The sequence below is a fragment of the Ranitomeya variabilis genome, chromosome 5, assembly GCF_051348905.1.
Source record: "Ranitomeya variabilis isolate aRanVar5 chromosome 5, aRanVar5.hap1, whole genome shotgun sequence".
In the NCBI taxonomy this organism is placed as follows: Eukaryota; Metazoa; Chordata; class Amphibia; order Anura; family Dendrobatidae; genus Ranitomeya; species Ranitomeya variabilis.
Genome location: NC_135236.1, coordinates 422,406,113 through 422,550,291, shown reverse-complemented (window position 1 = coordinate 422,550,291; position 144,179 = coordinate 422,406,113). Strand labels below are relative to the sequence as shown.

Sequence of the window (144,179 nt, the reverse complement as noted above, 5' to 3'; positions counted from 1 at the left end):
ATTATTTTTGTAAGATTATAAACAAGAAAGGGGCGCACCAATATCATGTATGAATAGCCATAAAGGGGTGCAATACCTAGTCTATACGTTACAACATGTCAAACAAGAAAAGATAGACTCATATGGTATGCACTACCACAAATAGTAAGAGAATATAAATGTATCAAAACACCTTTATTAGCACCTCAAAAAAACACATTTAAAAACATTTAAAACATGAAATCCAAATCAAAAGGGCTGAACAACAAGACCCGTGTATAACTCCACTGTCCAGACTCAGACTTAGGATAGGTGTCCACACTGCATATATATACACACATATAGTCCCCAAGCCCACCATACCCCCTCTATTTTCTTGGGCTATTTTGCTGGTCTCCTTCTCTGCCTTATGGGGTTTCAACCCCTGCTGGAAGCCCTGTGCCATTAATCCTTGCTGCACTTTGCTACTCTGACTTGACCAATTGACAGGTTGTATGCACTGTGATTACCCAGAAAATTATATTTTATCTGGGGACTATATGTGTGTATATATATGCAGTGTGGACACCTATCCTTGAGGTCTGAGTCTGGACAGTGGGGTTATACACGGGTCATGTTGTTCAGCCCTTTTGGGCACCCCATGTAGGAGGATTTACCTGGAATATACAGGGCCATACGTAGGGCCGGACTGGCCATCGGGCATTTCTGGCAAATGCCAGAAGGGCCGGTCCTTGTAATGGGCCGCTAGAGATATCGCCCCTTCAGCATTGTCAGCGGGCGTTCCAGAGTTCACTTCAGCAGTCAGCACGTCAGGCTGCATTTGCTTGCCTTGCGCACTTGATCGCGCTGCACTAGAAAGGAGAAAGTGGGCGGCTGATGTCTTGAGACCTGATCACTAGCGCTGCAGTGAGGTAACATAGAACAGGATGGGGGCCGCGCTGCGCTGTGCTGCTCCGGCCATGCCTCTCACTACAGCTTGTGATCAGGACATGAGACTGCCCACTTCTTCCTGTCTAGTGCGGCGACAGGGCATGAAAGTATTTACACTGAAGATGTCCCTGATAGCAGTGACAGAACATAGGGAGACTGCAGTAGTAAGTTTCTGTGTATTTTGGGACAGAGGACGGGTAGCTGCCTGATCACGGTGCCACTGGTTGGCTGGGGATGCAAATATTTTTCTAGACACTGATTTATTTTTTTTCTTTGCTGCGCCGTGTTCAGCCATTCAAAAAAGGGCCGTGCCATGCTGAGAAGAACACTGGCCAACGAGCATCAGATTGATAGAAGAGCTGATTGGCCAGTGCTCCTGTCCTCCTGAACGAAAGAGTCTGCAATCAAGCTGCAAGGTCAGGAATATCTACCGGTGTGTGCTGAGCTCCCAGGGACAGATAGAGAAGCCGCTCAATTCCTCATGGTCACAGCTTCTCCTGCTCTCTTCCACAGCCCCGACAGAGAAGGAGAGAGCGGGGGAGGTGCTGGGAAAGTGCTTGCTGTGAGCAGAAGGAGCTGCACATGTATATCAGCCTCTGCTGCAGCACAGAGGAGTGTGTGGTATCTGTAGTTGTGTGTGTGTGTGTGTGTGTGTGCGTGCGTGCGTGCGTGCGTGTGTGTGTGTGTGGTATCTGTAGTGTGTGTGGGGGGGTATTTGTAGTGTGTGTGTGTGTGGTATCTGTAGTGTGTGTGTGTGTGTGTGGTATCTGTAGTGTGTGTGTGTGTGTGGTATCTGTAGTGTGTGTGTGTGTGGTATCTGTAGTGTGTGTGTGTGGTATCTGTAGTGTGTGTGTGGTATCTGTAGTGTGTGTGTGTGTGTGTGGTATCTAGTGTGTGTGTGTGTGGTATCTGTAGTGTGTGTGTGTGTGTGTGTGTGGTATCTGTAGTGTGTGTGTGTGTGTGGTATCTGTAGTGTGTGGATGTGTGTGGTATCTGTAGCGTGTGGTATCTAGTGTGTGTGTGGTATCTGTACTGTGTGGTGTGGTATCTGTAGTGTGTGTGTGTGTGTGTGGTATCTGTAGTGTGTGTGTGTGGGTGGTATCTGTAGTGTGTGTGTGGGTGGTATCTGTAGTGTGTGTGTGTGGGTGGTATCTCTAGTGTGTGTGTGGGTGGTATCTGTAGCGTGTGGTATCTAGTGTGTGTGTGGTATCTGTAGTGTGTGTGTGTTATCTGTAGTGTGTGTGTATGGTATCTGTAGTGTGTGTGTATGGTATCTGTAGCGTGTGGTATCTGTAGTGTGTGTGTGTGGTATCTGTAGTGTGTGTGTGGGTGGTATCTGTAGCGTGTGGTATCTGTAGTGTGTGTGTGTGTTGTGTGTGGTATCTGTAGTGTGTGTGTGTGTGGTATCTGTAGTGTGTGTGTGGTATCTGTAGTGTGTGTGGGTGGTATCTGTAGTGTGTGTGTGTGTGTGTGTGTGGTATCTGTAGTGTGTGTGGGTGGTATCTGTAGTGTGTGTGTGTGTGTGTGTGTGTGTGTGGTATCTGTAGTGTGTGTGGGTGGTATCTGTAGTGTGTGTGTGTGGGTGGTATCTGTAGAGTGTGTGTTGGTGGCATCTGTAGTGTGTGTGTGGTATCTGTAGTGTGTGTGTGTGTGTGGTATCTGTAGTGTGTGTGGGTGGTATCTGTAGTGTGTGTGTGTGGGTGGTATCTGTAGTGTGTGTGGGTGGTATCTGTAGTGTGTGTGTGGTATCTGTAGTGTGTGTGTGTGTGGTATCTGTAGTGTGTGTGTGTTATGTGTGTGATCAGTGCTGTATGTTATAGCATATTCTGCAATGTGATAATAGTCTGCAGGCCGTCTGTGTTGAATTCATGTCTATTCCCCCTATGGCCACTGCAGGTTACATATACAGGGTGGAGCGCGGTAATTTGCTGATTTGGGAATGAAATAAAAAAATTATGATCATTAGAAAAATTTATTTTATATTTTAATTATACTGAACAGTAATGGAATTTTTAAATTACATGGTTTTAAATAGTGTATCTGGCAAATGTCGACCTTCGCTATCCACACACTGCTGCATACGTTTTCTGAAGTTTTCATGAACTCTAACAAGCATGTCCACTGGTATTCTGCCAATTTCAGCTTCAGTATTGTTCCTTAGGTCTTCCAAGGTGTTGGGACGGTTGATATACACCTTAGACTTCAGGTAACCCCAAAGGAAAAAATCGCATGGGGCTAAATCTGGTGAGCGTGCTGGCCAGTTCACATCTCCCCTCAAAGAGATAAGCCGTCCAGGAAACATTTGCCTCAAACAATTCATGGTAACCCTCGCTGTGTGTGCAGTGGCACCATCCTGTTGGAACCATGTATCCTCTAGTTCCATTGCCTCAAGAGCCGGCTGAAAATAATCCTGTATCACAGACAAGTACCGTTCGGAGTTCACAGTTATGGCACGACCGTTATCCTGAAAAAAGTAAAGACCAATGATGCCTACTCGTGATATGGCGCACCACACAGTGACGCGGTCCGAATGCAGAGGTCTCTCGTGAACTTCTCTGGGGTTTGTTTCACTCCAGTAACGCATATTTTGTTTGTTTACACACCCACTGAGGTGAAAATGTGCCTCATCAGAAAAAAACACAATTGCGTCACGGGGTATCGTTGCTAACATGTCTTCACAAGAGGTCCGCCGTGTCAAATAGTCCCGTGCTGACAATTGTTGGACCACGCACATTTTATACGGGTGAAAATTCAGTTCATCATGAAGAATCCGGTGGAGAGAACGTCTTGAAATGCCAAGAGCAAATGATTGCTTCCGAGCAGAGCGTTTCGGAGATTGCAGTACTGCTGCTCTAACTCTCTCGATGTTTTGTGGTGTTGTAATCCTTCTCTCAGGTCCCCTTCGTACACATGACACATTCCCTGCTGTTCTGAATGCATTCACCCAATTTACAATTGATTGCCGTCCAGGAACACGTCCGCGTGGAGGAACAGCGAATTGTAAACGAAAAGCACGCTGCACTGCAATGATCGAGTGGGCATTTGAAAAATACGCTTCAACACAAAATGACCTCTCCTCACGTGTCCACTGCATGATGGCAACTGAAAGGCGGAGGAATACAAATCTCCCATCAGCCACTGTAAGCCACACCCACTCTCCCCTCTCTTCGACCGACAGTGCCGCCACAGCATGCAGTGCAAAAAAGCAAATTACCGCGCTCCACCCTGTATAAAGTGGTTTAACACATTTGATTCGTATAACAAATAAAGCAAAAAAGTCAGCACAACCTGTCAGTGCTTTACGATTTGATTCTACAACACTCGTATGTGGGCTGGTGAATTTTTATTTGTGCCAGGGCTGCTTTTTGGTCCCAGTCCGGCCCTGTCCATATGATATTGTTGGCATATTGATGGGACTTATATTTTCCTTGGGGTATGGTGTGTGCATTGATTTGGATTTCATGTTTTAAATGTTTTTAAATGTGTTTTTTTAAGGTGCTAATAAAGGTGTTTTGATACATTTATATTCTCTTACTATTTGTGGTAGTGCATAAAATATGAGTCTATCTTTTCTTGTTTGACATATTTTTGTAAGATCTCTACAGTGGATGTGATATTTAATAGTGGGCCAAAACATTTACAGTTACAGGAATCCCACTGTGCTGCCACCAATATGTCACGGATCCCACCAATCTGTCATGGTTCACGGGAAAGATACCTTTATCATCCCCACCACTCACACCAATTTGTCACGAACCGGGGTTATTTGGTTGCCCCTGGTTCCTTCTGAAGTGGATTAATCTATATCCCACTTCCTAGTTCTGGTTTGGAACTTGCAGCTCTCTGGCGGCCCCCTTACCCTCAGGTCAGTCAAGGTACTGCACCTAGGGTAATTAGTCGCCCAAAGGGCTGCCTGTTATGTACTGGCTATTGGGCACACTGCAGCGAGGGCGATGTAACTACTCCCACTCAGGCGGGAACAATAATTATCAACGCCGCCGGTCGCAGCAAAGACGCCCGATTGCACAGGACAAAGTATGCTGCCACCAGCTCCGATTTTCCAAGTATTAAAGGGTCCGGAGCCAACCCAAATCAGCGTAATTCACTTCAAAGGACGTGACAGTTCCTTATAGAACAAGGAGAGACAAGCTAATTGTATATTTTACTCCAAAAAAAGGTAGGTAGTGTTTACAAAGTAGAAAAAGAAATTATAAAAGAGACAATATCATATGTTCAATACAGATTACAAATAAAATGGGATTAAAATTGAAAAGAACACTTACAGGTCATTATATAATTGTATCATCTTGACTGGCTGTGTGCTGGAGGGGAAGGGTGAGCATATATCCAGATGCATAGCACCCCTCTGTACAGCAGCAGGACCCTGGACAAAAGACACTGCTGTCTCACTAAGTTATTCCTAGCCCAAAACCCAGGCACTCCCCCCTGTGGTGACATCACTTAGAGGCTGACACCTCCACTTTACTTAGAATATGAAAACTATTTTTATGCATATCTCGCTGTATGAACCTCGTATAGGAAAGACACGATGACCAGAATGTGCCCCACATCATGGAGATTCTTTTAAGTGTACACACGGAGTAATTACATGAACCGCTTATGAAGAAATCCACGCTTTGCACTCATTGCGTTCAGCTGTTAGCGCTTTCATTGATAGATCTATCGATGGACATCTGGAATATATAATTCTTATATCTCTAGCCCAGATCGTGCCCATATATATCACGTTAATAGAACAAAGGATCTCAAGGTTGCTACACCAGTTTCAACTAGTACCATTTCTTTTTATACTTTGTAAACACTACCTACCTTATTTTTGGAGTAAAATATACAATTTATTAGCTTGTCTCTCCTTGTTCTATAATGAACTATCGCATCCTCTGAAGTGAATTATGCTACTGATTTGGGTTGGCTCCGGACCCGTTAATCCTTGGAAAATCGGAGCTAGTGGCAGCATACTTCTGTGCATTTGGGAGGCTTTGTAGCGACAGCGGTGTTGATAATTATTGTTCCCGCCTGAGTGGGAGTAGTTAAATCACCCTCGCTGCTGCGTGCCCAATAGCCAGTACATAGCAGGCAGCCTGTCTACTGGGAAGTGGGATATACAGGTCCTTCTCAAAAAATTAGCATATAGTGTTAAATTTCATTATTTACCATAATGTAATGATTACAATTAAACTTTCATATACTATAGATTCATTATCCACCAACTGAAATTTGTCAGGTCTTTTATTGTTTTAATACTGATGATTTTGGCATACAACTCCTGATAACCCAAAAAACCTGTCTCAATAAATTAGCATATTTCACCCGACCAATCAAATAAAAGTGTTTTTTAATACCAAACAAAAAAACCATCAAATAATAATGTTCAGTTATGCACTCAATACTTGGTCGGGAATCCTTTGGCAGAAATGACTGCTTCAATGCGGCGTGGCATGGAGGCAATCAGCCTGTGACACTGCTGAGATGTTATGGAGGCCCAGGATGCTTCAATAGCGGCCTTAAGCTCATCCAGAGTGTTGGGTCTTGCGTCTCTCAACTTTCTCTTCACAATATCCCACAGATTCTCTATGGGGTTCAGGTCAGGAGAGTTGGCAGGCCAATTGAGCACAGTAATACCATGGTCAGTAAACCATTTACCAGTGGTTTTGGCACTGTGAGCAGGTGCCAGGTCGTGCTGAAAAATGAAATCTTCATCTCCATAAAGCATTTCAGCCGATGGAAGCATGAAGTGCTCCAAAATCTCCTGATAGCTAGCTGCATTGACCCTGCCCTTGATGAAACACAGTGGACCAACACCAGAAGCTGACATGGCACCCCACACCATCACTGACTGTGGGTACTTGACACTGGACTTCAGGCATTTTGGCATTTCCTTCTCCCCAGTCTTCCTCCAGACTCTGGCACCTTGATTTCCGAATGACATGCAAAATTTGCTTTCATCAGCAAAAAGTACTTGGGACCACTTAGCAACAGTCCAGTGCTGCTTCTCTGTAGCCCAGGTCAGGCGCTTCTGCCGCTGTTTATGGTTCAAAAGTGGCTTTACCTGGGGAATGCGGCACCTGTAGCCCATTTCCTGCACACGCCTGTGCACGGTGGCTCTGGATGTTTCCACACCAGACTCAGTCCACTGCTTCCTCAGGGTCCGGTCACCTCTTCTCGTTGTACAGCGTTTTCTGCCACATTGTTTCCTTCCAACAGACTTACCATTGAGGTGCCTTGATACAGCACTCTGGGAACAGCCTATTTGTTGAGAAATTTCTTTCTGGGTCTTACCCTCTTGCTTGAGGGTGTCAATGATGGCCTTCTTGACATCTGTCAGGTCGCTAGTCTTACCCATGATGGGGGTTTTGAGTAATGAACCAGGCAGGGAGTTTTTAAAAGCCTCAGGTATCTTTTGCATGTGTTTAGAGTTAATTAGTTGATTCAGAAGATTAGGGTAATAGGTCGTTTAGAGAACCTTTTCTTGATATGCTAATTTATATATATTTTAATTTATTGAGACAGGTTTTTTGGGTTATCAGGAGTTGTATGCCAAAATCATCAGTATTAAAACAATAAAAGACCTGACAAATTTCAGTTGGTGGATAATGAATCTATAGTATATGAAAGTTTAATTGTAATCATTACATTATGGCAAATAATGAAATTTAACACTATATGCTAATTTTTTGAGAAGGACCTGTAGATAAATCCCCTTCAGAAGGAACCAGGGGCAACCAAACAACCCCGGTTTGTGACAAATTGATGTGATTGGTGGGGATAAAGGTATCTTCTCCGTGAACCATGACATAGTGGTGGGATCCCTGACATATCCGGTGGGATTTGTGACATTCTCTCATGCCCATCTGGCACTTTCCTGGCTTGATGGTCAGACCAGCTTGGTGAATTCGCCTGAGCACCTCCTGGAGGTGCTGCAGGTGTTCATCCCTGGAGGAACTGAAGATGGCCATGTCATCCGGGTGCACCAGCGCCTACTTCTCCAGTCCCTGAAGCAGGTAGTTGACCATCCGCTGGAAAGTGGCAGGGGCATTCTTCATGTCAAAGGGCATGACCGTGGACTCGTACAGTCCGAAGGGGGTGATAAGGGCGGACTTCTCCTGCACCGTGAGGCTCCGGGGAATCTGCCAGTATCCTCGACTAACTGCTCAAGCAGCTCGATGCGCGGCAGAGGCAGTGATGGCGTTGCGCCTCCTGTAGTCCACGCAGAACTGGGTGGTCCTATCCTTCTTTGGCATGAGAACTACAGGTGAGGCCCTCGCGCTCTTTGACCGTTGAATCACCCCCAGCTGTAACATCTCATCAATCTCCTGGTGCATAACCTGCTGCACCTTGTCGGAGATCCGATAGGGTGTTCGCCGTAGTGGGGCATGATTCCCGGTGTCCACCTCGTGGACCGCTAACAGTCCTTCCAGGTCGGTTGGAGAACATGACCCGGAAGGGTTCCAGTGTGGTCCGCAACTGCGACTGCTGGGGTTCGGTTAACAAGGCTCTTCCACGTCCTCACTGGATCCACCGGCCTTGGCTTGGGCCAGCATGTCCAGGAGAGGGTCTTCCTCCCAGTCTTTGGGCAGGCTGCAGACTGGTAGGACGCAGGCTTCACGTTCGTGATGAGCCTTCATCATGTTGACGTGGTGGTGGAGGTAATGTGATGGTCTGGGGTTGCTTTGGTGCTGGTAAAGTGGGAGATTTGGACAAAGTAAAAGGGATTTTGAATAAGGAAGGCTATCACTCCATTTTGCAATGCCATGCCATACCCTGCGGACAGCTCTTGATTGGAGCCAATTTCATCCTACAACAGGACAATGACCCAAAGCACACCTCCAAATTATGCAAGAACTATTTAGGAAAGATGCAGGCAGCTGGTATTCTATCTGTAATGGAGTGGCCAGCGCAGTCACCAGATCTCAACCCCAATGAGCTGTTGTGGGAGCAGCTTGACCATATGGTAAGCAAAAAGTGCCCATCAAGCCAAACCAACTTGTAGGAGGGGCTTCTGGAAGAATGGGGTGGAAGTTCTCCAGATTACCTCAGCAAATGAACTGCTAGAATGCCAAAGGTCTGCAATGCTGTAATTGCTGTAAAGGGAGCATTCTTTGGCGAAAGCAAAGTTTGAAGGAGAAAATTATTATTTCAAATAAAAATCTTTTTTTCGAACCTTGTCAATGTCTGGAGTAGATTTTCAATTCATTTGGCAACTCATTTGATTAATAAAAGTATGAGTTTTCATAGAAAACACAAAATTGTCTGGGTGACCCTAAACTTTTGAACGGTAGTGTATACACATGCGCATATCCAGGCGCTTGCATTTCACTGAAGCCTCTGGGTCACATGTAATGGACGTCCGGAGGGCACATGTGTTCCACAGAGCGTATATCCGGCTGAAGTATGCGGTCCGGGGACCGGAACTTCCATATTACAGAAGCCGGAAGTACCTGTGCATTTGAAAGCAGGGTGTGAATATTAGGACAGAAGATGCTGGTTTGTCCATGTATAATGGCACCGTATTTGATGACATGGTCATACTGGCCCCACGGCACTCCCCTGATAAGCACAATGAAACACGTCGGGAAAGAAGGAAAGTGTCCACAGTTGAAACTGGATAGAAGGTCGTAATGTTTGGCCCCTTCCATATTTGGTGAAACCTTTCCGATTTGTGAAGTATGCCAATTTTTCATATCGTATTGATCCCCTCCTGAGAGAGGGATAGGAGCAAGGTTCACCTTAAAGAGTATGCACCGATAAAATATGATGTTGCATCAGTAGGTGACACTGTCCTGTGATTGTTGTTGCTGTCTTAGGTGACCCCTGTGTTTTGCTGCATGTCAGGTTAATTAGACATATGGCTTTAAGAGAGGGTCTTTCTTGTGGCAAGTAGACAGTCCCGAGATTCTATATAAGGATCCGCTATATGTATTAGTCATACCCACCTATATCGGGGCAGGAGTTCCAGGTGAACGATACTGCTTGAATTATGGTCTATATAGCATGCCAATCGAGATTTTTAGACTAATATAATAATGTGGAGTCTGCACTAATTGGGCAAATTTATATATGTGAGATTGTTCCCTAAAGTCTGGTTCCTCTAGGTCGGAATCGAGCATCGTATGTATATAGTTCTATAGGGACTGTAGGTTCTTTGACTGTCTATAAGGAACCTATCATTGTATAAAACTAGGGGTCTCTGATACACAAGCTTACCTTACTCTTTTATGTGCACTCCACTATGTTTTAGTGTTGTTTGTCTGATACACCTTGCACTTTTCTTTTGTGTGTAATTTTGCCCTAAGAGTAATACCTTTTAAGGATCTATATTAAAAGTTGTATTTTAATTTTAATGCTGATATTTACTACTGATTGGATTCTACCACTGGCTAAATTCTATTAATATCAACCAGCAGCTGTCTGCCTAGCCTTTGCTGGTTCGATTTTATAGGGAGACCCCATGTCAATTTTATTCTTTGGTTCCCCTCCAAACTAGGAAGTAAAAAGCAAAGCAAACAGCTATGAGCTGATATTAATAGCCTGTGAACCTTTATGGTTATTGGCTCCCTCCCAGAATATTAACATCAGCACTCAGCCGTTAGCTTTCCCTCAGCTGGTTATGAAAATTATGCGGAAGCCCATGCAATTTTTTAAAACTTTTTTTTTTTTAATTAACAGATATTGCGTTTCACACAGATTTCTGACAGTTGCTGTTTTGTTACAGCATATGTAGGTTTATTATGTTAGTGCTCTTACATAGGCTGGTGACTATGTGCTTGTGTGTGTGGGTATGTGTGTGTCCCTATTTAACTCTTTATGTAACGTTTTAATAATGAAGGTATCGGCTTGGTAATATAAAATATATATATATATATATATATATATATATATATATATATATATACTAGACTGTGGCCCGATTCTAACGCATCGGGTATTCTAGAATATGCATCATGTCCCCGTAGTATATGGACAATGATGATTCCAGAATTTGCGGCAGACTGTGCCCGTCGCTGATTGGTCGAGGCAACCTTTATGACATCATCGTCGCCATGGCAACCATTATGACATCTATGTCGATACTGTGCCCGTCGCTGATTGGTCGAGGCCTGGCGGCCTCGACCAATCAGAGACGTGGGATTTCCATTATGACATCATCGTCGCCATGCTGTGCCTGTCTCTGATTGGTCGAGGCCGCAAGGCCTCGTCCAATCAGAGACGCGGGATTTCCAGGACAGACAGACAGACAGACAGACAGACAGACAGACGGAAAAATCCTTAGACAATTATATATATAGATATATATATATATATATATATACACACACACAGTCATGGCCAAAAGTAGTGACACCCCTGCAATTCTGTCAGATAATACTCAGTTTCTTCCTGAAAATGATTGCAAACACAAATTATTTGTTATTATTATCTTCATTTAATTTGTCTTAAATGAAAAAACACAAAAAGAATTGTCCTAAAGCCAAATTGGATATAATTCCACACCAAACATTAAAAAGGGGGTGGACAAAAGTATTGGCACTGTTCGAAAAATCATGTAATGCTTCTCTAATTTGTGTAATTAACAGCACTTGTAACTTACCTGTGGCACCTAACAGGTGTTGGCAATAACTAACTCACACTTGCAGCCAGTTGACATGGATTAAAGTTGACTCAACTTCTGTCCCGTGTCCTTGTGTGTACCACATTGAGCATGTAGAAAAGAAAGAAGACCAAAGAACTGTCTGAGGACTTGAGAAACCAAATTGTGAGGAAGCATCAGCAATCTCAAGACAAGTCCATCTCCAAAGACCTGAATGTTCCTGTGTCTACCGTGCGCAGTGTCATCAAGAAGTTTAAAGTCCATGGCACTGTGGCTAACCTCCCTAGATGTGGACGGAAATGAAAAATTGAGAAGAGATTTCAATGCAAGATTGTGCGGATGTTGGATAAAGAACCTCGACTAACATCCAAACAAGTTCAAGCTGCCCTGCAGTCCGAGTGTACAACAGTGTCAACCCGTACAATCCATCGGCGTCTGATTGAAAAGGGACTGTATGGTAGGAGACCCAGGAAGACCCCACTTCTTACCCCGAGACATAAAAAAGCCAGGCTGGAGTTTGCCAAAACCTACCTGAAAAAGCCTAAAACGTTTTGGAAGAATGTGTTCTGGTCAGATGAGACAAAAGTAGAGGTTTTTGGGCAAAGGCATCAACATAGTTTACAGGAGAAAAAAAGAGGCATTCAAAGAACACGGTCCCTACAATCAAACATGGCGGAGGTTCCCTGATGTTTTGGGGTTGCTTTGCTGCCTCTGGCACTGGACTGCTTGACTGTGTGCATGGCATTATGAAGTCTGAAGACTAACAACAAATTTTGCAGCATAATGTAGGGCCCAGTGTGAGAAAGCAGGGTCTCCCTCAGAGGTCATGGGTCTTCCAGCAGGACAATGACCCAAAACACACTTCAAAAAGCACTAGAAAATGGTTCGAGAGAAAGCACTGGAGACTTCTAAGGTGGCCAGCAACGAGTCCAGACCTGAATCCCATAGAATACCTGTGGAGAGATCTAAAAATGGCAGTTTGGAGAAGGTACCTTTCAAATATCAGGGACCTGGAGCAATTTGCCAAAGAAGAATGGTCTAAAATTCCAGCAGAGCATTGTAAGAAACTCATTGATGGTTACCGGAAGCGGTTGGTTTCAGTTATTTTGCCTAAAGGTTGTGCAACCAAGTATTAGGCTGAGGGTGCCAATACTTTTGCCTGGCCCATTTTTGGAGTTTTGTGTGAAATGATCAATGTTTTGCTTTTTGCTTCATTCTCTTTTGTGTTTTATCATTTAAGACAAATTAAATGAAGATAATACCAAAGAATTTGTGTTTGCAATCATTTTCAGGAAGAAACTGAGTATTATCTGACAGAATTGCAGGGGTGTGAATACTTTTGGCCATGACTGTATATACACATACACACACACTGTATATATATATATATATATATATATATATATATATATATATATATATATATATATATTATATATACACTCACCGGCCACTTTATTAGGTACACCATGCTAGTAACGGGTTGGACCCCCTTTTGCCTTCAGAACTGCCTCAATTCTTCGTGGCATAGATTCAACAAGGTGCTGGAAGCATTCCTCAGAGATTTTGGTCCATATTGACATGATGGCATCACACAGTTGCCGCAGATTTGTCGGCTGCACATCCCAAAGATGCTCCATACAAGGCAGGATGGATCCATGCTTTCATGTTGTTTACGCCAAATTCTGACCCTACCATCCGAATGTCGCAGCAGAAATCGAGACTCATCAGACCAAGCAACGTTTTTCCAATCTTCTACTGTCCAATTTCGATGAGCTTGTACAAATTGTAGCCTCAGTTTCCTGTTCTTAGCTGAAAGGAGTGGTACCCGGTGTGGTCTTCTGCTGCTGTAGCCCATCTGCCTCAAAGTTCGACACACTGTGCGTTCAGAGATGCTCTTAGGCCTACCTTGGTTGTAACGGGTGGCGATTTGAGTCACTGTTGCCTTTCTATCAGCTCGAACCAGTCTGCCCATTCTCCTCTGACCTCTGGCATCAACAAGGCATTTCCGCCCACAGAACTGCCGCTCACTGGATTTTTTTTCTTTTTCGGACCATTCTCTGTAAACCCTAGAGATGGTTGTGCGTGAAAATCCCAGTAGATCAGCAGTTTATGAAATACTCAGACCAGCCCTTCTGGCACCAACAACCATGCCACGTTCAAAGGCACTCAAATCACCTTTCTTCCCCATACTGATGCTCGGCTTGAACTGCAGGAGATTGTCTTGACCATGTCTACATGCCTAAATGCACTGAGTTGCCGCCATGTGATTGGCTGATTAGAAATTAAGTGTTAACAAGAAGTTGGACAGGTGTACCTAATAAAGTGGCCGGTGAGTGTATATATATATATATATATATATATATATATATATATATATATATATATATATATATATATATATATATATATATACATACACAGTATATACAGCACAGACCAAAAGTTTGGACACCTTCTCATTTAAAGATTTTTCTGTATTTTCATGACTATGAAAATTGTACATTCACACTGAAGGCATCAAAACTATGAATTAACACATGTGGAATTATATACTTAACAAAAAAGTGTGAAACAACTGAAAATATGTCTTATATTCTAGATTCTTCAAAGTAGCCACCTTTTGCTTTGATGACTGCTTTGCACACTCTTGGCATTCTCTTGATGAGCTTCAAGAGTTAGTCACCGGGAATGGTTTACACTTCACAGGTGTGCCCTGTCAGGTTTAATAAGTGGGATTTCTTGCCTTATAAATGGGGTTGGGACCATCAGTTGTGTTGAGCAGAAGTCTGGTGGATACACAGCTGATAGCCCTACTGAATAGACTGTTAGAATTTGTATTATGGCAAAAAAAAAGCAGCTAAGTAAAGAAAAACGAGTGGCCATCATTACTTTAAGAAATGAAGGTCAGTCAGTCCGAAAAATTGGGAAAACTTTGAAAGTGTCCCCAAGTGCAGTTGCAAATACCATCAAGCGCTACAAAGAAACTGGCTCACATGAGGACCGCCCCAGGAAAGGAAGACCAAGAGTCACCTCTGCTTCTGAGGATAAGTTTATCCGAGTCACCAGCCTCAGAAATCGCACGTTAACTGCAGCTCAGATTAGAGACCAGGTCAATGCCACACAGAGTTCTAGCAGCAGACACATCTCTACAACAACTGTTAAGAGGAGACTTTGTGCAGCAGGCCTTCATGGTAAAATAGCTGCTAGAAAACCACTGCTAAGGACAGGCAACAAGCAGAAGAGACTTGTTTGGGTTAAAGAACACAAGGAATGGACATTAGACCAGTGGAAATCTGTGCTTTGGTCTGATGAGTCCAAATTTGAGATCTTTGGTTCCAACCACCGTGTCTTTGTGCGATGCAGAAAAAGTGAACGGATGGACTCTACATGCCTGGTTCCCACCGTAAAGCTTGGAGGGAGGAGGTGTGACGGTGTGGGGTTGATTTGCTGGTGACACTGTTGGGGATTTATTCAAAATTGAAGGCATACTGAACCAGCATGACTACCACAGCATCTTGCAGCAGCATGCTATTCCATCCGGTTTGCGTTTAGTTGGACCAGCATTTATTTTTCAACAGGACAATGACCCCAAACACACCTCCAGGCTGTGTAAGGGCTATTTGACCAAGAAGGAGAGTGATGGGGTGCTACGCCAGATGACCTGGCCTCCACAGTCACCAGACCTGAACCCAATCGAGATGGTTTTCGGGTGAGCTGGACCGCAGAGTGAAGGCAAAAGGGCCAACAAGTGCTAAGCATCTCTGGGAACTCCTTCAAGATTGTTGGAAGACCATTTCCCGTGACTACCTCTAGAAGCTCACCAAGAGAATGCCAAGAGTGTGCAAAGCAGTCATCAAAGCAAAAGGTGGCTACTTTGAAGAACCTAGAATATAAGACATATTTTCAGTTGTTTCCCACTTTCTTGTTAAGTATATAATTCCACATGTGTTAATTCATAGTTTTGATGCCTTCAGTGTGAATGTAAAGTTTTCATAGTCATGAAAATACAGAAAAATCTTTAAATGAGAATTTGTGTCCAAACTTTTGGTCTGTACTGCTTCTCTATGTGTCTCACAAGCATTTCATTCCAGTATCAGTTGAATTTCAACCAGAGTTCATCTAATTCTACTAAATGTGCTTCTGATTAGGTGATCACCTGAACCAAATCTTATTTAACGAAGGAGATTATAAAAAAACACTGCTGTGATGTTCACAACCCTCTTGTAATAGGACAAGCTTGATGGCAAAACAAGTGCTAGTAATATCCCAAAAGTAATAGGAATGAAAAAATAACTTTTAACCATGCCAAAGGAGTTGAAAAGAAAAGTCTTGAGTGAGGAAAAGAAGGGCTCAATTCTGGCTTTACTAGCAGAGGGACACAGTGAGCATCATGTTGCCTCCATCCTTAAAATTTCTAAGACGGCAGTCCATTACCACAAGGTCAAGCAGCAGACATTGGAGACAACAAAGCTACAGACGGGCAGAGGGCGAAAACGACTCTCCACTGACCGGGATGACCGTAATCTTATTCAAATGTCACTCAGCAACCACAGGATGACATCAAGTGACCTACAAAAGGAATGACAAATGGCAGCTGGGGTGAAGTGCACGGCAAGAACAGTTCGTAACAGACTCCTAGAGGCAAGACTCAAGTCATGTAAAGCTAGAAAAAAGCCTTTCATCAATGAGAAGCAAAGGCGAGCCAGGCTGAAGTTTGCCAAAAAACATAAGGATTGGACCATAGAGGACTGGAGTAAGGTAATCTTCTCTGATGAGTCTAAATTTCAGCTTTGCCCAACACCTGGTAGTCTAATGGTTAGACAGAGACCTGGAGAGGCATACAAGCCACAATGTCTTGCACCCACTGTGAAATTTGGTGGAGGATTGGTGTTGAACTTGGGAAGCTTCAGCAAGGCTCGAATTGGGCAGGTTAATCTTTGCGAAGGACGTATGAATCAAGGGTTATCCTGGGTTACAGGGTTATCCTGGAAAAACAGTTGATTCCCTCTGCTCAGGCTATATTCCCCAACTCTGAGGACTGTTTTTTCCAGCAGGACAATGCGCCATACCACACAGCTAGGTCAATCAAGGTGTGGATGAAGGACCACCACATCAAATCCCTGTCATGGCCAGCCCAATCTCCAGACCTGAACCCCATTGAAAGCCTCTGGAATGTAATCAAGAGGAAGATGGATAGTCACAAGCCATCAAATAAAGAACTGCTTAAATTTTTGCACCAGGAGTGGCATAAGGTCACCCAAAAGCAGTGTGAAAGACTGGTGGAAAGCATGCCAAGATGCATGAAAGCTGTGATTAAAAATCATGGTTATTCCACAAAATATTTATTTCTGAACTCTTCCTGAGTTAAAACATTAGTATTGTTACTTCTAAATGATTATGAACTTGTGTTTTCTTGTTTGTTTTTTTTTGCATTATTTGAGGTCTACAAGCAATGCATTTTTTTGTTATTTTGACAATTTCTCATTTTCAGAAAATAAATACAAAATTTATTGCTTGGAACTTCGGAGACATGTCAGTAGTTTATAGAATAAAAGAACAATTTACATTTTACTGAAAAATATACCTACAATGCTCAAAAAAATAAAGGGAACACTCAAATAACACATCCTAGATCTGAATGAATGAAATATTCTCATTGAATACTTTGTTCTGTACAAAGTTGAATGTGCTGACAACAAAATCAGACAAAAATCATCAATGTAAATCAAATTTATTAACCAATGGAGGCCTGGATTTGGAGTCACATACAAAATTAAAGTGGAAGGTAATGTCCTTTAAAACAAGTCAAAATGATGCTCAGTAGTGTGTGTGGCCTCCACGTGCCTGTATGACCTCCCTACAATGCTTAGGCATGCTCCTGATGAGGCGGCGAATGGTCTCCTGAGGGATCTCCTCCCAGACCTGGACTAAAGCTAACTCCAGGACAGTCTGTGGTGCAACGTGACATTGGTGGATGTTGCGCCACAGACTGTCCAGGAGTTGGTGGATGCTTTAGTCCAGGTCTGGGAGGCGATCCCTCAGGAGACCATCTGCCACCTCATCAGGAGCATGCACAGGCCTTGTAGGGAGGTCATACAGGCACATGGAGGCCATACACAATACTGAGCATCTTTTCCTTGTCATGAGGCATTTCCACTGAAGTTGGATCAATCTGTAAATTGATTTTCCACTTTGTTTTTAGCATCATTCCAAATCCAGACCTCCATGGGATATTAATTTTGATTTACATTGATAATTGTTATGTTTTATTCCAATATGCAATGAATAAAAATTTGCAACTGGAATATTTCATTCAGAGATATCTAGGATGTGGTATTTTAGTGTTCCCTTTATTTTTTTGAGCAGTGTATATAGTACAGACCAAAAGTTTGGACACACCTTCTCATTTAAAGATTTTTCTGTATTTTCATGACTATGAAAATTGTACATTCACACTGAAGGCATCAAAACTATGAATTAACACATGTGGAATTATATACTTAGCAAAAAAGTGTGAAACAACTGAAATTATGTCTTATATTCTAGGTTCTTCAAAGTAGCCACCTTTTGCTTTGATGACTGCTTTGCACACTCTTGATGAACTTCAAGAGGTAGTCTTCGGGAATGGTCTTCCAACAATCTTGAAGGAGTTCCCAGAGATGCTTAGCACTTGTTGGCCCTTTTGCCTTCACTCTGCGGTCCAGCTCACCACAAACCATCTCGATTGGGTTCAGGTCTGGTGACTGTGGAGGCCAGGAACCCAAGGTCAGTCCTCCGGACCATTCCCCTTCCAATGCACAAGATACTGAAGGGAACGACGGACCGTCCGAGAATCCACAATGTGCTCCACCTTATACTCCTCCTGACCATCAACCAAAACAGGTGGCGAAGGACTCAATGATCCTTCCTCAACAGCCCCTAACGGTTATAACAGGGACCTATGGAACACATTGGGGATCTTAAAAGATGAGGGGAGACGCAATCGAAACACCACTGAGTTAACCACTTCCATGATCTCATAAGGGCCAGTAAACTTTGGCCTCAATTTTGCCACAGGAACCTAAAGCTTAATGTTCCTAGTTGAAAGCCAAACTTTATCCCCAACCCGGAGCATAGGTCCCACAGCTCGTCTCCTGTCTGTAAAAACCTTGAACTTCCTCTGAGCTCCCCAATATTCCTCTGGACCTCCCGCCATAAGTCCCCCAACCGCTGTGCTGCAACATCAGCCCCAGTGCAACCGGAGTCCAAAAGAGAGAACTCCCCAAAATGTGGATTGAACCCGTAATTACAGAAGAACAGAGAAATATTTGTGGAGTGATTAACACTGTTATTGAAGCCAAACTCCGCTAAAGGCAATGCATCACACCAATCATCCTGTCTGGAAGTGGAAAGACAGCGCATAATTTGCTCCAATGACTGGTTTGCCCGCTCAGTCTGACCATTGGTCTCTGGATGGTATGCAGACAAAAAGGACAACTCAACACCCAGCGTTTTGCAAAACGTCCTCCAAAACCTGGACACAAACTGCACTCCATGATCAGATACCACATTCAAGGGCACACCATGCAAACAACCCACAGGCTGTAGAAACAACCTGGACAAAGTTTCTGCAGAAGGCAAAGCCACCAAGGGTATGAAGTGCGCTTGTTTAGAAAATCTGTTCACTACCCATATGACAGTGTAACCCTTGGAAGAGCGAAGATTGGTGATAGACCACGGACACATTTTTCCATGGATTTTATCAGGAACTGGCTAAGGCACCAATTACCCGGCCGGTTATGAGAGCTCTTAGCGTGGGAACAAACTTCACAAACCATCACAAACTTCTTATCAGATGAAAGCGAGGAGCAACAAAAAACCCTTGCAACGGCCCCCCACATAGCCGAGATCCTAGGATGACCACTCAGTGTCGAATCATGGAACTCCCGAAGCACCCTTAGGTGAAACTGAATAGGAACAAACAGTCTGTCAGCCGGTTTGGATGAAGGAGCAAGAGACTGAGCTTCTCGAATCTCCCGTTCCAACCCCAAGGAGACATCAGCCACCACCACCCCAGGTTGAAGAATGGAGGTTAGAGGTTCAGGAGGAGAAACCAGATCCAGACTTTGGGACAAGGCATCGGCCTTTACATTTTTGGATCCTGAACGAAAAGTGATCGAGAACTGGAACAGTGAAAAAAAAGTGACCATCGGGCCTGCCTTGGGGTCAAACTTTTTAGAAAAGAAGGCACATGGTCTCATATTGGTCAATATGGCGGGCCCCTGGGACAACACTGCCCCCACCCCCGAGGCATCAACCTCCACCACAAAGGGTTCATCAGATGGATCTGGTTGAACCAGAACAGTCATAAAGCATTTTTTTAAAACAGAAATGCCGCTACCGCTGAGACTCACCAATTCTTAACATCAGCTCCCTTCTGTGTCAGATCGGTGAGGGGCTTGACCACTTGAGAGAACCCCCTTAATTAACCTTCGGTAATAACTGGCGAATCCCAAGAATCACTAAAGACCCTTCAGATCATGGGGCTGCACCCAATCAACAATAGCTTGAACCTTCTTGGGGTCCATACGGAAACCCTCACCAGAGACAATGAACCCCAAGAAAGACAGTTCTTGAACAAAAAATGAGCATTTCTCTAATTTAGCAAAGAGCTGGTTCTCCCTGAGTCTCTGGAGAACAGCCCGAATATGACCAATATGGGCTTGTTTATCGGATGAATATAATCTAAGTATATGACCACAAACCACCCAATAAAATCAGAGAACACATAGTTGAAGTTTTGGAAGACCGCAGGAGCATTGGTCAAACCAAACGGCATAACAAGATTTTCAAATAACCTTTCAGAGGTAAAAAATGCACTGGACAATTGGCCCTAGACAATTGGTTACACAAATCAGGAATGAGTAGAAGGGGATGTGTTTCTTATGGTGATTTTATTAAGTTCCCAAAAGTCAAGGCATGGGCAGAGACCACCGTCTTTTTTTTTTTTTTATACAAAAAACTCTGCAGCAACAGGAGATACAGAAGGGCGGATATGTCCCTTGCGGAGATTCAGATATATACAGGTCCTTCTCAAAAAATTAGCATATAGTGTTAAATTTCATTATTTACCATAATGTAATGATTACAATTAAACTTTCATATATTATAGATTCATTATCCACCAACTGAAATTTGTCAGGTCTTTTATTGTTTTAATACTGATGATTTTGGCATACAACTCCTGATAACCCAAAAAACCTGTCTCAATAAATTAGCATATCAAGAAAAGGTCCTCTAAACGACCTATTACCCTAATCTTCTGAATCAACTAATTAACTCTAAACACATGCAAAAGATACCTGAGGCTTTTAAAAACTCCCTGCCTGGTTCATTACTCAAAACCCCCATCATGGGTAAGACTAGCGACCTGACAGATGTCAAGAAGGCCATCATTGACACCCTCAAGCAAGAGGGTAAGACCCAAAAAGAAATTTCTCAACAAATAGGCTGTTCCCAGAGTGCTGTATCAAGGCACCTCAATGGTAAGTCTGTTGGAAGGAAACAATGTGGCAGAAAACGCTGTACAACGCGAAGAGGTGACCGGACCCTGAGGAAGATTGTGGAGAAGGACCGATTCCAGACCTTGGGGAACCTGAGGAAGCAGTGGACTGAGTCTGGTGTGGAAACATCCAGAGCCACCGTGCACAGGCGTGTGCAGGAAATGGGCTACAGAGAAGCAGCACTGGACTGTTGCTAAGTGGTCCCAAGTACTTTTTTCTGATGAAAGCAAATTTTGCATGTCATTCGGAAATCAAGGTGCCAGAGTCTGGAGGAAGACTGGGGAGAAGGAAATGCCAAAATGCCTGAAGTCCAGTGTCAAGTACCCACAGTCAGTGATGGTGTGGGGTGCCATGTCAGCTGCTGGTGTTGGTCCACTGTGTTTCATCAAGGGCAGGGTCAATGCAGCTAGCTATCAGGAGATTTTGGAGCACTTCATGCTTCCATCGGCTGAAATGCTTTATGGAGATGAAGATTTCATTTTTCAGCACGACCTGGCACCTGCTCACAGTGCCAAAACCACTGGTAAATGGTTTACTGACCATGGTATTACTGTGCTCAATTGGCCTGCCAACTCTCCTGACCTGAACCCCATAGAGAATCTGTGGGATATTGTGAAGAGAAAGTTGAGAGACGCAAGACCCAACACTCTGGATGAGCTTAAGGCCGCTATTGAAGCATCCTGGGCCTCCATTACATCTCAGCAGTGTCACAGGCTGATTGCCTCCATGCCACGCCGCATTGAAGCAGTCATTTCTGCCAAAGGATTCCCGACCAAGTATTGAGTGCATAACTGAACATTATTATTTGATTGTTTTTTTGTTTGTTATTAAAAAACACTTTTATTTGATTGGATGGGTGAAATATGCTAATTTATTGAGACAGGTTTTTTGGGTTATCAGGAGTTGTATGCCAAAATCATCAGTATTAAAACAATAAAAGACCTGACAAATTTCAGTTGGTGGATAATGAATCTATAATATATGAAAGTTTAATTGTAATCATTACATTATGGTAAATAATGAAATTTAACACTATATGCTAATTTTTTGAGAAGGACCTGTATTCCTTCACGGTGACCCGCTCAGGACCAGAAAGTTTGAACAATTGAGCCTTAGGCAATTTAGCCCCTGGAACCAGGTCAATGGCACAATCAAAAGGGCAGTGCGGTGGCAACCCCTAGACCTGACTTTCGGAGAACACGTCCTCAGAGTCCTTCAGGTACTCCGGAATACCCTTCAGACCGACGGATGACAGATGCAGAAATCAGACATCTATTTTCATAATTCAGTCCCCATTTAACAATTTCTCGAGCCTCCTAGTCAATGACTGGGTTATGACATTGCAACCAAGGGAACCCCAAAATTAACAGGGAGGTTGTCCAAAACGAAACAGGTCATATGCTCAAGATGAACAGGGCCCAATTTAAGGATGAAATCTTTAGTAACAAAATGGATCCCATCCTTGGTGAAAGGAGTCGAGTCAATGGCCACCACTTTCATGGGTTTTCCCAACCTAACTGTCCCTATCTTACAGTGAGTCACAAATTTTAATTCAATCAAGTTTACTGAAGACCCACAATCCACAAAAGCAGAAGAGGGAAAAAAAATAACAACTGTTCACACCAACTTCCACTTTTAGCAATAATTTGAAAACTGAGGAAAAAAGTACCTGAGGGTCTGGCTAACCTCCTCAGACCTAGGCATTTCCCAAGATCTTGGAATCCGGCGGGTAGGAGGAACAGTCATTTCTCCAATGGCACGGAGCTCCACAATAGAAATGGAGTTTGTTGTCCCTTCGATGTCTCCTTTCCCTTTCTTTTGAGTAGACAGTCCCCACTTCCATGGGCTCAACCGCTGAAGGTTCAGGTTTAACCGGCAATAACAGAGCCTCACGTTGCACCACTCCTCTTTCACGCAGTCTACAGTCCATACGGATGGCCCGTGTCATGGTGTCCTCCGGAGAGTCTGGAGGAGGATGCAGAATCAACGTATCCTTTAAATGCTTGGACAGACCCCTTTGGAAAAGCCTGCTTTGCGCAGAATCATTCCAAGACAATTCTGATGCCCACCGCCTAAACTCCAAACAATATCACTCAGCAGAGCGCTTTCCCTGGGTGAGACACAAAATCGTGACCACTGCCAAACTCACTCGATCGGGTTCATCGTAAATCAGACCCAAGACCTCGAACAACCAATCCAGTCTCTCAGGGGAGGTGGGAGATAGGGAGAAAGCCAAGCCTGCAGCCCCTCTCATAACAGAGATATCACTATTCCCACCCTTTGACTCTCATCACCCGAGGACCAAGTCCGGGCGCAGGGAAAACAATTTACAACTTTCTCTAAAAACCAAGAATTTTTTTTATCCCCAGGGAAAGTATCCGGACATTTGTCAGAAGGTTCAGGAGAAGACAGAGAGACATCTGACACCGCAGCACCCACATTGCCCGATGGGAAAGGGGCACCCTGAATAGAGTTAACAGTATCAGCTAACTCCCTTTGCACCTGCTGGTGGGAAGTAATCAAAGCTCTTTGCTTCACAGACAGGTTCGGCATCATTTTAGTCAGGTTATCCACCCAATCTGACAGAGCAGAGAGCAGGTCCATGACAGTGAATCCCAAAGCCCCCGAAAAAATGACTGGTTGGTGATAATGTAATGACACGGGGACAATGTCACCGGGGTAAAGCCTGAGGGCGCTAACAGGGGATGTGCACCAGTAAAGAGGGTGTGTGGAGACTGAGGAGTGTAGGGGGACCTGAGCTTAGCCGGTCACGTGATCACAGGGGGCGGAGCTACCACACACAAGGATGAGGAGCCAGCCAAGAACACAGAATACAAAGGAAAAAAACAACATAGTCAGAGAGCAAAGCAAAGGGGTCAGAATACCAGGAGGGACAAATCAGTACCAAGCAGAAAGACAGAGGCAATAGTCAAGGGACAAACCGGGTCATACATAGCAAAACTCACATACGCAGAGGAATGATTACAGAGTAACCTGGGTCAGCGACCTAAAATCGAGTAGACGGAAGTATCACCGACACTGGACCCAGGAAAGCCCAGCATTAAATAGCCGCCCCAGAACCAAAGAGGTGGACAGACTTAATTCTGACCTGACCAGGACAGAGCCAGAACCACCCCATCCTGAGTCATGACACCTGTGTTGTTTTAAATTAAGGTGGATCTAATAGAAAAATATGATACTTTCCATAAATTAGCAAAATGCTTAAATTACACCAATCAAAAAAACAGCCTCCTCCATATCTCCTCTAGCTGTCCTATCCATAACCAAGATACGTGCGTTTTCTACCATTTAGGTAGAAGTAAACTTCAAACAATTTGCATCTAATTCAGATAAAGTAGCTGGAAGTTATATCATGCAAACTCTACATATCAGGTCTGCCTATTAAACAATAGTTGTAATATATATTTACGAAACTTCCATTTTCTCTATGCCTGACCTACACTTCATTTTTTGTAGGTGTTAGTACATAATGGCGTGGCCTTCATCTATAGGAGCCATCCATTTCCTGAACTGGCACCATTAATGGTATTTAACCCCTTCACCCCCAAGGGTGGTTTGCACGTTAATGACCGGGCCAATTTTTGTAATTCTGACTACTGTCTCTTTAGGAGGTTATAACTCTGGAACGCTTCAACGGATCTTGGCGATTCTGACATAGTTTTCTCGTGACATATTGTACTTCATGATAGTGGTAAAATTTCTTCGATATAACTTGCGTTTATTTGTGAAAAAAACGAATATTTGGCGAAAATTTTGAAAATTTTGCAATTTTCCAACTTTGAATTTTTATGCCCTTTAATCACAGACATATGTCACGCAAAATACTTAATAAGTAACATTTCCCACATCTACTTTACATCAGCACAATTTTGGAACCAAAATTTTTTTTTGTGACGGAGTTGTAAGGGTTAAAAGTTGACCAGCAATTTCTCATTTTTACAACACCATTTTTTTTAGGGACCACATCTCATTTGAAGTCATTTTGAGGGGTCTATATGATAGAAAATACCCAAGTGTGACACCATTCTAAAAACTGCACCCCTCAAGGTACTCAAAACCACTTTCAAGAAGTTTATTAACCCTTCAGGTGTTTCCCAGGAATTTTTGGAATGTTTAAATAAAAATGAACACTTAACTTTTTTTCACACAAAATTTATTTCAGCTTCAATTTGTTTTATTTTACCAAGGGTAACAGGAGAAAATAGACCCCAAAATTTGTTGTACAATTTGTCCTAAGTACGCTGATACCCCATATGTGGGGGTAAACCATTGTTTGGGCGCAGGGCAGAGCTCGGAAGGGAAGGAGCGCCATTTGACTTTTCAATGCAAAATTGACTGGAATTGAGATGGGACGCCATGTTGCATTTGGAGAGCCCCTGATGTGCCTAAACATTGAAACCCCCCACAAGTGACACCATTTTGGAAAGTAGACCCCTTAAGGAACTTATCTAGATGTGTGTTGAGCACTTTGACCCAACAAGTGCTTCACAGAAGTTTATAATGCAGAGCCGTAAAAATAAAAAATCATATTTTTTCACAAAAATGATCTTTTCGCCCCCATTTTTTTATTTCCCCAAGGGTAAGAGAAGAAATAAGACCAAAAAAGTTGTTGTGCAATTTGTCCTGAGTACGACGATACCCCATATGTGGGGGTAAACCACTGTTTGGGCGCATAGCAGAGCTCGGAAGGGAAGGAGCGCTATTTTACTTTTCAATGCAAAATTGACTGGAATTAAGATGGGATGCCATGTTGCGTTTGGAGAGCCCCTGATGTGCCTAAACATTAAAAACCCCCACAAGTGACACCATTTTGGAAAGTAGACCCCCTAAGGAACTTATCTAGATGTGTTGTGAGAACTTTGAACCCCCAAGTGTTTCACTACAGTTTATAACGCAGAGCCGTGAAAATAAAAATTATTTTTTTTTTTCACAAAAATTATTTTTTAGCCCCCAGTTTTGTATTTTCACAAGGGTATCAGGATAAATTGGACCCCAAAAGTTGTTGTCCAATTTGTCCTGAGTACGCTGATACCCCATATGTGGGGGGAACCACTGTTTGGGCGCATGACAGAGCTCGGAAGGGAAGGAGCGCCATTTGGAATGCAGACTTAAATGGATTGGTCTGCAGGCGTCACGTTGCATTTGCAGAGCCCCTGATGTACCCAAACAGTACAAACCCCCCACAAGTGACCCCATATCGGAAACTAGACCCCCCAAGGAACTTATCTAGATGTGTTGTGAGAACTTTGAACCCCCAAGTGTCTCACTACAGTTTACAACGCAGAGCCGTGAAAATAAAAAAATCCTTTTTTTTCCACAAAACTTATTTTTTGGCCCCCAGTTTTGTATTTTCCCAAGGGTAGCAGGAGAAATTGGACCCCAACAGATGATGTCCAATTTGTCCTAAGTACGCTGATACCCCATTTGTTGGGGTAAACCCCTGTTTGGGCACACGGGAGAGCTCTGAAGGGAAGGAGCACTGTTTTCCTTTTTCAACGCAGAATTGGCTGGAATTCAGATCGGATGCCATGTCCCGTTTGGAGAGCCCCTGATGTGCCTAAACAGTGGAAACCCCCCAATTATAACTGAAACCCTAATCCAAACACACCCCTTACCCTAATCCCAACAGTAACCCTAACCACTCCTCTAACCCAGACACACCCAACCCTATTCCCAACCGTAAATGTAATCCAAACCCTAACCCTATCTTTAGCCCCAACCCTAACTGTAGCCCCAACCCTAGCCATAACCCTAGCCCTATCACTAGCCCCAACCCTAGCCCCAACCCTAGCCCTAACCCTAGCCCTAACCCTAATGGGAAAATGGAAATAAATACATTTTTTAATTTTTTTATTTTTCCCTAACTAAGGGGGTGATGGAGGGGGGTTTGATTTACTTTTATAGCGGGTTATTTAGCGGATTTTTATGATTGGCAGCCGTCACACACAAAGACGCTTTTCATTGCAAAAAATATTTTTTGCGTTACCACATTTTGAGAACTGTAATTTTTCCATATTTGAGTCCACAGAGTCATGTGAGATCTTGTTTTTTGCGGGACGAGTTGACGTTTTTATTGGTAACATTTTCGGACACGTGACATTTTTTGATCGCTTTTTAGTCCGATTTTTGTGAGGCAGAGTGATCAAAAACCAGCTATTCATGAATTTCTTTAGGGGGAGGCGTTTATACCGTTCCGCGTTTGGTAAAATTGATAAAGCAGTTTTATTCGTCGGGTCAGTACGATTACAGCGATATCTCATTTATATCATTTTTTTTATGTTTTGGCGCTTTTATACGATAAAAACTATTTTATAGAAAAAATAATTATTTTGGTATCGCTTTATTCTCAGGACTATAACTTTTTTATTTTTTTGCTGATGATGCTGTATGGCGGCTCGTTTTTTGCGGGACAAGATGACGTTTTCAGTGGTACCATGGTTATTTATATCAGTCTTTTTGATCGCGTGTTATTCCACTTTTTGTTCGGCGGTATGATAATAAAGCGTTGTTTTTTGCCTCGTTTTTTTTTTTTTTTTCTTACGGTGTTTACTGAAGGGGTTAACTAGTGGGGCAGTTTTATAGGTTGGGTCGTTTCGGTCGCGGCGATACTAAATATGTGTACTTTTATTGTTTTTTTATTTTATTTAGCTAAAGAAATGTATTTATGGGAATAATATATATATATTTTTTTCTTTATTTAGGATATTTTTTTTATTTTTTTTTTACACACATGTGGGGAATTTTTTTTTTACTTTTTTACTTTGTGCCAGGGGGGGACATTACAGATCATTGATCTGACAGTGTGCACAGCACTCTGTCAGATCGACGATCTGCTGTGCAGGGCTGCAGGCTTACCAGCGCCTGCTCTGAGCAGGCACTCGGTAAGCCACCTCCCTCCCCCTGCAGGACCCGAATGCCGCGGCCATCTTGGATCCGGGACCTGCGGCGAGGAGGGAGGTAGGAGACCCTCGGAGCAACGCGATCACATCGCGTTGCTCCGGGGGTCTCAGGGAAGCCCGCAGGGAGCCCCCTCCCTGCGCGATGCTTCCCTATACCGCCGGTACACCGCGATCATGTTTGATCGCGGTGTGCCGGGGGTTAATGTGCCGGGGGCGGTCCGTGACCGCTCCTGGCACATAGTGCCGGATGTCAGCTGCGATATGCAGCTGACACCCGGCCGCGATCGGCTGCGCTCCCCCCGTGAGCGCCGCTGATCGGTGATGACGTACTATCCCGTCGGTGGTCATACGGGCCCACCCCACCTCGACGGGATCGTACGTCAGATGTCAGAAAGGGGTTAACAGATCCTAAGTACTTAAAGGAACTGTCACCTCAAAAATCGTATCTGAGCTAAGCCCACCGGCATCGGGCTTATCTACAGCATTCTGTAATGCTGTAGGATAAGCCCCCGATGTAACCTGAAAGATGAGAAATAAAGGTTAGATTATACTCACCCAGGGGCGCTCTCTGACCTTTCCCAGCACCTGCGCACTGTAGTACTTTGCTCTGCCCTCAACAGGGCAGACAAAGTACGCCTGCGCCGGAGCTGCTGCAAGAAGACGAGGATGTCATCGAATGAAGATAGGAGGCGCTGGACCCGGATTGCGACGCCCATCGGACCGGACCGCACTGGGACCGCCCCTGGGTGAGTATAATATAACCTTTAATTCTCATCTTTCAGGTTACATCGGGGGCTTATCTACAGCATTACAGAATGCTGTAGATAAGCCCCTGATGCCGCGGTGGGCTTAGCTTAGATACGACTTTTGGGGTGACAGAGTCCCTTTATGTACATCTCAATATGCCTTTTAAATAAGCTGTCAGGCTTATAAAGTTTACTGAAAGAATACTAAAATTATAGGCAAACTTATCAGCGCTAAAGGCACCATAAAAGAACCCAGCATGGTAAAACGGATTATTATAACCCGTGGCAACATACATGGCAAAAATACACTGTAAACAAATGTACTTTTTAGCTCCAGTATCTATTAGACAATAAGATGCATTTTTAGCAAAGACAAATCTTGCTAAAAAGTGTATGCGTCTTACAGTCCAGAGGCAGCTTATTCTGAATGAGAATGCTGAAACTATCCTTCCTGAACACTGAGAGAACTGTTCTCTCTGTGCCTGACCCACACTGATCTATCTGATTGGTGTGTTACAGGAAAGATATTGGGAAATGCAAGGATACTACATGTCCTGTGTAGCTGAAGGACCATTCACATCATGTGATCAACCACATTCCTGAAAGGAATTTCAAAATGTCATAATGTATACAGTGCTTGTGTGTATATTTGTGTGTATATATATATATATATATATATATATATATATATATACTGTATTTGTGTGCGAGTGCATATAGTGGACCCTTATGCGTATATATTATTTATTATTATAGCGCCATTTATTCTATGGCGCTTTACATGTGAGGAGGGGTATACATAATAAAAAACAAGTACAATAATCTTAATTAATACAAGTCACGACTGGTACAGGAGGAGAAGACCCTGTCTGCGAGGGTTCACAATCTACAAGGGATGGGTGAGGATACAGTAGGTGAGAGTAGAGCTGGTCGTGCAGCAGTTTGGTCGATCAGTGGTTACTGCAGGTTGTAGGCTCTGTGCTGTGTTGTGCATAAATGTGATTCTTTAGATTTTGTATTAGTCTTGCCTGATGAAGAGACCTGAGTAGTCTCGAAAGCTTGCAATTTGTTACCATCTTTTCAGTTAGCCATTAAAAGGTATCAACCACTGAGGACTCTCAATTCTAAATATTTTTCTATCAACTGGCTAACACGGTACAAAGATATAAATCTTTCCTGTACCTAACCCTAACAGTAACCCTAACTTTAGCCTAACAGTAACCCTAACTGTAACGGGGTCTACCGTGCTAGAGTACCTCTTTCAATACCACCCCGTGTTTCAGGAGGTCCACTCTGCTTTGGCTGGAGTCTGAATGAAAGGACGCTGGCTGGAATTGCTTGGTTACATGGACGCATATAAAAGATCACTGCTTCTCCATGTATTTCCAGTGTGAACAACCTTTACTCACAGGACACAGAATATATATCACACAGATACAGAGGGCAGGCCAATTGAAAAGCGGCAGGCCAGACATACATTACAATAGCCGCAGGTGGCCGGAGCCTGCCGATATTTACTGTGGGAATTACAAAGGTGGGGGAGGTCAGAAGGGAGATATCTTGTCCCCTCTGCCCAGGGGCGCAGCCTGGGGGCTGATGCATTAGGGACATGCATCTCACATGGAACCTATTATACATACATATAACTGCACAACATTCTGAGGGCTGGGGGGTTCCGTAACACTAACCATAGCCTAACAGTAACCCTAACTTTAACCCAACAGTAACCCTAGCCTAAGAGTAACCCTAATTTTAGCCTATCAGTAACCCTAGCCTAACAGTAACCCTAACCCTAGCCTAACACTAACCCCCAACTATAGCACTAAACCCTAACCTGCCTTGTCTTTTTAACTTTATAGCAAGAGCGCTGACTGATACAGATGTTGCCAGCAGCACTTGAAACACTGTTTCTCCTCAAATCTCTCACGGACAAGAGATCTGAGGAGAAACAGCGTTTTTATTAGGCAGATCGCCCGGGAAAGCTCGTTGCTACAACAAACTTTCCTAGCGATTTGTCTCATTGGCTGCTGTGACGCTGACATCACCAGGATCGGAACCAATCAGGTCTCGATGAGGTCGGGGGTCACGGGAAGCATTGTTCCGCCGGTATCCCCTCGTTATAACGTACATGGGGGCCAGATCAGCACAAAACCGACCGTAGACAGACGGGGCTACACAAAGCCCTGCTAGCACCAACGTTTATCTACTGTTGGAGGTCAGGAAGCAGTTAATGTCCTGGCGGAGGGAAGGAGGTTGTCACTCATAATTTTACGGTACATGGCTCCATCCATTCTCCCATTGATGCGGTGAAGTAGTCCTGTGCCCTTAGCAGAGAAACACCCTCAAAACATAATGTTTCCACCTCCATGCTTGACAGTGGGGACAGTAGTCTTTAGGTCATAGGTAGCATTTCTCTTCCTGCAAACACTGCGAGTTGAGATAATGCCAAAGACCTCAATTGTTGTTTCATCTGACCACAGAACCTTCTCCCAATTACTCACAGAATAAAACAGTTGTTCATTGGCAAACTTCAGACGGGCCAGCACATGTGCCTTCTTGAGCAGGGGGACCTTGTGGGCACTGCTTGATTTTAAACCTTTACGGCGTAATGTGTTACCAACGGTTTTCTTGGTGACTGTGGTCCCAGCTGCCTTGAGATGATTAACACGTTCCCCCAGTGTAGGTTTAGGCTGATCTCTCACCTTCCTCATGATCAAGGACACCCCATGAGGTGAGATTTTGCATGGTGCCCCAGATCGATGTCAATTGACGGTGCAATAGTAAGAAAATGGAAGAAATACAAAATGACTAACAGTTGTCTCTTTCTCACCTAGCATCTTACTTATGGTTTGTAGCTCACTCCAGCTTTGTGCAGGTCTATGCTCATGATGTAGAGGTTAGAGTCAGACTGATTGAGTGTGGACAGGAGTCTTTTATAAAGGTGACTATGTAAGACAGCTGTCTTTAATGCAGGTAACGAGTCAATTAGGAGCATTTAACTGGTCTGTAGGAGCCAGAACTCTTAATGGTTGGTAGGGAATCAAATTCTTATTTTTCACTGCAAATAAATAAATTTATATAATTTATGCAATGTGATTTTCTGGAATTTATTTTTGATATTCTATCTCTCAATATTAAAATTAACCTACCCTTAAAGTTATAGACTGTTCATGTCTGTCAGTGGACAAACTTACAAAATCAGCAAGGGATCAAATACTTATTTCCCCCACTGTATATTACATACACATTTACACAGTTTGGTGGAAGTGATGCTTAGGTGTAGATAAGTATGGTTATATATATATATATATATATATATATATATATATATATATATATATATATATATATATATATATATATATATATATATATATATACACATATATATATATATATATACATACATACATATACATACACATATATATATATACACATATATATATATATATATATATATATATATATATATATATATATATATATATATATATATACACATACATACATACACACACACGAGGAAACTGACAATTCATTGACTGTACATCTTTCTAGGTGTTTGAGAACTTGCAAACCCCCATCACCATGAAAAGCCCCAAACTACTTAAGAGATAATTCTTTGGGCACCACTGAACATAAACACATCAATGGACAGTTTTTGATAAGCATGGACATTTTAATATATCACCTAGTATAAAAAAGCAATGCCAGCACATCTAAACTATGCTGGTATACTAAAGTTGTATGTACGTGTGTATACATTATTATAAACCATTCCTTTAAAACGTGAACATTTTCCATTTTCCGATGAACTAAAAAGTGACAGGCAAGCTGTGTGTAATCAGTATTTTATTGCCATGCTACAAAATTATGTTGGAACCAACGAAGTGACAATGTTGTCAATATCAAAAAATATATATTTTAATGAACGTCTGATAAGCAATATCAGTACTTGACACAATACCTGGTGCACACTAAAATGTAAATTAAAAACTAGAATTGAGACTGGAGCACAGGTTTACTTAGAAATTATGTTTTCTGCATAGTATCACTTTGCTTGAACCCTTCAGTGCAATAAAAATAAAAGAAGAGAACAGCAGCACGTGGCTTTGCACTGTGTTATGCCTGAGGGAGGCCAACCGTCCAGCGAGGAGATGGCTTAGTGTCATGGCAGAGGTGCACGTCAGTAAGAGAAGCTAGAACACAGGCTGGCCATTACCATGCTACACACTTCCAAGCGTTAGAAGGGGTCACAGTTCAAGACCGTTTCATGGAATGTTTAGTGCAGATATATATCTAAGGTATCATTTAAAAAAAAAAACATGGCATGAAAAGTTTGGCAATGCACATCTACTCAACTCTTAAAAAAAAAAAAAAAAAAAGTGGAAAACAGTTCCAAATGGTCTATCCTACCTTTATACAAAGTTACTATTTATATACTTTTTAGTATGAAAAATTAAATTTATAATGCAAATTAGGAACATACAATAATCTTACAATATCATACAATGTGATAAAAAGGGAAATAGTTTTTGGCCTTTATACAAATGTATATATATATTTATATATATATATATATGTCTGCATTAAATAAATGCAACCCTGACATATTGTAACTTAAAAACACCAAACCCCACGCACAGGACTATCTTCCATTTACAACCGATCACCTGCAGTGAAAAGTAAAATGCAGGGGGGCTGTTATGGGAAAAATATAGCCTGAATAGTGCTTAATGTGCAAAATGCAACATGCCAGTGTGGGTGTAGCATGTTGTAAGGCTGTAATCCAGCACACTTAACACAGTCACAACTGTCGTACCAAAGTCCTTATTTCAAAATGCTGGTGCGACAAAAAATTTGGCAAATAATGGAATCATAGAAAGTTAGTATAAAAATACATAATTGTATATAACTTCACACATTCGTACTGTAAATATCATCCCAAAAATAAAAATTCTCTGTAGCTTCAAATGGCAACAGTCTAGATGCAAAAATGTCAGCAAATATTTAGTATGTCCATCAAAGTAAAACTGGCATGTCACTGCAAACCAATTAAATAAGAGGTAATACAGCTCCGCTACTACACAGTACCTACAACTACTGTAGAGTGATCATTATTTGTGGAGTACCTGCTCTACATCATTTCCCTTTACACAAAAGCACATGGAAAAAATATCAAAAGTGTTAGTGTTTAAGATGTGATAACTCGTTTTCTGCATTTTTCTTGTGTTTTTTTTGTTTTTAACAGAAATATGCAAAAAAAAAAAGGTGCAAATGACTTGAGGCTCACATGGGTAGATCAGTACTGTTGTGCCTAGTCTTTCTAGACGTACCATCGTCGCGTGGCAGTGCTTTCTGCAGGTTAGACATAGCAGCAGTCCTTTCAATGTCTATTACAGCATACAGCTCTGTGCGTCTGGTAGGGGTTTGAGGGAGTGGAGTGGTTGGGGTCTTAGGTGTCTGAGGGTTGTCAGAATCACTACCACCCTCTAAATCAACCTGTATATAATTAAGCTGCCTGTGTTCTAAACTTGGGCGTCTTATATCAAAATTAAAAACAGTTGGTGTGCAGTCCCGACGCCTCGAAAACTCAACTTTGTGAGCACTTAGTGGAACAGTCACATTCTCTGTGTTCACATAGTTATGCATTGGGTCTAGATTATTGTGAAAACCATTTAGAGATGGGGTCTTTGGTCCTAAGAGGTCATCCTCCTCCTTACTGGGCTTTCGGGCTTCCCAAACAGGAGGGAGAGATGGTAAATTTTCATAGTTTATTAATGCTGTCCTCCTTTGGGCAGAGTTGTTGATGTTTTGTACGTCTGTGGAGATAGGCGGTGGAACACGTCCTCTTCTTGCCCCGGATGGAGGAATTGACAAACCATTAACATTTTCATATACCATTTTATTGCTGGAAGGTGTATCTCGGCGTTCATCACTGTCATAACCAGTGTCCCACTCTGTGCTATTAGGACAGCTACTGCTGACACCCTTTTCACCACTTTGTTGCTCCTCAAGTTTCTCCAGTTTCTTTTTTTCCATCAACTGTCTTTGAACAGGAGTTGGTCCTAAAACAAACTTCACACCTTCTGGCTCAATGACAACATGTGAGTCTCCGTCAGGAATGGAAACGGCATCGGCTCTGACTGCGCTTCCTTCTGCATTGGATAGCCGTTGCTCAAGTGCTGGAGCGCTGGACCTTGGATCCTCCTGTACACCGGTTGTGTTGACATATGTGTGCACCTGAAAAATTGAAAAGAGAGGTCTTTAAAAAAAAAAAAAGTGCTCACTTACATCTTTTATATCACAATACTGATTTGACACAGCCGCCATCTGTCACAGATTTCTTGCACAAAGATGGTGGATTTTTTTCTCATGTATTCTACTTTCTCAATACAAGTAGATTATTTTTGTGACCATAACCTGACATGAGAAATATTTTAACTGTGATCTCAAAATCAGAAGAGAACTTGTCTGAGCTGGAGGTGACCAGACTGGACTTTGGGAACAGGAGTACACGCCATCTGGTTCATAATTCAGAATGGTAACTTCCAGCTGAGACAGAGACGGATCCTGGAATATGTGATTGTACTTGAAGGATTCAAGCAATGATTCCCAAATATACAAATATAGGCATAGTGTGGATTCTCTTACGTGGTCTTCAGGAACAAGCAGAGGATGGGTGGACTCCTCTCCTACAGAAGGAAGGCGTGTGCTACCCACTGATGGGTGGCGACTAGAAGGATGGGAAGATGCATCACCAAAGGATGGGTATCGTGGATATCCATTGGGTACACTTGAAGCACTAAAGCCAGGGGCTAAAAGAAGGAGAAATGCTATTAGGGGAAGAATTGCGACACATGCATGCCTTACAATCATGGCTATATCTGGGAAAATGGAAAACTGTATAAAAGGTTCAACAGATATGCATTGAATCTCAACAAAAAAAAAACAAATTATACTCTTAGAGAGAACATGTCGTGTCTGTTAATGCCATTAGCCTATAGATATAGGGTTAATCTGTAAGTTAGTAGCATTATGAAGATGCCCAGCTACTATACTGAAAGTGCGGCACCAGGGAGCCATCTGCTTTCAGTCACGGCTCAGTTTGCGGCCGCTATAAGCACGCCACGACATGGACAGCTCTGCATTTACTGATTGCATTAGCTGAGCCTGCTGTCAGTCAAAGTGCTGGGGCATGCCTACAGCCTTATATCTTCAGGTTAGTAGCATTACCCAACACTTCAAAAAATTCTGGCACGCTTTATAACTTGAATGATCTCTTATTAATATGAAAAATCCCAATAGATTTGTTGTAAAGTTTCGGTCTTATACATAGACCTTCTTCAGACGGATAGTGATATATAGAGCGCTCTCCATAGGTAACAAGCTTACCACAGCTCACAGAGCGCTGCTTCCTTTCTTGAGTCCCTGAGTATACCACGATCCGTCTGAAGAAGGTCTATGTATAAGACCGAAACGTTACAACAAATCTATTGGGATTTTTCATATTAATAAGAGATCATTCAAGTTATAAAGAGTGCCAGACTTTTTTGAAGGGTTATATTAAGGAGTGGTATCCTTTCTGGGCACCTTTTGTCTCCAACAACATGGAGTGACATGTAATTTATTTTAGCAGGTTCTCTTTCAATCTATACACTGAGATATTGGAGAAAAAATGCCTATTTTATACAAAAGTTATTAGCAAAGTGTTATTTGGCATCTATTGAAATCACTAGGAAAGTAATATAGAATGGTATCAAATATTATTGTAGAGCTCATCTTTATAGTTACCCCCCTTATGCCATAACGGGGCAAAAGAATCGTGATAGCACTACCATAATTTGAAAACGGTTTTAATCTTTTTTTTAACAAATGAAAAAGAGACCTACCGCCCTACTGTTTATGTTAACAACAAGCCCTCATCAGAGAATGACCTTTTTAAGGCTATGTGCACACGTTGCAGATTTGGGTGCAGAATTTTCTGCACAAATTCTGCATCTCCTGGCAGAATCCGCAGCTGCGTTTTTTGCGCGGTTTTGATGCGGTTTTTGCGCGGATTTTGTGCAGATTTTACCACTGCGGATTTCTATTAATGGAAGGGTGCAGAAACGCTGCAGAAACGCACAAAAGAAGTGACATGCACTTTGAAATCTGCAGCGTTTCTGCGTGGATTTTTCTGCACCATGTGCACAGCTTTTTTTCTTTTCACATTGATTTACATTGTACTGTACATCACAGTGCAGATCTGCAGCAGAAAAAAATGCTGCAGATCTGCACCAAATCTGCATCGTGTGCACATAGCCTAAATCAGGCTTTTTGTTACATTTTCTTTTTTTTCTTTTAATCAAATAGATTTTTATTGATTAATAAAAAGCAATAAACATTTAACAATAACACATGTTTTTCAATTCCCCCCAGCATTAACCCCCTTTTACCCATCCCACACCCCTTCATCCCCCTTTCCCACTTAGACAGCTCACGTCCTTCTTTTAACATGTCTTGTAGCATTATATACTTTAGTATAATATAATGTCCTTCACTATGAGTTTATATACCATTATTTTAAAGGCCAAACCTCCTCAGGCCTATTTTCCCTTAATCTCCTTCTAACCCAATTCCAACCAAGGCGTCCCCAATTTGTCATACAGAACCATTTTCCCTCTTTTCTGATCTACTCCCTTTTCTAAGGCTATGACCTTCCCCGCATACTTGATATATTCTCCCCTCGAGGGAGGCTCCTCTTTCATCCAATTTCTTGCTATGACCTTCCGAGCGATTGCTATTTTCAATGTGTTATCTACAATTATCTCATCCACATATCCCAGCACGCACACCACTGGTTCCCTTGGAATTACACATCTATACGCCCCTTCTATCCGGCTGAGAACCACTAACCAAAAAACAGTCAACCTCGGACACTACCAGAGCATGTGGAACATTCCAGCACTATCATTCCTACACCTAGGGCATTCCGATTGTTACATTTTCTTAAGCAGATCACAAACTATTAAATTGAAAAATAGAAATCTTGCAATCTTCACACTGGCCAATTGGCTTTTTTCAGACTCATACTTGTGTTTCGGTAAATGTACATGTACATTAGCCACAATTGTCAGACCTTGACCTCTATCTACTGAGCGTGCACAAAGGTCATTGTGGAGGGAGGTGGAGCAGGATCTGGTGTGACATCTCCTATCGTGTTTGTTGGGTCCTGTGTTATCAGCTGAATACAGAAGTGTCATCAGTCATTGTAATCTTGCCTGTGAAAATGTTAAGTCTTTGTGTCCAGAAAGGTCAAAAAGTCTATTAAAAAAAACCTTGTGGCCAATGTAAAAATTGCAAGAAAGATCATGATTCGAAACAGAAAAAATGGCAAAATATTTCTAAAAAATAAATATATGCAACACAAAAACCTGATTTAAAAAGGTATTTTGTTTGTAAATACGGTATTTATTTTTCACATTACAATCTGTTAACAAAAAAGTTGAAATCTTGCAATTTTCACATTGGCAATAGAGGCTATTCTAGACTTAATCTTCTTGTTATTCCAGAAAATGCACATGTACATCTGCAGATATAGATTCACTTTTCCATTGAAGCGTCTAATGAGCATGTGCAATGGTCATTTTGAAGGGAGAGGGTGCAAGAGAGTTGTGACATACTTTACTGTCAATGATGGATTCTGTGGCATGAGCGGTGTATAGAGGGATTAATGGTCAATGCAACATTCTACAGTACATGCAGAGTAGACTAAAGTTGTCCAAACCTGCCAATAACAGTAGGATTGGCCACTGGACTAATACGTATGGGGGCCTCCCGAATCGTTCCCCAACATATGATGTTGATGGAGAGAAGGAATTCCAATAACCAATCCTCCCGTTTTCCCCAGGTAGATAAGCAACTTCTCTCTCACAGAGTACACAGGAGTGCTCAGCCGAGCATGGCGTCCCCTCTGTATGGTGGAAGTCGGGAGAATCGTTCGGCTGACGGTTATCTAATATATATGTAGGCCTTAACCCCTTCATGACCCAGCCTATTTTGACCTTAATGACCTGGCCGTTTTTTGCAATTCTGACCAGTGTCCCTTTATGAGGTAATAACTCAGGAATGCTTCAACGGATCCTAGCAGTTCTGAGATTTTTTTTTCGTGACATATTGAACTTCATGTTAGTGGTAAAATTAGGGCGATAATTTTTGCGTTTATTTGTAAAAAAAAATAAAAATGGAAATTTGGCGAAAATTTTGAAAATTTCGCAATTTTCAAATTTAGAATTTTTATTCTGTTAAACGAGATAGTTATGTGACACAAAATAGTTAATAAATAACATTACCCGCATGTCTACTTTACATCAGCACAACTTTGGAAACAAAATTTTTTTTGCTAGGAAGTTATAAGTTATAAGGGTTAAAATTTGACCAGCGATTTCTCATTTTTACAACGAAATTTACAAAACCATTTTTTTTAGGGACCACCTCACATTTGAAGTCCGTTTGAGGGGTCTATATGGCTGAAAATACCCAAAAGTGACACCATTCTAAAACCTGCACCCCTCAAGGTGCTCAAAACCACAGTCAAAAAGTTTATTAACCCTTCAGGTGCTTCACAGCAGCAGAAGCAACATGGAAGGAAAAAATGAACATTTAACTTTTTAGTTACAAAAAGTACTTTTCACAAAAAATTTATTTTTGCCTCAATTTTTTCATTTTCGCATGGGCAACAGGATAAAATGGATCCTAAAATGTGTTGGGCAATTTCTCCTCTCCTGAGTACACCGATACCTCATATGTGGTCACAAACCACTGTTTGTGCACACGGCAAGGCTCGGAAGGGAAGGAGCGCCATTTGACTTTTGAATGAAAGATTAGCTCCAATCGTTAGTGGACACCATGTCGTGTTTGGAGAGCCCCTGTGTACCTAAAGATTGGAGCTGCCCCACAAGTGACCCCATTTGGGAAACTAGACCCCTCAAGGAACTTATCTAGACGCATAGTGAGCACTATGAACCCCCAGGTGCTTCACAAATTGATCCGTAAAAATGAAAAAGTACTTTTTTTTCACAAAAAAATTCTTTTAGCCTCAATTTGTTCATTTCCACATGGACAACATGATAAAATGGATCCTAAAATTTATTGGGCAATTTCTCCTGAGTACACCGATACCTCACATGTGGGGGTAAACCACTGTTTGGGCACACGACAGGGCTCGGAAGGGAAGGAGCACCATTTGACTTTTTGAATGAAAAATTAGCTCCAAACGTTAGCGGACACCATGTCGTGTTTGGAGAGCCCCTGTGTGCCTAAACATTGGAGCTCCCCCACTTGTGACCCCATTTTGGAAACTAGACCTCCCATGGAACTAATCTAGATGTGCGGTGACCACTTTAAACCCCCAAGTGCTTCACAGAAGTTTATAACGCAGAGCCGTGAAAATAAAAAATCATTTTTCTTTCCTCAAAAATTATTTTTTAGCCCTCAATTTATTTTCACAACAGTAACAGGAGAAATTGGACCCCAAAAGATGTTGTCCAGTTTGTCCTGAGTACACTGATACCCCATATGTGGGGGGGACCACTGTTTGGGCACACGTCGGGGCTCAGAAGGGAAGTAGTGACGTTTTGGAATGCAAACTTTGATGGAATAGTCTGCGGGCATCATGTTACGTTTGCAGAGCCCCTGATGTGCCTAAACAGTAGAAACCCCCCCACAAGTGACTGCATTTTGGAAACTAGACCCCCCCAAGGAACTTATCTAGATATGTGGTGAGCACTTTAAACCAAAAAGTGCTTCTCAGAAGTTTAGAACGCAGAGCCATGAAGATAAAAAAATCATTTTTCTTTCCTCAAAAATTATGTTTTAGTAAGTAATTTTTTTTTTCACAAGGGTAACAGGAGAAGTGGACCCCAATATTTGTTGCCCTTTTTGTCCTGAGTACGCTGATACCCCCCACATGTGGGGGTAAACCACTGCTTGGGCACACGTCGGGGCTCGGAAGGGAAGTAGTGACGTTTAGAAATGTAGACTTTGATGGAATGGTCTGCGGGCGTCACGTTGCGTTTGCAGAGCCCCTGACCTGCCTAAACAGTAGAAACCCCCAAGTGACCCCATTTTGGAAACTAGACCCCCCCAAAGAACTTATCCAGATGTATGGTGAGCACTTTGAACCCCCAAGTGCTTCACAGAAGTTTATAACGCAGAGCCGTGAAACTAAAACATTATTTTTCTTTCCTCAAAAATTATGTTTAAGCAAGCAATTTTTTATTTTCGCAAGGTTAACAGGAGAAATTGGACCTCAAGAGTTGTTGTCCAGTTTGTCCTGAGTATGCTGGTACCCCATATGTGGGGATAAACCACTGTTTGGGCGCACGTCAGGGCTCGGAAGGGAGGGACCACCATTTGACTTTTTAAACGCAAGATTGGCTGGAATCAATGGTGGCGCCATGTTGCGTTTGGAGACCCCTGATGTGCCCTAACCCTAATTCCCAACTCTAGCCATAACCCTAACCACAACCCTAACCCCGACACACCCCTAACCCTAATCCCAACCCTAATCCTAATCCCAACCCTAACCACAACCCTAACCCCCAACACACCCCTAACCATAACCACAAGCCTAATCTTAACCCTATTTCCAACCCTAGCCCTAATTCCAACCCTAAACCTAAGGCTATGTGCCCACGTTGCGGATTCGTGTGAGATTTTTCCGCACCATTTTTTAAAAATCCGCACTGCGTTTTACCTGCGGATTTACCGCGGATTTCCATTGTTTTTTTGTGTGGATTTCACCTGCGGATTCCTATTGAGGAACAGGTGTAAAACGCTGCGGAATCCGCACAAAGAATTGACATGCTGCGGAAAATACAATGCAGCGTTGCTGCGCGGTATTTTCCGCACCATGGGCACAGCGGATTTGGTTTTCCATAGGTTTACATGGTACTGTAAACCTGATGGAAAACTGCTACGAATCCGCAGCGGCCAATCCGCCGTCAAATCCGCACAGTGTGCACATAGCCTAATTCTAACCCTAATTCTATCCCTAACCCTAGCCCTAACCCTAGTTCTAACCCTAGCCCTAACCCTAGTTCTAACCCTAACCCTAGTGGAAAAATAAAAGTAAATATATTTTCTTTATTTTTATTATTGTCCCTACCTATGGGGGTGATAAAGGTGAGGGGGGAAGGGGTTAATTTACTATTTATTTTTTTTTGATCACTGTGATAGGTTTTATCACAGTGATCAAAATGTACCTGGAACGAATCTGCCGGCCGATTCGGCGGGCGCACTGCGCATGCGCCCGCCATTTTGGAAGTAGACGGACGGACACTGGGAGGCTCGGTAAGTATGAGGGGGATCAGAGCACGGGGGGTGGGATCGGAGCACGGGGGGGGGGGGGGGGGGGGAGGGGATCGGAGCACGGGGAGGGGGGAGCGGACAGGCGGACGGAGGGGAGTGGAGCACAGGACGGAGGACTGGGGAGGCGATCGGTGACTGTGGGGGGGGGGCAGATCAGGGTTTCCAGCCATGGCCGATGATATTGCAGCAGCGGCCATGGCTGGATTGTAATATTTCACCATTTTCATAGGTGAAATATTACAAATAGCTCTTATTGGCTGTTTCACTTTCAACAGCCAATCAGAGCGATCGTAGCCCCGGGGGGGTGAACCACTCCCCCTGTCCCTGCAGATCGGGTGAAATTGGAGTTAACCCTTTCACCCGATCTGCAGGGACGCGATCCCTCCATGACGCCACATAGGCGTCACAGGTCGGATTGGCACCGACTTTCATGACGCCTATGTGGCGTCACAGGTCGGGAAGGGGTTAATCCTGCCTGTGAAGATATTGAGACTCCTGAGGAGTCTTGTGAAAACAATAGCCCCAGAGGCCATTGTCAAAATTAAAAGGTTTCTAATTTTCTCCTAAACCTTCATTTAGTTAGACGTGTAGTCAATACCGCATCTTGCTGAGAAAGGGGCACCAGAACTAGGAAGCTACCGAAACGGAGGGCTATCTACCATACTTGTGAAAATCTGACTAAAAACTTGCTTGGCATCTAAGTCCCCACAGCACTAATTAAAGGTTAATATAGATGTCATGATTTTATTTTTTTTGCCAAAACATAGAAAAAAAACCCCCCACAAAAACCTGGTTTAAACAAGTGGTCACATTTTCTGAAGACACATTCCCTTTAACAAAAACTGCCATTGCCCAGGATAGAGTTCAATCAAAACACTGAACTAAAAAAAACCTACTTGTTGGAGTGCGTGGGGTTCTTGGCACGTCCAGATCGGTTTGAGGATTTCGTTCGACCACTGGTTCTTCCACCACACTTATACTATTATTCTGCATGATTTCTTGCAACATATTGAACAGTTCTTCAGCCCGTGCACATTTAAAAGCAAAAATTCCTTTAAAATAAAACAACTCATTCATTAAAAAGCAAAATTCATAAAGTTTTGTGGATTATTCAGAACTACTGTTGGTCTAATGTGACAAGAGGAAAAATGAAAACAAAACACTATACTAATCCGCATTAAGAAGGCACTAACACAAGGTACAGATTGTCCAATCCAGGAGGGTACAAAAACTACTGGAAGAATTGGGGTCTTCTACCGACTGAAGAGCAGTAGCATTTGAGCTATGGCAGTCAAATCAGCATAAGAATACATACATATTGTATATACGCTACTGTGCAATAGTTTTAGGCAGAAAAAAGTTGCAAAGTAAGAATGGTTTAAAGAATAAAAAGTTAATAGGTGTTTTTTTTAATCTATTAACAAAATACAAAGTGAACAAACAAAAGAGAACCCTAAATCCCATCAGTATTTGGTGCGACCACCCTTTGCCTTCAAAGCAGCGTCAATCTAGGTACACTTGCACAAAGTTGGGGATTTTGTAGGATTATAATCAAGTGTATGAGTAATCCGTTATACCAAATAGGTGATGATTATCATTTTCATATTTAGTTTGAAACCATCATTAACAGAGACCGTTGTGTAGGAGGCTTAAACAGTGTGAGAAACTGCCACACACTGCTACAACGGTGAGGTTGTGGAAGACAGTTTCATGGCACCATGGCAAGACAGAGCATAGCAAGACACAAGGTAGTTATACTGCAGTGTCTCTCTCCGGTAAAGATAAAGCAGGATGGGGTTTCTAGATGTGCTGTTCAAGTTCTTTTAAATAAGAACCAAGAAATGGGCAACATTGAGGACCCATACATGCCGTCGTCGGCCAAGGAAACGGTGCAATAATTAAAGACACATCATGCTTACTTCCCTTTAAAATCCGAAAATATCCAGCAGAGACATGGGTTCAGAAGTGGCAGTAACCACGGGGCCCAGCTACCTCGATCTATGTCTCAGAGAAGTCTGGCAAGAAGTGATCATTATGGAAGACTTGCGGCCAAAGAGTCATACCTTCAACCTGGAAATGAAGCCAAGCGACTCAACTATGCATTAAAAAATAGAAACTGGGGTGCAAAAACAAAATGTCAACAGGTGATCTGGAACGATGAATCAAAATGTGAATTATTTGGCTGTAAAGGCAGTTTGTTGGCCAAAGGGCTGAACAGATGTACAATAATGAATATCTGCAGGCAACAGTGAAGCATGGTGGAGGTTCCTTGCAAGTTTGAGGCTGCAGTTCAGCATGTGGAGTTGGGGATTTGGTCATGATTAATGGTGTCCTTAGTGCTGAGAAATACAGGTAGATGGTTATCCATTATACAATACACCATCAGGGATATTGGCTGTATGTTTGGGGTCATTGTCCAGCTGCATAATAAATTTGGAGCCAATGTCACTAAGAACTATCTTGAAGAAGAACAAGTACTCCTGGAACTATTCCTATAGCATCCACAGCACATTTATCTAAACATCACATATGTCTGCGATTACATAGAGACAAAAGGATGTGCATAACCCTACATCCACTGAAGATCAGCGGTTCACCTAGAAGTTTGGAACAACCTTCCAGTTGTACCTAGAAGACTTGACATTTTAATGCTGTTTTGAAGGCAAAGGGTGGTCACACCAAATATTGATGTGATTTAGATTCAACATTCTGTTCACTCACTTTGCATTTTGTTAACTGATAAAAAATACACTATCCTCATTTATACTGTTGAAAGCATTCTTACTTTGTAGCATTTTTTCTACGCATGCTTAAAACTTTTGCACAGCACGGTATATATACGCATTTTCTTTTTTGAACCTTCCATCATAGAGGGCAAAAAAAGCAACTGCCCCCTTTGTACAGGCCTCTAGGAAGGATGGCAGAGGAAAAGACAGAAGGTACAAAGGAGGCATTGATATTGATGTACATTCCCTCTTTGGACAGCAGAGGGAGCCCAACTTACCAGTACCAGCAGAGAAAACCATATGAGGTCCCAGCAAAGGATTGCTCTTCCTTTCGCAAGCATTAAGTCAAAATTAACATTCATATTACCAATCGAGTTTTGTGGGACAGTAGTGGTCTTGACTTTGATGCGGAGCATTAATTAAACATCAGCATCTCCCCAACTGCTGCATTGGAGTGACAAGTCTCTGCCTACATGCACGTGTTACCTGAGACCTGTCAGTGACAGCGGGCGAGGAGAAGCCGTCGGGGACCCACCTATCTGACTAGTTCATGGTCTCCAACAGCTTTTAATCAGCTTTTAATGTATGTTTGTCACACATACCTGGCTGAGATTATACAGCCGGTGCATGATACCTACTGTCTGCAAACTGCATGTATGTGCAGTCAGGTTCCCTTTAAACAGTGCACATCCACATGAATGTACGGGATGAAGCAGATTTATTAGTTTACAACATAACCCAGACAGTCTTAAAATGCACCGAAATGTAACAGAACTGTCATAATTAAGGATTTAAAGCAGCAAGTTCATAAATAATTGAAAAATAATTGAGCCTATTACAAACCTTGTCCAGTCTGACATCGTCGGCCACTTTCAAAAGAGAAAAGATTAGAATCGTATCCATATCGGCGCAGGCAGAGGTATGGCCATTTAACAGAATCTCGCTTCCGAGTATACAAGATGAGCTCATTTTCTGTTAGCTCCATTACTCCAGTGCCCAGCTCATTACCATCATCATCCACATTAATAACCTGTGGGAACCAAGAAGGAAGCATTAGCCCAGCCTTCATTCACTACATGTCAAACACTGCCTAGGGCAAGCGGGCATGGCCAAGCATGCATTGTACCACTCCTGCATTCACCAGAGCAGTGTCCTAACGTGCCTGGTCAATGTTCGCCTGCTGAATGACTGCTCACAGAGACCAATACAGCCTCCAGGCTTCTTTCACAAGCGCCATGTTATTCATGCTATTTAGTGGCTGCAGTTTTCCTCCAAACGCCACATTACATAAACACACTACATACAGTGCACTATTGTTAGTGACTGTCGTATTGTCAGTAGTTTGATTCCTATGTTAAATGTAATGGTGAAAACATCATATTGTGTGTGTCTGAAATGTCAGAAATGTACCACCTCCAAGTGATGTACAAGCATTGTGTTGTAGAAAACACTATTACCTTAAACCTGTTTTGGTGGTTATCTGGGAAAGTTTCTTTATCTGGACAGCTACAACAGCTACCCATTGCTTCTTTAGAAGACCATGAGATCGCTAGAAAGACAAAGTAACAAATTATTACAGATCATTTATTTTGCACTCATGTTATAACAGAAAAATTGTACAGTGGCAGACATTAAACCAGGTATGTTCTAGCCTTACACGGATATTCAACAGCTCAAAAACACTGACAGACATAATCCCGATGGGGCCACTGAATGTAAGAAAAAACAAATGTCAACCCAGCCTAATTCAGTTGCTGCCATTAGCAAGTTATTCCTGGGGCGGGGGGTTCGGGAGCCATTGAACTTCGGAAAAAACAACCCAGCATAACAAATTAGGTGGTCAACACTGCTGCCCTGCAGCGTTGGGGTTGTGCTTTTACTGTTTGTTATCCTGGTGTTCGTTTTTCTGGGCACTACATATTGTAATCACATTTATAGGTCATTTAAAGTGTTTCTGTGTGTGAGGCTTCATTCAGATGGACATATTAAACGCCCATGTGGTATCAAAATGCAAAACGGACAATAAATAAACCAATGCAAGACAATGTGATAATTCACATGAACTTTTTGTAACACTGTCTCATGGTCTGTGATTAAAAAAAAGATTGTAGAATGTACTACATTGATCAGACTTGCCCATTATAAGTTAATGGGTGCACAAACAAAGGTCTATTTTTCGGTTACCATCCATATGTCATGAGAATTTCACAGATCCATTCCAATTATTAAACCTGGGAAATTGTATTTGAAGTCTATTATTTAATAGATTGTTCATGCAAAAACTGTACGCCGTATTGCCGGACAAAACAGACATAAGGATGGGACATGGAAGTAAAAACACTAAAATATTGATACAATACAGATTAGAAAAACAGACATATGAAAAAAATACAGATCTAAAAATGTCAGGTTTTTTTTTTGTGGAGAAAAAGAACCAGACAATTTTACAAGTGTAAACCCGGCCTTAAGGGTAATAGATGGATTCACGCGAGTACGGCCGATGTACGCTGCTGCAGTGAGTGGTGTGTCACGTTAGAGAGGAGTCACCGCCCTGGCTAGATTTCTTGGCAACTCTTTATATGAGCCCTTGATGTGCCCCAGCAAGTGCGTTACAAGAATATATCTGCTAAGCACTGTACAACTCCAATTACAATCTAATAACTATATGCAAATTAAGATCGTTTATAATAAAAATGTTCGAAATTGCTTCCAGAAAAAACAAGATTAGCAAGCAATTATTTACTAATCACAAGCAACTTACATAGATCTGGCCATTAATCTCCCTAGCCTCAGATGCAGCATTAGGACGTCATTCTCGTACCATGATAGCATACCGTAGGACTTCTTAAGCAGCTTTCAACCTTAAAAAAAAAAAAAAGAGAAAACACAAGAAATTCAGCGCTTTGCAGACCTCGCACTGGCAACACGCTTCACATTAAAGCTGATCCAAGGAAGCATTCGAGCATTTGGCATGTTCCAAATATCTTCTGCATGTCACTTCCCCGCCATCTCCCTGCCAACCCACACACAAATTCCCAGGCTCTTCAAGTTCTCACAAACCCTATGTGCAGCACAGGCCTCCAGAAGAATCGTTTAACACATTGGTTTCCTCTAGTAGCAGCATCTCTTACAGGTGTGAGATATTTGGTTTAAGAAAGAAAGAAATGTCGTCATCATCGCAAAAATGAGCTTTTATGACGAAGAGGAAAAATGTAACAGAAATAAATAAATTACGGATTAACAAATAAATGAAATCAAAATGAAACCTGGTAGTCCTATGCATGAAATCACTCAGCAAGAAAATATTCATCCACCTACACATGAGTAAACATTCCCTGGGACACAGCCTAGAGACACACACTGGTTTGTCTGTTCACTCGGCTTAAAGAGACATTGCACAACACTTTCAGAATCAGACGGCGAACGTGGGCAAGTATGGCGACACATATATACAAGCTGATACTAAATTATCAGTCCCTTTCCTACCAAGGGAAAGAATACATTTACAAATTCAGTGACTTAAAATATTTTTGTAAACACACGGCTACCACTCACGCAGTACCAGCATGTACGAAGAAATATGTTGGCAACTAAATAAAAAGAGCAAGTAAAATAATAACCTTTATAATAATTTAAAAAAAAAAACGCAAACAAAATAACCCTCTTTCACACTTGGATAAAATAATGATGTGCAATGCACAATTTGTTTTTACGATTTGTTCTCTATTATGAAGAGTTGTCCATTCTTTCATTGACATTTGTTTCATTTTTAATTTTTCTTTTTTACAATGTTGCAGAAATACAGAAGATAAAAAAAAAATTGAAAATAGAACCCATGCTAAAATGATGCCTACGGTGAACATTGACCTCTATGGGCTATAAACCATACCCATATGGAACCGCTGGGATATGCTTTGTACTGAAACTACCATGTGCATTAAAAACAGGTCTGTTTATAAAATTATTTAAATACATTGGCAGCGGTTTCGCAATTTTTTTTAAAAAAAAGAAAACAACCAGAATAGGCCTTTCTAATATATAGTTTTTGTGCGAATGATGTCAATAAATAACTTTTTAGCCATACAGATAGGTGCATTTAGAAGCTTGGGGGAGGGTGGTGGCACAACCACCATAAATTAGCACTTTTATGATCATCCTAAGGCTGTACGTACACATCCATGTGACACGTCCAGAACTGACCCGTAGACATCCCTTGATCCACATACACATTTGTGGTAAAATCAGATTCGTGTCTCCGGTCCGCGAGCCTCAGCACACGTCCTATTATCATCCATTTAGTAGATCAGACTCGCCATTAAAGTCTACGGGATTGGGAAGGAAACTGATGAAACCCAGAAGACATTATGTTGTACTTCAGAATTCTATCCAAGTTTCATCCCTTGATCAATTGTTAAGAGTCAGACAGTCTAGCTCTTCAGCTTGTAAAAGTAGAGAAGAAAAAAAAAAAAAACACAAGCCAGATGCGTTACGGAAGCAATAGAGAGGACACTGGAGAGAAAAACGTTCCGCATTGCATAGATGGAAGAATAGACACAGATATGACAGCAAGGTGGCTCAGTGGTTAGCATTGTAACCTTGAAATGCCAGGGTCCTGGGTTAAAATACCACCAACAATAGAAACTTCTTGCAGATGCTATGTTCTCTCCATGTTTGCATGGGTTTCCTTTCACACTTTAAAGACATACTGAATACTGTGAGCCCCAATAGGGACAGCAATGATGATGTCTGTAATATCTGTGGAAATCAATGGTGCTATATGAGTAAAATAAATGTAGCTTTAATAGGGAGTCTGCCAGCACAAAGCAAGTGCTCAAACCAAGCACAGGAGCGCGGTGCACCCTTGGTGTGACCAAACAGTTCAGAGCTTCTTCCCCCACATCTATCTCGGATTTCATTTCGCTCATGAAAAAAAACAGAGGTGTCAATCAAGAAAGAGGGACAGAGTCAGAGATGTCAATCAAGTAGGTGGGAAGAAGCACTGGACAACCTCACCACAAGGCTGCACCTAGCCCCCATGCCGACAACCTCCCTAAGAACATTTATGGTGGACTCCCATGGTGTTTAAAGCATGATGCACAATAAATAGGTCAGTAAATGTATCCAGACACAAGCCAAAAATCTCAGAGTATACAGTTTTTTGGAAGACTGCATATGTACAAAAGGTAACGGCACATGGTTTGACTTACGGACATTTTCTTCCATACACACATGCTCGAAAGACTCATCTAATGTGTGTGGGCTCCTTTAAAGGGAACCTGTCACCCCCCCCCCCCCCCCAGGCGTTTTTAACTAAAAGAGCCACCTTGTGCAGCAGCAATGCTGCATTCTGACAAGGTGGCTCTTTTAGTTCTGGGTGCTGTAACTGTCGAAATAATCAGTTTTGTTATTTGTCCCAAATACCTTTTCTTCAGTCCTGGAGGCAGGCCTTTCCCCCCTGCTGCAGACGCCACACAGCCGTCACTCAAGTCTTCTTGGTGCCGGGCGCCGCCTCCTCACCGCTGTTTTGAAATGAGCCGGCGCCTGCGCTCTTTTGTTATACCTTGGGCAGGCGCAGTGAGCGCTGGCCGTCTTTCCTCATATGCAGTCCAGCTGACTGCGCCTGTGCGGCCGCCCTGCCTGTGAATCCCAGCCCCGCAGTGTCTTCTTATTTATTCATACAACGGGGCTGGGATTCACAGGCAGGGCGGCCGCACAGGCGCAGTCCGCTAGACTGCATGAGCACAGAGGACGGGCAGCGCTCACTGCGCCTGCCCAAGGCAGGAGAAAAGAGCGCAGGCGCCGGCTCATTTAACAGCGGCGAGGAGGCGGCACCCGGCGCCAAGAAGATTTGAGTGATGGCTGTGTGGCGTCTTCAGCAGGGGGGAAAGGCCGGCCTCCAGGACTGAAGACAAGGTATTTAGGACAAATTACAATACTGATTATTTCTGCAGTTACAGCACCAATAACTAAAAGAGCCACCTTGTCAGAATGCAGCATTACTGCTGCACAAGGTGGCTCTTTCAGTTAAAAACGCCTGGGGGGGGGGGGGGGTGACAGGTTCCCTTTAAGTTTAGTGTAAATACTCGTTAAAGGGAATCTGTCACCAGGTTATTGCCACCTAATCTGAGAGCAGAATAATGTAGAAACACAGACCCCAATTCCAGCGATGGCACTTGGCTGCAGACTGATAAAATCACTACATTATCAGCATTCCATCATTAGCAGACTAGTAAATCTGCTGCCAGTTACGCTACTTTCACACATCAGGTGTTTTTCGTCAGGCACAATTTTGACAAAACCAGATCTGTTGGAGGAAATAGTGAAAAACAGATCCGTCAGAGGAAATCGTGAAAAACGGATCCGCCGGAGGAAATTGTGAAAAATGGAGGAGGAAATTGTGAAAAAAGGAGGAGGAAATTGTGAAAAAAGGAGGAGGAAATTGTGAAAAAAGGAGGAAGAGGAGACTCTCCAGAATGGAAAATGCATGATTTGTCCATGATTTCTTTAAAAAAAAGGGATCTGTTGCCGGATATCATCATTTCAGCGCAAGTTTTCACCCATTTTTCGCCAGATCTGTTTTTTTGACGGACAGAAATAACGTTCCTATGTCCGTTTTCTCTGTCCGCCGGAAAACAGATTTTTGACGGATTCGGCAAAAAACAGATGAAACGTGAGGCCATCCATCGCTAATACAAGTCTATGAGAAAAAAAAAAATCGGATCCGGTGGCAACTTTCGCCAGATCAGTATTTTTCAAAATTCGTCGGATTGTGATGAACGGCAAAAAACTTTTGTGTGAAAGCAGCCTTATTGGCAGGATACTGTGTACACTGTACATAGGCAGAAAGCTGCCAATCAGTGATCTGGGAGGGGTTATACCCGAGCTCAGCATTCAGAAAACAGATCTGCAGCATATGAAACCGTAATTTTATCAAAATGACAGCAAGCAAGTCCGTAAGTCATACATCCCTGGAATCGGCATCTCTGCCCCTACATTATGCAGCTCTCACGTGGGATAGCTAAAATCTGGTGACAGATTCTCTTTAAGACCATCACTAATGGCTATATAGATTTTAGACTATCAAACAAGTAGCTGGAAAGAACAAGTCCCACTACACATGCCAAAAATGCATTCTTCTGAGCTGGGCAATGCAGATAATACTTTCCAGAAGAATTAAACACCTATATGATGCCCGGGATGTGTGTCAAGATATTAAATGTTGTAATACACAGCCCATCAACGAATGGATTACAAATCTTCTGTACCTTATATTCCAAAAGCCCACTCGACATTTCCCCCCAAACAGCCCAAGTAACCCTGGCAACGCGTAGCTTTTTATATGGGCAGTCGGTTCCCTGGCAACAGAAATTTCTCCCTCTCTTTTTAAAGTGGGAAAGGTCTTTCTCTTTAACTCCCACACTACTTATGTCAAACTTCAAGCAACATTTGTGCAGGGTGGAGTGAGAGGGACAGAAGGTTCACATCAAAGACAGATCGCACTTACACAAAGAATGAAGGAGCCAGCCTTGTCCTACAAGAGAAAGGAGCGGGGACAGCGACATTTGTAGAAAGCCCACTAGCCTGAGACAAGAGACTGAAGCAAAGGCTACACTGATAACTGAACAAGAGAACAAATGCGGAGGTTTTACTTACTTTTCCGTGCTAAACCCCTAACATGAGGATGGGACAAAAACAATGTGATTTTAGCTCAGATGCTGAACATTTTCATGACAATCTTTCCTTACAAATAAATAAAAACAATTTGTACAAAATAGGTTAGTTCACAAGAAATTCGGATTTAGGATCAATGTGAGCAAACAATCTGATACTGCAGCCACGGTCACGTAACTTGGGCACCCGACTGTTACAAAGAATCCACTACAAGATGTGACCCTGTATTCTTCACTAAAGCTGTACATGTACCTAGCAATGCACAATTACAGGGTTGTCCGGAGAAAACAAGCTATTGCCTATCCAAGATGACCGGTGGGCGTTCTAATGCCGGGACCTACGCTGAGCAGTAAATGGAGAACCTGACAGGGAACTTTTCTACCAGTTACAAAATGGCAAGGAAGGCTGGACGCTGGTCATTCACTATAGGCCACAAAAGCAAAGTGCAGCCCCATAGGGAAGGAATGGAGCAAGGGTCAAGAATGTGTATTGCCGCAACATTGTAATGGGAACAAAAGCTCCTCCATTCTGCGAATCGTTGCGGGTCCCAGCAGTCAGACCCCCATGGATCAGCAAGTTATTATCCATCTTGTAGATCGGTAATAACTTGCTTTCACTGGCAACCCCTTTGAATCAAAGTACAATCACTATTCAGACAATATCCTATCTGAGCATGCACAATATATACATTTATTGCAGTTTTTGCAGCTCCTACCGTGGCCTGATGTACACTGTATGGAGCCATGTTTGAGCCTGCTGTAGTGGTTGTTTGTAGGTACTGCAGGTCTACACTGATCAGATTTTGATGGCCTATCCTCAGGAAAAGATAGAGGACTTCTATATGGATTACCTATTTTGGTCTGCTTTATAGAGCATGGAAAACTGGGATATCATACTTTTAAGAACAACTACCAAGAAACACCTATAACCAAAGCCAGCCTAAGTTTCAGCTTTTTTTTCTTTTTTTTTTTTACAAATGAAAATTTGCCAGACATTATACGCAAGTGGTGGTTAGATAGAAAGCATTACGTTGTGCAATCCTTGGCTAGTTATAAACCATAATTCTGGCCATTTTCATCATATAATAGTGATGATAACAAGGATCAATTCTGACAACTGGAACACAGTTTTGTGCCAAATAAAACTACAACCATTTCCTAGAGCTCGGTACCGTAACTGCCATCCAAGTATGTGAGTGTGTGTGTGTGTGTGTGTGTGTGTGTGTGTGTGTGTGTGTGTGTATATATATATATATATATACACACACACACACATATATATATATATACACATACACACACATACAGTATATATATATATATACATACATGTACACACACACACATATATATATATATACACATATATACAGTACAGACCAAAAGTTTGGACACAACTCATTTAAAGTTTTTTCTGTATTTTCATGACTAAGAAAATTGTACATTCACACTGAAGGCATCAAAACTATGAATTAACACATGTGGAATTATATACTTAACAAAAAAGTGTGAAACAACTGAAATTATGTCTTATATTCTAGGTTCTTCAAAGTAGCCACCTTTTGCTTTGATGACTGCTTTGCACACTCTTGGCATTCTCTTGATGAGCTTCAAGAGGTAGTCACTGGGAATGGTTTTCACTTCACAGGTGTGCTTTGTCAGGTTTAATAAGTGGGATTTATTGCCTTACAAATGGGGTTGGGACCATCAGTTGTGTTGTGCAGAAGTCTGGTGGATACACAGCTGACAGTCCTACTGAATAGACGAGTGGCCATCATTACTTTAAGAAATGAAGGTCAGTCAGTCCGAAAAATTAGGAAAACTTTGAAAGTGTCCCCAAAGTGCCATGGCAAAAACCATCAAGAGCTACAAAGAAACTGGCTCCTATGAGGACCGCCCCAGGAAAGGAAGACCAAGAGTCACCTCTGCTTCTGAGGATAAGTTAATCCGAGTCACCAGCCTCAGAAATTGCAGGTTAACAGCAGCTCAGATTAGACACCAGGTCAATGCCACACAGAATTCTAGCAGCAGACACATCTCTACAACAACTGTTAAGAGGAGACTTTGTGCAGCAGGCCTTCATGGTAAAATAGCTGCTAGAAAACCACTGCTATGGACAGGCAACAAGCCGAAGAGACTTGTTTAGGCTAAAGAACACATGGAATGGACATTAGACCAGTGGAAATCTGTGCTTTGGTCTGACGAGTCCAAATTTGAGATCTTTGGTTCCAACCACCATGTCTTTGTGCGACGCAGAAAAGGTGAATGGATGGACTCTACATGCCTGGTTCCCACCGTGAAGCATGGAGGAGGAGGTGTGATGGTGTGGGGGTGCTTTCCTGAAGACACTGTTGGGGATTTATTCAAAATTGAAGGCATACTGAACCAGCATGGCTACCACAGCATCTTGCAGCGGCATGCTATTCCATCCGATTTGCGTTTAGTTGGGCCATCATTTATTTTTCAACAGAACAATGACCCCAAACATACCTCCAGGCTGTGTAAGGGCTATTTGACCAAGAAGGAGAGTGATGGGGTGCTACGCCAGATGACCTGGTCTCCACAGTCACCTGACCTGAACCCAATCGATATGGTTTGGGGTGAGCTGGACCGCAGAGTGAAGGCAAAAGGGTCAACAAGTGCTAAGCATCTCTGGGAACTACTTCAAGATTGTTGGAAGACCATTCCCGGTGACTACCTCTTGAAGCTCATCAAGAAAATGCCAAGAGTGTGCAAAGCAATCATCAAAGCAAAAGGTGGCTACTTTGAAGAACCTAGAATATAAGACAATTTCAGTTGTTTCACACTTTTTTGTTAAGTATATAATTCCACTTGTGTTATTTCATAGTTTTGATGCCTACAGTGTGAATGTACAATTTTCATAGTCATGAAAACACAGAAAAATCTTTAAATGAGGTGTGTGCGTGTGTATGTATGTATGTATGTATGTATGTATGTATGTATGTATGTATATATACATACATACATACACACGCACACAGTCATGGCCAAAAGTATTCACACCTCTGCAATTCTGTCAGTGGCGCAGTTATTTTGGCTAAAGGTTGTGCAACCAAGTATTAGGCTGAGGGTGCCAATACTTTTGTCTGGCCCATTTTTGGAGTTTTGTGTGAAATGATCAATGTTTTGCTTTTTGCTTCATTCTCTTTTGTGTTTTTTCATTGAAGACAAATTAAATGAAGATAATAATACCAAAGAATTTGTGTTTGCAATCATTTTCAGGAAGAAACTGAGTATTATCTGACAGAATTGCAGGGGTGTGAATACTTTTGGCCATGATAATGATGTATATAATGATGTATAATAAATATATATATAATTGTCTAAGGGGTACTTCCGTCTGTCTGTCGGCAACTTCCGTCACGGAAATCCCGCGTCGCTGATTGGTCTCGCCAGCTGCCTGTCATGGCTGCCGTGACCAATCAGCGACGGGCACAGTCCGGTAGTCCCTGAATACTCCAATGCAGTCAGTGCCCGGCGCCCGCTCCACACTCCCCTCCAGTCATCGCTCACACAGGGTTAATGCCGGCGGTAACGGACCGCGTTATGTATAAGTAGGGTACATATGTTACATAAAGTTAGTACCTCCTTTTGTTATTATTGTTTGGTGTTTGACCGTATTTTCATTTTATCACTATCTAATTAATTACTCTCCGCACACACCTTTGTTGTTTTCCCTAACTGTCCCAGTCCTGCCTCACATGTCTCCTCCCCCTCTTTCCCCATAGACCCCACCATCCCCTTGCCTATATCGGCATTTGGTCCAGTTTGAGTGGATAGGGATTTCGAGGGAGAGTCGACGAGACCGGGGGCGCCATTTGCGTGATTATTCAGGGGTGTCAACCTCCGCATGCTAGGCAGGGACAGTGCTTATAGGGACTGTGAGGGTTAGAATATCAACACCTCTACAGTTGTATACCCCTATTCCAAATACTGAGGGTGTCCTATTATATGGTATAGTCAGGCTATTTATAAACCCGTATCACAGGCAAAATAAGAAGCCTGAGGTATTTTTTGATATTTTGACACTTGGCTATAATTGCACACCTTACTCACATTAAGCATTAACCCTAATTTTTCGGCCGACTAGTGTATTTAGTCAAAGCCGTGGGTAGGGGTAAGTGGGCACCGTTGTGGTGTATCCCCTCACGGTTGGAAAGGGTGCATTAAGAAAGCTAAGTGAGATAATAGCCTTATTCCACTTATTGTATTGTTGTTTACATGTTGTAGGTTTGTGGTTTTGTCTACTATAGGTTTTAACTTACTCTTTAATAAAGGAATTTTAGGTATTAGTTGTTTTTTGAATAATATGGTTTGATCACTATACCAATTTAATCGGCCTTCTGTATTAATCACAGTCCGATTAGTCCCTCCCTACTCCCCTGCAGTCAGTGCCCGCTCGCTCCATAATCCCCTCCGGTCACCGCTCACACAGGGTTAATGCCAGCGGTGACAGACCGCGTTATGCCGCGGGTTACGCACTCCGTTACCGCTGCTATTAACCCTGTGTGTCCCCAACTTTTTACTATTGATGCTGCCTATACAGCATCAATAGTAAAAAAATCTAATGTTAAAAATAATAATAAAAAAAAACCCTGCTATACTCACCCTCCGTAGTCCGAGGATGCGCTCGCACCTTCCGGTCCCAGAGATGCATTGCAAAATTACCCAGAAGACTTAGCGGTCTCGTGAGACCGCTAAGTCTTCTGGGTAATTTTGCAATGCATCCTGGGAATGTTAGATGGCGGCAGCCGCGCGCACATCGCCAGTGAGCCGTTGGATCCCAGGAGGTGAGTATGTAACTATTTTTTATTTTAATTCTTTTTTTTTTTTTTTTTAACAGGGATATGGTGCCCACACGGCTATATACTACGTGGGCAGTACTATATACTACATGGCTGCTATATACTACGTGGGCAGTACTATATACTACATGGCTGCTATATACTACGTGGGCAGTACTATATACTACATGGCTGCTATATACTACGTGGGCAGTACTATATACTACATGGCTGCTATATACTACGTGGGCAGTACTATATACTACGTGGGCAGTGTTATATAGTACGTGGGCTGTGTTATATACTGTTTGGGCTGTGTTATATACTGCGTGGCCACTGTTATATATTGCTTGGCCTGTATTAACGCATCGGGTATTCTACAATATGTATGTATACAGCAGCCACATACTATACAGCACAGGCCACGTACTATTTGTCTGCTATATACTACATGGCTCCTATATACTACGTGGCCTGTGCTATATACATACATATTCTAGAATACCCGATGCGTTAGAATCGGGCCACCATCTAGTGTGTATGTGTGTGCGTGCGCATATATGTATATAAATGTGTGTGTGTGTATATTACAGTATATACACGCACACATACACACATATACATACATACACACATACATACATATGCACGCATCATATATTTTCTATTCAGTTGCAGAAAAGTGTATGCCCTTCTCACATTATCACACCAAAATGTCCGAGGCTGCACATTACATTCACTCAGCGCACACTCCCACAATGATTGGACCAATTCATGCGTTTACAAACCGTGTTCTCTGACCACCCACCGCACAAAGAAGACCACACAGCTCTTGTGCATGAGGGAAAAGAACTGCTACTGCAAGCACAAGAAAAGAACTGTCAGGCCTCATTCAGCGCAGCAAGGCTGTACCAACCTCTCTCTGTTCAATGTCTTCAGAGCCGCCAAGACACTGCACAGAGGTCTGAAGTCACAGCGAGGAGCAAGCGCACTTCACTATTTATTTACAGTTCCTAAACAGCACAAGGCTCTACATACCAGCAATTGGTTACAGTATTACCGGAGTACACCAGTCCTTGAGATTTCTTCCTTAATCAAGTAGTTAAAAAATCTGTAATTTCTTTGTCATATCTGCTGTGCCTGGGATAACAATGCTATATCTACAGCACGCGATGTCAAGGGGGTCCTTAATTCTAGAGGAACATGGGCTGGCGCTTGCATCCCTCAGATGTCATGAACATGAATATTAGCTTTTCTATTGGATCGTAAAAAAAAATAAAAATACTCTTATGTAGTAGGTAGTGTGTTTTTCTGCAGAGTCCCTGTGGCCTGGTAGTATGGTCGGGCACCTGTCACACAGCCCTGGATACAGCTCAGGTATATTCTCCTTACTAACATCTACAGCACCTTCTGACACTAATAAAAGATTCACACACCCACACTAGATATAATTGTTTTCCCTGTGCCAATGTCAGTTTCCTGCCAAGAAGCCTTAACCACACAGCATAGGTACTTAAAGGAGAAGTGAGGGAAATGTGGTGTAGACGAACAAACCCTCATGGTGCCGTCCAGCTTACAATATACAGGTCCTTCTCAAAAAATTAGCATATAGTGTTAAATTTCATTATTTACCATAATGTAATGATTACAATTAAACTTTCATATATTATAGATTCATTATCCACCAACTGAAATTTGTCAGGTCTTTTATTGTTTTAATACTGATGATTTTGGCATACAACTCCTGATAACCCAAAAAACCTGTCTCAATAAATTAGCATATTTCACCTGTCCAATCAAATAAAAGTGTTTTTTAATAACAAACAAAAAAACCATCAAATAATAATGTTCAGTTATGCACTCAATACTTGGTCGGGAATCCTTTGGCAGAAATGACTGCTTCAATGCGGCGTGGCATGGAGGCAATCAGCCTGTGACACTGCTGAGATGTTATGGAGGCCCAGGATGCTTCAATAGCGGCCTTAAGCTCATCCAGAGTGTTGGGTCTTGCGTCTCTCAACTTTCTCTTCACAATATCCCACAGATTCTCTATGGGGTTCAGGTCAGGAGAGTTGGCAGGCCAATTGAGCACAGTAATACCATGGTCAGTAAACCATTTACCAGTGGTTTTGGCACTGTGAGCAGGTGCCAGGTCGTGCTGAAAAATGAAATCTTCATCTCCATAAAGCATTTCAGCCGATGGAAGCATGAAGTGCTCCAAAATCTCCTGATAGCTAGCTGCATTGACCCTGCCCTTGATGAAACACAGTGAACCAACACCAGCAGCTGACATGGCACCCCACACCATCACTGACTGTGGGTACTTGACACTGGACTTCAGGCATTTTGGCATTTCCTTCTCCCCAGTCTTCCTCCAGACTCTGGCACCTTGATTTCCAAATGACATGCAAAATTTGCTTTCATCAGAAAAAAGTACTTGGGACCACTTAGCAACAGTCCAGTGCTGCTTCTCTGTAGCCCAGGTCAGGCGCTTCTGCCGCTGTTTATGGTTCAAAAGTGGCTTTACCTGGGGAATGCGGCACCTGTAGCCCATTTCCTGCACACGCCTGTGCACGGTGGCTCTGGATGTTTCCACACCAGACTCAGTCCACTGCTTCCTCAGGTTCCCCAAGGTCTGGAATCAGTCCTTCTCCACAATCTTACTCAGGGTCCGGTCACCTCTTCTCGTTGTACAGCGTTTTCTGCCACATTGTTTCCTTCCAACAGACTTACCATTGAGGTGCCTTGATACAGCACTCTGGGAACAGCCTAGTTGTTGAGAAATTTCTTTCTGGGTCTTACCCTCTTGCTTGAGGGTGTCAATGATGGCCTTCTTGACATGTGTCAGGTCACTAGTCTTACCCATGATGGCGGTTTTGAGTAATGAACCAGGCAGGGAGTTTTTAAAAGCCTCAGGTATCTTTTGCATGTGTTTAGAGTTAATTAGTTGATTCAGAAGATTAGGGTAATAGGTCGTTTAGAGAACCTTTTCTTGATATGCTAATTTATTGAGACAGGTTTTTTGGGTTATCAGGAGTTGTAGGCCAAAATCATCAGTATTAAAACAATAAAAGACCTGACAAATTTCAGTTGGTGGATAATGAATCTATAATATATGAAAGTTTAATTGTAATCATTACATTATGGTAAATAATGAAATTTAACACTATATGCTAATTTTTTGAGAAGGACCTGTAGACATCGATAGAAAGCTGGAGCACTGGACAGAAGCCAGACAGGCTCCTCGGGAAGAGTTCTCAGTAAGGCTGGAGTCACACTACTGTAGAATACGGCCGAGTGCTATGCGAGAAAACATCGCATAGCACTCAGCCCAGTGTTACTCTATGAGGCAGCTCACATCACTGTTCATTTTCTCAGCCGTATTCAGCGTGGGTGTAAAATTGCAGAATGCTGCAAATGGCACCGAGACTCGCCAATGCAAGCCTATGGGTGCAAGCAAAAAAAATAAATAAATTTTGCACAGCACTCAGACCATGTGACTGCTGTCCAATTTTTACGCACCGGTGTCCTTTGAAAAGTCCGCAATTCATGTGCCGCGTACAGTAAAATCACACTGACAGGTTAGAATAGGATAAAATAGATATTTACACATAGAATATATAGATGTCAGTGACACAGATATAGATATATATATATATATATAGATAGAGATATATATATATATATATAGATAGAGATATATATATATATAGATAGAGATATATATATATATATATATATATATATATATATATATATATATATATATATATATATATATATATATATATATATATATATATATATATATATACACTAGCTGAAGTGCCCGGCATTGCCTGGGCATAGTAAATATCTGTGGTTAGTTATAGCACCTCACTTCTCTTATTTTCCCATCACGCCTCTCATTTTCCCCCTCACATCTTTCATTTTCTCCCTCACACCTCATTTCCCCCCCCCCACTCCTCTCATTCCCCCCTAACACTTGTCATTTCGACCTCACATCTGCCATTTTCCGATCAATCCACTATTTTCCCTCACTCCTCATTTTGCACTCACCTTTTCATTTTCACCTCACACCTCATTTTCCCCTCAGTATATACATGTTTGTCATCTCCCTTATATATAGTATACACCTGTATGTCATCTCCTGTATATAGTATATACCTGTATGTCATCTCTTCTGTAAATATTATATACATGTATGTCATCTCCTCCTATATATAGTATATACCTGTATGTCATCTCCTGTATATAGTATATACCTGCTGTATGTCATCTCCTCCTCTATATACCTATGTGTCATCTCCTCTTTTATATAGTATATACCTGTATGTCATCTCCTCCTGTATATAGTATATACGTGTGTCTTCTCCTCCTGTATATAGTATATATCTGTGTGTCATCTCCTCCTGTATTAGACAGGGTTCACACGTCATTTGGTCAGTATTTTTACCTCAGTATTTGTAAGCTAAATTGGCAGCCTGATAAATCCCCAGCCAACAGCAAGCCCTCCCCCCCCTGGCAGTATATATTAGCGCTCACATACACATAATAGACAGGTCATGTGACTGACAGCTGCCGTATTTCCTATATGGTACAGTTGTTGCTCTTGTAGTTTGTCCGCTTATTAATCAGATTTTTATTTTTGAAGGATAATACCAGACTTGTGTGTGTTTTAGGGCGAGTTTCATGTGTCAAGTTGTGTGTGTTGAGTGTGGCGACATGCATGTAGCGACTTTTGTGAGATGAGTTTTGTGTGGCGACATGCGTGTAGCAACTTTTTGTGTGTCGAGTTGCATGTGACAGGTTAGTGTAGCAAGTTGTGTGCAGCAAGTTTTGCGCATGGCGAGTTTTGTGCGTGGTGAGTTTTATGTTTGGTGCGTTTTGAGTATGTGCAAGTTTTGTGTGAGGCAACTTTTGCATGTGTTGCAACTTTTGTGCATGTGGCAATTTTTCCGCGTGTGCAAGTTTTGCGTGTGGCGAGTTTTCCATGAGGTGAGTTTTGCACGTGTGGCGAGTTTTGCGTGAGCCTAGTTTTCCATGAGGTGAGTTTTGCGCATGGCGAGTTTTGAGCGGCGACTTTTGGGTTTCGACTTTTATGTGGCGAGGTTGGTGTATGTGTGGTGAAATGTGTGCTGAGGGTGATATATGTGTTCAAGCACATGGTATTGTGGCGCATTTTGTGTGTGTGTTCATATCCCCGTGTGTGGTGAGTATCCCATGTCGGGGCCCCACCTTAGCAACTGTACGGTATATACTCTTTGGCGCCATCGCTCTCATTCTTTAAGTCCCCCTTGTTCACATCTGGCAGCTGTCAATTTGCCTCCAACACTTTTCTTTCACTTTTTCCCCATTATGTAGATAGGGGCAAAATTGTTTGGTGAATTGGAACGCGCGGAGCTAAAATTTCGCCTCACAACATAGCCTATGACGCTCTCGGGGTCCAGACGTGTGACTGTGCAAAATTTTGTGGCTGTAGCTGCGACGGTGCAGATGCCAATCCCGGACATACACACACACACACACACACATTCAGCTTTATATATTAGATATATACACACACACACACACACACATCTACATACACACCTTAGATAGATAGAAGAAAAGCCGTGTACTGTATAAATCACAGTGGGAGCCGACAGGAAGGATTAGATGGATTACATACTGTACATACACATAGAATAGGTAGATATACAGATGTCAGTGACAAATACAAATAAGATTAATTTTCTGAAAAAAAAAATAGCGTGGGCTCCCGCGGAATTTCCTTAACCAGCCAATTTTTGTCCCCCAGCCAACGGCTATTAATATCAAATCAAACTGCATACTTAGCCTTTACTGGCTATTAAAATGGGGGACCCTAAAAATAATTAAAAAAAAGACATAGGGTCCCCCTATAATTAATAACCAGCAAAGGGTATGCAGACAGCTGTGGGCTGATATTTATAGCCTAGGAAGGGGCCATGGATACTGGCCTCCCCCCAGGCTAAAACATCAGCTCTCAGCCACCCCAGAAAAGGCGCATGTCTAAGATATATCAATTCTGGCACTTAGCCTCGCTTTTCCCACTTGCCCTGTTGCGGTGGCAAGTGGGGCGATAGTTGGGGGGTTAATGTCACCTTTGTATGTATTGTCAGGTGAAATCAAGCTCCGAAGTTAGTAATGAAGAGGTGTCAATAAGACGCCCCCATTACAAACCCCATAGTCATATTGTAGAAAAACACAGACACCCAAAATAATGTCCTTTAATTAAAAGAATGACATGGACTCCCTTAATAAATCTTAATTAAACCATACTTATGACCTTGCCCATTCCACCGACACCATTGTCGCCTGCAAAAGTTTAAAAAAACAATATTCCTCACCTTTCTGCAGAGATTATTTGTCCCACGACGGGTCTAGCCCTCCTACATCTAAATGGCAGGTTGCATGATACAACCATACAGCCTGCCATTCAGCTGCTCAGTGTCTCCCTGTGAACTCCTATTCCCTGTCTGACGGCACCGCAAGCGTGAGAAAGTTCTGCTTGCGGTGCCGTCAGACAGGTCCTGGGAGTTCACAGCCAATGAACTCACTTCACTATGTGACGTCACTACGAGTCTATTCTAACCTGTCACTCTGTGATTTTACTGTACTCGGCACATGAATTGCCGGCTTTTATTATAGTAGTGAAAAGGAGCTATTTAATCAGCCCAGAAGGCGACGTTTCGGTCCTAACAGGAACCTTTCTCAAGCAGTGAACATGTGAAAGTGCCAGGTATATAAAGAGTATACATAATAATAATCATTTGCATTAATCATCATTGTAAGAGCATGCATTTCCATTATAATTGACATGCATAAAGTGCAGACAGTGATACAGTGCAGACAGTGATACAGGAATTATTAATCACAAAGTGCAGTTCATAAATATAGATAGAAAAGGCATTGAAAAATATGCATTTAGACATCAATTAGTTATGATAAAACAGGTGTACAACCTTGTTAATCACATCCATGACTTGTCCCACTCTCTTAGGTAAAAAAGATCCAAGTAAACAGCATGTTACAAAGGAATGAAACCTGTGATGAATAATTCCTGTATCACTGTCTGCACTTGCAGTGCAAGCGGCGGCCTCCGTTCCTAAGGATGCAATGAGCGAAGGACCTTCGATGACGTCCCGGTCACGCGACGTCATCGAAGGTCCTTCGCTCATTGCATCCTTAGGAACGGAGGCCGCTGCTTGCACCGCTGAGAGCTGCGGGCTGTCGGAGGGTGAGTATATCCCATATTTTTTATTTTTATTCTTTTTTTTTACATGAATATGGATCCCAGGGCCTGAAGGAGTCTCCTCTCCTCCAGATCCTGGGAACCATACAGGACCGCTCCCTGCACACGCCGTACCCGGCGTATAAGACGACCCCCGACTTTCAGATGATTTTCAAGGGTTAAAAAGTCATCTTATACTACGGAAAATACGGTGTGTGTGTGTATATATATATGTATATATATATATATATATATATATATATATATATATATATATATATATATATATATATATATATACACATGCATACACACTGTACATACATATATGCACATATACAGTACAATTCATATACACACACACACTGCTCAAAAAATTCAAGGGAACACTTAAACAACAGAATATAACTCCAAGTAAATCAAACTTCTGTGAAATCAAACTGTCCACTTAGGAAGCAACACTGTTTGACAATCAATTTCACATGCTGTTGTGCAAATGGAATAGACAACAGATGGAAATTATTGGCAATTATCAAGACACACTCAATAAAGGAGTGGTTCTGCAGGTGGGGAACGCAGACCACATCTCAGTACCAATGCTTTCTGTCTGATGTTTTGGTCACATTTGAATGTTGGTTGTGCTTTCACACTCGTGGTAGCATGATGCGGACTCTACAACCCACACAAGTGGCTCAGGTAGTGCAGCTCATCCAGGATGGCACATCAATGTGAGCTGTGGCAAGAAGGTTTGCGGTGTCGTCAGGGTAGTGTCCAGAGGCTGGAGGTGATACCAGGAGACAGGCCAGTACACCAGGAGATGTGAAGGGGGACGTAGGAGGGCAACAACCCAGCAGCAGGACCGCTACCTCAGCCTTTGTGCAAGGAGGAACAGGAGGAGCACTGTCACAGCCCTGCAAAATGACCTCTAGCAGGCCACAAATGTGCATGTGTCTGCACAAACGGTTAGAAACAGACTCCATCAGTATGGTCTGAGTGCCCGACGTCCACAGATGGGGGTTGTGCTCACAGCCCAACACCGTGCAGGATGCTTGGTATTTGCCACAGAACACCAGGATTAGAAAATTCGCCACTGGCGCCCTGTGCTCTTCACAAATGAAAGCAGGTTCACACTGAGCACATGTGACAGAAACTGGAGTTACCATGGAGCGCGATCTGCTGCCTGCAACATCCTTCAGCATGACCGGTTTTGGCAGTGGGTCAGTAAGGCTACTTTCACACTAGCGTCGTGCACTGCACGTCGCAATGCGTCGTTGTGGATAAAAAACGCATCCTGCAAAGTTGCCCGCAGGATGCGTTTTTTCTCCATAGACTTTTCTTAGCAACGCAGAGCCACACGACGCAACCGTCGTGCGAAGGTTGCGCCGTGTTTTGGCGCACCGCCGCCACAAAAAAAGTTACATGTAACGCTTTTTTGTGCGTCGAGACCGCCATTTTCGACCGTGCATGCGAGGCCAAAACTCCGCCCCCTCCTACCCGGACCTTGCAATGGGGCAGCGGAAGCGTCTTAAGACTGCTTCCGCTGCCCACGTCGGGCATTTTTTGCACAGTATGCCGGTTGGTACGTCGGGCCGACGCAGCGCGACGGCCCGGTACCGACGCTAGTGTGAAAGCAGCCTAATGGTGTGGGGTGGCATTTCTTTGGAGGGCCGCACAGCCCTCCATGTGCACGCCAGAGGTAGCCTGACTGCCATTAGGTACAGAGATGAGATCCTAAGACCCCTTGTGCGATCATATGCTGGTGCGGTTGGCCCTGGGGTCCTCCTAATGCAGGACAATGCCAGACCTCATGTGGCTGGAGTGTGTCAGCAGTTCCTGCAAGATGAAGGCATTGAAGCTATGGACTGGCCCGCCCTTTCCCCAGACCTGAATCCGATTGAACACATCTGGGACATCATGTCTCGCACGATCCACCAATGTTACGTTGCACCACAGACTGTCCAGGAGTTGGCGGATGCTTTAGTCCAGGTCTGGGAAGAGACCCCACAGGAGACCATCCGCCGCCTCATAATAAGCATGCCCAGGCGTTGTAGGGAGCTCATACAGGCACGTCGAGGCCACACACACACACTACTGAGCATCATTTCCTTGTCTTGAGGCATTTCCACTGAAGTTGGATCAGCCTGTAACTTCATTTTCCACTTTGGTTTTGAACATCATTCCAACTCCAGACCTCCGTGGGATACTAGATGTGATTTACGTTGATAATTTTTAGGTTTTATTGTTCCCGGGTAACCAGGGTAAACATCGGGTAACTAAGCGCAGGGCCGCGCTTAGTAACCCGATGTTTACCCTGGTTACCAGCGTAAACGTAAAAAAAACAAACAGTACATACTCACATTCCGGTGTCTGTCCTCCGGCGTCTCAGCTTCTCTGCACTGTGAGCGCTTGCCAGCCAGAAAGCGAGCACAGCGGTGACGCGACCGCTGTGCTTTCCGGCTATGGGGCTTACACAGTGGAGAGAAGCAGAACGCCGGGGGACAGACACCAGAATGTAAGTATGTACTGTTTGTTTTTTTTACGTTTACGCTGGTAACCAGGGTAAACATCGGGTTACTAAGCGCGGCCCTGCGCTTAGTAACCCGATGTTTACCCTGGTTACCCGGGGACTTCGGCATCGCTCCAGCGCCGTGATTGCACAGTGTGACCGCAGTCTACGACGCTGGAGCGATAATCATACGACGCTGCGACGTCACGAATCGTGCCGTCGTAGCGATCAAAATTGCACTGTGTGACAGTACCCTAAGTCATATTGCATGACTCGTTAAAGGGTTGATTGTGACTTGTAGGATCGCTACTTCCAACAGGTGGCGCCATAGAGTTTAAGTCCTCTTTTTCTATGAAGAGGCAATTTGCATATCTAGGGGTTTATCATTTTCACCAGTTGAGAGGTTTAATTATTTTACTGCGGTCAAGGATCTTGAATTATTTGCTCGTAAATTGATTTTTAGGAACCACTGACGCTGAATTGTAGGTTCTCAGTGATTTAAAGGAACTGGCTGGAAAACATGAAGAGCTCAATATTTCTACAACCCCTACCCCTCTTCAGTCTGTACATCTGTATCGGCATTCACAAGCTTTTCCTCCCTTGTCCGCCTGTCCTCAAGTTGAATTATTTGTTAAGTTGGAGTTGGATAAGGATGAGCTCGCCCATCTTACAAGCAGGATCGCTCATGATAACCTAACACGCCTGCAATGATGGGCCATTCAAGAATTAAATATTCTGAAAGACATGGTCATCAAACAGGCGGACAAGGAGGGCAACCTTGTACTTAGGCCAGCACAGATGTACGAAACTGAGGCATTTAGACAATTGGGTGTCCCTCAATGCTATAAACGACTACCTAATAATCCACTACAGACCTTTAAGATGGAATTCCTTGATATATTGGATGAAGGGGTTGAAAAATCAGTTATTTCCAATAAAATGAGGGAAGCTCTTGTTCCTAAACACCCACTTTCTATCTTTTACCTAAAGTTCACAAGGACCCCCTTACCCCACCTGGTAGGTCCATCGTCTAAGATATTGGGGGTCTTTGTGAACCCATCTGTAGGTTTATTGACTTTTACCTACAAAAATATATAGAAACTTATTTATCAGAGACACCACTGATGGTCTGAGATTAGATGGTATAAAATTGGAGGACAATATGTGGATGGTCACCTGTGATGTAGATTCAGAATTGACTGACTTCATCTTGTCCCCTTGACAAAAAAGTTATGTGTAAGCGCGAAATGTGTTTGCGGACCGCTATTTCCTACAGCTCCGGGGCAGAGATATGGGGAGGGGGTGACTGTGTTGCCCCTCGTATGCTAATCTGTTCCTGGGGCTATGGGAGAGAGACGGTTTCCTTAACTCATGTTGTCACAACGCCATAATATCGTGTTCTCGTTATTTTGATGAAGTACTGTACATACTCGAGTATAAGCCGAGATTTTCAGCCCATTTTTGGGGGCTTAAAGTCCCCCTCTCGACTCATACTCGAGTCACACCCAGGGGTCGGCAGGGGAGGGGAGTCTAATAATACTCACCTACTCCCGGCGCGGTCCCTGCAGGTCCCTGGTTCTCCCGGCGCCGCAGCTTCTTCCTGTAGTGAGCTGTCACATGGTACCGCTCATTACAGTAATGAATATGGACCCGACTCAACTCCCATAGGGGTGGAGCCGCATATTAATTACTGTAATGAGCGGTAATGGTGACCGCTCAGTACAGGAAGAAGCTGCGGTGCCGGAGAACCAGGGACCGCGCCAGGAGCAGGTTAGTATGATGGGGAGGGGGAGTGCTGCACGATATTCACCTCTCCTCGTTCTGGGCGCCGCTCCATCTTCAGCGTCTTCTGCTGTGACGCTCAGGTGTCAGAGGGCGCGTTGACGTGGTTAGTGCGCGCCCTCTGCCTGAACGTCAGTGCAGAAGATGCTGAAGACGGAGCGGCGCCCGGAACGAGGAGAGGTGAATATTGAAAGTGCCGGGGGCCTGAGCGACGAGAGGTATGTGATTTTTTTTTTTTAATCGCAGCAACAGCATATGGGGCAAATATCTCTATGGGGCATCTTATGGGGCCATAATCAACGTTCGTGCAGCACTGCATGGGGCAAGAATCTTTATGGAGCATCTTATGGGGCCATAATTAATGTTTGTACAGCACTATATGGGGCAAATGTGTCTGTATGGAGCATCTTATGGGGCCGTAATCAATGTTTGTGCAGCACTATATGGGGCAAGTGTCTGTATGGAGCATCTTATGGAGCCATAATCAACGTTTGTACAGCATTATATTGGGCAAATGTGTCTATGGAGCATCTTATGGGGCCATTATTAACCTTTATGCAGGACTATATGAGGCATATTTTAATATGGAGCATCCTATGGGGCCCATCATAAACTTTATGGAGCATTATGTGGGGCGTATTTTGTATGGGGCATCTTATAGGGCCCGTCATGAACTCTATGGAGCATTATATGGGGCTCCTGATTCAATATGGATATTCAAAAACACAACCTATTGATGTCTCAATTAATTTTACTTTTATTGGTATCTATTTTTACTTTTGAAATTTACCAGTAGCTGCTGCATTTCCCACCCTAGGCTTATACTCGAGTCATTAAGTTTTCCCAGTTTTTTGTGGCAAAATTAGGGGTCTCGGCCTATACTCGGGTCGGCTTATACTCTAGTATATACGGTACTTTTCATCTGGCAGGGCTCCACATAGCAGCTGGATGATTTTCTTAGGCCGGTTTCACACTAGCACCTATTTATTCATTCATGTTACCAGGTCACTATCTGATTAACCTATCATCCCTGCTTTTGGGTAAAGCGTTTTTATGATACAGGTGCTATACCGCAAATGAACACACTATTAGGTGCATTATCATTTTCTGTAATGTGCTAAGTAGTCATTGGTTGTCATTATTGACTGCTCCCATTTAATAGCTTTTGGATCTTATATACTACAGTCTTAGGGTATGTGCACACGTTGATGATTTGGCTGCGGATCCGCAGCGGACTTGGCCCTGCGGAACCGAAGCAGTTTTCCATGCGGTGTACAGTACCATGTAAACCTATGGAAAACCAAATCCGCTGTGCACATGCTGCAGAAAATTTCATGTGGAAACGTAGCGGTTTATTTTCCGCAGCATGTCAATTCTTTGTGCGGATTCCGCAGCATTTTACACCTATTCCTTTATATGAATCCGCAAGTGTAAAAACGCAGGCGAAATCCGCACAAAATCTGCAGAAAACCCGCAGGTAGAACGCAGGTCATTTTACCTGCGGATTCTGCAGAATCCATGCGGAAAAATCCGCAATGGAATCCGCAACGTGTGCACATATCCTTAGTAAGTGTGCACCTCAGGAGGGGTGCACATGCAACTTTACAATTTGCTTATTATTCGTAGCGCGGTACCTTACATTTCTTATTCATTTTCAGTAGTGTTATCTGTTTGGGGTTAGGAGACCGTCATGAGGTTAATTTCCCTGCAGTGGATGTTCTTCCTGCAGACATATTTCATGGACCATGGAATTTTGCAACTTGCTAGGCACATGTGGTCTAGAGGCGGTTATATATTATACCACCTGCCCTTCTGGCCTAATTTATACAAGCATGACTATTAGAACCCTTAGGGGACGTGTCCAAGACCATGAGAGAAACATTAGAAAAGTAGCCATCCTTATACATTACTTCTAAACACTCTTTTTCGGTGATTACTTTGTATCTCCGTTCATACTGCACCCACACACACACAAATAATACACGATTTGAAAGGTAAACTTGCCCCTTCAGCAAGAGAATAGCCAAACAAACCACACATCCACGATGTGATCACAAAATACAGTTTAAACAATGATTTTCATAAACCTGCAGTAAGGAAAAATGACCTGCAAGTGGCACCACACTACCCCAAAGCTGCTTACAGACATCACAAACAAATGCTAACATTTGCCTTGGGGGCTTTCCAGCTTGCCCAACTCCTTGCCCAGCCGATTTCAGGCACATTGGAGGACTGCACACTTAACTGCAGGTGAGTCACATATGTAAACACATTTGTAAACATGCACTGCTTTTGTCTGTGATTACTTCGCCCCACACACACAAATAATACACCATTTGAAAGGTAAACTTGCCCCCTTCAGCAAGAAAAGACAAACCACACATTCATGATTTGATCAACAAATACAGTTTAAAACATTCATTTTCAGAAACCTGCAGAAAAAAACAATAACCTGCAGGTGGCACCACAACCTCAAGTTGTTCTGTTTATACTCCACTGACACACACAAATGATACACCATTTCAAAGGTCAAATTACCTGCAGGTGGCATTTGCCTTGGGGTCTTTCCAGCTTGCCCAGCTTATTTCAGGCAAATTCGAGGATTGCACACTTCACTGCATGTGAGTCACATATGCAAACACATTTGTAAACATGCACTGCTCTTTCAGTGATTACTTTGCCCCCCACACACACACAAATAGTGAGTCATATATGCAAACACATTTGTAAACATGCACTGCTTTTTCGGTCATTACTTCGCCACACACACACAAATAATACACCATTTGAAAGGTAAATTTGCCCCCTTCAGCAAGAAAAGACACAAACAAACCAGACATTCACGATTTGATCAATAAACACAGTTTAAACATTCATTTTCAGAAAACTGCAGAAAAAAAACAACCTGCAGGTGGCACCACAACCTCAAGACATTTTCTTAGCCTCTACTTATCAAACCAATTTATTGTATTACCAATCTACATATATAAATACCTCTCTGTGTTCATCATCTCATTAAATACATTAACATTTGACCAGCTTGATTTTCCTGAAATTGCCTGCGCCCCAACAACCAAGGTGGGAAAATTTTGCACGGGACAACTAGTTTGTCATAATTTTGAAAAGTTAAAAACAATTGCAAGAGATTTTTACGATCATCATAACTGTAATCCAAAAAGTTTTCTTGTATGTGGTACTGATCATATCTATCTGGGTATCAGACGGGATATTAAGTGTAAATTTCTCCAAAAAGAGTAACTATCCAACGTGTCTCCTAATACAGTCGCACCACAAAGCCTTAATGAAGCGGTCATGTTCAAGTCTCTTCTTTAATTTTGCAAGATTTTAATAACGATTGGGTCGTTAGTTTTACATCACCATACTTATTTTGGTCTGTTTGTATTATTATTTTAGGCTTATTTGATTGTACTGTTCCTCAGTATAAATATAAGAGTGTTACAATCTTGAAATGGACATGGAGTGCTTTCACGGCAATGAACTAATCTAGCATCTTTCCATCACTCCTTGATGGTTTCATTATGTCTTAATTTTTCACTAAATCTTGTTTTTTTATTTTTATTCACTATTTTTTAATTTTTATTCTGTATTTATTCTTTGAACAACTCTTGCTTTGTTGTATTTCACTTTAATTTTTTTTAAATTATTAATATGCCTTTTTAATGGTTATATTCAATATTAACTCTGATCTTTACACGGTTACATTCACTGAAGCCTATTGGCTTAGTATATCTTATTTTTGTCTCACTAAGTTCAGCCATTCATTTTTGCTTCTATCCACTCATTCACATTTAATCAACACAAATGCGCTCCATGCCAGTACTGCCCAGCCCTCTGTGGTGGTGGCTTGTTGCCATGGTGATGTGCCATTGTGGTGGGCGGAGCATCATGTGAGGCTGCGTGCTAATTTCCTGCACTCCCATCAAAAGCTGACATGTCTTAGCATGCAATGCCTGACCCTCCTTGGGGGTGTGGCTTGCCCATTAATGCGGTGATGTTTGTGGACCATACCCCTCTTTCCATCATGCTCTTTGTGCAGTCACGGGGTGGGGTCGGGCTTTACATGTCTTATAAGCCTTGCCGGATTGCATTTACTACCTATACAAAGGGCCCAAGACTTATCAAGCCACGCCTCCTGACAAAGCATAATGTGGTGAAATGCGCGTCGAGGTGCTTATGCGCCTCCTATTCATACCTCTCCCTCACATTCATTATACCGACTCATCATATCTAAAGGTAATGGCAATTATAATCCCTTAATTTATGCATTTTATCTAGTCTATGCATGCAGCCTGTAACATGATGTGACATGGTGTTACTTGATATTCATTCAATTGTTTTCTTGATATAGTGGATTTATCTGTAGGTGTTGATTATAATCACATGCTTTTTGTTCAGCAATGGAGTGTTGCGTGGTCAGCGTGCATAGAGGGCACGGAGGTTGAGTGCATTACTTATTGTTTTCTTTGAAACAATTGTACCTGCTGATTGCAGGTCTTTCTGTAGCTCTCCATAGGTAGCCCTTGGCTCTTGGACAACTCTTCTGATAATTCTTTCCACTGTTCTATCTGAAATCTTATGGGGAGCACCTGGTCATAAACAGGTTATGGCGACATTATGTTCACTGTATTCAAGGAAAGCTTCAGTAGTTTAGAAATTCTTCTGTAACGATTACATTATTACAACCATTCAGTTACATCAGTATGATTTCCAACAATAAGGTTGCGAAGGCCTTGAGACAGCTCACTTGTTTTACCCATCATGAGAGGTTTCTTATGTGGTACTTTGGTAATGCGTCACATTTTTATAGGCCATCAGTTACACCAGCTGATATTATTTCTCACTAAGTGGCAGGATTGCTTTCTAATTACTGACAGATTTCAGCTGATGTAATGACTTTCCAAGGCTTTTTGCACTGCTCTTTCTTCATATGCTTAATACTTTTTCCCTGTGTCATTTCTCATTATTACATATAACAATTTATGGACATCTATGGTTTGATTTCTTTGCCTGTGTGGATTGGATGGGTTGTTACTGACATCTGGTGAGAATTTAATGGCAATACCATCTTTAGAAATATATTTACTTAGAAAACTGGTGACATGTTCAATACTTAATTCACCTGCTGCATGTAATGTTTTGATTATTATTCAATAAACTTATTACTGTGTTACAATATTGGTTGCTCCTGTATGTATTTCATTTCTACTTAGTTTTTAACATTTTTCTACTAGATACATTTTCCTTGGTTTTGTACTTTGATATTTGACACAGTAGCTGATGATTTCATCACAAGTAAATGTAAATACATGGGATTACTGCTACTGTGGAATGACAGACAACTTAGCAACACAACCACTTTGCTATATGCCTCACTATTAAACTGGTCATTCACAGGATAATGATGGCTGACCACACTGGCCATCTGATGTACACACAGCAAATTATTTTGGTAAGGCACCCCGCCCACACACAGATACGTATCTGGAAGTAGTTTACTCCTCACTCCCCATTCAGAACACCAGCATTCATGTTTAGCAGTACAATTTTAAAGGAAACCTCATCATTCACAATGGTATCTGATCTGCTGCAGGAGGTGCTGATCAGACCAATATATGTTTTTGTGGAAAATTAAACCTAGCATTTTATTAAAGGGGGTCCATCACCAGGATTCTTGTTATCTAATCTGATTGCAGCATGATGTCGGGGCAGAGACCATGATACAAGCAATGTGTCACTTACTGGTTATTGTAGTTTTAGTAAAGTCCTATGAACAATGTGCACACAAAGCTGCCTATACAGAGCTCATTAAGAGAACAGTTAGATAAAACTGTGATTCTCTCAAAACTACAGTAAGAAGCCTAGTAAATGATACATCACCGAAGTCAGGGTCTCTGTCCCTACATCATGCTACTCATTTGACAAAGCAAAAACCTGAGACAAAGCCCCTTTATAACTGTGCATGCAGCGATAGCTGTCAATCACTAGCAGGTACGACAACGCACTGGACTCAAGTGCAAACACGAGGGATTTTAATGAATAAAATCCAAGTTACACTGAATATTTTCCAGCAAACCTTTGTCATTCAGCTCCGCTTCTTCTCTATAGATTTGACTGCATGTACCACGTGACAAGTTCCTTTAAAAGCTATAAACACTTAAGATTAGCCATCCCACTCCTGCGCCAAGGTACAGGGTCATAGGACTTAGTGAAGTCCTGGGTAGTGCCAACTGAAACAGACTGTAACTAGAGCCATAATAGGCAAACCTAAATAGGGGATCCTACTGCACCTCCGTACGCCTCCAGGATAAAAAACCAAGCACTGCATTAGATTCTGACCGAGCCAGAAATCCAGGTTGTTTTCTTACTTTACCATGCACTCAGAGTCATTGTAGACGAAGCAAACTACAAGTTAGTTTTAAGCATTATAGAAGAAAAATGAATGCTGTAAACAAGCTTTAGAGAGGACTACCCGGGCTAGCAGCCCGTCAGTACAGTTAATTACTACTTCACCCCCAAGGCTTCTTTAACTCGCGTTCATGTTTATTCCTAGAACTCACACCAAAAAGGTCAAGAGAGCCAGCGGCTTCTGGCACTTACAATCTGTGAATTGTTCCAGCTCTGCGGCACTTGAGAAACACATTTGGCACCGAGCGAGTCTAAGGGCCGAGTGTTTAAATAAGCCCAGAAAATACAGAGTCTCACTTATCCCCCGGCCGTTGGAAGGTTTCACATCACATGCCATATGAAAAGCTTGCATTCTTTGCTGCTCCTGGGATATATCCAAACCCTGACATTTTGAAGGAGTTCTGCGTGTTACAGATGGAAGGGGCAGGTATGAGGCCCATTTTCACCTATCAGCCCCCCCAGATAAACGCTGACCCGCGTGGCTGTGCTCAAGATAAATATACAGCTGACAGAACTGAAAGCCTATGAGGTAATGTGAATACATAGAGGCTTGACAAAACATCGCTTTCCTCGGCTTTCGCTTAGTACTTTCTGCCGACATCTAAGATATCGTGCAAATAAAGGAGTTTGTGAAATGGCTCCTTTTAATGTTAACATTGGTTGGTATAATGTGAACCGTAAGAACGCATCAGGGCACACAGCGTTGGTTTCAATTACAAAAAAATATTTTACTTGGAAAAAGATGGAAAGAAACGGGATTTGACAGGAAAATCTAAAAGCAATTCAAACTAAAGTTATGATTAGCATCCCTCACGAAGAGCTCTGCTCCTGGCTCAAAGGCTGCTAGAATTACAAGAAAAGCTTAGACTGATAAAACTGTGGAAGACCGCTCCGACTCGTCAAAGAATAATATGTTCACACTGGAATTTTACCTCAGGAAGAATTCACACATGGCAGATTTTTGCCAGATTTTTTGGAAACGGTCCTATTCTTCTGAATGAGGCATGCAGAAATCCATGTACCTGAAGTAGAAATGTCCTCACGCAGATACACAAAATGCATTTGGAGTCAAAGAAATTCTAACGCACAAATTCTACCTTAGGCCAATTCGCAGCAGTGTTTTTCTCGTACACAAAAAAGGACTTATTTTCTTCAGTGTCCTGGATCTATGTGTCCGCTTCTATCAGTAAGACTTCCATTTTTTCTAATTCACAAAAAAAGACTCAGGCTGGATCCATATGCTGACTAGTTTTTCTTACTGACCCATACATTTGAATAGGCAAGTTTAGTCCACAAATGTAGAACATGTTTTTGGACCCATACACATTAACTGAAAGCTGTCTGAACCCACCTATCATCTAATATGTGTGGGGTAGAGCGGAATCGGGCAGTTGGTTATTTTAATGCCAAATGGTTTTGTTTTCAGGGCAGATAAGCATGTGCCAGAGAAGTCTGGCAGCAGCTTTCTCTTTTCTACCTGTTGAAAACATATGGGTTGTCTGCCAAACTAAGCGCTTATGTATTAGGAGAGAGAGACCCTTTTGGTACACCTAAAATAGTTTGAAATGCTATTTTACACCTCAAAATAGTTAGAGGCAGTAGGTATCTGCAGGTTTTTGCTATGTAATCTGAGGACAGCATAATGTAGAAGCTGAAACACTTATTTTAGCGGTGTGTCATTTATTAGGCTGCGTGCTGTTTACTTACAATGAAGGTTGTATCATCAGGACATTATCACTGCCTGAAGCACAGTGCAGGTGACCCCTGGTCTGACCATGCCTCCTCCTCTGATAAGCAGCTCACTGTCAATAGACACAAAGTTGTGGTGTGCGTGGGGTTATCTTTCTCTGATACATGTTACACCTAAAACCTCTAAGTGTGTCACGACTGCTGAACCCAGTAAACTAAGGGCTTATTAAGATGCCAGTATTTTTTTTAAACAACAAAAAAAGGAGTGGAAATTACAGACGAAAAATATAATTGCAAGATTGACATCTGTTCTGTGCTTTGGAGACACTCCGGGTTTTGGCATACAATACTGATCAAAAATACCGATGTGTGAAAAAAGCCGAAGTGCTACATCATTGTCAACAAGGTCGCTGCCCTTATACTGCTCTCAGATAAGGTAGCAAAAACCTGGCGACGTGGCATAAGAAATCAGTACGTTGCCCACCTGCTCTATCAGAAACTGCAAAATAGTCTTATTCAAGAGTACAAAGGAAGTCTTTAACCCCTTCACTACGTACATGTACAGTGGCATGTAAAAGTTTGGGCACCTCTTATTGCGACTAGTTGAGCAGTTGAAGATGAAATGATCTCTAAGAGGATTAAAGTTAAAGATGACAATTCCTTTGAATTTTAGGCAAAAATTATACATATTGTAATTTTTTATATTTTAAAAACAACAAAAAGGAAAAAGGCAGATGAAAAAGTTATAAGATGCAGCCACTGCCTTTCAGGGCTTATCTACAGCATTCTGTAATACTGTAGATAAGCCCCTGGTCTGACCTAAAAGATAAGAAAAATAAATTTTATTATGCTCACCGGGGGGTGGCATACTTCTCTGTCCTGTTGAGGGCATAGTAAAGTATTGCAGTGCGCAGCGCAGACGCTGGGCTTCTCTGACCTTTCCCGGCACCTGTGCACTGCAGTACTTTGCTCTCAACAGGACAGAGAAGTACACCTGCGCCGGAGCGCGATGCCGGGGAGCAATGAAGCAACAGGAGTGCAGCGATCATAAGAAGATGGGAGGCGCTGGACCTGGACCTGCGACACCCATCTGATAGGAAACACCCCCCCCCCGGTGAGTATAATCAAACTTACTTTTCTTATCTTTTAGGTCGGACCGGGGGCTTAAAGGTACTGTTACACTAAACGACTTACCAACGATCACGACCAGCGATATACGACCTGGCCGTGATCGTTGGTAAGTCGTTGTGTGGTCGCTGGGCAGCTGTCACACAGACAGCTCTCTCCAGCGACCAACGATCAGGGGAACGACTTCGGCATCGTTGAAACTGTTTTCAACGATGCCGAAGTCCCCCTGCAGCACCCGGGTAACGAGGGGTAAGCATCGGGTTACTAAGTGCAGGGCCGCGTTTAGTAACCCGATATTTACCCTGGTTACCATTGTAAAAGTTAAAAAAAACCAAAAACCACTACATACATACATTCTGATGTCTGTCACGTCCCCCGCCGGTGTCCACAGGGTTAAAACTGCTTTCGGCAAGAGCGCTGCTATTGCACGCGCTGCTGCCGAGAGCTTCCCTGCACTGAATGAGTCAGCGCCGGCAGTAACAGCGGTGACGTCACCGCTGTGCTCTGCTTTACGGCCGGCGCTGACACAGTCAGTGCAGGGAAGCTCTCGGCAGCAGCGCGTGCAATAGCAGCGCTCCTGCCGAAAGCAGTTTTAACCCTGTGGACGCCGGGGGACGTGACAGACATCAGAATGTGAGTATGTACTGTTTTTGTTTTTTTTTACTTTTACAATGGTAACCAGGGTAAATATCGGGTTACTAAGCGCGGCCCTGCGCTTAGTAACCCGATATTTACCCTGGTTACAAGTGAACACATCGCTGGATCGGCGTCACACACGCCCATCCAGCGATGACAGCGGGTGATCAGCGACCAAAAAAATGGTCCTAATCATTCCCCAACGACCAACGATCTCCCAGCAGGGGCCTGATCGTTGGTCGCTGTCACACATAACGAGATCGTTAGCGGGATCGTTGCTACGTCACCAAAAGTGTGACGTTGCAACGATATCGTTAACGATATCGTTATGTGTGACTCAGCCTTAAGTCTCAATTACAGAAATCGTTTGCATTGTATTGATTGCCTAAAGAGGTTATGCAACAAAGTTAAGTCTACCATCATTTTTGTCCAGGCCAGTTTCATTAGTTTTTTTTTTTTTTTTTTTTAAATTGAACCAAAAATTCTAGAAAAATGTTCGATTTTCATTAGTTGATATTCAGTAAATTTAAATGGGAAAAATGATAATTACTTACGGGTAATTTGATTTTCCAGATCCATGACAGCACCGGTACATGAGAGATGGTCCCGCCCCCAAGAACAGGAAACCTGCATAGGAGATAAAAGATGGGGGCGGCACCTCTCTCCTCAGTTTGTTTACAGAGAATGTAAGGTAACCGCTATGTTAGTTTTAGGCATATATAAATTATACTTAACTCTAAGACTATTTATCTATTGTTATGTTAAGTGATTATTACCCCATCTTTCGCTTGTGGTTTTTTTTTTTTTATAAGATTTTTTTTTTTTTTTTGTGTGAATCACACACCATCACCAAGATAGGGCGGGAACTAGAGCGGTGCTGTCATGGATCTGGAAAATCAAATTACCCGTAAGTAATTATCATTTTTTCCCTTCCCCATGACAGCACCGGTACATGAGAGGAAGAAATAGAAAGAACCTCTAGGGTGGGACAACGGCAGATAGTACTTTTCTACCAAAGGCAAGATCTGACAGCCCTAGATTTAATCTATAATGGCGGAAGAAAGTAGAGGGTGAAGACCATACTGCTGCATTACAGATTTGCTCTATAGACGCATTTGCCCTCTCTGCCCAAGATGTGGAAATAGCCCTAGTAGAGTGGGCCGTAACACCAGGTGGAGGGACCTGCCCCGAAGAGGAATAGGAAAGTGATATAGCCATACGGAGCCATCGTGCAATGGTTGATTTTGTGGCCTTTTTTCCCCTGTTTGCCCCCTGAAAGGAGACAAAAAGGGCTGAAGACTGTCGCCATGGTTTCGTCACTTCTATATATTGAAGTAGGCAACGTCTGACGTCCAAGCAATGGAAGGTTTCTTCTCCCTGGGATTTTGGATTGGCACAAAATGAAGGCAAGACTATCTCCTGGTCCCTGTGAAATTTCTAGTTTACCTTTGGTAAGAAGGCCGGATCAGATTTTATAATTACCCTATCCTCCAGAAATGTAGTGTAAGGAGGGTCTATAGATATAGCCTGAAGCTCACTAATGCGTCTGGCTGAGGTAAGGGCAATCAGGAGAACTGTTTTTAAAGTTAGCGCTTTTTCCGATATGGAGGAAAGAGGCTCGAAGGGAGAGGAGGTCAAGGCGTTTAAAACTAAATTTAAATCCCAGGGAGCGACCTTTGGACGAGGTTTGAATGGTCTGGCTGTAAAAGAGGCCCGAATAAACCTACACACCCAAGGGTGATCAGCCAATTTTTGGTCAAACAAGGCGCTAAGCGCCGAGACTTGCACTTTTAGAGTGCTGGTAGATAATCCCCTCTCCAGACCCTTTTGGAGAAACTCTAGGATTTCAGATATAGGGACTTTCTGAACGGTATCAGTTATACCTCGGCCCGAGAATTCTAAAAATTTTCCCCATACCTTTTGGTATTTATCAGTTGTGACTTTTTTTCTACTGGACAGTAGAGTAGTAATTAACGGATCCGAGAACCCCTTTGCTAGCAGCAGTCCCCTCTCAAGTTCCAAGCAGTGAGGTGTAGGCTGTGAACCTGAGGATGTGTCACCGGACCCTGGTGCAGAAGGTTTGGAACCTCTGGAAGTATCCACGGGTCCGAGATGGACATACGTCTGAGCCAAGTGAACCAAGCTCTCTTTGGCCAGAAGGGTGCGATTAAGATTATGCGTGATTTCTCTTCTCGGATCTTCTTCAGGACTGTAGGGATTAATGGGATCGGGGGAAACGCATAGGCTAGATGGAATCTCCATTGGTGTAGTAACGCATCTACTCCTTCCGGGTTCTCTTTCGGGTTTAGAGAGTAGAACCTTTCTACTTTTCGATTCTGCCTTGTGGAGAAAAGATCCACTTGAGGAAGTCCCCAGATTGCACAGATTTCTCCAAATATTCTTTGATTTAGTGACCGCTCGCCCTGGTGCAGGACGTGACGACTCAGAAAATCTGCGACAAAGTTGTCCGACCCCTTTAAGTGTGTACTCGTGAGGGATAAAAGGTGGTTTTCGGCCCAAAGAAATAGTCTTCCTGCTTCTTCCATTAGGGAACTTGATCTGGTTCCTCCCTGTCGATTTATATACGACACCTTTGTGCTGTTGTTGGACAACACTACTAAATGTTTTCCTTTGAGATCTTCTTCTGTTTGAAGAATTGCTTGCCTTACTGCTGTCAATTCTTTCAGGTTTGAGGAGGCTAATTGCATCTGTGGATCCCATAGACCCTGTAGGATCCGATCTGATAGGTGTGCTCCCCAACCTAACGGGCTCGCATCTGTGGTCAGTATCACCGGATTGTGGATTGACCATGGGACCCCTTTTTTTAGATTTCCGGAATCTAGCCACCAGCTTAGAGAGTCCCGAACATTTTGTGACAATACGATTTTCCGGTTTAGATTGTAGGGTATTCTTGTTTGTTCTGACAGGATCTCCCACTGTAGGTCTCTTGAATGAAGTTGTGCCCATTGGACTGCCGGAATTGTTGCAGTAAGCATGCCTAGGAGGGACATGGCTTCCCTTACCGAGACGTATTGGGCCACCTGTATTTGTGTTATACGTTGTTTTATGGCCTCGACTTTCCTGTCTGGAAGGATACAGACCTGTTTGATTGAATTTAATTGGATCCCCAGGAACTCCTGTATCTGGGCTGGAATCAATCTTGATTTTTTTAAGTTTATTATCCACCCTAGTTTGGTTAGTAGCTCTCGTACTGTTGTAACTGCTTTTATGCAATCTTCTTGATTGTCTGCTATCAGGAGGAAATCGTCTAAATAGGGCACTAACAGAATGTTCTCTCTCCTTATGAAGGATGCTACTTCCGAAATTATTTTGGTAAAAATACGAGGAGCTACCGATACCCCAAAGGGGAGACATTGGTATTGTAGATGGGTGTAGACCTGCCCCAGCTGCACAACCAATCTCAGGAATTGTTGATGTTCTCTGCTGATCGGCACATGATAATAGGCATCGGTAAGGTCTATCACTGCCATATAACATCCTGGATACAACAGTTTTACCGCCGTTCTCAGAGTCTCCATTTTGAATTTTTCTACCCGGATGAATTTGTTTAATTCTTTTAGGTTGAAAATAGTTCTTAAAGATCCATCCGGTTTTGGAGTGAGGAAAAGGGTGCTGTAAAATCCCCTTCCTATTTCCTGTGGAGGTACCCTTACCAGGACTTTTTTGTCTAAAAGAAGACGAACTTCTTTTTCGAGAACTAACTGGTTCTTTTTGGCCACACGAGTAACTTTTATTCGGTGGGGAGGCAGGGAGATGAAATTTAGTCGTAGGCCGTCTGATAACAAGTTGATTATCCATTGGGACGGCTGTAAGGTTACCCACTGATGGACAAAAACCCGTAACCTTCCTCCCACCTGAAATATGGCGTCATTGTTTGGGATCCGGTTTTGGGGGTTTATTGAAAAGAAACCCTCTTTCTCTTTTCTCCCCCCAGGGTTTTCCCCGTGTGGTTCTATCCGTTGGGCGGCCTCGGCCCCTACCTGATCCTCGAAAGGACCGACGATTGTCATACCAACGTCGTTTAAAGAAGGGAGGTGGAGGGAAGTGCTTTTTCTTGTCCGCCGCTTTTTCTAAGATCTCATCTAAAGCGCTGCCGAATAAATATTGGCCCTCACAGGGGACCGCACAGAGCTTCACTTTAGATTGGAAATCAGCGTTCCAATTTTTTAACCACAACGCCCTTCTACCTGAATTAGAAAGGGCACCCGCCCGGGCAGAAAACCGAACAGAATCAATGGCAGCGTCCGCCAGGAATCCTGCTGCATTTTGAAGTGGAGGGATGACTTCTAGAAGTCTGTCTCTTGGACATTTGTTTTTTATTTGGTCGCTTAGTTCCTCCAGCCATTTAACCATGGCACGGGCAGTACAAGTAGCCGCTACTCCAGGTTTAAACGCCCAAGTTGAGGCTTCCCAGGCTGATTTTAGAAAGGCATCCGCCTTTTTATCTAGGGGGTCTTTTAGGGCCCCCATGTCCTCAAAGGGAAGTGCTATGCCCCTGGAGGTACTTGCGATAGCCGCGTCCAACTTAGGCGCCTTTTTCCATTTCTCGCAAATTTCCTCACTAAAGGGATATTTACGTTTCAAGGCCTGGGGAACTGAAATCCTTTTATTCGTTTTTTTTCATTCTTTTTTAATGAGATTTAGTATGTTATCATGAAATGGGAAAACTTTCCGTTTCCTATCCTCCAAATTACTGAACATAGAGTCCTGAACTGTTTGCTTCTCCTTTGGCGTCTCAACCCCCAGGGTGGACCTGACCAGTTTTAGCAACTTCCCCACATCTTCTGATAAGACATAAGGCCGGCCACACTCTTCATCTGAAGAGTCCAGGTCCGAAACCTCCTCGGGCGGAAGCTCACCCAGTTCACCCTCGGATTCTACATCAGATGTCCGCATAGAGGGCGGGTTTACGGAGCTCTGCAACCCATGTTGTTTTAACTGCTCCTTTACCGTACATTGCACTTCGCTTCTAACAATATCTTTTATATTCTGAAGCAATGATGATGATTCTTCAGACACAGTTTTCTCTATGCATGAGCGGCACATACGCTTTTCATACGTTTTGGGAAGGCTTCTATCACAGAGTGCACATACTTTATGCTTTTGTTTAGAGGCAACTTTCTTTCCCTGCATATATACAAAAAACACAATGTCACTGACATGTCTTTGCCTTACAAAGGCACTCACCCACCGGACCCTCAGTACCACGACAGGCTGTGGGATGTCTGCTGGGATCGCTGATTCCTTCAGATCTGCCATCTTGCAGGAGACTGTTCCCAGCGCCAGCTTGCCGCCTTGTAGATTTAAATATAGGCGGGCAGGAAGCGGTGTGTGCGCCCCTGAACTTCCTCCCCCCTGGGGAGTGTCAGCACACCGCTTCTTCAGCGTGTAGCGTCACTTCCGGTTACACCCGGAAGTTCCCCATTCAGTCGGCGCCAGCGTCGTGATGGGCACGCTCATTTTTCTCCCCCGGCCCAGCCTCCGGCCAGGAGCGGACGCCGGGGAGTCCGCAGTGGGAAGGACGCACCTGCAGCTCCAGGTATGGAGGCGACGCGCGTACGCCGCCGCCGCTGCTCCCACCGCGGGACCTCGGTTCAGAGACCGGCTTAGCGAGGGAGACCTCTCCCCATGCAGCACCGCAGGTTCCCCGCAAGAACAGGAAACCAAACTGAGGAGAGAGGTGCCGCCCCCATCTTTTATCTCCTATGCAGGTTTCCTGTTCTTGGGGGCGGGACCATCTCTCATGTACCGGTGCTGTCATGGGGAAGGGAAAAATACTTGTGCCAGTTTCAAGTTATTTCAGTGACTATTGTGAGTTTTTCTTACTTTAACAGAAGGGTATCAACAATATTGTTCACGTCTGTATATGTATAGATCTGATATGCAATACTAGACACTAGTCTTGGGTGAGAGTCAGACCAACATCAATCACAACCGATGGCATAAGCATGGGAGTTTGTTTTAAAGTATCTTAGCTGTTACATTAGTTGCCACCCACTGGCCGGCTTCATCACTATCACTAGACGGGGCGAGGCCATAGCTCAAAACAAGTGTATGGAGTGAGGACAGGCCCACTGGCCGGGGATATGCATAACTCATACATACCCGCCGGTCCCGGGTCTGAAACAGACGAATCCCTGCAGCGCACAGTGCGTGCACTTCGGGGGGGGGGAGATTTATAAGTCTGCAGTCACAAAGTGACTGTAGACTTATCGATTTTAACCGGACAACCCCTTTAATGTTTAAGGTTGATTGGCGAGATTTTTGTTAAGAACTGTGAAAGGTACCACCCCGTTTTGGGATCAGTTGGGTCCCGATGGTCAGATAATCACTAATCATACTATTATATGGTATACAGATCATACATCACACTCCTTGCTGTTGCTATGGATTACAGAAGATGTCTAATATGCACTAGGTGATTAAATAATGCGATAAATAAATCATTGTGAATGCAGAGACAGGTTCAGGCAATACATGTTTGTATAAAACCCAAAATTATATTTACTTTGCTAATGTGATATAATAGCAGAGGCATGTTAAATATGTGCTAGCCATTACTCTAAAACACATTAAACATTCCAGGAGATAGAGCGGTATTACACCATGCAGATTCTAACCACAATGTTTAATATGAGCAAACTGAATAGTAATATGGGACTATACAAGTCAAAATATCAAAGGACAATGACAAGTATCGTCTTTACCAACGCTCAGCTTTCTGAAATTCCCTTAAAGGTCGTATCAGGGACTTAACAAAACAAAAAATGTATCTAAGAACAGGCAGGCAACTGCAACTTACCTGCCTGTCGTGCCCGACACCGTTCTTCCCTGGCACAGAGCAGTCACAGACAGTTCTGCTGGGGGTTCAAAGGCCTCTGCTGACGTCACGTCTACAGAGCGGAGACTTCTTTTCCAGTTCATCCTGTTGACAAGGTGGGGCTTCCATGGTCTATACTGGCTGACAGCCGGATCCCCACTGCCTAACTGGGGGAGCCGGCTGTCAATCACAATCACCTTGAAAGTCACACCTGTTGCGTCAGCAGAGACAGCTGAATCCCTGGCAGGAGCGGTCTGTGACCAATCTGTGCTGGGGAAGAACGGCATCATGCACAGCAGGCAGCCAAGTTGCAATTACCTGTCTGTTAGACGCATTTTTTGCTTTATGTAACGTACCAGATACCTTTAAGGTTTGAGCGTAAAGCAAGCAGACAAACTAGTTCATACTGTGGTTGTGCAGAGAACTGGGGTTCGTCCATTCTCAAGAGCACAATTAATCCAACATATACCACCCTATAGTGGATAGATCTAAATGTCCGACCCATACAGATAATACCAAAATGGCACAGATTTCTGATGACGAAATTCAGCTTGAAAGGGATTGTTTGGTGCTGTTAACTACCACTTCAAGAGGCAAGTGGTGCCGTTGTCACATCTTCACATACCTGTTGGAATGTGTATACCATTGGCAGGTATTTAGGGGACACAACATCAATATAATTGGCATTGCTAATCCACCAATGCAGAATTGAGCGGCACAAAACATCCCCTTTACATGGTGGTGCGAGCCACACAGTTCTACATTATATCTACAAAATGGCCTTTTTAAATAAGCCCTAAAGGAGAGCATAATTAACAGAACAGAGGAGTCTATAACAGCTTGTTGGCCATTTCCAGATAGCAACATTACATTTAATTCCTAAAGTGGATTGCCAGAGATTGCAGCGGAAAAAAACATTTAGGCCTCATTAAGCTGTCAGTAATTGTACGCAAAAAACAAAAATGGTACGTATGATATCAGTGGGTCATCGGCATTTTTCACATATGGATAAATATATTGCAAAGCTTCTTCTATCCTCTGCAACGCAGGGACACGTCATCCACACGAAGCAAGCAGGAGGGCGGCGATCAGAAGATGGGAGGCCCGGACCAAGACCTGTGACACCCCTCGGACCGGACCATCCCACAAGTGAGTATAATAAAAGTTATTTTTCTTCTCTTACAGGTTGGGTAATCCGATTATAGAATGCTGTGCATCAGCCCTGAAAGATGATGGCCGTAACTTAGATCGGCCAAAACTGGTGACAGGATCCCTTTAAGATCACTGAGGACAGCCTATTTGCTCTATCAACCTTAATATGCCAATTTATTTTTGTATAGAACTGGAGAAACAAATGGGTTATTCTGCACTGCCATGGAGACAAAATGAAGGATGCCAATCCAATTTCAGGTGGTTTTATTAGTCAACACGTTTCGAAGTATATAGCTTCATCAGGACAAGCCACGAACCATTGATTGTGGTTTATCCTGATGAAGTGATATAGTTTGAAACGCACTGACAAATAAAACCACCCGAAATTGGATTGGCATCCTTCATTTTGTCTCCACGGCAGTGCAGAATTACCCATTTGTTTCTCCAGTTCTATATATTTATCTCCTCATGGGTCTGCATTAGCCTTGTAAGTGGTTGTGTGAACACCATCGTGCATATCCTAGATTGTTCCCCAGGTAAGATCCTAGTTGCACTTTGTCTCTTCTCCAGTTTCTCTTTGGAATTTATTTTTGTAAAAATAGCCTCTAAAAAAAAGTTTATTTTTTAATATAGAAATAACGCTTTCCAGTTTTCTAACTTCTTCACCTTAACTAATGTGGGAGAATGACGACTGCAAATATTTGTAATTTTTATTTAAAATAAAAAGATATGTATTAACTTTCAGGAAGAAAATACTTAAGAATGACATGCTGCCAGGTTGTGTGCGGTTACAGTACAATTTCAGGAACATGGGACAAAGCTGCTGTGGGTTCGGCAGAATTGCAATTTCAAAAGACATAATTTTGCATCGAGTTGTATTGCCAGTTAATGAGCTCCAGACGAATACATTATGGATGGCTGATTATTGGAGCTATTGATTAAATACTGAGAAGACCTCTCAACTAGCTATGAAACACTAGGGCTGGACTCACTTTGATAAACTCCTCTTGAAGCTCATGCTCATTGATGCATTTCACATCTTTACAGAAAAGCACTGTGGCACTCCGCAGGGGAGCCTATTGTCAGGGGGCCGCCTGGTCAGCTTCTATTCATCACATTATGAAAATTCAAAGTCAGTGCAGCCAACTACAAGCCTGGCTCTGCCTATTAGTAGGCTACTAATAGAGAGATCTGCGCAACATACTGCTGCTCAGTACAGGAATCTCTCATACTGTGCAGAAAAAGAAAAATTAATCGGGCACTACCAAAGAGTAGAAGACTTCCATGCAACCAAGATGTCACCAACCTGTCTTGAGTTCTACATTTCCCATCTTAACTAGTAGATGATATTACATATAATGAAAACATGAAATGTATTTTTAGTTGTAAAAAAGGAGTCAAGTCGTGTTTGAAGTTCTTAGTTGACACATGAGCAACTGTTCCACAAAAAGTTTTAGGTGAAAGATTTTTTTATACTTCTAAATGAACTTTGTCTGGCCTCACGGAACTTTTTTTCAGGCAATATGCCACGTAGTATTATCTTTGGTCTACAGATTGTGATGACTGCGGCAGTACATAATACAATTGGACGGCGCAATCCATTCGTTATTTTTTAGAAACACAAAGAAAAAAGGGAACAGAATTAACAAAATTTCTTTAAGTATTGTAATACTAAATTAACATGTCTGTTTCATGGTCTGTGTACGAACGGCAAAGAAATACTTGAGGCTGTTAGCAGGGCTGTGGAGATGTTAAGCCAAACCACCAACTTTGACTGACTCCGACCCCCCAGCACTGCCTCACTACTGAGCATGTACATACCCCGACCCCACAGCACGGCCTCACTACTGAGCATGTACATACCCCGACCCCACAGCACGGCCTCACTACTGAGCATGTACATACCCCGACCCCACAGCACTGCCTCACTACTGAGCATGTACATACCCCGACCCCACAGCACGGCCTCACTACTGAGCATGTACATACCCCGACCCCACAGCACGGCCTCACTACTGAGCATGTACATACCCCGACCCCACAGCACTGCCTCACTACTGAGCATGTACATACCCCGACCCCACAGCACTGCCTCACTACTGAGCATGTACATACCCCGACCCCACAGCACTGCCTCACTACTGAGCATGTACATACCCCGACCCCACAGCACTGCCTCACTACTGAGCATGTACATACCCCGACCCCACAGCACGGCCTCACTACTGAGCATGTACATACCCCGACCCCACAGCACTGCCTCACTACTGAGCATGTACATACACCGACCCCACAGCACTGCCTCACTACTGAGCATGTACATACCCCGACCCCACAGCACGGCCTCACTACTGAGCATGTACATACCCCGACCCCACAGCACTGCCTCACTACTGAGCATGTACATACCCCGACCCCAAAGCACTGCCTTACTACTGAGCATGTACATACCCCGACCCTACAGCTCTGCCTCTCTACTGAGCATGTACATACCCCGACCCCACAGCTCTGCCTCACTACTGATTATGTACATACCCCGACCCCACAGAACTGCCTCACTACTGAGCATGTACATACCCCGACCACACAGCACTGCCTCACTACTGATCATGTACATACCCCAACCCCACATCATTGCCTCACTACTGATCATGTACATACCCCAACCCCACAGCACTGCCTCACTACTGAGCATGTACATACCCTGACCCTACATCACTGCCTCACTACTGATCATGTACATACCCCAACCTCACAGCATGCCTCACTACTGAGCATGTACATACCCTGCCCCACAGCACTGCCTCACTACTGATCATGTACATACCCCAACCTCACATCATTGCCTCACTACTGAGCATGTACATATCCCGACTCCACAGCGCTGCCTCACTACTGAGCATGTACATATCCCAACTCCACAGCGCTGCCTCACTACTGAGCATGTACATACCCCGACCCTACAGCACTGCCTCACTACTGAGCATGTAAATACCCCGACCCCACAGCACTGCCTCGCTACTGAACATGTACATATCCCAACTCCACAGCACTGCCTCACTACTGAGCATGTACATACCCCGACCCTACAGCACTGCCTCACTACTGAGCATGTAAATACCCCGACCCCACAGCACTGCCTCACTACTGAGCATGTACATACCCCGACCCCACAGCACTGCCTCACTACTGAGCATGTACATAAAGTGCAGCACAGATTCATTTCAACTAACAGTCGAGACATGAAGATCAGGAACAGAACAGACATTTACAGAACATTTCATACCTTTTCCAAATTCTTATGAAAACATTCACAGGACATCCTGCACTGAACTACTGAACCCACTTTATTATATAATTTAGGAGTCGTAATTGGACCATTATATACTGACTTCACCTCCATGAGTTTGACTCCAGAGACCTAGCTGTTAGATTGGGTTAGTGAACCAGTGTCATGCCCAGAGATGGCAGTCAGTGAAACACAGATGTCTGAATCCAGCCACAGGTACACATTGGGAAAACTTTAATCAAATCTAAAAAATTCCATAAATATAAAATTGTCATAAAAACAAGGAACTGTACAAGTCCCAATCTACTGATTTTATTTATGCTGTATACTGTATCTTTGGAGCTATAATGTAGTTAGTCTAACAGAAATTCAGCAATTGCAATGGACAGAATAATATGTTACAAAGCTACTGTATTGTTAATCAAGTTATTAATGCAAGCCCCCATTAAACCAAGATTAGGGGCCCCATGTAACAATGACATTCCGATCTACAAGCACAAAAAGCTACGTATCCTACCATATTAAAGAAGTTATCCACTACTTTATCATTGATGACCTATCCTATTCAAATCAATAGGAAGTTACTTTGCAGTACCCTGCCGCAGCTACTATCAGAAGACCGAGCATTTCCGGCTAGCGGCCGCAGACACCAATAACAGCTTATCAACGGGGGTACCGAGTGTTAGGCAGGTTTCACATTAGCGTTTTGAGGAGCTGTGGACTTCCTCCGTGAAGCCCCGCCCTCCACCACACCTCCACCGCCAGCTCCGCCTACTTCTGCATGCGGCCTGCGTACCTATCTTTAACATTAGGTACGCAGGTCGTGCAGCTGTATGCGGATGCTTCCGCATGCGTCGTTTTGACGATGCGGCGACCAGCGTAGGACACAGCTGGTTGCAATTTCTCCAACCGATCAGACCTTGATGACCTATCCTAAGAATCGTTCATCAATGACAAAGTAGTGGACAACCTCTTTAAGGAACAACCAACAGCCTGAAAATACACTTCTGCTTGACATACAACAGAAAAAATCCTCAAGCAGTACAAGTCACAGAAATGCATGTTAGGGTGTGTGCACACTGCACACGTTGCAGATCTGCATCTTTTTTCCGCGCAGAAACGCTGCAGATCTGCAAGTGATTTACAATACAATGTAAATCAATGGCAAAAAAAAAGAAGCTGTGCTAATGGTGCGGAAGAATCTGCACAGAAAACGCAGCAGATTCAAAAAAGGACCATGTCAATTCTTTGTGCAGAACTGCTGCGTTTCTGCATCCACTCCATATAGAAATCTGCAGGGATAAAAAAAGGAAGAAATCTGCACAAAAATCTGCAACGTGTGCACATACCAAAAAGGATTTCTAACCTGCATTTTCTGCCAAGAAATGCAGAATCTGCACAGAAAATTACACAGTCAAATCTGCAACGTGTGCCATAGCCTAAAAGTTTTGTACTATATCATTGTAAAGCAGGCTGTGCCACAAAACAATCCAGAAGGATTGATGCTCCAGTCACAAAATATAAGTGCAAAAGTAGCAAAGAAATAGCCCAGAAGAAAGAAGTAATATCAATGCTACATGGGATGCACCAGGCATAACAGTGTTTACATGGAGTGCCTCTTTAATAGTGGTAAAATCTGGGGGCACAGACAATAGAGATTGTTTATTTTAAATGTCTATATAAAGCGTAATGTTGACACTCACGTGACTTATATTAAGCTCTGTACGGACAGCTATATTAACAACTCACAAGCACTAAAATGATAGTCACCAAGAAAATGAAGATGGATAAAAAGGACCCTTAGTTACCAGTATATTGTTACTTTTCTTTGTACATTCTGCATGTTCCCATGTACGGTATATTAGGCAAATTATTAAATTATTTAGTCCCTGACAACAACACTATATTCTAACCAGACGATCTATCCTATACCCACTATGGGAAAGCAGTGACAAACACTTGGATAATGAGTCTGCAAAGCAGAGCTGTGGAGTCAGTAAGCCAAACCTCCAACTCCACAGCACTGGTCACTACTGAGCATGTGCATGAAGTGCAGCACAGATTCATCTCCACTAAAAGCTGAGATCCTTAGATCAGGAACAGAACAGACATTTACAGGACATTACACAACTTTCCCAAATTCTTATGAAAACATTTACGTCACATCCTGGACTGAACTACTGATCCCAATTTATTATACATTTTTGGAGTCACAGTCGGTTCATTTTATACTCCACCAAAATGGACACCGACTCCACAGCCCTGCTGCTAGGACTATTGAACATTATATAATTGTCATTTAAACAAATATTCTTTAGGGTATGTGTCCACGTGCAGGAAACACTGCGTGTTTGACGCTGCGCAGAGCCGCAGCGTCAAACACGCAGCGTCCAGATGTTACAGCATAGTGGAGGGGATTTTATCAAATCCCGTCTCCACTATACGTGGTAACACGCACCCGGCGGCCCTGCGATAACGGACATGCTGCGCGTCTTTTAAGATCGCAGCATGTCCGTGTACCTTGCGGCGCCGCTGCAAGGTATATCACAGGGCCCTATGTGTGGGGTGCGATGATGCCGGATGTGTGCAATGAACACATCCGGCATCATCGCGTCACAGAAGGGGGCGGGGCTTAGGGCGGAGCGGGTTTGCAGCTCCGTCCATACCGCCGGCCATCCTTAAGGTGGACACATACCCTTATACTCATATTACTATTAAAGGAATTGTCCACTACTTGGACAATATATTACACATAACTGAAAATAACAATACTGGCGTTCCGGTGATGATGACGCTGGGTCTTTCAGGGCTCATGTGGAATACCAATCAGCACTCGCTAATGGATTGCAGTTCTCACACTATTTTATCATCCAAGGATTGCACAATGGAAGTGTGGACAAAGCAGCGCATTAGTAGCCACTGATTGGCTGCAATGCTCACATGGCATCATGTCACACAAATCCTGGGAGGCCACGTGTAGATAGTGCTGGAACGCTGCAAGTGTGGGAGATGAGTGTGTGTTAATTTTATTTTACACTAAGGAAATAGTATTTAACCCCTTTCTGAAGTCGGATGGGTTAGTACGTCCGACGTCAGAAGCCCCGCTTTGAGGTGGGCTCTGGTGGTGAGCCCACCTCAAAGCCGCGACATGTCAGCTGTTTTCAACAGCTGACATGTGCCTGCAATAGGCGCTGGTGCAATCGTGATCCACCGGCGCCTATTAACCAGTTAAATGCTGCTGTCAAACTGACAGCGGCATTTAATGCGCGCTTTCGGCCATTGGGCCGGAAATACGTGGACCGCTGACCCCCGTCACGTGATCAGGGGTCAGCGGTGTGTCGGCATGACAACCAGAGGTCTCTTTGAGACCTCTATGGTTGATGATGCCGGATTGCTATGAGCACCACCCTGTGGTCGGCGCTCATAGCAATGCAGTAATTCTGCTACATAGAGGCGATCTGAGCATTACCTCTATGTAGGAGAGCAGATGAAGTTATGGCAGCTTCTAGCTTCCCACGGAGGTTATTGAAACATGCCAAAAGTGAATAAAAAAATGAGATTAAAAATATGAAAAAAATAAGAAAAAATAAAAGTTCAAATCACCCCCCTTTGCCCCATTCAAAATAAAACAAAAATAAAATCAAACAGACATATTTGGTATCGCCGCGTTCAGAATCGCCCGATCTAGCAATTAAAAAAGGATTAACCTGATCGCTAGTCGGCGTAACAAGAAAAAAAAAAAAAATCAAAACCCCAGAATTATGTTTTTTGGTTGCTGAGACATTGCATTAAAATGCAATAACGGGCGATCAAAAGAACGTATCTGCACAAAAATGGTATCATTAAAAATGTCAGCTCAGCGTACAAAAAATATGCCCTCACCCGACCCCAGATCATGAAAAATGGAGATGTTACGAGTCTCGGAAAATTGCGCAATTTTTTTTAAGCAAACTTTGGAATTTTTTTTCACCACTTAGATAAAAAAAAGAACACAGACATGTTTGGTGTCTATGAACTCATAATGACCTGGAGAATCATAATGGCAGGTCAGTTTTAGCATTTAGTGAACCTAGCAAAAAAGCCAAACAAAAAACAAGTGTGGGGCTGCACTTTTTTTTTTGCAATTTCACAGCACTTGAAATTTTTTCCCATTTTCGAGTACATGACATGCTAAAACCAATAGTGTCGTTCAAAAGTACAACTCGTCCCACAAAAAATAAGCCCTCACATGGCCATATTGACAGAAAAATAAAGTTATGGCTCTGGGAAGGAGGGGAACTGAAAACGAAAACACAAAACCCAACAAAGCTCCGGGGGTTAAGAGGTTAAGAATGGGTCGTCCGAGTGGTGGCCAACATCTATAAGGCTACACACCTGCGATTTCAAGTAAGAATTTTGCATTTGGATATCTATAACCAGAACTGGAACAAATACCAGGAACATCTACATTGTGCTTGAAAGTTTGTGAACCTTTCAGAATTTTACGCATTTCTTTTCAATGTTCTTTTTATTGAGAAGTAATGCAAATAGCCAAAATTAATAACAGTTGTTCTGTGACATGGAGCAAAGTATAGCATTAAACAAATTTTAACATTTAACAAGAGAACGGAACTCCTTCTTTGCCGGAGTCATCAGCTTGGGTGATGGTGAAAACAAAAAAGACGCAAGCTCCGTCAATGAACATAAAATATACAATAACTCCTTAAAGTCTAATATAATAGAAAAGAGTAAAGTAAAGAGAAAGAGGAAAGGAAGTGTGGGGAAAGAAAAGGAGGGAAGAAAGTAGAAACAAAGGCGGGAGGTTGGGGAGGGGAACACAAGGGGGGAGGGGGGGAGGCATCATGGATTATGTTATCCAGATTTAGTTAACCCTCGACTGCGTTGAGTCTGGCGGACGACCTGAATGTGCTCCAAGGGCGCCAAATCTCTTTAAACTTAGGCTGTGAGTGGTTCACCAGGGCCACCAATTCAGCCATGCGGTACAATTGGTCTATTTTCTTCAGCATTTGCTGATATGTCAGGATGTTCGTGGTTTTCCAGCATGTGGGAATTAACAATTTGGCTGCAGCCAGTATGTTTTGGGCTAAAATGGTGGGCCATGCGCACCTGGGCCCCACAGGGAAGTTCAAGAGCGCTATTTCCGGGGATAATCGTATCTTTTTCCCAGTAACGCCTTTTATCAGTTGTTCTGTCATTGTCCAGAAGCCACGAATTCCCGGGCATAACCACCAAAGGTGGAAGTAGTCGCCTTCCTCTGACTCGCATCTCCAGCACTTAGCAAGGGAGCTCAATCGCCAGGTATGAAGTTGTGTTTGCGAGATATACCATCTGGACACTATCTTATAAGAGTTTTCTTGGATTTTAACACAACTTGTGGGACAGTGTGAGGATTTATAGATGTGGGATACTTGCGCTTGCGTAAACATGTATCCTAGATCTTTTTCCCACCTTAAAATGTAGGCTCTCTTGAGGCTTAATTCTTCTGTCAAAAGTGCTTGGTAGATTGTGGAAAGTACCTTTGTGGGTCTGGCTGATTTGGCGCACAGGGTTTCGAATGAGGTTGGCTTCCGTGCAATATCTGAATAATATTGTATTCTTTTCAATGTATCTTTAAGTGTTGAGTATTGTAAAAAGTTAAGGTTTGTCAAACTAGGCTTTTCACACAGCTCTGCTAGTGTGAGAAGTGTTCCCTCAGCTATCATTGGGTCTATTGGAACGTTTTTAGCTCGATTCCTAATTGAGTGGGTTAGGATATCGGAAAGGGTTAGCAGCGGTGACGAAGGGGGTACAAGATTGTTATGTGTTTTTGACCATATTTTTATGAGCGTTCGGGTGAGTGGATTAGGATGGGAGGGGAGCGGGCGCCCCTTCACGTAGGTCATTAAGAATGGCCTAAGAGGGAAAGGAGAGGTCTCTCTCTCTGTTGCCAGACTTCCCTGGGATTGTCTGATTAGGTTTACTGATCGAGACAGCACTGCGGCATAGTAGTATTTCTTTATGTCGGGGGCTCCCATTCCACCTCTACCCCTAGGTAATGTCAATGTGCGGAAGGCTATGCGGGGCTTTGTACTTTTCCAGATATATTTAGAAAATAGGGAATTTACTTTAATTAGGTAAGAGGTTGGGATATGTATGGGCAACGTTTGAAAAATATAAATGAATTTGGGTAGTATCACGCTTTTTATTAGGTTTTTCCTTCCCGTCCATGAGAGATATGGGTCTCTCCAGGATCGAATGGTTGCGGCAGCTTGTTCGAATTTTACACATTTCTACAGAAACTTGATAAATCAACAGAACCAAATATATGAAATGACAAAAGATATTAGACTGTCGGCTTTTAAAAACCTGTCAGCGGGATTTTGCCAAGTAAACTACAGCATTGTCAGGTTGGTGTTGTTACACTAATAAAAATGATACCTGGGTTAAAGTCTTCCATCTTGTAGTTCTTGCGTAATCAGTGTTAAAAATTTTCAGTTAATGATATGCCCGTGCTCTGCGGCGGGACTATAGGCAGAGCCTTATCTGTAAAGGCTGAGTCACACATAACGATATCGTTAACGATATCGTTGCAACGTCACGCTTTTGGTGACGTAAGCAACGATCCTGCTAACGATCTCGTTATGTGTGACAGCGACCAATGATCAGGCCCCTGCTGGGAGATCGTTGGTCGATGGGAATGATCAGGACCTTTTTTTGGTCGCTGATCACCTGCTGTCATCGCTGGATCGGCGTGTGTGACGCCGATCCAGCGATGTGTTCACTTGTAACCAGGGTAAATATCGGGTTACTAAGTGCAGGGCCGCGCTTAGTAACCCGATATTTACCCTGGTTACCATTGTAAAAGTTTAAAAAAAAAAAAACACTACATGCTCACATTCTGATGTCTGTCACGTCCCCCGGCGTCCATAGGGTTGACTGTGTCAACGCCGGCCGTAAAGCAGAGCACAGCGGTGACGTCACCGCTGTTACTGACGGCGCTGACACATTCAGTGCAGGGAAGCTCTCGGCAGCAGCGCGTGCATATTAGTTTTTTTTTTTTTTTTACTTTTACAATTGAAACCAGGGTAAATATCGGGTTACTAAGCGCGGCCCTGCACTTAGTAACCCGATGTTTACCCTGGTTACCCGGGTGCTGCAGGGGGACTTCGGCATCATTGAAGACATTTCAACGATGCCGAAGTCGTTCCCCTGATCGTTGGTCGCTGGAGAAAGCTGTCTGTGTGACAGCTCCCCAGCGACCACACAACGACTTACCAACGATCACGGCCAGGTCGTATTGCTGGTCGTGATCGTTGGTAAGTCGTTTAGTGTAACGGTACCTTTACTCTAGGCCAGAAAAACCAAGAAGAGACCTGCCTACAGTCCCGTCCCAGAGCACAAAAAAGTTCCTCATCGTATGGACAGACTGTTTGTGCTTCGGGGCAGCCTGTGAGCAGATCTTTCCTTGGTTTCTCTGGCTTAGAGCAGGAAGATGAGACCTACAGTCTCAGCTCGGAGCAAGAGCAACTCATTAACTGGAAACTTCTAACACTGATTACACAAGAACCACAAGATGGATTTCTTCACCCCAGGTACCAATTTAACCAGTGTAACAAAACCAACCTGAATGTCTGTAGTATACTTAGCAAAATCCGGTTGACAGGTTTGCTTTATAGAGTAAAATGATGGAATACCTCATGCCTGAATGGTAAAAGTATGCGAACCCTTGATTTCAATATCTAGTGTGACCCCCTTGTGCAGCAATAACTGCCTCTAAACATTTCCAATAAGTGTAATTTAGTCATGCACATCAGCTTGGGGGAACCTTATCCCATTCCTCTCTACGAAACAGCAGCAACTCTGTTATGCTGGGTTTTCTCCCATTATCTTTTCTCTTCAGGTCCTTCCACAACAGTTCTATAAAGATTAAGGTCAGGACTTTGACTTGGCCATTCCAAAACTTTAAAATGTACTCAACCACCATTATTTTGTAGAATGGCTTCTGTGCTTTCCGTCGTCATCTTGCTGCATGACCTACATTCTCTGGAGATGTAGCTCACGGACAGATGTCCTGACATTTTCCTTAAGAATTTGCTCATATAAATGAGAATTCATTGTTCTATCATACTTTGATAGATCCCTGTTCTTTAAATAAACCAGGTCACCACTCACACCCAATTGTTATCCTATTGATTGAAAACGCCAAACCCTTCAAATTATCTTCAAATCTTAAAGCTAGAGCTAAACAGTGATTTTGGCCATAACAGCCATTGTGCGACCAAAGTTTGCTTGGTGTAACTGCTACATTACAACACTATAGAAGTGAATGGGATTGCACTGCGACACCTACATTACTTCCGCAAGCAAGTTGCAAAAAATAATTGACTCGAGTTACAACTTGCTTGCTGTGATAGTGTGGCACAGTGCGAGCCCATTCACTTCTATAGCACCGCAATGTAGCAGCTTTTCCGAACTTTGGTTGTGTGACACTGTTGCAGCCAAAATCCTCATGTAGCTCTAGCCTAAAGGTTCACGTACTTTGCCACTGAGATTTGTGATAATTGATTATTTTCATAATAAAGTTAATTGGATTTATTTGGTTCTCTATCTACTTTTAGGATTTTTGTGAAATTCTGATTTACAGTAGTTTTAGCTCAAATTTATGCAGAAATATGAAAATTCTGAAAGGTTCACAAATATTCATGCACCACTTAATAAAAGGAAAGATATGTAACATTTTGGACCTGTTCCTGGTTTTATCCTCTTCAGGCCCCCTACACACGTTCAGGAATTCATGCAGAAAATTCCTGTGAAAATCCGGACATTTCTGCTGGATTTCCGCATGAAAACTGCATGCGTTTTTTAGCGCATTTTTTGTGCGGTTTTGACGCGTTTTTGATGCGGTTTTTCCCGGACATTTCCCAATGCATTAGACAGTGGGAAAACCGCGAAAAAAACGCACAATTAATGAGCATGTCCATTATTTTTCCGCAATGCGTTTTTCATGCGGAAAAACGCACACCATGTGCACAGAAATTGCGGATTTCATTAAAAATGATAGGATGCTTAATGTATGCAGATTATTTGCGGTTTTATAGCGTTTTTATAGAGCAAAAAAGCTAAAAAAACGCAAATAATCTGCAACGTGTGCACATAGCCTAACAATTAAATATGATACTGACTATGTAAACCTGACCTCCAGAAAAATAAGTAGGAACTCTCAACCTTTTTTTTTTTTTTAGGAAAACTAATGCTTTTGCCATTTCTACACAAGCTCTTCCAACTGTTTGCATAGTGGATGGAGCTCAGCAAGGAAAGCCTCGTGTGGCAAAGCAAGGACGGCAAAATCATCATCATTTAGGCCACAAAACGGCTTGTTTACAACGTTGCATTTTGGCAGCATTTTTTTTCCAGAGGAAAAACTCATCATTTTACAGTACCAACTATGTGAATTAGATCCCTGAAATCTCACAAATGGCTGCCTATCTTTTTCTTGCAGATTTGAACCTTCAATTCTTTCAGCGTGTTCACCCAAAGAAATAAAAGACTTCAGTAAAGATGCATAAATAATGTGTTTAAATTGTCAAAAAATCTGCTGCAAAGACTAAACGTGTGCACATACCCTTAGGGTATGTGCACCCGCTGCGGATTTTGCTGCGGATCCGCAGCGGTTTCCCATGCATTTACAGTACTATGTAAAGCTATGGGAAATGAAATCCGCAGAGCACATGCTGCAGAAAAAACCACGCGGAAACGCAGCGGTTTATTTTCCGCAGCATGTCAATTCTTTGTGCGGAATCCGCAGCGGGTTTTCACCTGCTCCAATAGGAAACTGCAGGTGAAAAACCACAGCGGAAACCGCAATAAAAACCGCGATAAATCCGCAGTAAAAACCACAGCGGTTTTGCACTGCGGATTTATCAAAAACGCTGCGGAAAATTACGCAATGGAATGCGCAGCGTGTGCACATGGCGTAAAGCAGTTTCAAAATCATTTCAGGAGCTGTCCTGTGACTGAAAAACAATTGCAGAATAATAATTTTCACAGCTTAAAGAGGTATTCTGGATGTAACAAGTCATTCCTTAGCCACAATATAGGAATGTCACAGAAAGCCAGTTACCGTAAGGGTATGTGCACACGATGCAGATTTAGTACAGAATTGGTACAGATCTGCAGCGGATTTTTCTGCTGCAGAAACGCTGCAGATCTGCACTGTGATTTCCAGTACAATGTAAATCAATGTGGAAAAAAAAAGCTGTGCACATGGTGCAGAAAAATCCGCGCAGAAATGCTGCAGATTTCAAAGAAGTGCATGTCACTTCTTTTGTGCGTTTCTGCACCCCTCCATTAATAGAAATACACAGTGGTAAAATCTGCACAAAATCCGCATCAATTCCGCACAAAAAAACGCACTAAAACCGCATAAACAACGCACCTGCGGATTCTGCCAGGAGATGCAGATTTAGTGCAGAAAATTCTGCACCACATTTCCTACGTGTGCACATAGCGTAAATGTTCAACACACATGGTCTTTAGTGATGAGCGAATATACTCGTTACTCGAGATTTCCTGAGCACGCTCGGGTGACCGCAGAGTATTTTTTAGTGCTCGGAGATTTAGTTTTTAATGCCGCAGCTGAATGATTTACATCTGTTAGCCAGCATAAGTACATGTGGGGATTCCTCCATAGCAACCAGGCAACCCCCACATGTACTTATGCTCATCACTAATGCTCTTTCATTCAAATGGGGGACGAGTCCCCTTGATCAGGTTGGTCCATACTGATCAATTAAGTATTAGGGTATGTGTCCACGGTCAGGTTTAGTCAGGATTTTATGCAGGTAAAATCCTGACCAAAAATGCACCTGACGTCACTGGCAGGTCACCTGCGGTGTTCCTGTGTGTTTTGCTCATTGTAGCAACATGCTGCGTTCTGAAAAAACGCAACGCAAGCGCGTTATTGCGGGAAAAACGCACGTGATTTTTTAATGCACAGTGGAGACGGGATTTCATTAAATCCCCTCCACTATGCTGTAACATCTGGACGCTGCGATTTTGACGCTGTGGCTCAGCGCTGCGTCAAAAACGCAGCGTTTCCTGAACGTGGACACATACCCTTAAGGAGTTTACTACAATTATAACCAAGCAATCATGTGTGAGCTAAATACTTTAGTACAAATCTCTCCATTAAAGGGAACCTGTCACCCCCAAAACCGAGGATGAGCTAAGCCCACCGGCATCAGGGGCTTATCTACAGCATTCTGTAATGCTGTAGATAAGCCCCCGATGTAACCTGAAAGATGAGAATTAAAGGTTATATTATACTCACCCAGGGGCGGTCCGGTCTGATGGGCGTCACGATCCGGTCCGGGCCTCCCATCTTCTTACGATGACGTCCTCTTCTTGTATTCACGTCGCGGCTCCTGCGCAGGCGTACTTTGTCTGCCCTGTTGAGGACAGAGCAAAGTACTGCAGTGCGCAAGTGCCGGGAAAGGTCAGAGAGGCCGGGCGCCTGTTCACTGCAGTACTTTGCAACAGGGCAGAAAAGTAAGCCTGCGCCGGAACCGCAGCGTGAAGACCACAAGAGGACATCATCTGATGAAGATGGGAGGCGCTGGACCCTACCGCGACACCCATCGGACCGGACCGCAGCGGGGACCGCCCCTGGGTGAGTATAATCTAACCTCTTTTTCTCATCTTTCAGGATACATTGGGGGGCTTGTCTACAGCATTACAGAATGCTGTAGATAAGCCCCTGATGCTGGTGGGCTTAGCTCACCCTCGATTTTGGGGTGACAGGTTCCCTTTAACCTGGAAGTGTATTTCAGTATAAAAGCGTTGAGGCAGCATAGATCAGGCAAGATACAGTAGGGCTGAGAATCTCCGCTCCTTTCTACATCTCTGTGGCACATATGCAAGTACCACCATTACAAGGCCATGTTCACACTAGCAGTATTTGGTCAGTATTTTACATAAGTATTTGTAGGCCAAAACCAGGAGTGGGTGAGAAATACAGAAGTGGCGCATATGTTTCTATTATACCTTTCCTCTGACTGTTCCTCTCCTGGTTTTGGCTTAGGCTGCCGTCACACTATCAGTATTGTTCCTCAGTATGTGTAAGCCAAAACCAGGAGTGGAACAATTAGAGGAAAAGTATAATAGAAACACGTCACCACTTCTGGATTTATCACCCACTCCTAGTTTTGGCTCACAAATACTGATGTAAAATACTGACCAAATACTGAACATGTGAATGTGGCCTAAATGGTTGGCTCGTCTAAAACACACCTTCCAGAATGCACTGCAACATTGACGAACTAACAGCGCTCATCAGAAAAGGTGCTACTCTCTTAGGGCATGTTCACACAGAGTTTGATGGTGTCACAAACAAGTTTTCTTATGGAAACGCTTTAGGAAACGCTCCTTTAGAGTTTTTAATTTCTTGATGAGGTTAATAAGATTTTTTTTCCTGATGCATTTTTAGTATTTGATTTTTATTTTTTTTTGCAGCATTTTGATTGGACATTGCCTAGTTGGGAGTGGATTCCATGAGGAGACATTTTTCTCCCAAGTTTTTTCTAAGGCTAGGTTCACATTGCGTTAGGGCAATCCGTTTAGCGCTAGCGCTTGCGGATTGCGCTAACGGAATGTATTTGTAGGGGTCGCGTTTAGGGGTCGCACTAACGTCCCCGCTCTCGCAGATCCCCGATCTGCGAGAGCGGGGAACGGACCTCGGGTGTGCCGCGGACGCTGCAAGCAGCGTCCGAGGCGCGCTACAAAAGAACGGCACATCGCTAGCGCGAGCCGAAAAAGGCACGCGCTAGTGATGCGCTACAGGCGAAATTTACATTGTTGTCAATGGGTGCGCTAACGGACCCGTTGCACGGCGTTAACTGCGACATTTTCGCCGTGCAACACTGTCCGTTAGCGATCACCCACTAACGCAATGTGAACCTAGCCTAAGCCTGAAGAGAAAAAAAAAAAACACTCAAGAGAATATGTGTGGAATATATGGGAATAGCAAAAAAAAAAAAAAAGATTTTACAATAGAAATGAATAGGAAAAGTCTTTTCAAAGCAAAAATGAAAAAAAAAAAAAAAAAAACTGTGCGCACCATCAATTACAGGCTCAGACGGGGGCCTGAAGCCATGGACCGCCTTTATATATCCAAATATCTTAACAGGGCATACGGCAAAAGTTTGCCTTCTTAAGACAATTCCTTTAAAAACATGCATAATGTGAGCATTTGCTTACCCGAAACTAATTTACAATAATGTAAGAATCTCTGAAATGATCAGACAGACAGAGTATCCCTTATCTCACCAATTAAGGCTTCATTTTAGAGCAGCCTATAATCATCTATGGTGCATCTGATTATAGACTGACCTTGAAGATCGGATCCAACGTCTACTGACGTCACTAATGCGGTGCAGTATAGTACGGGTATTGTACGAATACTGGTATTGTATGTTCCATTTCAGGTTGGAGAGATGTGCACAGTACAGTTTTTATGCGATTACCGAACAGACTCTGTCCCTACCTCCACTCCTTTAATAAGCTCCCTTTATGAGCTGTCCAGAAACCTTAATGTACACGTTTGACTTGACTTTTGCAGCTTCTCTTTGGGATCCAAGAAGTATCGTTTCTCCTTGCGGAGAGTGAAATGGTGAGCATGTCGAGGTGAGGAGACTTGAAGCCGCAATGCTCCTCAGGGAAATATGCAAATTGTCTCTTCAGAAAGGAAGAGGACTAGAACTCTAGTGCCACCTATTGGAAGGTAGCAATCCTAATAGTCAATATCGACCCTTTAACGAGCCTTGTCACATGATTTAGGATAATAGCCAAACCAGAATCTCAATTTGCAGACGCTGTGTTTCGGGGTACTGCCCCTCGTCAGTGCAAAGTGGAGATCTGGTTTGGCTGATTGAGAGGCTTTTAAATTTAGATTAAAGAGAGCTTCTCTTTAAGCTTTATTTTTACAGACATATTTTAGACCCCTTAGGCTATGTGCACACTTTGCGGCGTCCCTCTGCGGGTTCTCCCGCAGCGGAATTGATAAATCTGCAGGGCAAAACCGCTGCGGTTATCCCTGCAGATTTATCGCGGTTTGTTTTGCGGTTTCCGCTGCGGGATTACTCCTATACTATTGATGCTGCATATGCAGCATCAATAGTAATGGTAAAAATAATAAAAATTGGCTATATACTCACCCTCTGATGTCCGGATCTCCTCGGCGCTGCACGCGGCGCTCCGGTTCCAAAGATGCTGTGCCGAGAAGGACCTTCGGACGTCACGGTCATGTGACCGCAGCGTCATCACGGTCATGTGACCGCGACGTCACCACAGGTCCTGCTAGCACAGCAACCAGACCGGACGGCCGCGTGCAGCGCTGAGAGGTGAGTATAGCATCATTTTTTATTTTAATTCTTTTTTTTTTTTACACTATTTATGCTTCCCAGGGCCTGGAGGAGAGTCTCCTCTCCTCCACCCCGGGTAGCAACCGCATATTATCCGCTTACTTCCCGCATCATGGGCACAGCCCCATGCGGGAAGTAAGCGGTTCAATGCATTCCTATGGGTGCAGAATCGCAGCGATTCTGCACAAAGAAGTGACATGCTGCGGGTTGTAAACCGCTGCGTTTCTGCACGGTTTTTCCCGCAGCATGTGCACAGCGGTTTGCGGTTTCCATAGGGTTTACATGTTAATGTAAACGCTATGGAAACTGCTGCGGACCCGCAGCATCAAAATCGCCGCGGATCCGCGGTAAAAACCGCGAAGTGTGAACATGGCCTTAAAGGATTGGTCTCTGTGAGCCTGCAGGGAAAATGTAGTATTATAGGACACTCATTCACAAATGGTTTGGTAAGTAATGCAAGAATGGCTGAAGTCCAACAGAACGTGAGCCACTTGTCCATAGGTATATTAAATTATAAACGGGTTGTCCAGCCCAAGAATAAAACATAGCAGTGTGACCTCAGACTACTGACCTCTGACACTGTGCGACGCGCACACGCTCACGCTTTCCCTGTATTCCCCATGTGGATGTGCGGCTAGAATCTCCTCCGTTTGAACAGTGAGAAGGCTAGTCGGCATAGACAACAAGTATGCAAATCTCAAATATACAGTTACAATAATAGCCATCTGCATGGACTGTAACAGGGAAATCGTGACAGTGTGCGCATCACACTGACTGCAGACTTTACTTCTTACCTTGAACACCCCCTATAAGTGTCATCTCTGATGGTAGCATTAAAAAAGTGCCCCTTAAGCAATTTCACCTTTCTACGTTTCATATCTGATATAGCATTTCTATAGCAGAGAAATAAGTTCAAAGAACAAAGACCGCTACAGATCAAGTTACCAAACAGTGTGGTTTTACCGAACAGGTTACCTTCTGGATTGCCAAGTTTAAGTCTGTAGCTACACTCGTAGAATAAACTGACACACTGCAAATTCAAACCTGAATTGATGGCCAATTTATGCTGTGGATTTTGCCCTTAGTTGGGAAATGAGATTTTGCTGCGTCCCAAACACTGCGTTCTAGGTTACAAGAAATCCCATGCCACTGTGCGTAAACTCACCCGTGGTGCAGGCTTATGAGCCGCAGCATGTCAGTTATCTGCAGTGGGTACACTAGTTTCACCCATAGCCATTCACTAGATGTGGCAAATCCGTATGGTTCACTGAACACATGTGGATTTACTTGCGTGATTATGACACAGGTTTTTGGATGCAGCGACAATACTTTGTGTCCAAAACGCTGCAATATCCTGATCGTGGGAACATAGCCTCAGTTACAGAAATTTGTGGCACAGGTGAGAACACATTTAAGCCAGTGATCCAAAAACTGTACAATCTCTGGAAATCCTGCATTCAGACAGCAGTAGTATTGCAGAATTTGGTCAGGATTTGGCAGCACTATAGGCTACCAAAAGTAGGAAAGAAAGGCACAGGAAAAGAATAAAGCAAACGTGTTTTGGCTTACAAATACTGTCCGAATTCCACCATGTAAGGACTTGTTCAGATGAGCATATAATTAGTCCGTGTGCTGTCCATATATGCCTCAGACCGCACGCAGCATCATTATAGTCAGTTTATACAGTTTGATTTCCGTCATGATCCAACCTTTAGTGGAGAAGATTAATGCATGTCGATGAGCACATGGAGCCAGTCACATCGAAAATCAGCGCTTAGTCTTATTTCCAATAATGAATCCAGCCCAACGCTTAGCAGCCAAAGCACAGAAGGTTGTTGGTCACCGTTCTATATGGAAGTCACAAAGAAACTAATCTGTGTAGCTCCATCAATGCATGAAAATCTAGTATAAGGCCGGGTTCAGCGTGATGAAGACACTACAATTCCAAAACTGCAAATCACTAATAAGTTACGTGAAATTTAGTGCTACCCCCCAACTTACTCCCTGTCTCAAAGTCACAGCAGATCCCAGAGCCCCATCATCTCCCAAAAAAGGGGTAAAATAAAGTATTTCCCACATTTCAGCTGCTTGTGTTCCCCTTGCCACGTTTATCACATTATTGATGTACCTATACATCTATGAGCATTGTATAAAAATAACGGAGTATAATACATTGTGATTGCCCTGTACCAGTATGCTATTAGGCTATGTGCCCACGTTGCGGATTTCCAGCGGATCCGCAGCGATTTTACTGTGCAGAAACGCTGCAGATCCGCAAGTGATTTACAGTACAATGTAAATCAATTAAAAAAAATGCTGTGCTAATGGTGCGGAAAATTCAGCGCATTAAAAGAAGTAGCATGTCACTTCTTGCGGATCTGCAGCGTTTTTGTACCCATTCCATTACAGAAATCCACAGGGGTAAAAACGCAAGAAATCCACACAAAATCCGCATAAAAAACGCATCAAATCCGCACAAAAAATTCCTAAGGCAAATCCGCAACGTGTACACATAACCTGTATGAAAGATCAAGAAGAGGCGCTCAATGTGTGAAACTGACTCAAGGGAGCCACTCACCTTGGTAAGGTTGTGCAAATTGCAAACACAATACTGCATATGGATGAGGAATGGCAGGATGTGGCTGCTGCCCTACACACCAAACATTATGGAGCAGTTAGAAAAACTCTGAAATGCGTTGTCAATAAAATTCCCCTCTTTCCAATCTCCTGGAGTATTTGTGTCCATTGGTATAAAATGGACTGCCTCGTAAAATATCCAGTGCAGGATGTGCTTTAAATGTTTTCATAATTTGAGAAAGTTATGAAATGTCCTATAAATGTCTGTTCTGTTCCTGATCTTGGTGTCTCGGCTGTTAGTTGAAATGTATCTATGCTGCACTTTCTGTACATGCTCAGTAGTGAGGCAGTGCTGTGTGGTCGGGGTATGTACATGCTCAGTAGTGAGGCAGAGCTGTGGGGTCGGGGTATGTACATGCTCAGTAGTGAGGCAGAGCTGTGGGGTCGGGGTATGTACATGCTCAGTAGTGAGGCAGAGCTGTGGGGTCGGGGTATGTACATACTCAGTAGTGAGGCAGAGCTGTGGGGTCGGGGTATGTACATGCTCAGTAGTGAGGCAGAGCTGTGGGGTCGAGGTATGTACATACTCAGTAGTGAGGCAGAGCTGTGGGGTCGGGGTATGTACATGCTCAGTAGTGAGGCAGTGCTGTGGGGTCAGGACATGTACATGCTCAGCAGTGAGGCAGTGCTGTGGGGTCGGGGTATGTACATGCTCAGTAGTGAGGCAGTGCTGTGGGGTCAGGACATGTACATGCTCAGTAGTGAGGCAGTGCTGTGGGGTCGGGGTATGTACATGCTCAGTAGTGAGGCAGTGCTGTGGGGTCGGGGTATGTACATGCTCAGTAGTGAGGCAGTGCTGTGGGGTCGGGGTATGTACATGCTCAGCAGTGAGGCAGTGCTGTGGGGTCGGGGTATGTTCATGCTCAGTAGTGAGGCAGTGCTGTGGGGTCGGGGTATGTACAAGCTCAGCAGTGAGGCAGTGCTGTGGGGTCGGGGTATGCACATGCGCAGTAGTGTGGTAGTGATATGGGATCGGGTATGCACATGCCTAGTAGTGAGGCAGTGCTGTGGGGTCAGTGTAATGGAACATTATTACAGGGCTGCGGCAGTAATGTCCCATCTACAACATATGACCGCTGCAGCCAATCACTGTAGTAATCAGTGATGAGGTAGGCAGAACAATCCCATCAGGCACATCTTATAATTAAACTGAACAACCCCTTTAACTACATCTTTGCTCGTGATTAGCAACATTGATTTGCGCAGAGCTGAAAGATTCACAAAACTCTTGGTTTATCAGTTCTAGCAAAAGCTAATGTGACTTCATAAAAACTCGAGCCCACTGTGCATCTACAGACGCTGTTGCATTGTGCATCCTCCCCCATAAAACATCTATGGGGGAGCTGGAGAAATACACGGAAAATGACACTTGGGCTAAGTGCAGAACTGCAGTATTTTTGCACAAAAAAACGGCATAAAACCTATGGAATACTGGCATACTGTCATAATATTTCATTTCAGGTACAAGAAAACACTACAACTACTGCTCTATACAAGTCAATGTGCAGGGAAAATGAGCCATAAATCCACCAGTGGTCACAGCCCACCCAAAACTATGTGACAGTGATGACTGAGGGCACCTGGCCAGTCGCAGGCAAGGAGGGGCACCCGGCCGCGCGCTGGCAACCAGGGGCACCCGGCCAGTCGCAGGCAACCAGGGGCACCCGGCCAGTCGCAGGCAACCAGGGGCACCCGGCCAGTCGCAGGCAACCAGGGGCACCCCGCCGCTCGCTGGCAACCAGGGGCACCCGGCCAGTCGCAGGCAACCAGGGGCACCCGGCCAGTCGCAGGCAACCAGGGGCACCCCGCCGCTCGCTGGCAACCAGGGGCACCCCGCCGCTCGCTGGCAACCAGGGGCACCCAACCTCTCGCTGGCAACCAGGGGCACCCAACCGCTTGCTGTCAAGATAGACACCACCCTATCCATTCCTGTAGTTAATAGTGGAACTTGTGCACACAGCTAGTGATCCTCCACTAACCGCACAGGAGACGCAGACCATCACTGCAGACACCAGTGACGTAACAGTAACAGGTGACGTCACGCGGGACCATATAAGCTTGGATGCAGTCCCGGCTGGCAGAGCAGAGTGCGCCATCCCCCTGCCAGCACTGCTCACGGACTCCGCTGCTCCAGGCAGGAGTGCAGAGAGCAGCCATGTTCCCCTCCCCGCGGGCTGCAGAACATGAGGAGTAATCCCGCCCGTTCCTCCACCTGGCATGACTTACAGGCTATCCATAGGGGACCGGGGAGGCTCCGCTCACAGCCAGGACTCGCTCCCCGGGCTCCAGGCCGCCAGCTGGACCGACGCTGCTCGCTCTGCGCAGATTCCGCACGCTACTGCTTCCGGGTCACACGAACGCCGGCCGCGGGGACGCGCACACTCCAGTTTAGAACGAGGCGGGAGCGCGCGTCTGCATTGTGACGTCACCTGACGGGGGTGAGGAAAGGCGCGGCTACTGCGCTCCCGCTACAAAAAAAAAAAAGGGTCCTTTTTTTTTATTATTTTTTTTTGAGACTGAAGAAACTTGTAGAGATAATTTTGGCTGTACTTATCAGTCTCCAGTGAGGGCAGCCGACGTCGCCTCAGAATTACCGGCTGCAGACACGGGGCACTGATAATAATCATAGTCATGTATTATGGGTTTCCAACGTGTCCGTAAAAAATATTGTCTGTCCGTGATTTCAAGTTGGCAACCCTGACAGGATGCCTTATTTGGCAATTTTTCTTTTCTGTTTTTTATAGGTTTAACAAATAAAATAAGCATCACAATAATAACATGCAGCGTGATGCCCTGATGTGAATACACTTAAAAACAGCTGCAAAAATTATGAAACTGGCACAAAAATGGGCATCAAAGTGGGCACCAAACAGCGTTGAAGAAAGAGTTGAATGACTGGGCCACTGAGCTCACACTGCAGACATAAAACAGGGATCCCCACATCAAAACCAGGTCGCTCCAGCCTGGCCCAAATGCGTTCTGGGCATCAGAACTGGCATCAAAGTGGGCAGTCGATTTTGGCCATTTGAATAAGTGGTGTTTTTAAGGGGTTAAATGACTGGGCACTGATCTAACACTATGAATACACAGATAGTGATGCCCTGCAACAAACCCAGGTCCCTCTAGCCTGGCCTAAATGAGTTCTGGGCATCAGAACTGGCATCAAAGTGGTCAAACAGCCGATTTTCACATATTTGAATAAGTAACTGCTGTTTTTAAGGGGTTAAATGATCTGATTAGTGCTTTCTGTTATGACAGTAGCTCTCATTCCGGTGTTATTCTATGGGGCTTGGTATCTGTCAAATTTTTTACCTCGGTTCAAGGGAAAAGTCGCAGCATGGACAATTTGCCTCCGAATCAGATGGCACTCGCCCATTCAACTTTATGGGCCTGTGGAAAAATATCTGACCACACTCACATGATATCCGAGTGTTCTGATCTTCATAAACTGACAGCATGGAGAGAATGGATACACTTTTTTTTCTCCGCCTCTGAGAAGATCAGATAAACTCTGATCAAAGTGTGGTCAGAATAATCCAACCAATTTTCTTGGATGAGAGAAAAATGTCAGTGTGACCCTAGCCTAAAAAGTATGAATTGGTGCAAATTTATTTGAAGGTTCTATTTCATTGATACAGTGTGGCTGAGTCAGGGAGTACTGCCACTTAGGCTACTTTCACACTAGCGTCGGACGACGCACGACGAGTTGCGACGTACCGACGCTAGCAGTGAATGCGCCGCTCAACGGGGGGCAGCGGATGCTGTTTTTCAACGCATCCGCTGCCCCATTGTGAGGTGCGGGGAGGAGGGGGCGGAGTTCCGGCCACGCATGCGCGGTCGGAAAAGACGGGAACGACGCACCAAAAAACTTTACAAGCAACGTTTTTTGGTGGCGACGGTCCGACGTAACACGACGCAACCGTCGCACGACGGTTGCGACTTGTGGCAAAGCGTCGCACTGCGTCGCTAATGCAAGTCAATGGAGAAAAAACGCATCCTGCAAGCACTTTTGCAGGATGCGTTTTTTCTCCAAAACGACGCATAGCGACGTGCAGTGCACAACGCTAGTGTGAAAGTAGCCTTACCCGATGGTGTCCACAGCTCATGTGCAGGCGTACTTCTCTGTCCTGATGAGGGCAGAGCACAGTACTGCAGTGCGGAGGTGCTGGGAAAGGTCAAAGAGCCCCTGCAGGACTTTACTCTGCCCCTGTCAGGGCAGAGAAGTACGCCTGTGCAGGAGCGATGCTGGGGTCCTGTGTGGATGGTGTAGGGACATGGCGTCCACACGAAGCAAGAAGGTGGATGGCATCGCAAGAAGGGAGGCGCCGGACCAAGACCAGAGACACCCCTTAGACCAGACTGCCCCGCAGGTCAGGTTGGGGACAGGTATGCAGCATTATAGAATGCTGTATATCAGCTCTGATAACCATCAATCCTGGTGACAGATTCACTTTAGCTGTTCACAATAACACAAATTTTCACCAAGGGTCCCCAAACTTACATGCCACTGTATGTGCATGTAGCAGGCACAGAGTATGGTGAGCCCTTGTGCAAAAAAAACAAACCATATTTAACTAGAGATGAGTGAATTGATTCGTAGGACCCTGGTCAGGCGACATTGTTAGTATCTTCTAGCCACTAGATGGGAGTCCTGCGAACAGCTGCCTACCTGCTGGCGTTTCTCTTGTATGTCACAATTACAGCGTGATGCATGCACCCATGATGTCATGCCAGGCCTACTAAGCAGGAGAGTTGTCAATAACCCTGAAAACCAAACAAAATTGCATGAAAAAAAAAAATTATTTCCGAAAAGGTCAGTAACACTAATATACACAAATGTAGTGTCAATGCTTTATTAACAAGAAAATCGCATAAAAAAATATACAAAATAGAAAACACGACAAGGACACATTGTTTTTCATTAGTTTTTTTCTTATATTGTTTATATTTTTTTGTTACCCCTTTTTAATTTTTCTTATTTTCTACCATTTTATTTTTTTCATCACTCTCATATACTCAAACATGAAAATGTTCTCATTGTTATTATTTGTTATGTTTTCTCTTCACTGCACATTCATTAGCAATATATTTTTTGGCACATATGGGTTGGCTTAAACACATATTGTAATCCTCTATAGAGAGCTAATTTAGCCACCTATTGTGCTTGCAACTGTTACTTTAGTAATATTGCATTATGTTATAATTGACATCTAAAAAAGATCTTTTTGTACTAGTTTATATGAGAAATCAGGTGTGTAATAGTATCTAAATAGTAAATTTAAAACAAAATTATGTAGTCATATTATAATCAATATTAAACTATTATATATGGTATTGCACACATGACTTGTCAGTGGTGAATTAACTCCTTCAAGACGCAGCCCTTTTTCATTTTTGCATTTTCGTTTTTTCGCTCCCCTCCTTCCCAGAGCCATAACTTTTTTATTTTTCCATCAATATGGCCATGTAAGGGCTTGTTTTTTGCGGGACGAGTTGTACTTATTAATGTCACCATTGGGTTTACCATGCCCTGTACTAGAAAATGGGGAAAAAATTCCAAGTGTGGTGAAATTGCAAAAAAAAGTGCAATCCCACGCTTGTTTTTTGTTTGGCTTTTTTGCTAAGTTCACTAAGTGCTAAAACTGACCTGCCATCATGATTCTCCACGTCATTACGAGTTAATAGACACCAAACATGTCTAGGTTATTTTTTATCTAAGTGGTGAAAACAAATTCCAAAGTTTGCTAAAAAAAAATTTGTGCAATTTTCCGATACCCGTAGCGTTTCCATTTTTGAGGATCTCGGGTCAGGTGAGGGCTTATTTTTTGCGTGTTGAGCTGACGTTTTTAACGATACCACTTTTGTGCAGATACGTTCTTTTGATCACCCGTTATTGCATTTTAATGCAATGTCGCGGCGACCAAAAAAATGTAATTCTGGCATTTTGAATTTTTTTTTCGCTACGCCGTTTAGCGATCAGGTTAATCCTTTTTTTTTATTGATAGATCAGGCGATTCTGAACACGGCGATACCAAATATGTGTAGGTTTGATTTTTTTATTATTGTTTTATTTTGAATGGGGCGAAAAGGGGGTGATTTAAACTTTTATATATTTTTTTTTTCATATTTTTTAAAACATTTTTTAAATGGGAGGCTAGAAGCTGGCACAACTCGATCGGTTTAGCTACATAGGAGGGAAGCTCAGATCGCTCCTATATAGCTGAATTACAACATTGCTATGAGCGCCGACCACAGGGTGGCTCTCATAGCAATCTGGCATCAACAACCATAGAGGTCTCAAGGAGACCTCTGGTTGTTATGCCGACGCATCGCTGACCCCCGATCATGTGACGGGGTCGGCGATGCGAGCATTTCAGAGTTTGACCGGCATTTAAGTAGTTAATTGCGGCGGGTGGATCGCGATTCCACGTGCCGCTATTGCGCGCACATGTCAGCATGTCAGCTGTTCAAAACAGTTAATTAAGCATTGACATTATATTTGTGCATATATGTGTTAGTGTTCCTTTATGTAATACCTTTTTTGTTTTTTTCTACTAATCAGAAAAAATAAACTAGGGTATAAGTTAGTATTGATGCAAAATAGGACCAAACCTAAGGCAGAAAAAAAATGAACATATACCCTGTTGTAAATACGTAAAAGCAATAGTGCATGCAAATCACATAGAGTACTTAGTAGACACTGTTTTTGATTTTAAAAAAAGCATAAACGCCATATCATCAGTGTCAAGGTGTTCCCAAATTGGGATGGTCTCAAAGGTACCTTCACACTAAACGACTTTGCAGCGATAACGATAGCGATCCGTGACGTTGCAGCGTCCTGGATAGCGATATCGTTGTGTTTGACACGCAGCAGCGATCTGGATCCTGCTGTGATATCGCTGGTCGTTGCTGAAAGTCCAGAACTTTATTTGGTCGTCAGATCGGCGTGTATCGTTGTGTTTGACAGCAAAAGCAACGATGCCAGCGATGTTTTACAATGGTAACCAGGGTAAATATCGGATTACTAAGCGCAGGGCCGCGCTTAGTAACCCAATATTTACCCTGGTTACCATTGTAAAAGTAAAAAAAAAAACAGTACATACTCACCCTCTGATGTCTGTCACGTCCCCCGGCGTCCGCGCTGCTGCTCAGAGCTTCCTGCACTGAGTGTGTCAGTGCCGGCCGGAAAGCAAAGCACAGCGGTGACGTCACCGCTGTGCCCTGCTACTGCCGGCGCTTACACAGTGCAGGGAAGCGGACGCCGGGGGACGCGAATGTAAGTATGTAGTGTTTGTTTTTTTACATTTACACTGGTAACCAGGGTAAACATCGGGTTACTAAGCGCGGCCCTGCACTTAGCAACCCGATGTTTACCCTGGTTACCCGGGGACTTCGGCATCGTTGGTCGCTGGAGAGCGGTCTGTGTGACAGCTCTCCAGCGACCACACAGCGACGCTGCAGCGATCGGCATCATGGAGTATAATTTGGTTTGCATGCAAAAGAGACGCCAGGTCTGCCAGGAGGTAGGAGGCAATTTACAGTGCTACTATCCAGTGGTCATGGAATAGGGATTTGGCTCTTGGACCTGCGTATGCAAGTAAACTCATTTTTATTAGGGACCCTTGTTATCAATAGCTCATTGTTATCTAATCACCTCATTATCTTTCTTAAAGGGAATCTGTCAGCAGGATTTCACACCCCAAACTATATGCGCATGTAGCTCACAAACAAGTCCTATAATACATTTCCATGGCCAGTCTGTTCCTCAGTTACTGAGAAATTATCATTTGAATTGATGTGGAAATGAGGATAAAGCTTTATGGTAAATCCGAAGCCTCTGTCACTGCAGCTCTATTCTCCGCCCATCACTCCTGCCTTCTGCTTGACTGACAGCCTCTGTGTGATGTGGCAAAGGAACTGTCAGTCAAGCAGGAGGTGGCGCTAAGCGGCAAATAGAGCTGCAGTGACAGGCTTCAGATCTACAGCCTAATTCGCATGTTAATTCAAATATTGATTTCTAATGACGCAGGTATGAACTTGACATGTAAAGATATTGCTGGACTTGTCTTTGAAAGAGCTACATGCACATATAAATAGTTTGGGGTGTGAAATCCTAGTGAATGATTCCATTTAACCCCTTCACGACCTTGCCCTTTTCCGTTTTTGCGTTCTCATTTTTCACTCCCCTCCTTCCCAGAGCCATAACTTTTTTATTTTTCTGTCAATATGGCCATGTTAGGGCTTGCACTTTTCAACGACATAATTGGTTTTAGCATGTCGTGTACTAGAAAACGGGAAAAAAATTCCAAGTGCGGTGAAATTGCAAAAAAAGCGCAATTCCATACTTGTTTTTTGTTTGGCTTTTTTGCTAGGTTCACTAAATGCTAAAACTGACCTGCCATTTTGATTCTCCAGGTCATTACGAGTTCATAGACACCAAACATGTCTAGGTTACGTTTTATCTAAGTGGTAAAACAATTCCAAACTTTGCTAAAAAAAAAAAAAAGCTTAATTTTCCGTTACCCATAACGTCTCCATTTTTCGTGATCTGGGGTCAGGTGAGGGCTTATTTTTTTGTGTGCCGAGCTGGCGTTTTTAATGATACCACATTTGTGGTGATACGTTCTTTTGATCGCCTGTTATTACATTTTAATGCAGTGACGCGGCGACCAAAAAACTGTAATTCTGGTGTTTCTAATTTTTTTCTCGCTACGCCGTTTAGCGATCAGGTTAATTCTTTTTTTTTATTGATACATAGGGCGATTCTGAATGCGGCGATACCAAATATGTGTAGGTTTGATTTTTTTTTATTGTTTTATTTTTGAATGGGGCGAAAGGGTGGTGATTTCAACTTTTATATTTTTTCTATTTTTTTCATATTTTTTTAAACATTTTTTTTTTTACTTTTGCCATGCTTCAATAGCCTCCATGGGAGGCTAGAAGCTGGCACCACTTGATCGGCTCTGCTACATAGCAGCGATCATCAGGTCACTTGGTGGCCTCTAGTTTGTTTTTGAGGTACCTAGGTGTTATAATTGATATATGTATTTATTTATGAACTAGATGGCAGCCCGATTCTAAAGAATCGGGAGTCTAGAATCCATATATACTTTATTTATTCAAATGTAAGAATAATACAATTAATAAATAATAGTAAGAAAGAACAAAAAATGGCTGCACTCACCAGCTCTTGACAATTCTTGACGGTACGGCACATTTCTGATTGGTCGCTCGCGGCAGGCGGCAACCAATCAGAAAAGTGCCGCGCACCACGAAGGCATATATCTTTGTCCACCCTGAGCGGGTGTAGGACGCTGGTGACGTCACTTATCTCCGGACATTATCTCCGGACAAAGCCACGGAAGTTGGCACAAATTGCCGGAAGTAGTATTCTAGGCAATTATATATTAGATTTTAATGTTATCAGTGTTGACCTTTGAACGTTTATATTGTATTGTCCTGTCACCAGCCATGTGTACGATTATCGGCCGAAAGCCTCTCTGGAACCAATAATCACCCCATGTAAAGGTATCTTTATAAGTTAAAGATTCAGAATACTATGACTTTTATCATATCCTGAACAGTCAAGTTTTTTATGAACCGTTAAGGTTTTCGGGTTGAAGTAAAAAAAACTCTGAGTGTTTACAGTTTGAAACCATAAAATGTTGAAAAATTATGTCATTCTTGAGTATATCACTCAATGGTGCTCATAAACGTGTCAAATTTGATCTATAATATACTTTAATATACGTTACTTTAATCTTTAATATACTTAAGAACAGGGCCCCAGACATCACACAGGGGGTCTGAAACACCGCACAGTGGTCCAAAATATCGCTGTGCTCTGCCTGGGGCCCCATATGATGCCTGGGGCCCCTGTGCTCTGCCTGGGGCCCCTGTGCTCTGCCTGGGGCCCCTGTGCTCTGCCTGGGGCCACTGTGCTCTGCCTGGGGCCCCATATGCTGCCTGGGGCCCCTGTGCTCTGCCTGGGGCCCCATATGCTGCCTGGGGCCCCTGTGCTCTGCCTGGGGCCCCATAGGCTGCCTGGGGCCCCTGTGCTCCACCTGGGACCACTGTGCTCTGCCTGGGGCCCCATATGCTGCCTGGGGCCCCTGTGCTCTGCCTGGGGCCCCTGTGCTCTGCCTGGGGCCCCATGTTCTGCCTGGGGCCACTGTGCTCTGCCTGGGGCCCCATAGGCTGCCTGGGGCCCCTGTGCTCTGCCTGGGACCACTGTGCTCTGCCTGGGGCCCCATATGCTGCCTGGGGCCCCTGTGCTCTGCCTGGGGCCACTGTGCTCTGCCTGGGGCCCCATATGCTGCCTGGGGCCCCTGTGCTCTGCCTGGGTGTAGGACACTGGTGACGTCACTTATCTCCGGACATTAGCTCCGGACATTAGCTCCGGACATTATCTCCGGACATTAGCTCCGGACATTATCTCCGGACATTAGCTCCGGACAAAGCCACGGAAGTTGGCACAAATTGCAGGAAGTAGTATTCTAGGCAATTATATATTAGATGGGCATTTCCTGAAGGAAATACATGGTGCTTGAACAGCGCTACCAGCTTTACAGCAGCACTTTTCACACACGGGACTGGGGGGCGCGCTTACTTTTGCACCCGGGGCCGGGGGCGCGCTTACTTTTGCACCCGGGGGTGCACTTACTTTTGCACCCGGAGGCGCACTTACTTTTGCACCCGGGGGCGCACTTACTTTTGCACCCGGGGGCGCACTTACTTTTGCACCCGGGGGCGCACTTACTTTTGCACCCGGGGGCGCACTTACTTTTGCACCCGGGGGCGCACTTACTTTTGGGGCCGCACTTACTTTTGGTGGGCGGGGCTCCTCGGCCTCCGATTTGGTTGGTGGGGCCCCTCGTCCTCCGATTTGGTGGGTGGGGACCCTCGGCCTCCGATTTGGTGGGCGGGGACCGGCCTCCGATTTGGTGGGCGGGGACCCTCGGCCTCCGATTTGGTGGGCGGGGACCCTCGACCTCCGATTTGGTGGGAGGGGACCCTCGGCCTCCGCTTTGGTGGGTGGGGCCCCTCGGCCTCCGATTTGGTGGGCGGGGTCCCTCTGCCTCCGATTTGGTGGGCGGGGACCCTCGGCCTCCGCTTTGGTTGGTGGGGCCCCACGGCCTCCGATTTGGTGGGTGGGGGGGTCCCTCTGCCTCCGATTTGGTTGGCGGGGCCCCTCGGCCTCCGATTTGGTGGGCGGGGACTCTCGGCCTCCGATTTGGTGGGCGGGGACCCTCGGCCTCCGATTTGGTTGGTGGGGCCCCTCGTCCTCCGATTTCGTGGGTGGGGACCCTCGGCCTCCGATTTGGTGGGCGGGGACCGGCCTCCGATTTGGTGGGCGGGGACCCTCGGCCTCCGATTTGGTGGGCGGGGACCCTCGGCCTCCGATTTGGTGGGCGGGGACCCTCGGCCTCCGCTTTGGTGGGCGGGGCCCCTCGGCCTCCGATTTGGTGGGCGGGGTCCCTCTGCCTCCGATTTGGTGGGTGGGGACCCTCGGCCTCCGCTTTGGTTGGCGGGGCCCCACGGCCTCCGATTTGGTGGGCGGGGTCCCTCTGCCTCCGCTTTGGTGGGCGGGGCCGCTCGGCCTTCGATTTGGTGGGCGGGGCTCCTCGGCCTCCGATTTGGTTGGTGGGGCCCCTCGGCCTCCGATTTGGTGGGCGGGGCCGCTTATCCAATTTGGTGGGCAGGGAGCCTCGGCCTCCGATTTGGTGGGCGGGGCCCCTCGGCCTCCGATTTGGTGGGCGGGGCCCCTCGGCCTCCGATTTGGTTGGCGGGGCCCCTCGGCCTCCTCCGATTTGGTGGGAAGGGACCCTCGGCCTCCGATTTGGTGGGCGGGGCCCCTCGGCCTCCGATTTGGTTGGTGGGGCCCCTCGGCCTCCGATTTGGTGGGCGGGGACCCTCGGCCTCCGATTTGGTGGGCGGGGACCCTCGGCCTCCGATTTGGTGGGCGGGGACCCTCGGCCTCCGATTTGGTGGGCGGGGACCCTCGGCCTCCGATTTGGTGGGTGGGGACCCTCTTACTCCGATTTGGTGGGCGGGGCCCCTCGGCCTCCGATGTGGTGGGCGGGGCCCCTCGGCCTCCGCTTTGGTGGGCGGGGCCGGGCCCCTCGGCCTCCGCTTTGGTGGGCGGGGCCGCTCGGCCTTCGATTTGGTGGGCGGGGCTCCTCGGCTTCCGATTTGGTTGGCGGGGCCCCTCGGCCTCCGATTTGGTTGGCGGGGCCCCTCGGCCTCCGATTTGGTGGGCAGGGACTCTCGGCCTCCGATTTGGTGGGCGGGGACCCTCGGCCTCCGATTTGGTGGGCGGGGACCCTCGGCCTCCGATTTGGTGGGCAGGGACCCTCGGCCTCCGATTTGGTGGTCGGGGACCCTCGGCCTCCGCATTGGTGGGCGGGGCCCCTCGGCCTCCGATTTGGTGGGCGGGGTCCCTCTGCCTCCGATTTGGTGTGCGGGGACCCTCGGCCTCCGCTTTGGTGGGTGGGGCCCCTCGGCCTTCGATTTGGTGGGCGGGGCCCCTCGGCCTCCGATTTGGTTGGTGTGGACCCTCGGCCTCCGATTTGATGGGCGGGGACCCTCGGCCTCCGATTTGGTGGTCGGGGACCCTCGGCCTCCGATTTGGTGGGCGGGGACCCTCGGCCTCCGCTTTAATGGGCGGGGCCCCTCGGCCTCCGATTTGGTGGGCGGGGTCCCTCTGCCTCCGATTTGGTGGGCGGGGACCCTCGGCCTCCGCTTTGGTTGGCGGGGCCCCACGGCCTCCGATTTGGTGGGCGGGGTCCCTCTGCCTCCGATTTGGTTGGCGGGGCCCCTCGGCCTCCGATTTGGTGGGCGGGGACTCTCGGCCTCCGATTTGGTGGGCGGGGACCCTCGGCCTCCGATTTGGTGGGCGGGGCCCCTTGGCCTCCGATTTGGTTGGTGGGGCCCCTCGTCCTCCGATTTGGTGGGTGGGGACCCTCGGCCTCCGATTTGGTGGGCGGGGCCCATTGGCCTCCGATTTGGTTGGTGGGGCCCCTCGTCCTCCGATTTGGTGGGTGGGGACCTTCGGCCTCCGATTTGGTGGGCGGGGACCGGCCTCTGATTTGGTGGGCGGGGACCCTCGGCCTCCGATTTGGTGGGCGGGGACCCTCGACCTCCGATTTGGTGGGCGGGGACCCTCGGCCTCTGCTTTGGTGGGCGGGGCCCCTCGGCCTCCGATTTGGTGGGCGGGATCCCTCTACCTCCGATTTGGTGGGCGGGGACCCTCGGCCTCCGCTTTGGTTGGCGGGGCCCCACGGCCTCCGATTTGGTGGGCGGGGTCCCTCTGCCTCCACTTTGGTGGGCGGGGCCGCTCGGCCTTCGATTTGGTGGGCGGGGCTCCTCGGCCTCCGATTTGGTTGGTGGGGCCCCTCGGCCTCCGATTTGGTGGGCGGGGCCCCTTATCCTCCGATTTGGTGGGCGGGGCCCCTCGGCCTCCGATTTGGTTGGCGGGGCCCCTCGGCCTCCGATTTGGTGGGCAGGGACCCTCGGCCTCCGATTTGGTGGGCGGGGCCCCTCGGCCTCCGATTTGGTTGGTGGGGCCCCTCGGCCTCCGATTTGGTGGGCGGGGACCCTCGGCCTCCGATTTGGTGGGCGGGGACCCTCGGCCTCCAATTTGGTGGGCGGGGACCCTCGGCCTCCGATTTGGTGGGCGGGGACCCTCGGCCTCCGATTTGGTGGGCGGGGCCCCTCGGCCTCCGATGTGTTGGGCGGGGCCCCTCGGCCTCCGATGTGGTGGGTGGGGACCCTCGGCCTCCGCTTTGGTGGGCGGAGCCGGGCCCCTCGGCCTCCGCTTTGGTGGGCGGGGCCGCTCGGCCTTCGATTTGGTGGGCGGGGCTCCTCGGCCTCCGATTTGGTTGGCGGGGCCCCTCGGCCTCCGATTTGGTTGGCGGGGCCCCTCGGCCTCCGATTTGGTGGGCAGGGACTCTCGGCCTCCGATTTGGTGGGCGGGGACCCTCGACCTCCGATTTGGTGGGCGGGGACCCTCGGCCTCCGATTTGGTGGGCAGGGACCCTCGGCCTCCGATTTGGTGGTCGGGGGCCCTCGGCCTCCGCTTTGGTGGGCGGGGCCCCTCGGCCTCCGATTTGGTGGGCGGGGTCCCTCTGCCTCCGATTTGGTGTGCGGGGACCCTCGGCCTCCGCTTTGGTGGGCGGGGCCCCTCGGCCTTCGATTTGGTGGGCGGGGCCCCTCGGCCTCTGATTTCGTTGGTGTGGACCCTCGGCCTCCGATTTGGTGGGCGGGGACCCTCGGCCTCCGATTTGGTGGGCGGGGACCCTCGGCCTCCGATTTGGTGGGCGGGGACCCTCGGCCTCCGATTTGGTGGTCGGGGACCGTCGGCCTCCGCTTTGGTGGGCGGGGCCCCTCGGCCTCCGATTTGGTGGGCGGGGTCCCTCTGCCTCCGATTTGGTGTGCGGGGACCCTCGGCCTCCGCTTTGGTGGGCGGGGCCCCTCGGCCTTCGATTTGGTGGGCGGGGCCCCTCGGCCTCCGATTTGGTTGGTGTGGACCCTCGGCCTCCGATTTGGTGGGCGGGGACCCTCGGCCTCCGATTTGGTGGGCGGGGACCCTCGGTCTCCGATTTGGTGGGCGGGGACCCTCGGCCTCCGATTTGGTGGGCGGGGCCCCTCGGCCTCCGATTTGGTGGGCGGGGACCCCTGGCCTCTGATTTGGTGGGCGGGGCCCCTCGGCCTCCGATTTGGTGGGCGGAGACCCTCGGCCTCCGATTTGGTGGGCGGGGACCCTCGGCCTCCGATTTGGTAGGCGGGACCCTCGGCCTCCGATTTGGTGGGCGGGGACCCCTGGCCTCAGATGTGGTAGGCGGGGCCCCTCAGCCTCCGCTTTGGTGGGCGGGGCCGGGCCCCTCGGCCTCCGCTTTGGTGGGCGGGGCTCCTCGGCCTCCGATTTGGTTGGCGGGGCCCCTCGGCCTCCGATTTGGTTGGCGGGGCCCCTCGGCCTCCGATTTGGTTGGCAGGGCCCCTCGGCCTCCGATTTGGTGGGCGGGGACTCTCGGCCTCCGATTTGGTGGGTGGGGACCCTCGGCCTCCGATTTGGTGGGCGGGGACCCTCGGCCTACGATTTGGTGAGCGGGGACCCTCGGCCTCCGATTTGGTGGTCGGGGACCCTCGGCCTTCGATTTGGTGGGCGGGGCTCCTCGGCCTCCGATTTGGTTGGCGGGGCCCCTCGGCCTCCGATTTGGTTGGCGGGGCCCCTCGGCCTCCGATTTGGTTGGCAGGGCCCCTCGGCCTCCGATTTGGTGGGCGGGGACTCTCGGCCTCCGATTTGGTGGGTGGGGACCCTCGGCCTCCGATTTGGTGGGCGGGGACCCTCGGCCTACGATTTGGTGAGCGGGGACCCTCGGCCTCCGATTTGGTGGTCGGGGACCCTCGGCCTTCGATTTGGTGGGCGGGGCCCCTCGGCCTCCGATTTGGTTGGTGTGGACCCTCGGCCTCCGATTTGGTGGGCGGGGACCCTCGGCCTCCGATTTGGTGGGCGGGGACCCTCGGCCTCCGCTTTAATGGGCGGGGCCCCTCGGCCTCTGATTTGGTGGGCGGGGTCCCTCTGCCTCCGATTTGGTGGGTGGGGACCCTCGGACTCCGCTTTGGTTGGCGGGGCCCCACGGCCTCCGATTTGGTGGGCGGGGTCCCTCTGCCTCCGATTTGGTTGGCGGGGCCCCTCGGCCTCCGATTTGGTGGGCGGGGACTCTCGGCCTCTGATTTGGTGGGCGGGGACCCTCGGCCTCCGATTTGGTGGGCGGGGCCCCTTGGCCTTCGATTTGGTTGGTGGGGCCCCTCGTCCTCCGATTTGGTGGGTGGGGACCCTCGGCCTCCGATTTGGTGGGCGGGGACCGTCCTCCGATTTGGTGGGCGGGGACCCTCGGCCTCCGATTTGGTGGGCGGGGACCCTCGACCTCCAATTTGGTGGGCGGGGACCCTCGGCCCGTGCTTTGGTGGGCGGGGCCCCTCGGCCTCCGATTTGGTGGGCGGGGTCCCTCTGCCTCCGATTTGGTGGGCGGGGACCCTCGGCCTCCGCTTTGGTTGGCGGGGCCCCACGGCCTCCGATTTGGTGGGCGGGGTCCCTCTGCCTCCACTTTGGTGGGCGAGGCCGCTCGGCCTTTGATTTGGTGGGCGGGGCTCCTTGGCCTCCGATTTGGTTGGTGGGGCCCCTCGGCCTCCGATTTGGTGGGCGGGGCCCCTTATCCTCCGATTTGGTGGGCGGGGACCCTCGGCCTCCGATTTGGTGGGCGGGGCCCCTCGGCCTCCGATTTGGTTGGCGAGGCCCCTCGGCCTCCGATTTTGTGGGCAGGGACCCTCGGCCTCCGATTTGGTGGGCGGGGCCCCTCGGCCTCCGATTTGGTTGGTGGGGCCCCTCGGCCTCCGATTTGGTGGGCGGGGACCCTCGGCCTCCGATTTGGTGGGCGGGGACCCTCGGCCTCCGATTTGGTGGGCGGGGACCCTCGGCCTCCGATTTGGTGGGCGGGGACCCTCGGCCTCCGATTTGGTGGGTGGGGACCCTCGGCCTCCGATTTGGTGGGCGGGGCCCCTCGGCCTCCGATGTGGTGGGCGGGGATCCTCGGCCTCCGCTTTGGTGGGCGGGGCCGCTCGGCCTTCGATTTGGTGGGCGGGGCTCCTCGGCCTCCGATTTGGTTGGCGGGGCCCCTCGGCCTCCGATTTGGTTGGCGGGGCCCCTCGGCCTCCGATTTGGTGGGCAGGGACTCTCGGCCTCCGATTTGGTGGGCGGGGACCCTCGGCCTCCGATTTGGTGGGCGGGGACCCTCGGCCTCCGATTTGGTTGGTGGGGCCCCTCGTCCTCCGATTTGGTGGGTGGGGACCCTCGGCCTCCGATTTGGTGGGCGGGGACCGGCCTCCGATATTGGTGGGCGGGGACCCTCGGCCTCCGATTTGGTGGGCGGGGACCCTCGGCCTCCGATTTGGTGGGCAGGGACCCTCGACCTCCGATTTGGTGGGCGGGGACCCTCGGCCTCCGCTTTGGTGGGCGGGGCCCCTCGGCCTCCGATTTGGTGGGCGGGGTCCCTCTGCCTCCGATTTGGTGGGTGGGGACCCTCGGCCTCCGCTTTGGTTGGCGGGGCCCCACGGCCTCCGATTTGGTGGGCGGGGTCCCTCTGCCTCCGCTTTGGTGGGCGGGGCCGCTCGGCCTTCGATTTGGTGGGCGGGGCTCCTCGGCCTCCGATTTGGTTGGTGGGGCCCCTCGGCCTCCGATTTGGTGGGCGGGGCCGCTTATCCGATTTGGTGGGCAGGGAGCCTCGGCCTCCGATTTGGTGGGCGGGGCCCCTCGGCCTCCGATTTGGTGGGCGGGGCCCCTCGGCCTCCGATTTGGTTGGCGGGGCCCCTCGGCCTCCTCCGATTTGGTGGGCAGGGACCCTCGGCCTCCGATTTGGTGGGCGGGGCCCCTCGGCCTCCGATTTGGTTGGTGGGGCCCCTCGGCCTCCGATTTGGTGGGCGGGGACCCTCGGCCTCCGATTTGGTGGGCGGGGACCCTCGGCCTCCGATTTGGTGGGCGGGGACCCTCGGCCTCCGATTTGGTGGGCGGGGACCCTCGGCCTCCGATTTGGTGGGTGGGGACCCTCTTACTCCGATTTGGTGGGAGGGGCCCCTCGGCCTCCGATGTGGTGGGCGGGGCCCCTCGGCCTCCGCTTTGGTGGGCGGGGCCGAGCCCCTCGGCCTCCGCTTTGGTGGGCGGGGCCGCTCGGCCTTCGATTTGGTGGGCGGGGCTCCTCGGCTTCCGATTTGGTTGGCGGGGCCCCTCGGCCTCCGATTTGGTTGGCGGGGCCCCTCGGCCTCCGATTTGGTGGGCAGGGACTCTCGGCCTCCGATTTGGTGGGCGGGGACCCTCGGCCTCCGATTTGGTGGGCGGGGACCCTCGGCCTCCGATTTGGTGGGCAGGGACCCTCGGCCTCCGATTTGGTGGTCGGGGACCCTCGGCCTCCGCATTGGTGGGCGGGGCCCCTCGGCCTCTGATTTGGTGGGCGGGGTCCCTCTGCCTCCGATTTGGTGTGCGGGGACCCTTGGCCTCCGCTTTGGTGGGCGGGGCCCCTCGGCCTTCGATTTGGTGGGCGGGGCCCCTCGGCCTCCGATTTGGTTGGTGTGGACCCTCGGCCTCCGATTTGATGGGCGGGGACCCTCGGCCTCCGATTTGGTGGGCGGGGACCCTCGGCCTCCGATTTGGTGGGCGGGGACCCTCGGCCTCCGCTTTAATGGGCGGGGCCCCTCGGCCTCCGATTTGGTGGGCGGGGTCCCTCTGCCTCCGATTTGGTGGGCGGGGACCCTCGGCCTCCGCTTTGGTTGGCGGGGCCCCACGGCCTCCGATTTGGTGGGCGGGGTCCCTCTGCCTCCGATTTGGTTGGCGGGGCCCCTCGGCCTCCGATTTGGTGGGCGGGGACTCTCGGCCTCCGATTTGGTGGGCGGGGACCCTCGGCCTCCGATTTGGTGGGCGGGGCCCTTTGGCCTCCGATTTGGTTGGTGTGGCCCCTCGTCCTCCGATTTGGTGGGCGGGGACCCTCGGCCTCCGATTTGGTGGGCGGGGACCGACCTCCGATTTGGTGGGCGGGGAACCTCGGCCTCCGATTTGGTGGGCGGGGACCCTCGACCTCCGATTTGGTGGGCGGGGACCCAAGGCCTCTGCTTTGGTGGGCGGGGCCCCTCGGCCTCCGATTTGGTGGGCGGGGTCCCTCTGCCTCCGATTTGGTGGGCGTGGACCCTCGGCCTCCGCTTTGGTTGGCGGGGCCCCACGGCCTCCGATTTGGTGGGCGGGGTCCCTCTGCCTCCACTTTGGTGGGCGGGGCCGCTCGGCCTTCGATTTGGTGGGCGGGGCTCCTCGGCCTCCGATTTGGTTGGTGGGGCCCCTCGGCCTCCGATTTGGTGGGCGGGGCCCCTTATCCTCCGATTTGGTGGGCGGGGACCCTCGGCCTCCGATTTGGTGGGCGGGGCCCCTCGGCCTCCGATTTGGTGGGCGGGGCCCCTCGGCCTCCGATTTGGTTGGCGGGGCCCCTCGGCCTCCGATTTGGTGGGCAGGGACCCTCGGCCTCCGATTTGGTGGGCGGGGCCCCTCGGCCTCCGATTTGGTTGGTGGGGCCCCTCGGCCTCCGATTTGGCGGGCGGGGACCCTCGGCCTCCGATTTGGTGGGCCGGGACCCTCGGCCTCCAATTTGGTGGGCGGGGACCCTCGGCCTCCGATTTGGTGGGCGGGGACCCTCGGCCTCCGATTTGGTGGGCGGGGCCCCTCGGCCTCCGATGTGGTGGGCGGGGCCCCTCGGCCTCCGATGTGGTGGGCGGGGACCCTCGGCCTCCGCTTTGGTGGGCGGAGCCGGGCCCCTCGGCCTCCGCTTTGGTGGGCGGGGCCGCTCGGCCTTCGATTTGGTGGGCGGGGCTCCTCGGCCTCCGATTTGGTTGGCGGGGCCCCTCGGCCTCCGATTTGGTTGGCGGGGCCCCTCGGCCTCCGATTTGGTGGGCAGGGACTCTCGGCCTCCGATTTGGTGGGCGGGGACCCTCGGCCTCCGATTTGGTGGGCGGGGACCCTCGGCCTCCGATTTGGTGGGCAGGGACCCTCGGCCTCCGATTTGGTGGTCGGGGACCCTCGGCCTCCGCTTTGGTGGGCGGGGCCCCTCGGCCTCCGATTTGGTGGGCGGGGTCCCTCTGCCTCCGATTTGGTGTGCGGGGACCCTCGGCCTCCGCTTTGGTGGGCGGGGCCCCTCGGCCTTCGATTTGGTGGGCGGGGCCCCTCGGCCTCTGATTTGGTTGGTGTGGACCCTCGGCCTCCGATTTGGTGGGCGGGGACCCTCGGCCTCCGATTTGGTGGGCGGGGACCCTCGGCCTCCGATTTGGTGGGCGGGGACCCTCGGCCTCCGATTTGGTGGTCGGGGACCGTCGGCCTCCGCTTTGGTGGGCGGGGCCCCTCGGCCTCCGATTTGGTGGGCGGGGTCCCTCTGCCTCCGATTTGGTGTGCGGGGACCCTCGGCCTCCGCTTTGGTGGGCGGGGCCCCTCGGCCTTCGATTTGGTGGGCGGGGCCCCTCGGCCTCCGATTTGGTTGGTGTGGACCCTCGGCCTCCGATTTGGTGGGCGGGGACCCTCGGCCTCCGATTTGGTGGGCGGGGACCCTCGGTCTCCGATTTGGTGGGCGGGGACCCTCGGCCTCCGATTTGGTGGGCGGGGCCCCTCGGCCTCCGATTTGGTGGGCGGGGACCCCTGGCCTCTGATTTGGTGGGCGGGGCCCCTCGGCCTCCGATTTGGTGGGCGGGGACCCTCGGCCTCCGATTTGGTGGGCGGGGACCCTCGGCCTCCGATTTGGTAGGCGGGACCCTCGGCCTCCGATTTGGTGGGCGGGGACCCCTGGCCTCAGATGTGGTAGGCGGGGCCCCTCAGCCTCCGCTTTGGTGGGCGGGGCCGGGCCCCTCGGCCTCCGCTTTGGTGGGCGGGGCCGCTCGGCCTTCGATTTGGTGGGCGGGGCTCCTCGGCCTCCGATTTGGTTGGCGGGGCCCCTCGGCCTCCGATTTGGTTGGCGGGGCCCCTCGGCCTCCGATTTGGTTGGCAGGGCCCCTCGGCCTCCGATTTGGTGGGCGGGGACTCTCGGCCTCCGATTTGGTGGGTGGGGACCCTCGGCCTCCGATTTGGTGGGCGGGGACCCTCGGCCTACGATTTGGTGGGCGGGGACCCTCGGCCTCCGATTTGGTGGTCGGGGACCCTCGGCCTTCGATTTGGTGGGCGGGGCCCCTCAGCCTCCGATTTGGTTGGTGTGGACCCTCGGCCTCCGATTTGGTGGGCGGGGACCCTCGGCCTCCGATTTGGTGGGCGGGGACCCTCGGCCTCCGATTTGGTGGGCGGGGACCCTCGGCCTCCGCTTTAATGGGCGGGGCCCCTCGGCCTCTGATTTGGTGGGCGGGGTCCCTCTGCCTCCGATTTGGTGGGTGGGGACCCTCGGCCTCCGCTTTGGTTGGCGGGGCCCCACGGCCTCCGATTTGGTGGGCGGGGTCCCTCTGCCTCCGATTTGGTTGGCGGGGCCCCTCGGCCTCCGATTTGGTGGGCGGGGACTCTCGGCCTCCGATTTGGTGGGCGGGGACCCTCGGCCTCCGATTTGGTGGGCGGGGCTCCTTGGCCTTCGATTTGGTTGGTGGGGCCCCTCGTCCTCCGATTTGGTGGGTGGGGACCCTCGGCCTCCGATTTGGTGGGCGGGGACCGGCCTCCGATTTGGTGGGCGGGGACCCTGGGCCTCCGATTTGGTGGGCGGGGACCCTCAACCTCCAATTTGGTGGGCGGGGACCCTCGGCCTGTGCTTTGGTGGGCGGGGCCCCTCGGCCTCCGATTTGGTGGGCGGGGTCCCTCTGCCTCCGATTTGGTGGGCGGGGACCCTCGGCCTCCGCTTTGGTTGGCGGGGCCCCACGGCCTCCGATTTGGTGGGCGGGGTCCCTCTGCCTCCACTTTGGTGGGCGGGGCCGCTCGGCCTTCGATTTGGTGGGCGGGGCTCCTCGGCCTCCGATTTGGTTGGTGGGGCCCCTCGGCCTCCGATTTGGTGGGCGGGGCCCCTTATCCTCCGATTTGGTGGGCGGGGACCCTCGGCCTCCGATTTGGTGGGCGGGGCCCCTCGGCCTCCGATTTGGTGGGCGGGGCCCCTCGGCCTCCGATTTGGTTGGCAAGGCCCCTCGGCCTCCGATTTTGTGGGCAGGGACCCTCGGCCTCCGATTTGGTGGGCGGGGCCCCTCGGCCTCCGATTTGGTTGGTGGGGCCCCTCGGCCTCCGATTTGGTGGGCGGGGACCCTCGGCCTCCGATTTGGTGGGCGGGGACCCTCGGCCTCCGATTTGGTGGGCGGGGACCCTCGGCCTCCGATTTGGTGGGTGGGGACCCTCGGCCTCCGATTTGGTGGGCGGGGCCCCTCGGCCTCCGATGTGGTGGGCGGGGACCCTCGGCCTCCGCTTTGGTGGGCGGGGCCCCTCGGCCTCCGATTTGGTGGGCGGGTGTCATGATTCTCAATGGCGAGAGAACATAGCCCAGCATATATGAGAACTAGCTCTTGGAAGATGGAAACTATACTGACCATGAACTAAACCTGCCGCACAACTAGAAGTGGCCGGGTAGCATGCCTACGTTTTTTAACCCTAGATGCCCAGCGCCAGCCGGAGAACTACCTAATCCTAGCAGAGGAAAAGACAGTCCTGGCTCACCTCTAGAGAAATTTTCCCAAAAGGCAGACAGAGGCCCCCACATATATTGGCGGTGATTTTAGATGAAATGACAAACGTAGTATGAAAATAGGTTTAGCAAAATCGAGGTCCGCTTTCTAGATAGCAGGAAGACAGAAAGGACACTTTCATGGTCAGCAGAAAACCCTATCAAAACACCATCCAGAAATTCCTTTAAGACTCTAGCATTAACTCATAACACCAGAGTGGCAATTTCCGATCACAAGAGCTTTCCAGACACAGTAACGAAACAGCAGCTGTGAACAGGAACAAAATGCAAAAACACACAAGGACAAAAGTCCAACTTAGCTGGGAGTTGTCTAGTAGCAGGAACAAGCACAGAAGGCTTCTGATTACATTGTTGACCGGCAAGAAACTGACAGAGGAGCAAGGTTATATAGCGACTCCCACATCCTGATAGGAGCAGTTGAACAGAGGGGATGATGCACACAAGTTCAATTCCACAAGTGGCCACCGGGGGAGCCCAGAATCCAATTTCACAACAGTACCCCCCCCTCAAGGAGGGGGCACCGAACCCTCACCAGAACCACCAGGGCGATCAGGATGAGCCCTATGAAAGGCACGGACAAGATCGGAGGCATGAACATCAGAGGCAGTGACCCAAGAATTATCCTCCTGACCGTATCCCTTCCATTTGACCAGATACTGGAGTCTCCGTCTGGAAACACGAGAGTCTAAGATCTTTTCCACAACGTACTCCAACTCACCCTCAACCAACACCGGAGCAGGAGGCTCAACGGAAGGCACAACCGGTACCTCATACCTGCGCAACAATGACCGATGAAAAACATTATGAATCGAAAAGGATGCAGGGAGGTCCAAACGGAAGGACACAGGGTTAAGAATCTCCAATATCTTGTACGGGCCGATGAACCGAGGCTTAAACTTAGGAGAAGAAACCCTCATAGGGACAAAACGAGAAGACAACCACACCAAGTCCCCAACACAAAGCCGAGGACCAACACGACGACGGCGGTTGGCAAAAAGCTGAGTCTTCTCCTGGGACAACTTCAAATTGTCCACCACCTGCCCCCAAATCTGATGCAACCTCTCCACCACAGCATCCACTCCAGGACAATCCGAAGATTCCACTTGACCGGAGGAAAATCGAGGATGAAACCCCAAATTACAGAAAAACGGGGACACCAAGGTGGCAGAGCTGGCCCGATTATTGAGGGCGAACTCCGCCAAAGGCAAAAAAGCAACCCAATCATCCTGATCCGCAGACACAAAACACCTCAAATATGTCTCCAAGGTCTGATTAGTCCACTCGGTCTGGCCATTAGTCTGAGGATGGAAAGCAGACGAAAAAGACAAATCTATGCCCATCCTAGCACAGAATGCCCGCCAAAATCTAGACACGAATTGGGTCCCTCTGTCAGAAACGATATTCTCAGGAATACCATGCAAACGAACAACATTTTGAAAAAACAGAGGAACCAACTCGGAAGAAGAAGGCAACTTAGGCAAGGGAACCAGATGGACCATCTTAGAGAAACGGTCACACACCACCCAGAAGACAGACATCTTCTGAGAAACAGGCAGATCCGAAATAAAATCCATCGAGATGTGCGTCCAAGGCCTCTTCGGGATAGGCAAGGGCAACAACAATCCACTAGCCCGAGAACAACAAGGCTTGGCCCGAGCACAAACGTCACAAGACTGCACAAAGCCTCACACATCTCGTGACAGGGAAGGCCACCAGAAGGACCTTGCCACCAAATCCCTGGTACCAAAGATTCCAGGATGACCTGCCAACGCAGAAGAATGAACCTCAGAGATGACTCTACTGGTCCAATCATCAGGAACAAACAGTCTACCAGGTGGGCAACGATCAGGTCTATCCGCCTGAAACTCCTGCAAGGCCCGCCGCAGGTCTGGAGAAACGGCAGACAATATCACTCCATCTTTAAGGATACCTGTGGGCTCAGAATTACCAGGGGAGTCAGGCTCAAAACTCCTAGAAAGGGCATCCGCCTTAACATTCTTAGAACCCGGTAGGTACGACACCACAAAATTAAACCGAGAGAAAAACAACGACCAGCGCGCCTGTCTAGGATTCAGGCGCCTGGCAGACTCAAGGTAAATTAAATTTTTGTGGTCAGTCAATACCACCACCTGATGTCTGGCCCCCTCAAGCCAGTGACGCCACTCCTCAAAAGCCCACTTCATGGCCAAAAGCTCCCGATTCCCAATATCATAATTCCGCTCGGCGGGCGAAAATTTACGGGAAAAAAAAGCACAAGGTCTCATCACGGAGCAGTCGGAACTTCTCTGTGACAACACCGCCCCAGCTCCGATTTCAGAAGCGTCGACCTCAACCTGAAAAGGAAGAGCAACATCAGGCTGACGCAACACTGGGGCGGAAGAAAAGCGGCGCTTGAGCTCCCGAAAGGCCTCCACAGCATCAGGGGACCAATCAGCAACATCAGCACCCTTCTTAGTCAAATCAGTCAATGGTTTTACAACATCAGAAAAACCAGCAATAAATCGACGATAAAAGTTAGCAAAGCCCAAAAATTTCTGAAGACTCTTAAGAGAAGAGGGTTGCGTCCAATCACCAATAGCCTGAACCTTGACAGGATCCATCTCGATGGAAGAGGGGGAAAAAATGTATCCCAAGAAAGAAATCTTTTGAACCCCAAAAACACACTTAGAACCCTTCACACACAAGGAATTAGACCGCAAAACCTGAAAAACCCTCCTGACCTGCTGGACATGAGAGTCCCAGTCATCCGAAAAAATCAGAATATCATCCAGATACACAATCATAAATTTATCCAAATAATCGCGGAAAATGTCATGCATAAAGGACTGGAAGACTGAAGGGGCATTTGAAAGACCAAAAGGCATCACCAAATACTCAAAATGGCCCTCGGGCGTATTAAATGCGGTTTTCCACTCATCCCCCTGCTTGATTCGCACCAAATTATACGCCCCACGGAGATCAATCTTAGAGAACCACTTGGCCCCCTTTATACGAGCAAACAAATCAGTAAGCAGTGGTAACGGATATTGATATTTAACCGTGATTTTATTCAAAAGTCGATAATCAATACACGGCCTCAAAGAGCCGTCTTTCTTAGACACAAAGAAAAAACCGGCTCCTAAGGGAGATGACGAAGGACGAATATGTCCCTTTTCCAAGGACTCCTTTATATATTCTCGCATAGCAGCGTGTTCAGGCACAGACAGATTAAATAAACGACCCTTAGGGTATTTACTACCCGGAATCAAGTCTATGGCACAATCGCACTCCCGGTGCGGAGGTAGTGAACCAACCTTGGGTTCTTCAAAAACGTCACGAAAGTCAGACAAGAATTCAGGAATCTCAGAGGGAATAGATGATGAAATGGAAACCAAAGGTACGTCCCCATGAGTTCCTTTACATCCCCAGCTTAACACAGACATAGCTCTCCAGTCGAGGACTGGGTTATGAGATTGCAGCCATGGCAATCCCAGCACCAAAACATCATGTAGATTATACAGCACCAGAAAGCGAATAACCTCCTGGTGATCCGGATTAACACGCATAGTCACTTGTGTCCAGTATTGTGGTTTATTACTAGCCAATGGGGTGGAGTCAATCCCTTTCAGAGGTATCGGAGCCTCCAGTGGCTCCAAATCATACCCACAGCGTTTGGCAAAGGACCAATCCATAAGACTCAAAGCAGCGCCAGAGTCGACATAGGCGTCCGCGGTAATAGATGACAAAGAACAAATCAGGGTCACAGATAGAATAAACTTAGACTGTAAAGTGCTAATTGAAACAGACTTGTCAGGCTTCTTAGTACGCTTAAAGCATGCTGATATAACATGAGTTGAATCACCACAATAGAAGCACAACCCATTTTTTCGTCTAAAATTCTGCCGCTCGCTTCTGGACAGAATTCTATCACATTGCATATTTTCTGGCGTTTTCTCAGTAGACACCGCCAAATGGTGCACAGGTTTGCGCTCCCGCAGACGCCTATCGATCTGAATAGCCATCGTCATGGACTCATTCAGACTCGCAGGCACAGGGAACCCCACCATAACATCCTTAATGGCATCAGAGAGACCTTCTCTGAAAATCGCCGCCAGGGCGCACTCATTCCACTGAGTAAGCACAGACCATTTGCGGAATTTTTGGCAGTATATTTCAGCTTCATCTTGCCCCTGAGACAAGGACATCAAGGCCTTTTCCGCCTGAAGCTCTAAATGAGGTTCCTCATAAAGCAACCCCAAGGCCAGAAAAAACGCATCCACATTGAGCAACGCAGGATCCCCTGGTGCCAATGCAAAAGCCCAGTCTTGAGGGTCGCCCCGGAGCAAGGAAATTACAATCCTGACCTGCTGTGCAGGGTCTCCGGCAGAGCGAGACTTCAGGGACAAAAACAATTTGCAATTATTTTTAAAATTTTGAAAGTGAGATCTATTCCCCGAGAAGAATTCAGGCAAAGGAATTCTAGGCTCAGACATAGGTGCATGAACAACAAAATCTTGCAAATTTTGTACCTTTGTGGCGAGATTATTCAAACCTGTAGCTACACTCTGAAGATCCATTTGAAACAGGTGAACACAGAGCCATTCAAGGATTAGAAGGAGAGAAAGAGAGGAAGGCTGCAGTATAGGCAGACTAGCAAGTGATTCAATTAAGAGCACACTCAGAACTAGAGGAAAAAAAAAAAAAAAAAATTGTAGCAGACTTCTTTTTTCTCTCCTTTCTCAGCCAGTAATTTAACCCTTTTTTGGGCCGGTCAAACTGTCATGATTCTCAATGGCGAGAGAACATAGCCCAGCATATATGAGAACTAGCTCTTGGAAGATGGAAACTATACTGACCATGAACTAAACCTGCCGCACAACTAGAAGTGGCCGGGTAGCATGCCTACGTTTTTTAACCCTAGATGCCCAGCGCCAGCCGGAGAACTACCTAATCCTAGCAGAGGAAAAGACAGTCCTGGCTCACCTCTAGAGAAATTTTCCCAAAAGGCAGACAGAGGCCCCCACATATATTGGCGGTGATTTTAGATGAAATGACAAACGTAGTATGAAAATAGGTTTAGCAAAATCGAGGTCCGCTTTCTAGATAGCAGGAAGACAGAAAGGACACTTTCATGGTCAGCAGAAAACCCTATCAAAACACCATCCAGAAATTCCTTTAAGACTCTAGCATTAACTCATAACACCAGAGTGGCAATTTCCGATCACAAGAGCTTTCCAGACACAGTAACGAAACAGCAGCTGTGAACAGGAACAAAATGCAAAAACACACAAGGACAAAAGTCCAACTTAGCTGGGAGTTGTCTAGTAGCAGGAACAAGCACAGAAGGCTTCTGATTACATTGTTGACCGGCAAGAAACTGACAGAGGAGCAAGGTTATATAGCGACTCCCACATCCTGATAGGAGCAGGTGAACAGAGGGGATGATGCACACAAGTTCAATTCCACAAGTGGCCACCGGGGGAGCCCAGAATCCAATTTCACAACAGGCGGGGTCCCTCTGCCTCCGATTTGGTGTGCGGGGACCCTCGGCCTCCGCTTTGGTGGGCGGGGCCCCTCGGCCTTCGATTTGGTGGGCGGGGCCCCTCGGCCTCCGATTTGGTTGGTGTGGACCCTCGGCCTCCGATTTGGTGGGCGGGGACCCTCGGCCTCGGATTTGGTGGGCGGGGACCCTCGGCCTCCGATTTGGTGGGCGGGGACCCTCGGCCTCCGATTTGGTGGTCGGGGACCCTCGGCCTCCGCTTTGGTTGGCGGGGCCCCTCGGCCTCCGATTTGGTGGGCGGGGTCCCTCTGCCTCCGATTTGGTGTGCGGGGACCCTCGGCCTCCGCTTTGGTGGGCGGGGCCCCTCGGCCTTCGATTTGGTGGGCGGGGCCCCTCGGCCTCCGATTTGGTTGGTGTGGACCCTCGGCCTCCGATTTGGTGGGCGGGGACCCTCGGCCTCCGATTTGGTGGGCGGGGACCCTCGGCCTCCGATTTGGTGGGCGGGGACCCTCGGCCTCCGATTTGGTGGGCGGGGCCCATCGGCCTCCGATGTGGTGGGCGGGGCCCCTCGGCCTCCGATTTGGTGGGCGGGGACCCCTGGCCTCCGATTTGGTGGGCGGGGCCCCTCGGCCTCCGATTTGGTGGGCGGGGACCCTCGGCCTCCGATTTGGTGGGCGGGGACCCTCGGCCTCCGATTTGGTAGGCGGGGACCCTCGGCCTCCGATTTGGTGGGCGGGGACCCCTGGCCTCCGATGTGGTGGGCGGGGCCCCTCAGCCTCCGCTTTGGTGGGCGGGGCCGGGCCCCTCGGCCTCCGCTTTGGTGGGCGGGGCTGCTCGGCCTTCGATTTGGTGGGCGGGGCTCCTCGGCCTCCGATTTGGTTGGCGGGGCCCCTCGGCCTCCGGTTTGGTTGGCGGGGCCCCTCGGCCTCCGATTTGGTGGGCGGGGCTCTCGGCCTCTGATTTGGTGGGTGGGGACCCTCGGCCTCCGATTTGGTGGGCGGGGACCCTCGGCCTACGATTTGGTGGGCAGGGACCCTCGGCCTCCGATTTGGTGGTCGGGGACCCTCGGCCTCCGCTTTGGTGGGCGGGGCCCCTCGGCCTCCGATTTGGTGGGTGGGGTCCCTCTGCCTCCGATTTGGTGTGCGGGGACCCTCGGCCTCCGCTTTGGTGGGCGGTGCCCCTCGGCCTTCGATTTGGTGAGCGGGGCCCCTCGGCCTCCGATTTGGTTGGTGTGGACCCTCGGCCTCCGATTTGGTGGGCGGGGACCCTCGGCCTCCGATTTGGTGGGCGGGACCCTCGGCCTCCGATTTGGTGGGCGGGGACCCTCGGCCTCCGATTTGGTGGGCGGGGCCCATCGGCCTCCGATGTGGTGGGCGGGGCCCCTCGGCCTCCGATTTTGTGGGCGGGGACCCCGGCCTCCGATTTGGTGGGCGGGGCCCCTCGGCCCCCGATTTGGTGGGCGGGGACCCTCGGCCTCCAATTTGGTAGGCGGGGCCCCTCGGCCTCCGATTTGGTGGGCGGGGACCCTCGGCCTCCAATTTGGTGGGCGGGGACCCTCGGCCTCCGTTTTGGTGGGTGTTGCCCCTCGGCCTCCGATTTGGTGGGCGGGGCCCCTCGGCCTCCGATGTGGTGGTCGGGGCCCCTTGGCCTCCGCTTTGGTGGGCGGGGCCGGGCCCCTCGGCCTTCGCTTTGGTGGGCGGGGCCGCTCGGCCTTCGATTTGTTGGGCGGGGCTCCTCGGCCTCCGATTTGGTTGGCGGGGCCCCTCGGCCTCCGATTTGGTTGGCGGGGCCCCTTATCCTCCGATTTGGTGGGCGGGGACTCTCAGCCTCCGATTTGGTGGGCGGGGACCCTCGGCCTCCGATTTGGTGGGCGGGGCCCCTCGGCCTCCGATTTGGTTGGCGGGGCCCCTCGGCCTCCGATTTGGTGGGCGGGGACCCTCGGCCTCCGATTTGGTGGGCGGGGCCCCTCGGCCTCCGATTTGGTTGGTGGGGCCCCTCGGCCTCCGATTTGGTGGGCGGGGACCCTCGGCCTCCGATTTGGTGGGCGGGGACCCTCGGCCTCCAATTTGGTGGGCGGGGACCCTCGGCCTCCGATTTGGTGGGCGGGGACCCTCGGCCTCCGATTTGGTGGGCGGGGACCCTCGGCCTCCAATTTGGTGGGCGGGGACCCTCGGCCTCTGATTTGGTGGGCGGGGACCCTCGGCCTCCGATTTGGTGGGCGGGGACCCTCGGCCTCCGATTTGGTGGGCGGGGCCCCTCGGCCTCCGATGTGGTGGTCGGGGCCCCTCGGCCTCCGCTTTGGTGGGCGGGGCCGGGCCCCTCGGCCTCCGCTTTGGTGGGCGGGGCCGCTCGGCCTTCGATTTGGTGGGTGGGGCTCCTCGGCCTCCGATTTGGTTGGCGGTGCCCCTCGGCCTCCGATTTGGTGTGTGCTCTGCCTGGGGCCACTGTGCTCTGCCTGGGGCCCCATATGCCGCCTGGGGCCCCTGTGCTCTGCCTGGGGCCCCATATGTTGCCTGGGGCCCCTGTGCTCTGCCTGGGGCCCCTGTGCTCTGCCTGGGGCCCCATGTTCTGCCTGGGGCCCCTGTGCTCTGCCTGGGGCCACTGTGCTCTGCCTGGGTGTAGGACACTGGTGACGTCACTTATCTCCGGACATTAGCTCCGGACATTAGCTACGGACATTAGCTCCGGACATTAGCACCGGACATTAGCTCCGGACAAAGCCACGGAAGTTGGCACAAATTGCAGGAAGTAGTATTCTAGGCAATTATATATTAGATAAAATTGGTGAATTTTACATTCATTGTGCCATAGAGATTTTTTTATGGTTTTGTGAATTGATTTATGTAGCTGAAATGCAGGCTTGCTATGAGCGCCGACCACAGGGTGGCGCTCACAGCAGGCCGGCGCTCACAGCAGGCCGGCATCAGTAACCATAGAGGTCTCAAGGACCTCTATGGTTACTGTCCTGACATATCGCCGACCCCTGATCATGTGACAGGGGTCGGCGATGCGATCATTTCCGGCCGCGCGGCCGGAAGCGCCGGTTAAATGCCGCTGTCAGCGTTTGACAGCGGCATTTAACTGGTTAATAGCGGCGGGTGAATCGCGATTTCACCCGCCGCTATTGCGGGCACATGTCAGCTGTTCAAAACAGCTGACATGTCCCGGCTTTGAGGTGGGCTCAGCGCCGGAGCCCACATCAAAGCAGGGGACCCAACCTCCGCAGTAATAGTAGGGCGGAGGTCGGGAAGGGGTTAAAGGGAATCTGTCAGTGGGATCAATCCTCCTAAGCCATCTATATTGGCATGTAGGTCATAGGAGGCTGAATAAAATGATATCTTGATATCTGCGATCTGATGTCTTATTCCAGAGAAGTTTAGGTTTTTGTTATACAGCAATGGCAAAAATTAAAAGACCACTGCAAAATGTTCAGTTTGTCTGATTTTTCTCTTTATAGGTATATTTTTGAGTAAAATGTAAATTGTTCTTTTATTCTATAAACCTCTGACAACATGTCTCCGAAGTTCCAAGTAATAAATTTTGTATTTTTTTTTTGACAAATAAAAATGGTCAAAATAAAAAAAAAAAAAAGTTATTTCCGACATCAAATAATGCAAAGAAAACACGTTCATAATCGTTGGGGAACAAGAATACTAATGTTTTAACTCAGGAAGAGTTCAGAAATCAATATTTTGTGGAATAACCATGATTTTTAATAACAGCTTTCATGCGTCTTGGCATGCTTTCTACCAGTCTTTCACACTGCTTCTGGTGCAAAAATGTAAGCAGATCTTCTTTAATGGCTTGTGACTATCCATCATCCTCTTGATTACATTCCAGAGGTTTTCATTGGGGTTCAGGTCTGGAGATTGGGCTGCCCATGACAGGGTTTTGATGTGGTCTTCTCTTAATTTTTGCCAGATCTGTATGTTCAGGGCTGATCTGTATAAGAATCTGCCTCCAGATATTGTTTTAAGTAAATAATGCTATAACCGCCAATTAATCCAAAATTTGGAGGTCAATAGCGGTTTCCAAGATGACAGATTAAAGGGCTCAGTGAGATGGTCATATAACATAGACGACAATTGCATCACAGTTGGCTTTCAGCTCTCCTGACCCGAGGGTGACGGCGGCATAGAAATATATGTTGTCACGCTAGGGTCAGGAGAGCAGCAGGCCAGTCTGGATTGATATAAACCAAAAAAGCAAGGCAATGGATCAATAGAATAGTACAACAACAGATACCAATTTGTTCACAATGTGATTGTGCACAGAATCCATACCAAAATAGGGGTAGATAATCAATACAAAGTTTATTAGAAAAAATATATACAGTAGAGACCAAAAGTTTGGACACACCTCATTTAAAGATTTTTCTGTATTTTCATGACTATGAAAATTGTACATTCACACTGAACGCATCAAAACTATGAATTAACACGTGGAATTATATACTTAACAAAAAAGTGTGAAACAACTGAAATTATGTCTTATATTCTAGGTTCTTCAAAGTAGCCACCTTTTGCTTTGATGACTGCTTTGCACACTCTTGGCATTCTCTTGATGAGCTTCAAGAGGTAGTCACTGAGAATGGTCTTCCAACAATCTTGAAGGAGTTCCCAGAGATGCTTAGCACTTGTTGGCCCTTTTGCCTTCACTCTGCGGTCCAGCTCACCCCAAACCATCTTGATTGGGTTAAGGTCTGGTGATTGTGGTGGCCAGGTCATCTGGCGTAGCACCCCATCACTCTCCTTCTTGGTCAAATAGCCCTTACACAGCCTGGAGGTGTGTTTGGGGTCATTGTCCTGTTGAAAAATAAATGATGGTCCAACTAAACGCAAACCGGATGGAGTAGCATGCCGCTGCAAGATGCTGTGGTAGCCTGTTTCATCATGATATGAGATCACTTTGGAGTGCATCAAGCACTCAAAAGATAATAGTTGTATTATTCTAATGAGACAACCATAATCTACCAATCCAAAAGGATGAAAAATACCTGTTCCAACCGAAGATGACAAAATCATAAGGACATATCACCTCAGGGCATCCCAGAATTTAATGGCAGTCTATTAACATGTACATACTACTAAACATAAATATTCACCGGCTTTTCTGTGGCGGCAACCATCTTCCCGGGGCTTCAGGAAAATGGCAGCAGGATGCCGCGCGTGCGCAGATGGAGATCGCGGCGGCCATTTTCCTGAAGCCGAGTTAGCGTCAAGTTTTTTATAGTGATCGGGTCTATGCAGCTGCCTGAAGGCTTCTGCCTCATACAGCCGCACCAGTTGAACAGTGATTCTGTGCTGACAGACTCCCTTTAAGAAGATATGCGTCAGAAAGATGATACAGGCTCAGCCAAGTTTACCTTGATGGAACATATGTTATAACATGCTACAATATATTGTGATTTGATATGGGAAAAATAAGTTGTACACATAGCAACACAATATGAGTAGCGCAAGCTGGCATATTTAACCCCTTCCCGACCCATGACGCCTATGTGGCGTCATGGAATGATCGCGTCCCTGCAGATCGGGTGAAGGGGTTAACTCCTATTTTACCCGATCTGCAGGGAGAGGGGGAGTGGTACTTCAGCCCAGGGGGGGTGGCTTCACCCCCCCGTGGCTACGATCGCTCTGATTGGCTGTTGAAAGTGAAACTGCCAATCAGAGCGATTTGTAATATTTCACCTAAAAAACTGGTGAAATATTACAATCCAGCCATGGCCGATGCTGCAATACCATCGGCCATGGCTGGAAAACCTGAAGTGACCCCCCCCCACCGCACCGATCGCCCCCCCAGTGCTCCGTTATGGGGTCCGGTTCCCTCCGTCCTGTGCTCCGCTCCCCCGTCCTCCTGCCCGCTCCCCCCCTACTCCTATGTCACCCCCCCGTGCTCCGACGCCCCCCCCCCCGTGCCCCGATCTCCCCCCCTTATACTTACCGAGGCTCCCGGTGTCGGTCCGTCTCCTCGCTGGGCGCCGCCATCTTCCAAAATGGCGGGCGCATGCTCAGTGCGCCCGCCGAATCTGCCGGCCGGTAGATTCATTACAAGTACATTTTAATCGCTGGTAGGTTCTATCACAGCGATCAAAATAAAAAAATAATAAATAAACCCCCCCCCTTTATCACCCCCATAGGTAGGGACAATAATAAAATAAAGAAAATATTTTTTTTTCTTTTTCCACTAGGGTTAGGGTTAGAACTAGGGTTAGAACTAGGGGTAGGGTTAGGGGTAGGGTTAGGGTTACGGGTAGGGTTAGGGTTAGGGTTATGGCATGTGCACACAGAGCGGATCGGCCGCGGATCCGCAGCGGATCGGCCGCGGATCCGCAGCGGATCGGCCGCGGATCCGCAGCGGATCGGCAGCGGATCCGCAGCGGATCCGCAGCGGATCGGCCGCGGATCCGCAGCGGATCGGCAGCGGATCCGCAGCGGATCCGCAGCGGAACTGCAGCGGATCGGCCGCGGATCCGCAACGGATCCGCAGCGGATTGGCCGGGGATCCGCAGCGGATTGGCCGCGGATCCGCAGCGGATTGGCAGCGGATTGGCCGCGGATCCGCAGCGGATTGGCAGCGGATTGGCCGCGGATCCGCAGCGGATTGGCCGCGGATCCGCAGTGGATTGGCCGCTGCGAATTCGAAGCAGTTTTCCATCAGGTTTACAGTACCATGTACACCTAAGGAAAACCAAATCCGCTGTGCCCATGGTGCGGAAAATTCCGTGCAGAAACGCTGCATTGTATTTTCCGCAGCATGTCAATTCTTTGTGCGGATTCTGCAGCGTTTTACACCTGTTCCTCAATAGGAATCCGCAGGTGAAATCTGCACAAAAAAACACTGGAAATCTGCTGTAAATCCGCAGGTAAAACGCAGTGCCTTTTACCTGCAGATTTTTCAAAAATCGTGCGGAAAAATCTCACACGAATCCGCAACGTGGGCACATAGCCTTAGGGTTAGGGTTGGAATTTGAGTTAGGGTTGGAATTAGGGCTAGGGTTTGAAATAGGGTTAAGATTAGGCTTGTGGTTAGGGTTACGGATAGGGGTGTGTTGGGGTTACAGTTGTGGTTAGGGTTGGGATTAGGGTTACGGTTGGGATTAGGGTTAGGATTAGGGTTGGAATTAGGGTTACGGGTGTGTTGCGGTTAGGGTTGTGGTTAGGGGTGTGTTGGGGTTAGGGTTGTGATTAGGGTTATGGCTACAGTTGGGATTAGGATTAGGGGTGTGTTGGGGTTAGTGTTGAAGTTAGAATTGAGGGGTTTCCACTGTTTAGGCACATCAGGGGTCTCCAAACGCAACATGGCGCCACCATTGATTCCAGCCAATCTTGCGTTCAAAAAGTCAAATGGTGCTCCCGCCCTTCCAAGCCCCGACGTGCGCCCAAACAGTGGTTTACCCCCACATTTGGGGTACCAGCGTACTCAGGACAAACTGGGCAACAACTGTTGGGGTCCAATTTCCCCTGTTACCCTTGCAAAAATAAAAAATTACTTGCTAAAACATAATTTTTGAGGCAAGAACAATTATTTTTTATTTTCACGGCTCTGCGTTATAAACTTCTGTGAAGCACTTTGGGGTTGAAAGTGCTCACCACACATCTAGATAAGTTCCTTCGGGGGTCTAGTTTCCAAAATGGGGTCACTTGTGGGGTGTTTCTACTGTTTAGGCACATCAGGGGCTCTGCAAATGCAATGTGACGCCCGCAGACCATTCCATCAAAGTCTGCATTTCAAATGACACTACTTCCCTTCCGAGCCCTGACGTGTGCCCAAACAGTGGTTTACCCCCACATTTGGGGTACCAGCGTACTCAGGACAAACTGGGCAACAACTGTTGGGGTCCAATTTCCCCTGTTACCCTTGCAAAAATAAAAAATTACTTGCTAAAACATAATTTTTGAGGCAAGAACAATTATTTTTTATTTTCACGGCTCTGCGTTATAAACTTCTGTGAAGCACTTTGGGGTTGAAAGTGCTCACCACACATCTAGATAAGTTCCTTCGGGGGTCTAGTTTCCAAAATGGGGTCACTTGTGGGGTGTTTCTACTGTTTAGGCACATCAGGGGCTCTGCAAATGCAATGTGACGCCCGCAGACCATTCCATCAAAGTCTGCATTTCAAATGACACTACTTCCCTTCCGAGCCCTGACGTGTGCCCAAACAGTGGTTTACCCCCACATATGGGGTATCCGCGTACTCACAACAAACTGGGCAACAAATATTGGGGTCCAAATTCTCCTGTTACCCTTGTGAAAATAAAAAATTGCTTGCTAAAACATCTTTTTTGAGGAAAGAAAAATGATTTTTTATTTTCACGGCTCTGCGTTGTAAACTTCTGTGAAGCACTTGGGGGTTGAACGTGCTCACCACACATCTAGATAAGTTCCTTGGGGGGGTCTAGTTTCCAAAATGGGGTCACTTGTGGTGGGTTTCTACTGTTTAGGCATATCAGGGGCTCTGCAAACGTAACATGATGCCCGCAGACCATTCCATCAAAGTCTGCATTCCAAAACGTCACTACTTCCCTTCCAAGCCCCGGCATGTGCCCAAACAGTGGTTTACCCCCACATATGGGGTATCAGCGTACTCAGGAGAAACTGGACAACAACTTTTGGGGTCCAATTTCTCCTGTTACTCTTGCAAAAATAAAAAATTCTGGGCTAAAAAAATATTTTTGAGGAAAGGAAACACATTTATTATTTTCACGGCTCTGCGTTATAAACTTCTGTAAAGCACTTGGGGGTTCAAAGTGCTCACCACACATCTAGATAAGTTCCCTTGAGGGTCTAGTTTCCAAAATGGAGTCACTTGTGGGGAGTTCCTACTGTTTAGGCACATCAGGGACTCTGCAAACGCAACCTGATGCCCGCAGAGCATTCCATCAAAGTCTGCATTTCAAAACGTCACTACTTCCCTTCCGAACCCCGACGTGTGCCAAAACAGTGGTTTACCCCCACATATGGGGTATCAGCGTACTCAGGAGAAACTGGACAACAACTTTTGGGGTCCAATTTCTCCTGTTACTCTTGCAAAAATAAAAAAATTCTGGGCTAAAAAAATATTTTTGAGGAAAGGAAACATTTTTTATTTTCACAGCTCTGCGTTATAAACTTCTGTGAAGCACTTGGGGGTTCAAAGTGCTCACTACACATCTAGATAAGTTCCCTTGGGGGTCTAGTTTCCAAAATGGAGTCAATTGTGGGGAGTTCCTACTGTTTAGGCACATCAGGGGCTCTGCAAACACAACCTGACGCCCGCAGAGCATTCCATCAAAGTCTGCATTTCAAAACGTCACTACTTCCCTTCCGAACCCCGACGTGTGCCAAAACAGTGGTTTACCCCCACATATGGGGTATCAGCGTACTCAGGAGAAACTGGACAACAACTTTTGGGGTCCAATTTCTCCTGTTACCCTTGGGAAAATAAAAAATTGTGGGCTAAAAAATCATTTTTGAG

General features: G+C 46.4%; 1 protein-coding gene and 1 long non-coding RNA gene across 3 annotated transcripts; one reads left to right on the top strand and one right to left on the bottom strand.

The window, feature by feature from the left end:
- Positions 1–33,291: 33,291 nt before the first annotated feature.
- On the bottom strand, positions 33,292–109,418 carry FRS2 (fibroblast growth factor receptor substrate 2). 2 transcript variants are annotated; one of them, XM_077265258.1, is made up of 7 exons: positions 109,250–109,418; positions 47,573–47,672; positions 46,269–46,360; positions 45,655–45,841; positions 42,982–43,137; positions 35,387–35,550; positions 33,292–34,975 (listed from the first exon to the last, which is right to left on the bottom strand). In XM_077265258.1, exons 3-7 carry the CDS (start codon positions 46,332–46,334, stop codon positions 34,022–34,024), a joined length of 1,527 nt encoding a protein of 508 aa, XP_077121373.1. In that variant the 5' UTR covers positions 46,335–46,360; positions 47,573–47,672; positions 109,250–109,418; the 3' UTR covers positions 33,292–34,021. The 2 variants fall into 2 exon arrangements, with proteins under 2 accessions (XP_077121373.1, XP_077121374.1); XM_077265259.1 differs by lacking the exons at positions 45,655–45,841; positions 109,250–109,418 and having other exon boundaries at positions 47,573–47,598.
- LOC143776174 (uncharacterized) lies at positions 72,000–100,608 on the top strand. The gene is made up of 3 exons (XR_013215784.1): positions 72,000–73,083; positions 86,599–86,698; positions 99,212–100,608. It is a non-coding gene; the product is annotated as an uncharacterized LOC143776174 (long non-coding RNA).
- Positions 109,419–144,179: the final 34,761 nt, after the last annotated feature.

Coding starts and splice junctions, on each gene's coding strand:
- FRS2 (XM_077265258.1), bottom strand. CDS start 46,334: ATGGGTAGCTGTTGTAGCTGTCCAGATAAAGAAACTTTCCCAGATAAC. Junction 35,551..42,981: donor AACCCCACGCACTCCAACAA/GTAGGTTTTTTT, acceptor TCCTTCTTTTAG/CCCCTGGCTTTAGTGCTTCA. Junction 34,976..35,386: donor TGCTTGTTCCTGAAGACCAC/GTAAGAGAATCC, acceptor TCAATTTTTCAG/GTGCACACATATGTCAACAC.